We start from the raw sequence: 144,179 nt of genomic DNA, 5'->3' as shown, positions 1-144,179 counted from the left end.
ATTTAGGATACACTAAGTATGCATAGCATATGAAAGCACTCAATATTCATGAGGTCTTAATTCAACTTCCATCCATTTTTGATACCCATTCTGGCCCCATGTATTCTCTACCCAGTAAACATAAATAAAACTCAAGATTGTTCAATAGGCTAATTGAAAACTACAGCTGTGACCAAGTGTATTTGGCCCTGAGTCTCTCCAATAGGGCAGTTATGTATCATTGGTCCAAGGCACCTAATGTCTGGGCTGCTTTGCTCAGACCTCAGCACTGGGCCTTGTAACCACACCATCAGTGAGTAAGGCTCATGTGGTGGAGAGAGAAACAGAGCCAGGTACTGTGGCCCTTCCACCCAGCTTGGATCCTATCCTAAGTGTATTAACTTACTCCTCTCTTTCTCCTGTTTCTCACTGTGTGTTAAAGTGGTTTAACAACCCATGTGATTTGAGCATTTTAATTTAGCCTTGAGCCCTTCTACCCTGTGATGTTCGGGATAGCTTGCCAGGGAGTATACTTGGTGGCCACCATTGCATCAAGGTAATTTCCCACATGGCAGGAAGATGCAAGACATGAAAAAGTCAATAGATTCAATGACATTCTAATCCGAACCTCAATATAACCTTTTTTCTTGTAACTGACAAGCTGACTCTAACATGTATATAATAACGAAGAGCAAAGGTCCAAGATCAGCCAAGACATTCCTGAGGAAGAAGTGGAAAAAAGAGAAGCAGGTTGTGCTGAAAGCACTTGCCCTATCACGTAAGACTTATTATAAAGCTGCATTTATTAAGACCATGTAGTTTGTGCCAACAAGAATGGATTCAATGTCCACTAGCAGTGGTGACACTTTGAGGAGAAAAGTGTCAGAAGCTTTGGGTATCAGCAAGGGCAGATTACATGGTCTCAATCAGGTGAAGCAGTAGTTCAGAAAAATAATGGATACTATTGTGTATATGAAAAAACAGAGTAGTCCACAGAGTACAAAAAAAGTCACCCCTGAGGACCTCAAAACAGTTTGGGAACACCTTGAGGAGCTGGAGTTCTTGCAAAGTTGTTTGAGCCAAGTCAGAGAAGTACTGTTGTTGCACTGTGACTCTCAGTTATTCCCAGGCCGATGAGGATGAAACTGCCTAGACTATGTAAGTTTTTATGGTTTTAAAAGGTCCTTTGGGGCACAGTGGTTGAGAATCCGCCTGCCAATGCAGGGGACACGGGTTCGAGCCCTGGTCTAGGAAGATCCCACATGCTGCGAAGCAAATAAGCCCGTGCGCCACAACTTTGGAGCCTGCGCTCTAGAGCCCGTGAGCCACAACTAGTGAGCCCATGCGCCACAACTACTGAAGCCTGTAGCCTAGAGTCCCTGTTTCACAAGAGAAGCCACCACAGTGAGAAGCCCTTGCACTGCAACGAAGAGTAGCCCCCTCTCTCCACAACTAGAGAAAGCCCGTGCAGCAACGAAGACCCAATGCAGCCAAAATTAAGTACATAATTAAATAAATTTAAATTTTAAAAAAAGGCCCTTTGAAATAAAGAGGATGTTTTATATGTTGATTCTTGTAATATGCTGCTATAGGTTGAATTTTATTTTCTCCAAAAAGTGTTGAAATCTTAACCCCTAGTATCTGTGAACATGCTTTTATTTGGAAATAGGGTCTTTGCGATGAACTCATTAGGGTGACTGCTAATCCATTATGATTGTGGCCTTATAAAAAGGGGAAATTTGGACATAGAGATGGAGACACAGAGAGAATGCCAGGGGAAGACTGGAGTTACGCTGCCACAAAGAACCACTGGAAGCTAGGAGAAAGACCTGGAACAGATCTTTCCTTAGTGCTTTTAGAGGGAGCACGGCCCTGCCAATGCCTCGATCTCAGACTTCTAGCTCCATAACCGTGAGATCATAAATTTCTGTTGTTTCAGGCACTCAGTTTATGGTACTTTGTTATGGCAGCCCTAGGAAACCGATACATATGCCAAGCATGACTTTGTTTTAGGACAGTTCTTTGGGAGACTCTGAGACAAAGATTTGCATTTAAGAGGTCCATCAGGAATGCTCTTGGGAAAAACACTGGAGCAGGATTGGGCAGTGAGAAAAAGTGAACTTCAGTGTAGTTGCAGCAGAGGTCTCCTATGGAATTTACGGGAAAATGGGTCTGGGATGGTTCTTCTGAGTTGTGCTAAACTGAGTTTGGGGCCTGGGCCTTTTTATCCCCATATGGACACCTAAGAAGGGTGTCTAACCTTGAGCAAGGCAGGTCTGTTCAGCTGAGGACGATTCCCAGTAAGGGCTCACATTGGCAGTTGGGAAAATGACTGCCTTGGTCCTGAAGGGGAGATCTGGGTGATGCACTGAAGTATCTACTGCATTGTCTGATCATTTTTTCTTACCAAGACAAAAAAAATCTCAAATCACATATATATACTCATAGACATAATACTACTAAGTTTACCTTAAGTACTTACAATAAATTGAGGTAGTGAACTACTCAAAATAAACTAGTATGATATTTTTAAAGATTAATAGGCCTTGTTATATGTCCCCAAAGAAATAATTTTTCAATTTGTATACAAAAAGGGGAAGTCACTTAAGGCCCAGTAGTATAAATTGAGGTAAAGGTGCTGTAGGTGCTAGCCAGTTGAAAGCATTGTGGAAGGTGAAGGGGGGCTGGTGTACAGGACCAGCAAAGAGTGATCTGAGATCTGGGCAGAGCCCCAGGAAAAATCAAGGAAGTTAATTTTGTTTGTTTGTTTTTAGATACTAATTTATTCATTGGAAATACTCTTTACTAAAAATGGTATAAACAATATTGACTGGAGATATTCATAAATGTGGGAGAAGGCTCTGGGAATGGTCAGGAAAGTCTTTACAGAGGAGGGTGAACTTGAACTGAACTTTGAAAAATGATCAGAATTTCCATAGGCAAAAGGTATTTGTTCCAAAGTTTTAAAAAATTTTATTTATTTATTTATTTATGTATTTATTTTTTGGCTGCATTGGGTCTTCGTTGCTGTGCACAGGCTTCCTCTAGTTGTGGTGAGCGGGGGCTACTCTTCGTTGCAGCGTGCGGGCTTCTCATTGTGGTGGCTTCTCTTGTTGTGGAGCACAGGCTCTAGGCTCGCGGGCTTCAGTAGTTGCAGTGCGTGGGCTCAGTAGTTGTGGCGCACTGGGCTTAGCTGCTCTGCAGCATGTGGGATCCTCCTACACCAGGGCTCGAACCCCGTGTCCCTTGCATTGCCAGGCAGATTCCCAACCACTGTGCCACCAGGTAAGTCCCTGTTCCAAATTTTTTTCAGGGACCTGGGATGGGTTTTGAGAATGGCTTTGAACATAGGAGAAAATGTTTAAATGATTTAGCTTTTGCTATCCTTTTACTTTCAATCTTCTTTGTATATTTGAATGTATCTCCTGTAGTCATCATGTAACTGGATCTTGTTTTTTTTAAAATCCAGTTTGACACTCTACCTTTGATTAGATTTAGTCCATTCACATTTATGCCGTTATTGGTATAGTTGGATTTACATCTGCCGTTTGATTTTTTGTTTTCTATATATCATGTTGTTTTGTTCCTCTATTTCTGCTTACTGCTTTCTTTTCATTAAGTGAATATTCTGTAATGTAGCATTTTAACTTCATTAATGATTTTTTCCACTATTTTGGTGGTTGTTTCATTAGTGATTACTCTAGGGCTTACCATATACCTCTTTATTTATCAGCATCAATCAGCTTCAGAAGTATACTAACTTAATTGCAGTGAGATGTAGAAACGTTACTCCTTTACAGATTTATTCCCCTTCCCCGTTTCTGTGTTATTATTGTTATACATATTTCATCTATATATCTATAAATGTCAAAAAACCCAACAATACATTGTTATAATTATTAATTTATATAATTTTAATGTATTTTAAGGAAGATAAGAGGAGAAAGGAGAGCAAGTACATATTTATGAACATCAATATATTCAGACTCTTAGTAACTTCTTTCAGTAACTGATAAACTTACCCAGAATAGAAGTGTTCCCAAATATCAGGTTCATTTTCTGTCGCTCTGTCCTAGCCTGCATCTTGACCCAGTACCTCTTTATTGACTTGTTAGCTCACTGATGTCCATGAGCAGATGTTTTATATTTATTGCAGAGGTATAGCTGTCCTCAGCAAAAAGATCCAAAAGAATTACCTTATCTGCCACTATGAATCAGCTGACCTCACTCTGTTTTTTAAACAAAGCATCAAATCTTCTACTTAATGCTACTCCCCTTACTTCTACAACCCTCTTATTTATCAAATATTGAGTTTGTATACTTAGTCCCTTATTTTTATTTTATAAAAATGAAGAAAAGCTTATTTTATGGTAAATGTTATTCTGCTTTCTTGAACTGATTAAGGGAAAAGTGATTTAGACAAGTTTCCTATTGAATAAGATGCAAAATATGTCCAGTTTATAGAAAGAGAAAACTCTTTCCCTCTGGGTTTCCCCTTTGGGAATTTCTCACATCATTTCAGGTCACTACCACCTGTCTTAGCTCCCTCAGGTATGGGTTCTTTCCTTTAAAATGTTCAGTCAACCCATAGACAAAACCTCACTCTCCCACTAGATATGCCATCACTCTGTGTGTGTGTGTATGTGTGTGTGCACATATATATATATACACACACACCTATATATGCTTTCTAAAAATTGAGTTTCTACTAATACTAATAGTTCCAATCAAAATGTCACCTGATCTTTCTTATCTTCCCTCATTCCATGTTTATATCTTATTGCTCCCTCAGGGAGAGCCCTAGCTCTTGGTGGTATGACTCAATAGCAATTTCTACCTATCTGCCAGAGTTATCCAGCAGGATTGAGTCTCAGTTGCCCACAGCTGTAATCTGCTTAATAATAATAATAATAATTTTTGCTGCTCTTTTTTCCTTTCCCTGACTCACTTCCCCATTCCTCTACTGCTGCTTCTGAGATTTGCCTCCGAAGTAAACTACCTGCACTCAAATCCTGGTTTCAGGCTATGCTTTGGGGAAGGTAAGTCTAAGACACAACACACCCACCTACCCACTGACCCAAGTACCAAGAAATGGTCTCGCGAAAACTACCAATATACAGGTTCAAAGCACACTATTATATTAACAATATAGTAAACTGTATGCAGAAAATAAAATATTGTAAAATATCATTAAGAAGAATGTTACTTTCTCATATTTATATTTAAATTCTCAGTTCTTCCTTTCATCATAAAATAGAATTTTATTATTAATATTAGGTTTATTTAAGAGTTAACTTATAGGCTAAAGGAAAGAGGGGGAAAAAGGAAGGAAGCAAAGAAGGAAGAAGGAAGGAAATAAAAGACAGGAAGAGAGAGAAAAAATAAATCTATTTACAAGGTGAATGTTCTATCTTTAAATGACTTCCGTGAATCATGTACTTTAGCAATATGTGATTTGACCCGCAGATCCATGCCTCCAAGGAGCAAATGTAAGAGTAAATGAACACTGAAGCCCTGATTTAAAAATTTTTTTATCGAAGTATCATTGATGTACAACATTATATAAGTTACAGGTATACAATACAGTGATTCACAATTTTTAAAGGTTATACTCCATTTATAGTTATTATAAAATATTGGCTATATTCCCTCTGTTGTACAATATATCCTTGTAGCTTATTTTACACAGAATATTTTGTAATAATTAATCCCCTACCCCTATATTGATTGCCCCTCCCCACTTCCCTCTCCCCACTGGTAACCACCAATTTGTTCTCTGAAGCCCTGATTTTGATCTCAGACAGAAAGGAGGTAATATCACTTCATCAATGGGCTACTTATTAAAAAAAAAAAGCTTCATTAAAAAAAAGAAAGCCTCTTATTTTTTGCCTGTCATCTCTGGTTCAGTTTTAGAATAGAAAGGAATAAACACAGGTGCATTCTCAGACCAGTACTTGCTTAATAAGAACGGTTTATCACATGATATAACAAAACATCTCTCAGCCTTTTAGAGAATAAAGAAAAATGCAAGTCTTTTACTCTAAAGCTACTATAGAGATAAAATGAAAATATAATAGAGAAAACACTAAACACACTATACGGAAATCTGTATTAAAATTAATTATAGTTAAAAAATTAATTGGAAATTTAAAAAAAACGTGGGGTAGTTATTCACAAAAATATTCACAGTAGGACTCCTTACATACAGTCTACTTCATTTTACTAACAAAAATGATATTATAAATTAGTGGGACAGGGCTTCCCTGGTGGCACAGTGGTTGAGAGTCCGCCTGCCGATGCAGGGGACACGGGTTCGTGCCCCGGTCTGGGAAGATCCCACATGCCGCAGAGCGGCTGGGCCCGTGAGCCATGGCCGCTGAGCCTGTGCATCCGGAGCCTGTGCTCCGCAAGGGGAGAGGCCACAACAGTGAGAGGCCCGCGTACCGCAAAAAAAAAAAAAAAAAAAAAAAAATTAGTGGGACAGATCCAACCCTCTTAAAGTAGAAATGTCCTTTGATCTTCTATATTTGTCTATACGGAAAATTCTATCATAAAGAACCTTTGTGGTGAAGAATAGAGAGTACAGTTATTTATGAGGCTGCCCTTTAATTCAACCAATGAGTTTAATGGAAATGGTTTCCTGTGACTTCCTTTGTCAGTCAGTGAGGTGCCCTTTCTCTCCCAGGACACGTCTTCCTCCTCAAGTTCTTAGCCGTGTCTAGGATGTTATGAGTGATTCCATCACTTGGAACCAGAATGCTGGCATTTATCTATTTGACTATCATCTGCCATTTGAACACCTGAAATCCCAAATAAGTCGTGAAACAGTTCTGAGCTTGCCATAGCCACTGGATCTGGCTGTTGTTTTCATGCAACCAGGGTTAGCTTTCCAACTTCTACGTGGATTCTAAAAACAAAAGACCATGATTTAAGTCCTTGTTCTGCCACTATTTTTGGTGAATGAGTAAAGAGAAGTTGGATTGTCCAATAAATGACTGTAGAAGTTCTCTCTGTGTGGCCTGGATGAACTAGCTGGGGCAGGGGACCCTGCTCCCCTCACCAGTGGAAAGGGCTGTGTCTCAAACAACTTCTTGTGGCACCAGTGATTTCCTTTCTCCCCATGGGAAGAGCTGCACAACAAGCCAACTTCCCACAGGAGCTAACGGCTAGTGTTCACAGACAAATGGCACCTAAGCTCAGACCATTCATCGCCCAAGCCCAGACTTTATGTCCCTTGCTTCTAAGTCCACTCTCATCTTGCCCTGTAAAGAGAGAGCAACAGGGGGTGGGATCCCTCTCTTGAAGCACAGTCCTGTTATACATCCGCCTTCACCCTGACCCTACCTAAGTCATCTCTTTGCAAGATGAACAGAGTATGGGGGACCCTTCTGCCTAAGGCATACACCAAGTAATACTGCTGATGTTTGCAAAAGCGGTTGGCTTTTGGTATGATATTTTACTTCTTTGACCTTTAGTTTCCGACTCTGTGAAAAAAGGAAAAAACAATACTTATCTCACAGGATTGTTTTGAAAGTTAAATTTATCTAGTCTTTCAACCCATTTCCAAAACACTATTGAGTTAGCTCTTGTTAAAGAGAAAAACCACAGGGCTTCCCTGGTGGCGCAGTGGTTGAGAGTCCGCCTGCCGATGCAGGGGACACGGGTTCGTGCCCTAGTCCGGGAAGATCCCACATGCTGCGGAGCAGCTGTTCCAGTGAGCCATGGCTGCTGAGCCTGCGCGTCCGGAGCCTGTGCTCCTCAACGGGAGAGGCCACAACAGTGAGAGCCCGAGTACCGCGGGGGTGGGGGGGGAGAGAAAGGGGGGGGGAGAGGAAGGGGGGGGAGAGAAAGGGGGGGGAGAGGAAGGGGGGGGAGAGGAAGGGGGGGGAGAGAAGGGGGGGAGAGAAGGGGGGGAGAGGAAGGGGGGGAGAGAAAGGGGGGGAGAGAAAAACCACAGGCCCCAAATGGCATCACTTTATTAAAGCCTGTGGTACCAAAGCTAGATTTAATACCTAATCTAATTGCAGTTTTTCAATCTTCACCAGAAATGTAAGCTGAATTAACCAGTCTGGAATTTTCTGATTAGCACCAATGAAGTAATCTGTCACATGGGCCCTCTTTATCACCCCCACCCCAGGGGAAATAGACAATTTGCATGATAAAACTCTTCCACCTTTCCCTTCTTCCTGCCAAAAGAAGTCCTGGCCCCAAATTAATCCTTTCTTTTGCTAATAGCTTCCTTGCCCCATCTATACAACCCCTCCAAGCTCCCTTCCAGTTGCTAGATGGAATGTTGCCCAATTCCTAAGTGGCCTAATCAAGCCAATTAGATCTTCAAATGTACTCAGTTGAATTTTGTTTCTTAAGACTTGCTTGGGCCTCCCTGGTGGCGCAGTGGTTGAGAGTCCGCCTGCCGATGCAGGGGATACGGGTTCGTGCCCCGGTCTGGGAGGATCCCATATGCCGCGGAGCGGCTGGGCCCGTGAGCCGTGGCCGCTGGGCCTGCGCGTCCGGAGCCTGTGCTCCGCGACGGGAGAGGCCGCAGCAGTGAGAGGCCCGCATACCGCAAAAAGAAAAAAAAAAGAAAAAAAAAAAAAAAAAAAGACTTGCTTGCTGCACTGGTTAAAATAAATCACCATTGAGAGAGTTGTGGTGTTATGAAGAGGGAGTGGACTTTTGAGTTAGAATTGGCTTTATAGTCTAAGTTTGTTGTTTTGTGCCTTTGTGACCTTGAGTAAGTCCTTAACTCTCTGGACTTAAGGGGACGTGAATATTAAATATGATGTGTATAAAAGGAATGAGGACAGCGCCGAGGTGCGCCGAGCAGGAGCGGGGAACAAAGGAGCGGAGTGGGGAGGGGAGCGAGTTGGGCGAGGGGGAGCCCCCGGCCGGCTGCCAGAAGATCCCGGCAGGAGGAAGCCCAAGTGTCACTTGAATTCCACCCAAGGAGCGGGAGCCTGGGATCCGAGCGCCTTGTTTAGCAATAACGGCTGGAGCGCGTCCTACAAGTTACGGGAGAGTCGGCCGGGAAGGAGGACAATCGCTCGTCCCCTCCGCCCTCGCTCCTAGGCCCTGGAGACCCCAGCGTCGCCTCGCGCTGGAAGGGGAGCTCCAGAATGAAAAGCAAGAAAGGTGTTGTTGCCGTGTCTGGCAGTGAGACCGAGGATGATGACAGCATGGACAGCCCCCTGGACCTCTCCTCTTCTGCTGGCTCAGGCAAGAGAAGGCGGAGGGGCAACCTGCCCAAGGAATCCGTTCAGATTCTCCGCGATTGGCTGTATGAACACCGATACAATGCTTACCCCTCAGAGCAAGAAAAAGCGTTACTGTCCCAACAAACACACCTCTCTACACTACAGGTCTGTAACTGGTTTATCAACGCCCAGCGCAGGCTCCTCCCCGACATGCTGAGAAAGGATGGCAAAGATCCAAATCAGTTCACAATTTCCCGCCGAGGAGCCAAGATATCTGAAGCCAGCTCTGTGGAGTCAGCAACAGGCATCAAAAACTTCATGCCGGCTCTAGAGGAGAGCCCTTTTCACTCCTGTACAGCTGGACCCAACCCAGCCCTAGGGAGGCCACTGTCTCCTAAGCCATCATCCCCAGGATCCATTTTGGCTCGTCCATCAGTTATCTGTCATACCACTGTGACTGCATTGAAAGATGTGCCTTTCTCTCTCTGCCAGTCAGTTGGTGTGGGACAAAACACAGATATACAGCAGATGGCAGCCAGCAGCTTTACAGACACCTCCCTCATGTACCCAGAGGACATGTGTAAATCTGGACCAAGTGCACACACACAGAGTGGTCTTTTCAACACTCCTCCCCCTACTCCACCGGACCTCAACCAAGATTTTAGTGGATTTCAGCTTCTGGTAGATGTTGCACTCAAACGGGCTGCAGAAATGGAGCTTCAGGCAAAACTTATGGCTTAACCCCTTTTTTCAAGCAAAACGGTTCTCAGAAATGTTATGATTGCTGGGATGATGGCAAGAGATGAATTGCATTATTTTATATATTTTTTTATTAATATTTGCACATGGGATTGCTAAAATGAAGCTTCCTGTTACTGAGATGTTGTCAATGGAATACAGTCATTCCAAGAACTATAAACTCAAAGCTACTGTAGAAACAAAGGGTTTTCTTTTTTAAATGTTTCTTGGTAGATTATTCATAATGTGAGGTGGTTCCCAAGATCATGTGATTTTTTTTTCCTCCCCTTTTTTTTGTTGATGTCTTTTTCAGACTGTGCAATACTTAGAGAACCTATAGCATCTTCTCATTCCCATGTGGAACAGGATGCCCACATACTGTCTAATTAATAAATTTTCAATTTTTTTTCAAACAAGTATGAATCTAGTTGATTGATGCATTTTTTTCATGACGTAATAAAGTATTTTCTTTAAAAATAAAAAAAGGAATGAGCACACTTGGTACCTAGTACATGCTCAATAAACTGTTAATTTGCCTTCCTGCTTCCCTGCCTTTCTCCTTTTCTCCTTACTTCCACTCAGGCTTGCTTGCTTCTTGTGCCATTCTGACTTTCTTTTTTTTTTTTTTAACATCTTTATTGGAGTATAATTGCTTTACAATGGTGTGTTAGTTTCTGCTTTATAACAAAGTGAATCAGTTATACATATATATCTGTTCCCATATCTCTTCCCTCTTGCCTCTCCCTCCCTCCCACCCTCCCTATCCCACCCCTCTAGGTGGTCACAAAGCACTGAGCTGATCTCCCTGTGCTATGTGGCTGCTTCCCATTAGCTATCTGTTTTACTTTTGGTAGTGTATATATGTCCATGCCACTCTCACTTTGTCCCAGCTTACCCCTCCCCCTCCCGATATCCTCAAGTCCCTTCTCTAGTAGGTCTGTGTCTTTATTCCCGTCTTACTCCTAGGTATCCATCTGGGGAAGATTTGGAGGCGTAAAGAGTCAGGATGAGTGGAACAAAGGAGAAGTCATAGATTCCATACGTATGCTAACACATATATATGGAATCTATGACTTCTCCTTCTTTGTTCCACTCATCCTGACTCTTTACCCCTCCAAATCTTCCCCAGATGGATACAAAATGCTTTTCAACATTCCATAAATTCCTAATGTGCTACATGGAATGCAGGCATGAATACTTAGCTGATGTGGGCATAGGTCTGAAGTCACTTTCTGGAGGGAGCCCTGACTTACTACATATGGAGAGGCCGAGCAAGGAACATCCGTGTTTGTGATAGTCATTTTTAGTTCACCAAAAAGTGTGGTTAATTCTCACATCAGTAGTGAGAATTTTCATTTTCATGGATATCTGGGCTGTTCTTTGCTTCCTTCTTCTGCTGAGTTCCTTTTTAGATTTTTTTCAGAGTGCATCTGTAATTTGGAGGTATGTAGTACAGGGTTGCAGTACAAGTCAGTAATTCCAGAGTAGCATTCAAATGTCACCCCTTCCATTCCCTACTTTCTTGGCATCTGAGATGGTGTTGTGGTTTCACACAGTGGACTTGCTGTATCAACGGAGCCAGAAAGACTAAGAGAAACTGAGACTTGGAATTAGCATTATTTTGAGGTACTGGGTAAATAGAACCCAGCTGGGATGATGATGAGAGCTCTGTTATGTTGTTGGAGGGGGACTTCCCTGCTGGCGCAGTGGTTAAGAATCTGCCTGCCAACGCAGGGGATACGGGTTCGATCCCTGGTCCAGAAGATCCCAGATGTCACAGAGCAACTAAGCCCTTGTGCCACAGCTACTGAGCTTGTGCTCTAGAGCCCACGAGCCACAACTACTGAAGCCTGTGCACCTAGAGCCCGTGCTCCACAACAAGAGAAGCCACTGCAGTAAGAAGCCCATGCACAGCAACAAGGAGTAGCCCCCACTTGCCGCAACTAGAGAAAGCCTGTGCACAGCAACGAAGACCCAACGTGGCCCAAAATAAATTAAATTAAAAAAAAGATTATCTTAAAAAAAATCTTAAAAAAAAAAGGTTGTTGGAGGGGCTCTCTCTCTAGAGGTCTAACTCAAATGGCTTCAAGTCTCAGGCAGTTAAGCAAATGAATAAAGGGGCAGGTGTAATACATTAGGAAGTGCTGGAGACTGTGGCAAACTGGAGAACATATTTTTGGTCTAAAGACATTCACCTTTTAAAATTTCAAATACTGATAATGCCAAACCAACTGTTAGTGGGCCAAATTTGCCCTATGGGCCATCTGTTTGTTACCTCCCCAAGACTTAACAGAACTTAATCTCTAGGAGATACGACAACAGATAATAGTGGTAAGCCAGAGAAGTGGTCACCATCAGGAAGGCTTAACCAGATGTAAAAGGAGTTACCTGAAAGTCATGTTATAGCAAGCAGTAAGAGGGAAATAAGCCAGCAGTTAATGGGTTTCAGCAATGAGAGTGGCAAGAGGCAGGTTCAGTGAAGGTCTCTAAGCCCTCTGTGATAGTGGAGGGAAGAAAATAGAGTTCCCAACCAGGAAGGCCTAGGGTCTGAGAATGGTGATCATTACTGGGAATCAGAACTAGGATGTAACAAAGGGCAAGACCAGGTATCACTTATTACTGAATCACTTGCATATTGAACTCGTAATCCTTAAATCCCTTAGAAATATTTTTATTGCTTCTTGAAAACTGATTTTTAAACTTGCTTATATAGAGAATTTAGAAAATACAGAAAAGCATAATAAAAAAGAACTTTTGAACTGTCCCACTGAAGGAAAGACAGCACTGTTTGCAAAGCATGGGGCCAGGCAGGGAATCAACAGTTTCTGTCTTTGGGAAGAGGACTTTGGGATATGGGGGCAGGAAACTGGGTTAAGAGCTACAAGTGTGTTGGCTAGCCTTCACGGGTTACCTAGAGCAGGACTGATTTCATACTATTTTAGATAATTCATCATGATTTTTGGTTTGAAAATATTGTAGTTAAGAACCAGAATATAAAACCTCGCTCCTAGGACTTCCCTGGTGGCCCAGTGGTTAAAACTCCACGCTTCCACTGCAGGGGGAATGGGTTCGATCCCTGGCTGGGGAACTGGGAAACTAAGATCCTGCATGCTGTGCAGCCGAAAAAATTTTTTAAAAACCTAGCTCCTGTCTAGTTAGATCTTCAGTATTCATAATACAACCTAATCTTTTTAAGAAGTTGTGAATTCTCAGGATGTCAAATATCCATGTCTTACTAAAATGCATGTCCTAAATTCCTTTTTGGAAATTATGGACTATTTTGGATTATATACACCACTGATGTTTCACGTCATCGGATTATATTGTCTTAGAATAATTTTGGTTTTGCTAAATATATGTATAGAAAAATATGAATTTTTTTGGTCTTCAACTATTGGTCTGTTTTATGTAACAGGTGTGGGTCAATGTATGTGTTTTTAGTATAGGAGTACTTCCAGGGCAAGTAACAAGTCATTGTGAATATAACCATATGTCTCAGACCAAAATTCATTCTTGTCAACTAAGATGTTACCGTATTGAGTTCTAATTCTGGAGTTTGTATTCAAAAGCTATTATTTGACAATGATTTTGTACAAAAAAAAAGAGATATTTTAGAAGAGAAACATGATACTTAGAGGAGAAAATTTCAACTTAAGATTTTCTGGGCTAGTCTTAAACGGTACTCACATCTTTTCTAAAATAAACTACAAAAAATCATCCATCATGGGCTTCCCTGGTGGCACAGTGGTTAAGAGTCCGCCTGCCAATGCAGGGGACATGGGTTCGAGCCCCAGTCTGGGAAGATCCCACATGCCACGGAATAACTAAGCCCGTGTGCCACAGCCGCTGAGCCTGTGCTCTAGAGCCCGTGAGCCGTTACTGCTGACCCCATGTGCTGCAACTGCTGAAGCCCCCATGCCAAGGGCCTGTGCTCCACCACAAGAGAAGCCACCACAGTGAGAGGCCCACGCACCACAACGAAGAGTAGCCCCCGCTCGCCACAACTAGAGAAAGCCTGCGTGCAGCAATGAAGACCCAACGCGGCCAAAAATAAATAAATAAATTTATTAAAATCATCCATCATATGACCATATAATGTGATTTTCACTGAATAGGGGCTTTGTGTATAACAGGTCTCAAAATGGGACATGTAAAACGTCAGATTTCCCATATGTGACTGCCACAATGAGTCCACTCAAGCATCCTAACACCTGATATTCTAACATTTATTTGAACATTTAGTTTTTCTTAAACTTCCTCTTTTTTTTCTTTTTTTGGTCACAGCCACAACTGCTTCAGCAATTTTGTGATTTTTAAACTTCCTCCTGCAAGAGAGTTTTAAAAACATGAATTATCTCTGAAAACTTGAAAAAAATGTAGTAAAAGTGGTAAGAAATTGAATTATAAGCATTCTTAAGAGAATTGATGCCAGGTATATTTTGCTCATAGGTTTTAGCTCAAGGTATTTATGTTGTAGAAATGATTTACAGTGGTAAACATCTCTAGCTGAATCATCAGTGAATGTTTAATGCATTAGTTAAGAGACAGCAACTTAGGAAATGTAGGTTATAATCTTAACTCTTTCCGATATAATTTCATGGTGTAAAGACATTCATTTCACTCTAAGTTATCTCAATTTTGTTTATTATGAAATTGGGGAAACGATTAATAAATATCCACTTAACAGTGTGGAAAAAATTAAAGACGTTTTATGGTATCACAGAAAGAAACAGCCTCAGAGTTAGAAGATCTGGTTTTTGAACACAGTCTTGTCACTTAAAATAGCTATTTTTTCGATCCCTGGTCTGGGAAGATCCCACATGCTGCGGAGCAGCTAAGCCCCTGCGCCACAACTACTGAGCCTATGTGCCACAACTACTGAAGCCCGCACGCCTAGAGCCCATGCTCCTCAGCAAGAGAAGCCACCACAATGAGAAGCCCGCCCACTTCAATGAAGAGTAGCCCCCTCTCACGGCAACTAGAGAGAGCCTGTGTGCAGCAGCAAAGATCCAACGCAGCCAAAAATAAATAAATAAATAAATTTAAAGTAGCCATTTTAATTTAGACAAACCATTTCATTTTCAGAGGCTGTCATTTTTCCTTATCTGGCAAATAGAAATAAAAGTAAACATCGTATTTACTTTGTAAGGCTGTAGGGAAAAGCAAAATAAAATAATGTTGGTAAAAAGACTTTATAAATTGTAAAGTGATATATAAATGTAAGTTATAATTTCAGAAATAACACCAGGGCTTTGCTATAGTATCATCTGCTTCAGCATGGAATTCAATATAATGCTGCTCTATTTGAACTGTTCAAAGGGGTATGTCATTGGCAAGGCTATAGCATGTTCATCTTTGCAGAAATTTTGAGGTTAGTATCATAATGAAATTCAAAAGATATTTATTTTAGAATTCTAGTTCTGTTAAGTCATATATATGCTATTTCAATGATTTACATTTGTTTTGAGAAATATCAGATTTTTCCCTGTTCATGTGTTCTCCATTCCTTTCACTACCAGCCCTACTCCTGAACAATAAACTACAAACAGATATAGAAGCATCAATGGTCACCTTCATGTCCCAGTCCTCTTGAAAATATATAATATAATCAAAGGGATTGGAAAAGATCTATGGAGCTGGCTATAGTAAAAGCGACATATAGTACAGTGATGGCTTGTTTTATTTGCCATTCCCTCTCAAATCAGACAAACCCCTGGTATTTCTGGGGTATAGCTGAATCTTTTTTTTTTTTTTAATCAAAAGCACATTTAGTAACATGATGAATATAATGAACGCTGCTGTATGTTGTATATGAAAGTTGTTGAGAATAAATCCTGAGTTCTCATCACAATAATTTTTTCTGTTTCTTTAATTTTGTATCTATATGAGATGATGAATGTTCACTAAACTTATTGTGATAATCATTTCATGATGTAAGTCACATAATTATACCTTAAACTTACACAGTGCTGTATGTCAATTATATCTCAATAAAACTGGAAGGAAAAAAAGCATATTTAATGTTTCTATCCCTGTCTTCTCCCTCATAGTCCAGATTCTTATATCCAACTGCATACTTGATATTTCTATATTAATTTCAATGTTGGTACTTGAAACATGACATGGACAAAACAGCATTCTTGGCACCCTGTTTTGATACCCATCTCACCCAAACATGTTCATCACCCCAGTCTTCCCTATCTCAATTGATGACAGCATTATCACTCAGTTACTCCCATCACTAATCCCCCAAAGGTTTGCTGCGCCAGGCAGAGACAGTGCGACACAGAGAGCAATTTGTGTGTGTGTGTGTGTGTGTGTGTGCTTTCTAAGGTCTTGAAGTGTGTTTTTTTTTTTTTGGTATGCGGGCCTCTCACTGTTGTGGCCTCTCCCGTTGCAGAGCACAGGCTCCGGATGCGCAGGCTCAGCAGCCATGGCTCACGGGCCCAGCCGCTCCGCGGCATGCGGGATCCTCCCGGACTGGGGCACGAACCCGTATCCCCTGCATCGGCAGGCGGACTCTCAACCACTGCGCCACCAGGGAAGCCCTTGAAGTGTTTTAATTTTTAAAAAAAGGCATATAGTTTACTTACAATATTGTGTAAGTTTCAGGTGTACAGCATAGTGATTCACAATTTTAAAGGTTATGCTCTATTTATAGTTATTATAAAATATTGGCTATATTCCCTTTGCTGTATAGTATATCCTTGTAGCTTATTTATTTTATACATAGTATCAATAGTTTGTACCTCTTAATCCCCTACCCTTATCTTGCTCCTCCCGAGTTCTCTCTCTCCACTGATAACCACTAGTTTGTTCTCTATGTCTGAGTCTGTTTCTTTTTTGTTATAGTCACTAGTTGTTTTTTATTTTTCAGACTTCATATACAAGTGGTATCATAGATTATTTATCTTTCTCTGACTTGTTTCACTAAGCATAATACCCTCCAAGTGCATCCATGTTGTTGCAAATGGCAAAATTTCATTCTCTTTTATGGCTGAGTAGTATTCTGTGTGTACATGTGTGTGTGTGTGTGTGTGTATGTGTACCACATCTTCTTTATTCATTCATCTGTTGATGGTTACTTAGGTTGCTTCCATATTTTGGCAACTGTAAATAATGCTGCTATGAGCATTGGTGCGCATATATCTTTTTGAATTGATGTTTTCCTTTTCTTCGGATATATACCCAGGAGTGAAATTGCTGGGTCATATGGTAGTTCTATTTTTAGTTTTTTGAGGAAACTCCAGACTGTTTTCCATGGTAGCTGCCCCAATTTACATTCCTACCAACAGTGTGAAAAGGTTCCCTTTTCTCCACATCCTCTCCAGCATTTGTTATTTGTGGCCTTCTGATGATAGCACAGAGAGGAATTTTAATAAGTCAACTTTGCTAGGTTCCTCCCTGTCTACTACACCTAGTTCACACTATAGTTATCTACAGTGGTAGTTTCCTTCTTGGAATAGGTCCTCTGCATTCTTTAGGCAGTTAAGGGAAACGTCAGAATTTCTTCCTGATTCTTTTGTGTTTTCATTGTTTTCAGCTTGGAAATAATCCACATGCCAAAGAGACATCTTGGGGTGGCAAATTTTGTTCCCCTACAGTACCTTTAAGAAAGCACATGAAAGGAAGTAAGGACTTGGCTCTATCTAGTACTGCCTTGCTGTCAGGTCTTTCATTAGTAACTTAAAATGTGTGGTCCTCAGTTTTCTTAGCTATAAAATAAATAGATTATAGAAGGTCATCTCTGAGGAGCCCAGCGGTTCTAGAATTCCATAATTCCATGATGATGATTTGTGTTTCCATTTATTTATTTATTTATTGATTTATTGCAGTATGCGGGCCTCTCACTGTTGTGGCCTCTCCCGTTGCGGAGTACACGCTCCAGACGCGCAGGCTCAGCGGCCATGGCTCACGGGCCCAGCCGCTTCGCGGCATGTGGGATCCTCCCGGACCGGGGCATGAACCCGTGTCCCCTGCATCGGCAGGTGGACTCTCAACCACTGCGCCACCAGGGAAGCCCCTGTGTTTCCATATTTTTGTTGCAGGAAAGAAAGTGGGGCTGGAGAGGATGGTCACTTCCCAGGTCTCAGGTGAGTCAGCTGCCAAATGTGGGTTCTTGGCTTCTCGCAGGAAAGAGTTCAGTAGTGAGCCATAGTAATGTGAAAGGTTTATTCAGGGAGATACACACTCCATAGACAGAGTGTGGGCCATCTTGGAAGGTGAGAGAAGCCATGGGAGAAATACAATCCACAGAGTGTGGGCCATCCTAGAAGGCAAGAGAGGCACCAGGGTACAGAGTTGACAGTTTCTATAGGGCTGGGTAATTTCATAGGCTAATGAGTGAGAGGATTATTCCAACTATTTTGGGGAAGGGGTGGGGATTTCCAGGAATTGGGCCACCGCCCACTTTACTGCCTTTTATGGTCAGCCTCGGAACTGTCATGGTGCCTGTGGATGTGTCATTTAGCATATGCTAATGTATTAAAATGAGCATATAATGAGGCTCAAGGTCTAGTGGAAGTCAGCTTGTCTGCCATCTTAGACCAATTTGATTCTAACCAGTTTATGTAGTATCCTCTGGCTATGTCATTCTTTTAAAGGTTGTGCCCTGCCCCCTTCCTTTCTCATTTTCACCTCAGGATGAATTCTAGCACCATTTTGAAGCTCCTTGTTAATGGATGGGCTCACTACATCAAGAATAGGGTGATGAAAGGCACAGTTCTTGAGTTAAGGTCCTAGCAGGTTGCTATAGGAGCTCACATACAGGGTTGTTGCTTTGAGTAAGGAAGATGAACAAAACCTGTCCCCTTTCTCTGCTCAAGGATTGTGACTCTATATACTGGTTTTGGAACTTCAACTTTGAAAACTAAAAGTTATTTAATAATTACTTTTGCAACGTTTTCCCTCAAGGATATTTGAGGATGAAGAGCAAAACATAGTTGCCAGGTTGCTTTTAAGCAAAGTTCATATTTCCCTCTATACTTCAATTCAAAACACAGAGAGAATTAAAAGGAGAACTAGGGTTGGGGCATATGCCTTTTAGTTATTGGCTCAAATGAGGTACTGCCAACAGATGACTTGTTAGATCAAGATGCCCTGCAGCTCAAAGCTATCAGGAGGTGTTTTTCCTCAAGGAATTTCAAAGGTTGAGATTTTTTTTTATCCCCTTAGAGAGACTGTTTAACATACAGGATGTCATTTCAGGATATCCCTGAAAGCAGAAAATAAGTTTCTCATATGGAAGGTGCATTCCCTGCATCTGGAGGTAGAAGGACACACTTATCACCAGAGATAGAGAATTTAGGGTGGAGAAGCCTATATAAACAAACATTGTTACTACTTTAATTTACTACCTCAAGGACAAACTGTTTAGATTCTTCACTAATTAAGCACTCAAAGCCCAAGTTTCTTTGTCCTCTCAATTCCTCACAAATTTATTGTTTCTTCTTCTCAAAAGTATAAAAGCTGTATGCTTTGTTCACTACCTAGATCCCATTTCAATGAGACCTCCATGTGCATTAATTAAAATTGTTTTTCTCCTGTTAACCTATCTTGTGTCAATTTTATTATTAGTCCAGTCACAAGAACTCAAGGGTAGAGAAAGTTTCTCCCTCCTCAACAGTGGTAACAAATTATTGTTGTGGTGAAAATGTCCCCTTAAATAGGATTGTAGTATATTAAAAAAATATATATGTATCTGTTAACAAAAGCATAGACTGACAATTTTAAAAGATAGAGGAGGGCTTCCCTGGTGGCACAGTGGTTGAGAGTCCGCCTGCCGATGTAGGGGACACGGGTTCGTGCCCTGGTCCGGGAAGATCCCACATGCCACGGAGCAGCTGGGCCCGTGAGCCATGGCCGCTGAGCCTGCGCGTCCGGAGTCTGTGCTCCGCCAGGGAGAGGCCACAACAGTGAGAGGCCCGCGTACGGCAAAAAAAAAAAAAAAAGAGGAGAGAAATTATGATTACATTCTGTTCTTTTCCCATGAGAAAAATCACCACTTTAGGTAAGATACAATGATTCTCAACTTTGGTGCTCATCTGAACTACCTAGGGAGTGACCGATTCTGCTTCATTAGGCTGGAGGTAGAACTTTGGGCTTTATCAAGTAATTATGAATGTTCTAAAGAGGGTTCTAAGCATCCCTGTCTGGGAGGAAGAGATTTTCCTCTACCCTCCAGGTTCTTCAGGCTGGTCTAAGAATTGACACGAGCACCTTAACAGGAGAAAAATCGAACAAAAGTTTAATAACATGTATACATGAGAGAGACTCAGGAAAACTGAGTAACTTGCCAAAATGGCCTAAACCCTCACCTTAAGTACCATTTTCAGCTGAACATAACGGAGCGTGTTGGAGGTGGCGGTTTGGGGTTTCTAAGGGGAGAAGGAAATTGACTTCTAGGTAGAAAAGCAAATGTTTGGCAGACAAATGTTTGCTGGGCCGTGCAGAGTCAATGGGACACAGAGGAATTCTAGCAAACAGACTTTCCTGTCTCCTAGTTATCTATAACTGGAACAGGTCATCTACCTACATTCTTTTAGGCAGTTAGGGGGAAAGTCAAAGTTTCTTCCTGAGTCTTGGGCCTTGATCATTTTTTCAGCTTGAAATAATCTGCATGCTAAAGAGACATTTTAGGGTGGCGAATTCTGCTCCCTGACACTGCAAAGGTTGAGAACAACAAGGGCAGGGGAAAACTCACTAGGTTAGAAGTCAGGAGTTTTACATTTTCTACCTGGGCATTTCCCCTCTTTGGGCCTCAGCTTCCTCATCTGTAAAAAGCAGGATCTTAGGATCAGTGGTTTTCAACTCAAGCTGCAAGAAGAATACCTATGCCTGGAGTTCCCTCTTTCTTTCCAGGTTCTGATTTAATTGGCTTTGGGTGGGGCTCTTCCTCTGATTCCCATGTAAGACAGGCTGGAGAAGCACCGTGTTAGATGATCTTCGCATTCCCTTCCTGCTCTAAAACTCAGTTGTTTCTAATAATACTTGGCCATAAAAATAAAGTTAAAAAATTTGCCAGTCATCTGAATTGGATATATAAATTTTAATTATTTAACTCTATGCAGGGATATTTAATTCAAAATGTAAAAATGAGTGTCTCCAAAACTAATTGGTAAAACAAACAAATCTAAGCAAACAAGATGCTTTAAAAAAAAAATCCTATGAGCAGAGGATCCAAGTTGTATGTGTAGATAAGGGATAATAAATTTCCAAGTTAATTAAACCTAGAATTTTTAGAAAATATGAAAGCATAACTGCACAGTCAGGAAATATAAAAATTAGAGTAGATGCTTGAGGAAAACCAGGCAGAAAAACAAGCATATTTTTATATAGAGTCGTATTCAGGAAAATTAAAGAAAGAAAAAGACAAGCATTATACCAATGATGTAACTACTGAAGACATGGTGCAGGTGGTCTGGGAGAGAAGCTGGGTTAAAAGCACAAAGCTGTGAAGGAAGGCCTTACCCTGAGAAGAAGAATCTCAACCCCTTCATTGGAGTCAGAGGGAGCAGCAAAGGGTCCAGTGACTTGGGGGTGAGGGAAACGCAATCACCTCCCTATCATCAAATGGGTCACTTAAGAACAATTTATGTCAAAATAATCATGACACATGTACTTAGGGAACTTGCATTAAATAAAAGAATCACTAGACTCACTACTAATTCACATAAAAAAAGACCCAAAAATACAATCTTAAGGAAAGGTAGCCTAAGGAAAACAAGGAATGGAATTAATAGAAACCATCTTCCACTTTATATTACTTGCCATTAATCATACCATTTAATATTCTGACATCTAGTTGTTAATGTTCTGACTTCTTTCTAAAAATGTGGTTTACATGGTCATTGTGCAGAACATTTGTAAGAGAGAGGAAAAACACACTCACACAGAGTCTTCTAATCCCAGTACCTTGGTGTAAGTATCAGTAATACTTTGGGCATATATTTTTCCTTTTTCTTTTTCATGTGAAGTTTGTATGAATTGCATCTGTAGATTTAGATGTGCAGATATGGAAGGTAAGATTTTGGCCCTCAAGTTCTGCACTCTGTGGTGTTATGCCTGAGACTGTTACTTTACACAGCAAAAGGGAATTAAGGTTGCAGATGGAATTAAGCAGTTAATCAGTTGACTTTAAAATAGGGAGATTATCCTGGATTATCTAGGTGGAAAAGGATGTGGAAAAGGAAGGCAGAGAATGAGTCAGAGAGATGTGACTACCGAAGAAGAGGCAGGAGAGAGTCAAACCATGAAAGGGACTCAAAACCTGCCATTACTGGCTTTGAAGATAGAGGAAGGGGATGAGTTCAGAACATGCTCCCCCAAATATATGCCTCTCTGGCATATTGACTCTTTTGAGTTAAAGCCATGTGAAAAACTGCAGATAGAAGAAAACCACTCTGACTTTACTTTTTTTTCCCTAAACGCAGGAAGTGAAATTCCTATGTGAAAGATATCCTCCCTATACCAGAAGGAAGGTACATTCTAATCATCAAGGACAGGAAGTTAAGATCAAGAGAATGCTATCCAGGGCTTCCCTGGTGGTGCAGTGGTTGAGAGTCCGCCTGCCGATGCAGGGGACACGGGTTTGTGCCCAGGTCCGGGAAGATCCCACATGCCACGGAGCGGCTGGGCCCGTGAGCCATGGCCGCTGAGTCCGGAGCCTGTTGCTCCGCAACGGGAGAGGCCACAACAGTGAAAAGCCCACGTACCGCAAAAAAAAAAAAAAAAAAAAAATGGTAAGAGAATGCTATCCAAACAGACTTCGTTAAAATAATTCCTATCTTCCTTTAGCTTGCCCACATAGTTGAGTCACTTTTCCACGACTGCCTCTTTGTTCAACCTAATATAAAAACAAGTTGGTGTCATAATATCTTTGGATCTTATTCCTTATGAAGGGTCTCGTGTGACAAAAAGCTTGTATTAAAAAAATTTGTATTCTTTTCTCCTTTTGATCTGTCTTATGTCGATTTAATTCTCAGGCCCAGCCAAAAAGACCCAGTTGGGGAGGGGGATATTTCCCCCTCTACCCCTCTTGAATTTTTGTGGCTGGACTAATAATATAATTGACACAGACAGATTAGCAGAGAAAAAGGAACAATTTTAATTCACGTGCATGGAGGTCCCATAGAAATGAGAGATGGGAAGTGGCCAAAGCAGGCCTTTTTTACACTTGTTAGGTGACTTTGTGAGGAATTGGCAGGACAATGAAGTGTAGGTTTTGAATGCCCAATTAATGAATCTAAACAGAGTTTGGGCTTGAGGTAGTAAATTAAAGAAGTAACAATGTTTGTTTACACAGGCTTCTAGGCTGGAATTCCTTATCTTTGGTGACAAGGGTGTCCTTCTACCTCCAGATGCAGGGGTGCACCTTTCACATGAAACACTGATTTCCTGCTTTCAGGGAGACAGGAAGGTCAGAGTGTCCCTCTTGTGTTGGCTGTTTCTTAAGTAACTTTAATTCAAAATAATCAATATGCCATTGAGGCACATTTCGGGGTGGCCTGCTGTGGGCCCCAGCAAACTTTAAGAAGTTTAGTAAATATAACAATTTGCCTCCTCCATAAGTCAAAGAACATGTGTGACCTCTAGGAGCTGGGAACAGCCCTCAGCTGATAGCCAGCAAGAAAACGCTAACCACTAAGAACTGAAATCTGCCAACAACCTGAAGGATAAGCAAGGAAATGGATTCTGCCTTAGAGCCTCCAAAGGAATGCAGCCTGCCACCACCTAGATTTTACCTCTATGAGATCTTGTTAGACTTCTGACATACAGAACTATAAGATACTAAATATATATGATTTTAAGCCACTAAATTTGTGGTAATTTGTTACAGCAGCAATAGAAAAGTAATACAGCAAGGAATGTTTTGTCTTTACTTCATTTAAATCAAAGTTTATCCAATACTGAATCCTTATTCTGTTGGGCTGCAGGGTATTCAATCCCAGACGTTACTGAGGCCCTTTCCTGTACTGGTGACACACAAGGTTCCAAGGATCTTACTATGAGCCAAAATATCAGGGAGGCTCCCTTGGACCTTCTGCTATCACTGTTATCATTTGCTACCAATGAGATGCCATAGTCCCTGCCTTCTTGGTCCCATGTAGTCTGGTGGCAGCAGCAGAATCTTCACAAGGCGGGGGAAACCTGGGATCTAGGGTTCATCTCCTCTAGGCATCCAGGAAGTCATCCCGGAAGTCATCCCCTCATTCCTCCATTCTGGATGTTCCATCATTACCTGGGAGCACTGGGGGGTTAGGAGTGGGGTTTTGGTTACCCTTTGTCCCTTTCTCAATTAGGGGAAATCTTCCCTCTAACAGTCTAACAGTTTTTGCTTTTATCCCAAGGACACATCCATCTCACCCCTAACATACATGTACACAGACATCAGGCCTGATACTGAGGTCATCTCTGATCTGTTTTTACCTCTCAAACTCCCTTGAAGCAAAGAATCATAATGGTCTGATTACTAGGAGTTGGGAGATAAATAAAATATAAATTAACATCTCAGTAGATTATTTTGCAATATTGATGCACTGATAAGTTGGTTGTATCCCTTAAAGGAATTTTTGCTTGCCTTCCTAGTGTCTTGGTATTTCTCAGAGGTTTGGTCACTGATGGTCTTTATTTTGACACCAGGGTCTGTCCCAGGCTGGTAACATAAAGTAGCAGCTCGCTGGATGAGTGATACATTTCCTCAGGCTTCTCAAGGTCAGGGTTCATAAACCTGGACTCTTGCTTTCCAGAGGGAAAAATGACTCTCTTTTCTCCCGGCTCTGGCTATATCCCTGCCGCATGGGAGTTTTCTTTGACTCTGGTCAACCTCTGGGAGAATGGACTACAGAGAAGCAAGGATGGAGCAGGGGACCACTTATGTGCTTATGGCAATAGTCTAGGCAAGAGATGACAGGGGCTTGAATCAGGGCAGAAGTAGTAGGAGAGATAAATGGTTGGATTTTGAATACTTTGATGGGTAGAGCCAGTGATCTCATGTGGGGTATTAAAAGAGAAAGCCAAATATAAATAGGCTTCTTAGGACTCACCTGCCCTCACATAACTCATAGTTGGGCGTCTGGAGTGACCTTAAATGACTTAAAAGAACATTCCACATCTTGAGATTGGAGGCGAGAGTTTAAGGGTTGTCACAGGAGAATTTAATTTTGGTAGTTAAAGAACTGGTTCTCCAACCTAAATCTGCACCCATATTTCTTTATTTTCTGATTCACCTCCTTTTCTGTAGTCTCTGGGATTTCATTATCTCCCAACTCCAGTTGGCATTAAGTTCCAGTTTTTTCTCCCATGCTACATCCATCACCAGGCAGGTTTTTCAGCCTTTTTCTATCCTCCCTTAGAGTACTCCAAAATAAATGACAGGTGCCATTTCCAGGGGAAAAGAATGCGGGAAAGTTGAAAACAATAGCCCTGTTTTCTATATACAGGCTTGATTTTTTTTTTTTTTTTTTTTTTTTTTTTGCGGTACGCGGGCTTCTCACTGTTGTGGCCTCTCCCGTTGCGGAGCACAGGCTCCGGACGCGCAGGCTCAGTGGCCATGGCTCAAGGGCCCAGCCGCTCCGCGGCATGTGGGATCTTCCCGGACCGGGGCACGAACCCCTGTTCCCCACATCGGCAGGCGGACTCTCAACCACTGCGCCACCAGGGTAGCCCTACAGGCTTGATTTTAAGATGACTAAAAACTTAATAGTGAGATAAACACTTTATTTTAAGAAATACAATACTGCTCCATTACTGTTAGTGATAAATCTACTTTGTTTTATATTTAATCTTTCATAGCTCTAGAATCAAGATAATTATGATTGCAAAACTTAGCTCATGACTGGTGAAAACTTAATTTTTTTGTTTAAAATGATGAAGGTTGGTAGAAGTAACAAAGTATTAATAAATGAAAAGAATCAGCGCCGATATAGGGCAAGAAGTAGTGCCACTTTCATTCTAACGTAAAGTTCATTCTGGCTTTTAAAAAACTGCGGGCTATATTGCTGTTTTCCAGAGCTGTAAAAACTTGGGCAAGGTAGTTATCTTTCTGTGGCTTATTTTTCCCCTCATACATGAAATCTCAGCTCTCTTACTGCCTTTGATCTTAGGGGCCTCGGACAATTTGAAAACCGCATTTAGGGCTTCCCTGGTGGCGCAGTGGTTGAGAGTCCGCCTGCCGATGTGGGGGACAGGGGTTCGTGCCCCGGTCCGGGAAGATCCCACATGCCGCAGAGCGGCTGGGCCTGTGAGCCATGGCCGCTGAGCCTGTGCGTCCGGAGCCTGTGCTCCGCAACGGGAGAGGCCACAACAGTGAGAGGCCCGCGTACCGCAAAAACAAAAAACAACCCCCCCCCCGTATTTAAACAAATGTTTAGTGTCTAGCGTAAAATAGTATGCTTCATGACGAGTAGAAATACCAAGTACAAGACACAGGACACAGGTCCCTGCCCTTCTAGAGCAAGAAAGCCGCTGAAGTAGACCAGCCGTGAATTCAACTTTCAATCGGTACAACCTCTCCTTTATAGGCCTGAAACAAGTACACAAGCTGATCAAGTACATCAGATGCTGAGACTGCTGTGCGCACTCACCCAGCTAATTCTTTTTTAAATTTAAAATTTTTTATTTTTAAAATTTTTACATTAATTAATTAACTAATTAATTAATTTTTGGCTGCATTTGGTCTTTGTTGCTGCGTGCGGTCACCCAGCTAATTCTTAAACTGCCATCCTAAGGCAGAAAACGCAGAATTCCATTATATTTTCACTTTTAAAGGGGTGAAAACAAGGGAAGTACATTCAAGTTTGCCACCTGAGGTGTTTTCAGAGGAGATTCCTTTACTTCTCCCCGAGAAGCTTTCCTAACCTCACCTGCTCCCCAGGACAATCCACACTTCCCTTCCGGGTTCTAGGTGAACTGGCCCACAGGGCACAGACCAATGGGTTCATTCCTTGTCCGCTGCGGGGCGGGCTCTCCAGCCTGGGCTTCGGAGACCCGCCCCCCGTACGTGGCGTGCGTGCGTGGCGCCGGGCGGCGGAGGCTGGTTTCTTCAGCTTGTGGCGCCGCCTGGCGGCAGCGGGGCTTCAATGTGACGGTCGGACCTGAGCGCCTGTCATGGAGCTGCAGAAAGAGGCGCGAACACCCAGGGACCCCGTCGCGCGGCTACCCCGGGCCTCTAGGTCTCGGAAGCCGGACGAGGAGGAGCGGCGGGAGGGCGGCTCAGCGCCGGCGGCGACTGCCTTGGACGCGGAGGCGGACGGGGCTAGTGCGGACGGACTGTGGGAACTGCCAGTGGAGCCGGCTGAGCGGAGGCCCGAGTGCAGCCGCTGCAGGTGACCGCCGGGCGGGGGCGGGGACTGAGGCCGGCGGCCGACTTGGAGGGGGATGTGTGTCGCTGTGGCTGCCGCGCCCTCTGCCGGGGAGGCGGCTGCTGCGGCTCCAGTCCGGGGGGAGCGCTGGTTCTGGCATCTCCGCGTTTGGGGCGGCAGGGTCCACTGGTTGACCTTGGAATCACTGTGAAATACCTGTCACAGCTCTTTCGTAAGAAGCCATTTCTCCAGGTTCAGGATTATTTAGCCTTACTTCTTCCTGCAAGACACTGAGCGGGTCATGGGATGAGCAGACAGAAGTTCCGCTGTCAAGAAGCTTGAGCGTCTGTCTGGTAAGGGAAGTAAGGCGTAATGATAATAATACTTGTAAAAACACGTTTATGCTTATGTGACATAGTCATCTCACAGTGAAAAAAAAAAGGATCAGAGGAGAGAGACAATCAAGGTGGCTATTACAGTAGTTGACATTGTATTCAGAATTATGAATTCACTTAGAAATATTTATTGAGCACCTACTGTGTGGCAGGCACTGTTCTAGGTTCCTAGAAACCTAGGCATGGATAAAACATACGTTATCTCTGTGCTCACTGGGTCACTTAAAGTCTAATGGGGAGACAATTTATTAAACTAGCAACCCCAACAATTAACATTATTTGACCGATTGAATTATGCTGGTGTACTTTCAGGGTTGTGAGGATTGCTTTCCCTGCTTATTTGAATCTCATGCTATACAGATATACTATTATATTTACCTCCTGGATGTTCAGGATCATTTCTCTTGGTTACTACCTCTCTGTTGTCCTTCACACTTTTAACAATTAGATAGTGTCTCTACTTCCTCACCTGGGAATCACTCTGTAATTTGTCCTCAGATCCTACGTGCTCTGAAATGGCTCTCACTAAAGTCACCATTAACCTTAATGAGGTGAAATCTAATGGATCCTTTTCTGTTCACTTTTTACTGGACCTCTTGGCAGAATTCTGCATTTGAAATACTCACTCCTTGAAACATTCTCTCTTTGGTTTCGCTTTGATTTATCTGACTTCTGTATCCTAGTCTTCTTTGCCTGTTCTATTAAAACTCTAAATGTTGGGCTACCTCAAGGTCTTGGTTCTAGGTTCTCTTCTAACTCCATACACTTCTCACAGGTGATCTTACCAGTTTTCATGGCTAAGTTATCACCTCTACTCCAGTCTCTCTAGCTCAGACCTTTCTCCTGAGCACCAGATGTACGCATTCATTTAAACATTGAGTACTGAGTGCTTCGCTAATTACTGGTAATACCGTGGAGTCTTTGTCCACATAGAGTGTTCAGTTTGTTATTGGATACAGATGATAAACCAGTAAACAAGCAACTAAATATGTAATTACAGATTGGAAAAAAAAAAGAACAATGAAAGAAAGAAGTGGGATGCTGCCATAGAAAATAGCAGGATGGTGTCAGGAAAGACTTGTGAAGAGATAGCCTTTATATTGAGACTTGAAAGATAAGGATTCAACCAAGAGAGAAGTGTTCCAAGAAGGGGAACAGAAGGACAGGCTGGTTGATTGTCTTTAGCATTTGCATACTTGGAGTCTCTTACCAGGGCCATTTTGACCTTTTCCCAGAGCTGAATTGTAAGACCTCAGAGGAAGGATCTTGAGTGTAAGGATCTTTTTATATTTTCTGAATGTACTATATGCAGTAGATACTCAGTAGACCTTTGACGAGGGTGAATAATTTGTGTCTAAAAGAGACTGTGTGTTGGAACAGAAGGGGTGTGTGAATACAATTAATTTAAATAAGTTGTCTAAAGTTGTTAGATAGCACTTAAGAATACTTCGGGGCTTCCCTGGTGGCGCAGTGGTTGAGAATCTGCCTGCCAATGCAGGGGACACGGGTTCGAGCCCCAGTCCAGGAAGATCCCACATGCTGCGGAGCAACTAAGTCCGTGCCCCACAACTGCTGAGCCTGCTCTCTAGTGCCCGCGAGCCACAGCTACTAAAGCCCACGCGCCTAGAGCCCATGCTCCGCAACAAGAGAAGCCACCGCAATGAGAAGCCTGTGCACTGCAACGAAGAGTAGCCCCCGCTCGCCGCAACTAGAGAAAGCCTGCGCACAGCAACGAAGACTCAACACAGCCAAAAAAAAAAAAAAAAAATGCTTCGAAAGGGTCTCACTAGGAGGTGGAAAGAAAAGTGTTTCAAATACAAATCCAGAGCTAAATTATGCTAGCTTTATCATGTAGTTTTTAGTCTACTCAGAACTGCTAGTTATAATAGTTTAAAATAATTAGTCTTCTATGGCTAGCAAAGATTTATAATTTTTCCGATCTCCTCCTCTCTGCCCCATTAATAGACTTTATTTTTTAGAGCACTTTTATTTTATTTATTAAAAAATTTTTATTTATTTTATTTATTTATTTTTGGCTGCATTGGGTCTTTGTTGCTGTGCCCTACTTTCTCCAGTTGTGGTGTGCAGGCTTCTCATTGCGGTGGCTTCTCTTGTTGCGGAGCATGGGCTCTAGGCGCACGGGTTTCAGTAGTTGTGGCTCGCGGGCTCTAGAGCGCAGGCTCAGTAGTTGTGGCACACGGCCTTAGTTGCTCCGCGGCACGTGGGATCTTCCTGAACCGGGGCTCGAACCCGTGTCCCCTGCATTGGCAGGCAGATTCTGAACCACTGCGCCACTAGGGAATCCCTAGAGCACTTTTAGATTGACAGCAAAATTGAGAGGAAGGTACAGAGATTTCCCATATACTCTCTGCCCCTACACATACATAGCTTCCTGGTTATCAACATCCCCTACCAGAGTGGTACATTTGTTACAATTGATGGACTCCATTGATACATTATTATCACTTAAAGTCCATGGTTTACATTAGGATTCACCCTTGGTGTTGTACATATTTTGAGTTTGGACAAATTTGTAATAACATATATCTACTATTATAGTATTGATAGCATACAGAGTGTTTTCACTGCCCTAAAAATCCTCTTGGCTCTGCCTTTTCATCCCTCTCTACCCTCTAACCTGATCTACTGTTTAAAAAATAAAAATGACTTGCTGGGTTTTAGCTTGTTTTCAGTTTCATTTAGTTAATCCTTTAGAATTATAATTCATTCTGACATTTCTGCACTTTGTTTTTTCTAGTGAAATTTTCTACCTTTTAAAGACTCTTTCCCTTGGCATGCTATGCATTTTGTTTGTTTTAATTGGTTAGAGTACAGTTCTAGAATTATGGAGAATATTTAGGTGTTATCAATATAATATTTATAGCTCTTTATATTTTATTTTATTAGGCGGTTAGGGTTTTAACTAGTTCCCTGAGTGAACTTCTTTACATTTATGCTTATAATAGTTTTTAAAATTAAAATGCATTCTTAGATTTGAGTGATCAGTAAGCCACAATTATTTGGCCATTTATTTAAAACACTATTCATTTCTCTAAACACATTACTATAATTGTCACAGCCTAAGGAGTTTTAGAGATTGGTTTTGTTCAGGAAGTGCAAGCTCAATTTAACTTCTCAGCAGAATCTTGCTCGTTAGAAATACAACATATCTTAAACATTAATGAAATATTCTTTAAAAGATCCCAAACTAATTTGTTATTGCAAGATACAGAATTTATAAAAAGTGTGTCCCTGTTAGAAGGAACAGCACCTACAGGAGTACATTGTATAGAGTACAGTGTATTTGGAGAGCGTGGCAGAAAGGAAGGAGAGACGAGGCTGCAGAGATTAATGGTGATTGCACTGGGAAGGGCCAAATAAACTGTGTTAGGGATTTTGAGCCTAAAGCACTAGAACCCAACAAAACAGCCACTGAAATTTTTTTTTTTTTTTTTTTTTTTTTTTTCTGCGATACGTGGGCCTCTCACTGTTGTGGCCTCTCCCGTTGTGGAGCACAGGCTCCAGATGCGCAGGCTCAGCGGCCATGGCTCACGGGCCCAGCCACTCCGCGGCATGTGGGATCCTCCCGGACCGGGGCACGAACCCGCGTCCCCTGCATCGGCAGGCGGACTCTCAACCACTGCGCCACCAGGGAAGCCCTTAATTATTTTTTTATATCTTCTGTTTATATTCCTGCCTGAGGACAAGTGTTAGAAACCAGAAACCACTTGAAATTCATTGATCATAAGAATAATGGAATAGGGCTTCCCTGGTGGTACAGTGGTTGAGAGTCCGCCTGCCGATGCAGGGGACGCGGGTTCGTGCCCCGGTCCGGGAGGATCCCACATGCCGCGGAGCGGCTGGGCCCGTGGGCCATGGCCGCTGAGCCTGCGCGTCCGGAGCCTGTGCTCCGCAACGGGTGAGGCCACAACAGTGAGAGGCCCGCGTACCGCAAAAAAAAAAAAAAAAAAAAAAAGAATAATGGAATAATGTCTAAATACAGAGTATTTTAAAATTTGTCTGAGGGAGGAAGTCAGCAGGGAGAACATGTACGCAAACTGACACAGATAGGCCCTGAGACAGAAATTTTTCTCTCTCCAGTGCTTTCTTCTTACAAAAGTACAAAGTTGTAAGGATTATAATAAGCCACATCAATATATTTAGCACCCGTTTATTAAGCACTGGTCATCTGCAGGTTATTCACCAAGCCTAGGTGCTTTATGTATAATATTTTATTTATTTCTCATAACAGCATTCTAGAAATGATGATATCATTAGCTTTTAAATGATAAGAAGGTAGAGGTAACAATCAAGTAGCAGAGTTGGTTCTCCAGCTCCAGTCCACTTGGCTTCCAAGCTCTCGCAAATGCTTGGCTTTGCTCTGTGCTCCACGCTTGCTGAAGAAGCCTTATGATTTTGTTTGCTGAGTGGATGTAGTCACTAGTTGAAGTGCAGCCACTAAGGCTGCAGGAGTAGCTCTGATTTTCATACTTTTTAAGCTGTATGTTTACTTCAAGCTTAGTAACAAGATTCCTGAGCTTTGGTATTCTTTAGCTCCTTTTTTTAAAAATAAAAATTAAGATATATTTGTTGTATAATTTTATATAAGTTTAAGGTGTACATCCTATTGATTTGATACATCTATATATTGCAGTATGGTTATCACTGGTAGTGGTTAGCTGTTGTCACCTAATTATCATTTCTTTTTTTGTGCTGAGATGATTTAAGATGTAGCCTCTTAGCAACTTTTTTTTTTTTTTTTTTTTTTTAATTCCGGTACGCGGGCCTCTCACTGTTGTGGCCTCTCCCGTTGCGGAGCACAGGCTCCGGACGCGCAGGCTCAGCGGCCATGGCTCACGGGCCCAGCCGCTCCGCGGCACGTGGGATCTTCCCGGACCGGGGCACGAACCCGTGTCCCCTGCATCGGCAGGCGGACTCTCAACCACTGCGCCACCAGGGAAGCCCACCTCTTAGCAACTTTGAAGTATATTAGACAGTATTGTTGACTATATCACAATGCTGTGCATTAGATCTCCAGCATTTGTTCCCCTTGTAGTTCCAACTTTGTACCCTTTAACAACGTCTAGCTTCTTTATTCCATATCTTAACCTTTTCCGTATTCTTTAGGCTTGGTTATTCTGGAGAAGAAGGTGATGGGGATAAAATAATGAGAAAGCGAAGCAGGGAAGGTTGCAGGTGTTTAAGAAGAATACAGGAGCCACAAACTGGCAGCCCCACAGATGTTTTGTTTAAAACTATATTTTTACCAGTTTTAAATTACCAGTTGCTAATAGTTAAAAATGAAGATGTTTTGTATCAAAATCCAGATTTCTGTTTTCTGTGAGAATGGGAAGATCTAGCAGCTTGGGGGCCAACTTCCTGAGCAAAATAGTTGGCTGAGTGGAGTATTGGTTGTGCCTTTAGACCAGGTGTGATCTGTCCAGGTCGTCATTGCTCCCAGTCATTCCTGCTTAATTCAACTATGATTAACTGCCTGCCTCTCATAGGCATTTGCTTTTTGATCTGGGTCTCATGTACGTCATTTTGGGCTGGTCAGCCTGAGCAGGAGGGTAAATCAGTCTGCAGGTTTTGTAGGTAGAAGTGAAAAATGGTAATTCCCAAAGCAATTAGTTTACAATAATTAAGATTGTTGAATTGGTATCAACACTTAGGATTAGAAAACCAACTGTTTTGGTAAATTTAAAATAAACTAGATTATTGACGGTAATTTTTAGGGTAAAAATTTTGATAGTCTGCAAATTTAATTCTTTGTGCATTAACTAAGTTAATTTGTTCTTTCTTGTTAATATAGAAAATATGTTTATTCTTTGAACTAGTTCGTTCCTAAGATATGTGGGAAGCTAACTGAGTTACAAATTACTGTGCAAGCTAATCATATGTTCAAAGTTGAGCAAAGATGATATATCTCAAGAGGGAATTTTTTTCTTAATTAAGTCTCCAAAGAGGAGTGACCAATTTTAAGAAACCACTTTAGAGCTTTCTAAATGTTTGATTTACTTTCCCCAAGAAAAATAAGAACATTATTATTACCCTCTGATAGATAGAAGTTTTCTTCAAAGAATATCAAATCACATTAATTTTTAAGTATGTTTACATTTACCCCAAATTAATAATTCATAGCTCTGTTAGTGCTTATGTAGTGAGAGAATATATTCCTTAATAGTCTAGTCTAAAATTTGTCTTTTTCATTTATTTTTTAAAATATGTAATGTATTTTATTTTTTTCTTCCAGTTTTATTGAGATATAATTGACATACAGCACTGTATAAGATGTACAATATAATGATTTGACTTACATGCACCATGAAATGATTAAGTTTGTTGAACATCTATCATCTTATGTAGATAAAAAAGAAAAGAAAAAGAAAAAAATTTTTCCTTGTGATGAGAACTCTTAGGATTTACTTTATTTATTTATTTATTTATTTAGACCACTCTGCGTGGCTTGTGGGATCTCAGTTCCCTGACCGGGGATTGAACCTGGGCCATGGCAGTGAAAGTGCCGGATCCTAACCACTAGACTACCAGGGAAGTCCCAAGATTTACTTGATTAACAACTTTCATTTATAATGTATAGCAGTGTTAATTATATTATGTTGTACATTATATCCCTGATACTTATTTATCTTACAACTAGAAGTTTGTACCTTTTGACCACCTTCATCCAGTTCTCCCGCTCTCACCACTCCTCGCCTCTGGTAACTACAAATCATCTTTTTCTTGAAGTTTGTTTGTTTCTTGAAGTATAATTGCGCTTCAGCACTATGTTAGTTCTTGGTGTACAACATAATGATTCGATACTTCTCTACATTAGAAAATGATCACCACGGTAAGTCTAGTTACCATTGTCATTATACAAAGATATTATATAATTATCGACTGTATTCCTCACACTGTACATTTCATACAGGTAACATTTATTTTGTATCTGGCAGTATGTACATCTTGTATTTCCCTCACCTTTTTCACTTATCCTCTCACCCACCTCCCCTCTGGCAACAACCTGTTTGTTCTCTGTATCTAAATAAATTTGGCATTATTTTAAAAGATTTCACAGGTTACATAGTGCTTTCTTACATGTGTGTTTTTATTTACTATATAAGACAACTTTGTGATTTAAATAGTTATTCTCTTTTATGTATTCTTAGGGTCAGGTGAGTAGTAGAGGCAGAGCTGCTTTACTTTTCATATTTTCATTACTGCATCACGTAATAATGAATTATACTGAAATGAACAGTATGACTTTCTTTGTTTTCCTATTGCATATAATACATACTTCCAGTGAGGTGTTCCTTTGCCTTCTTCTAATCCATAGATTCTTTTATTTTTCCTTTGTCCATGGCTATTTTTAATTATTTTGGGATGGGCAATTTTAATTATTGTCTTTTTTAAGGTCCACCTTTTATTACCTCCTGAATCCTTTACCTGCCTATGGTCAGCTTCTCATTTCTCTTGGTGGCTCTTCACATTTCAGTTAGAAAGGAAAATTTGAAGGTATTATTGATTTTTAAGATTTTTTTTTTTCTCTGCTGAGTTTTTAGTTTGCTTGTTTCTTGTTTTTTGTCTACTGGAAGCCTAGTGGAAAAGTTGTGGGGAAAAAGGGAGCAGTGAAGTGAAGTAAGTAGAAGTGTTCCAGGATTAATCAAGGAAAAAAATGGAAAAGTATGGAATGATTCTCCTGACCTTGCAGAGAGTTAGAGAGATTGACCTGATAGAAATGTGTCTGATCTCACAGGTGTGACCCCTAGGAATAAATAAAAATAAGAATTAAAAAAAGAAAAAAAAACCTGAACAGACTGCACACTATAAGAGGAGGGAGTCTGCAGGTTAAGTCCAGGCAAGTTTCCAAAGAACAGCATCCAGAAAAATTAAATAGAATCCAGAGTTTCTACACTATATTGTCTAAAATGTCTAATTTTTGACCAAAGCTTACTAGACATAACATCTAGTTTTTGACCAAAGCTTACTAGACATGCAAAGAAACAGGAAAGTGTGACTCACATACAGGGAAAACAACAGCAAATAGAAACTGTGTTTGAGTGGATCCAGATTTTGGATATAGTAGAAAAATACTTCAAAGCAACTCTTATAATAGGTTCAGAGAATTAAAGGAAAAAAATTTAATGACCGTGACTCAACAGAGACTCAATAGAGAGTTAAAAATTATTTTTAAAAGTCTATGTAGACTGTCAGTGTAGGTTCATCATTTGTAACAAATGTACCACTCTGATGGGAGATATTGATAATGGGGGGGCTATGCATGTGTTTGGGCAGGGGGTATATAGAAAATCTCTGTAGCTTCCCATCAATTTTGCTGTGAATCTAAAACAGCTGTAAAAAAAAAAGTCTTAAAAAAAAAGAGATGTGTATGATCTACTTGTTTATGTAAATCTGTTACTTGGCAGGTCAATTAAAAAAAATCAGGTTAATATGTATATAACATTTATCATTTGAACCATTTATAAGTGTACAATTCAGTGGCATTAAATACATTCATAATGTTGTGTAACTATCACTACTATCTATACCCAGAAAATTTTCATCATCCCCAGTATAAACTCTGTACCCATTAAATAATATCTTCTCATCCCCTCCTCCCCCCAGCCCCTGGTAATCTCTATTCTCCTTTCTGTTTCTATGAATTTACCTATTCTAGATACTTTGTATAATCATACAATATTTGTTCTCTGTCTGACATTTCACTAAGAATAATGCTTTCAAGGTCCATCCATGTTATAGCATATATCAAAATTTCATTTTTATGGCTGAATTGTATGTATATGCCATCTTAATTTATCTGTTATCCATTCTTTTGTTGATGGACACTTGGTTTGTTTCCACTTTTTGGGTATTGTGAATAGTGTTGCCATGAACATTGGTATACAAATATTTATTCTAGTTCCTGCTTTTAATTCTTTTGGATATATACCTAGGAGTGGAATTGCTGGGTCATATGGTAGTTCTGTGTTTAACTTTTTGAGGAATTGCCAAACAGTTTTCCATAGCAGCTGCAACCATTTTACATTCCCATCAGCAATGCACAAGAGTTCCAATTTCCACAAAATTGAAGGTACACAGTTATCTGAGTAGTTAACAGAGCATATATATCACCCTTAATGTACTTGAAATTGAATCTTTAATGCAAACCCTCAAAGAAAGAAATCACTGAAAAAATGCAGCAATTACCATTGCTCCAGCAAAACATGGATTCTTTTTTATATTTTTATTGAGGTATACTACCTTTTATTGAGGTAGTTTTTCTAGATTCAGAGATTAAGGGCAAGTAAATAACTTTGCATGTGTTAATGTTGCAGGTCACCATAATTAAATTGCCTCATGATGGAGATTTTATAATTCTAGGGCTTTTAAAATACTCACTTTCCAGCTACAAATAAATATTCCATTGATGAAAAATACTTTTTTTAGGGACACCAAAATCGGTGGCTTATTCATAGCATTCTTGTGTTCTCTTATGTAATAAAGTAACCCTATCTTAAACCTTACATACTTTTCTCCCTATATCAAAGAAAATTCTCAATTCTCTTTTGCTCTTTTGAAGAAATGGACCTTTATATAAATTTAGGAGGAATATTTCCTTAATAAATCAGGTATTCCAAATCTGCATTTTAAAATATAGACAGCTTTTAGGCAAGGGAAAGGAGAAGAAAGAATAAAGAAAATGAAAATGTTTTCTAGTAACATGGTCCCTTCATTCTATGCTGTTCTTTGTAAAATATCTCTACTGAGGTATAGCTGGTCCTTGGGACAATTTAACCTCTGACTCCTTGCTTTTCAGGATGGCCATTCATGCTGTTCCCTTAGTTGGCCAATGGCTAAGGAGCATAGAGTTCTGCTGCACATCGACCTGGAGGCTTAATTTGATGAATCATATGGGTAGTCTTTGTTCATTCAATCATTATTAATTCATTATCCAGTAAAGGCACAGCTTGGGTCATAGAAAAATAATTAAGAAATTGTTTCCTCTAGAATTCATAGTGAATTGAATGTGAGGGAAAATATGTCTGTGTAATAAATATTTAAGACAAATTATGAAAGTATAAAATAAGAGTTTGTAGAGCAAAGAGTGATTTACTTAACTTGCTATTAAGAAAGATGTTTATTTTTTATATTTGTTTTATTTCTATATAAGAAGACAAAGTAAATAATAGGATAACTGACTATAGATGATTACTTTATGACAAGATTCTCAGTTGATCTGTCACTTTGTCATTGCAGCTCTAGTAGGGGCTTTATATAGATGCTGTATATAGTCATCTCTCTGGACACAAGGCTTTTGTTTTCCAAGCATCTGGCTCCTCTGAAGGCTTCTTTAATATAATAACACTTACTAAAATTTTTCTTAGTTAAAGATCTTGTAGTAGGAACAAGCTTATCTCTAGGCCAGTGATCTCTAAATTATTTTGAATACATACCACAGTTGGTTAAAATATTTAGGATGTAATTCTAATAGGTATACATATTTATCTATGATAATATACATTTATCATATACTAATGTATGACTTGCCTCTTAAACCATAAAAAAATAGAAGGGAAGAGATAATGGTGAAATAAACTATTTAAAAATGTTTTGCTAATTGTGATGGAGTCCTAGTCTTATTATTTAGTATTTTTGAGTCATAATATATACTTACAGTAAGGTTTATCATAGTAACTTACTGATAGTAAGATGTGATTTCACAGTTCGAATAATCTTTATAATTTATACTTTTTAAAGTTATTGTCATCTGATTAGATTTATTAACTCTAATGAAGAGTTTGAAGTAGCAGTAAGAAAGGAACAGCTCTGCCATATACTTGTTGTTTATTTGTGATTATGTAATTAGAATTTCTTCAGTATGGACTCTTTGTGGGTATATATAGTTTCTTTGTGGGTGCTGTTGTTAACACTTCATGTTATGAAACTCCTCCTTTTCTATTAGGATACTGCATATCCTGACACATTACCATGTGATATACCATCCCACAGAGGGACTGTTATTCTGTGTACTAAATATTAGTTGTTTAATTATAAATAGAAGTGATAATATTGATACTATCTTTTTGCACCCCATTGGGCTATTTTACTTAACTCACTTTGGACACCACTCTTCTAAGCATGCCTAGGTCAATATGTCTCATCTAAAGATATTTATTGTCTTTAGAGAGTTACTTCCTCTCCTATAACAGTGATTTTTTTTTCTAAGTCTATTGTTCCTCTACTCCTGAAGGCATCTATAAAATAAAATAATGTAGTGATAAAAAACAGATTTAAGGGGTTATGAGAATATCATTTCTTTTACACTTGAAACAATCAGACATGGTTGAGATTGCTTCTCTTTATGAGATGAAATTTTATTATTATATTAATAACGAAAAGCTGTTTCTTCTTTCATTGATTATATTGGATATAGTTTCAAAAATGTAAAACCTAGAGTTTATTTTACAGATTATTTAAGTTTCTTTAAAGTGACAGTAGAGGGCACTGTGGCATTTTGTTTTTCAAAGTCTTTTAAAATTAGAAAGTTGTTGCCATTTTCATGTGTAATGCAGTGTATCTATTCAACTGATCTATTGAAAAGTAATGAAACTCTTTGTTCTTTGCTTTTTCACTCTATGGGACTAAAAATTTTTTGTTGAGTGTTGGAAAACTTGAGGTGCGTTATCTTTCTGGGTTCTACATTTGCTTTTGTTTAGTGGGTAAAAGAAATTCTTTTTAACATAGTGCTTCTTGTAAATCTATTCACTGATCTTTTTTTTTTAAGATTTAGTTTTATTTATTTTTGGCTATGTTGGGTCTTCATTGCTGCGCGCAGGCTTTCTCTAGTTGTGGCAAGTGGGGGCTACTCTTTGTTGCATTGTGTGGGCTTATCTTTGCGGTGGCTTCTTTTATTGTGGAGCACGGGCTCTAGACGCGTGGGCTTCAGCAGTTGCAGCACGTGGGCTCTAGAGCACAGACTCAGTAGTTGTGGCGCATGGGCTTAGTTGCTCCACGGCATGTGGGATCTTCCCCGACCAGGGATCAAACCCATGTCTCCTGCATTGGCAGGCGGATTCTTATCTACTGCGCCACCAGGGAAGTCCCGTATTCACTAATCTTTAAAGTATGCCTTATTAATACTATGAGAAAAATAGCTTTCAGTGAATATTATGTTAGAAATAAATTAAACTTTCAAATATTAATTAAACTTTTGGAAGATGTTTTTGTAGGTTTTAGCATCTCTAGTCATATGTCAGATATAATTTTATTTCCCTGCAGGCTGTCAAAGATAGCATACCCAGAGTGACAGATTACCCCTGTTTTACAGCATTCACTTCAGAAGACAGTCAGTCCTAGTCTGACAGGAAGCCTACGTATTTATTTCTGCAACCTTATTGAGAAAAGAAGAAAAAGCTTATTTCATAAAATTTGTTCAGGGAAATTATTTGAAAATTCTATTTATATGTTAAGAATATAATTAACATTAATTGGTTGTATAGATTTTAAAGAAGGTAAACCCCAGTGATAGAAAACAGTATTTATAATACATTTTCAATGTGTTGTAAGTGTAGAAGAGGGAAAAATCTCAGCTCTTACTTTGGTCATTCTGTTATAAGTTAGTTGAAAAATGGACATAAATGATTACATTTTTATTACATTTGCCTGTGATTCAGTAGTTATTCACCAGAACTTTCTTGATATCTTATTACTAGTTCTATGAAGAAGGAAATAGAAAACCTCTGACACAGTCAGGATCATATAGCAAGACAATGATACTGTCAGTGACATATCTTAATAGTTATTCCTAAACCTATACCCAATTTACCTGTTGATATTTATTCAGATATTAATTTTTCTTCCTTAGATCTATATAAATTCTAGAAGTAGTTTGATTTTTATTTTAAGATGAATGTTCATTATTTATAAATAATGATAAATAATAAATAATAAGGTTCGATGTGTAGTTATCTGATCTGTTTTTTTCCTATCATCCATAATAGTTCATAGGGAGCAAGGAACTTTAAAAAAAATTTTTCTGGCACAGTGAAAACATACACATTCAATGAGGGCAGTAATCTTTCTCTTATTGTCCCAAGTGCCTAATGTCTGGTACATAGTTAGATGTGCAGTAAATATTTGAATAAAATTTTGTTGAATTTACAAATTATTTAATCCATTATTGACTTGAAATATTTAAACCTTCAAGGATTAAGTTTGAATGTAGGGAGATTTTTTGTTCTTTGGAAAAAGATTTTATTTTTATTTAAAGATTTTACTTACTTTTTTGTTCCACTTTTTTAAACTAAAAATACAAAAACAGTTCATCCATTTCTCCCCCTTCCATCTCCTGCCTCTGGCAGCCACCAATCTTTTCTCTGTATCTATGAGCTTAGGTTTTTTTGTTTTGTTATGTTTTTTTAAAGATTCCATATATAAGAGAGATCATATGGTATTAATCTTTCCCTGTCTGACTTATTTCACTTAGCATAATGCCCTGGAGGTCCATGTATGTTGTCACAAATGGCAAGATTTCATTCTTTTTTTATGGCTGAATAATAGTCCATTGCATATATATCACAATTTCTTTATCCATTCACCTACTGATGGACACTTTGTCTGTTTCCATATCTTGGCTATTATAAATAATTCTGCACTGAACATGGTAATGCAGATATCTTTTTGATTTAGTGTTTTCATTTTCTTTAGATAAATATCCAGAAGGGGAATTGCTGGATCATATAGTGGTTCTATTTTTAATTTTTTAAGGAATCTCCATACTGTTTTCCATAGTGGCTGCACCAATTTATATTTGCACCAACAGTGTCGGAGGGTTCCCTTATCTCCACACCTTCTCCAGCATTTATTGCTATTCTCCTTGACAGTAGCCATTCTAACAGATGTGAGGTGATATCTCATTGTGGTTTTGGTTTGCATTTCCCTGATGATTAACGATGTAGAGCATCTTTTCATGTACCTGTTGGCCATCTGTATATCTTCTTTAGAAAAATGTCTGTTCAGATTTTATGCCCATTTTTCAATTGGGTTGTTTGTTTTTTTTTTACTCTTGAGTTGTATGAGTTCTTTATATCCCCTTATGAGATATATGATTTTCAAATATTTTCTCTCAGTCTGTTGGTTGTCATTTCATTTTGTTGATAGTTTCTGTTTCTGTGCAGAAGCTTTTTAGTTTGATGTAGTCCCACTTGTTTATTTCTGCTTTTGCTTTTGCTTTTGGTATTAGATTTAAAAAATCATTACCAAGACCTAAGTCAAGGAGCTTACTGCCTATATTTTCTTTAGGAGTTTTATGGTTTCCAGCCTTACACTCAAGTCTTTAAACCATTTTGAATTGATTTTTTGTGTATGGTGTAAGGTAGTCGTCCATTTTCATGCATCTGTATGTCCAAGTTTCCTAACACCATTTAGAAGAGACTGTCCTTTCCCCATTGTATATTCTTGGCTCCTTCGTTGTTAATTAATTGACCATACATGCATGGGTATATTTCTAGGCTCTGTGTTCTGTCCTGTTGATCTATGTTTGTTTTTATGTCAGTATAATACTGTTTAAATACTAGGGCTTTGTTAGTAGTTTGAAATCAAGGCGCACGATGTCTCTAGCTTTATTTGTCTTTCTCAAGATTGCTTTGGCTGTTTGGTTTAATGGTTCCGTACAAATTTAAGGAATTTTTGTCATATTCCTGTGAAAAATGTCATTAGAATTTTGATAGGGTTTGCATTGAATCTGTAGATTGCTTTGGGTAGTATGGACATTTTAAAAATGTTAATTTTTCCAATCCACGAGTACAGAATATCCTTCCATTTATTTGTGTGTTCTGCATTTCCTTTCATTAATGTCTTGTAGTTTTCAATATACAGATCTTTCACCTCCTTAGTTAAGTTTATTCCTAGGTATTTTATTCTTTTGGAAAAAGATTTTAAATTGAGGAGAGCAATTTCTCTGCACTTATTCACTAGTTTGGTAAGAGATGGTTTAACATTTGGATAGCTAGTCACCAGCATAGTACATGCAGACAATTGTGGAGTAGGAAAGTATGAGAAAAATTGCTGTTAATAACAAATAAGCAGAATTCTTAATTAATTAATAAGGGGGTTAATAAAGGGGACATGCTTTAAAATACATGGGTAATGATATTTTATGAGCATGTTAAAGCATAAACCAAAACAATTAGGTTTAGCTTAAATGACAGTTAACAGTGTTTGTACGTAAGGTGCTTAGCTGTTTTTTTTTTAAGTAAATATTTTCTTCAGTAAATATTTTCCCCCCTATATGGTATTGCTTACCAGAAAGATCAAAAATGATAACAAAGGAAGATCTGAGAGAATTCCCTAGTTGTCCAGTGGTTAGGACTTGGAGCTTTCACTGCCAGGGCCCAGGTTTGATCCCTGGTTGGGGGACTAAGATCCTGCAAGCTGGACGTTGGGGCCAAAAGGAAACAAAACAACAAAAATGTCAAAGGAAGATCTGAGACTCTGAATTTCATTTATAATACAAACTAATTGCTTCAGTACTAGAGAGGAAGTGAAGGAGAGATCAGTATTTGATATGTAAGAAAATGAAAGGATAGGATAAGAAATTGTGTAGGAGGAGAAAGGAATTTCAAGTTCGAGGTAAGAGGGAATGCAAAGGTATTCCCTCATGTATTCAACAGTATTTATTGATAGCTTGCTATGCAAGGTGCTGGGATATAAAAGTGAAAAAAGTAGGTCAAGTCCTTGCTCTTAGGTAGCTTACATTGTAGAGAAGGAAACCCACCTTAACATAACATGATGTCAAATAGTGGTAAAATGCCTCTTTCTTACTAATTAGGTTGAACATTCTTTTTTCATTGCATTTTTATATTTTTAAAAAACCAGCTTTATTAAGATACGATTCACAGACCATGGCATTTATCCTACTAAGGTGTATAATTTAGAGGTTTTCTGTTATATTAGCAAAGTTGTGCAAACACCACCAGTATTACAATGATTTTAGCAGATTATCTTTGAGTATCTCTTTACAACATCTTTCTTTTAAGCTGCCTTCTTCTTTTGGTATTGCATCCTGTCCATTAGGCTCCACTAATTATCAGTTGATCATTTTATCATTTCGATACAGTGCCCTGGAGAATAAATTGCTCAGCAGTCTAATCCAGTTAAATTTGGAGAGGGGTAGTTTTTGAGGCCACTCTTGAGTTTTTTTCTGACTGCATGTGTGTTCTTCCTAGCTGCCTCTTTCCATGGTTCTTTCTGATGAACTAGCTGGCCTATGATTTAGCTGTTGCTCTTAATTAAGAAGAGTTATTATTTTTGAGAGCACCCTTAGGCTTGAACTTCTCACACTCCATTTCAAATAAAGTCAGTTACTTTGGGGAGAGCTTCAGAGCTCTCTTTTCTTATAGTCTGCCTCTCCTCCAAAGTGGATTCTCTGAGTCACTGTTCTGGGCACAGGGCTAGTCAGTAGCCTCTGACTTGCTGCTTCTGGTGTAGAACTGTCCTACAAGTGAACTGGGGTGAGAACACTTGGGGTCCCAGCATTTTCAGCCTACTGCACTGTGGTAAAGCTTCTGTTTTTTAAGTGGAGGCTGGGTGGAGGAAGGGAGACTACTCTGTTGGCCACACTCACCAGGAATTTATTTTCTTCAATTTGGAGTTGGAAGGATGAGAAATGTTGATGGTCTACCTTTCTCTGTGACATATGGTAAGTCTTGATTGAAAGCTGAGAGGAAGCTCTGTTCTCTTGGCCACACTTACCTGGAGTGGAGTTTCTGTCAACCTAAACTGGGGCAAGGTAGTAAATGGGTTATGGCTCAAATGCCACAAACTATCCCAATACCAAGTTTTCATAGATTTTCTTGAATAATGTTTCTTCATTTGAATATGCCCTTAGGACAATTTCCAGAGACTTTATTTTTTAAGTTAAAAAAAAAGATTTATTTATTATTTATTTGTTTATTTTATTTAGTTTTGGCTGTGCTGGGTCTTAGTTGCAGCACGTGGGAACTTCGTTGATGCACGTGGAATCTTTTGTTTGTGGCGTGCGGGTTTCTCTCTTGTTGTGGTGCATGGGCTTCTCTCTTGTTGTGGCGTGTGGGTTTTCTCTTCTCTAGTTGTGGCACGTGGGTTCCAGAGTGCTTGGGCTCTGTGGTTTTTGGCACACGGGCCCTCTAGTTGAGGCGCACAAGCTCAGTAGTTGTGGCGTGCGGGCTTAGTTGCCCCGTGGCATGTGGGATCTTAGTTCCCTGACCAGGGATTGAACCCACGTCCCCTGCATTGGAAGGCGGCTTCTTTACCATTTGTCCACCAGGGAAGTCCCTCCAGAGACTTTAAATTGTTGTTTTATAAAACAGTATTTGTCAGTTTTGCTTGTTTCACTGGAGAGTGGGTCTCTGAAGCAACTTTCCCTGTTATCCTGGAAGCAGAACTCTCCAAACTATTTAATTCTAAATCTTCCTAAAAATCAAACATGTCCTTCCAGTAAAGAAATTACTATCCCAGGTAACTTTTTTTTCCCCCATGAACAGAGGTTTTGGTCAGACATGAAACCCAGAGCTATCAATAGCTAAAGCAGTTCTTTGCACTATCCTAACTGTCATACTAAGGACTTTTATAATTACTATATATGTCATGAGCTAAAGATGTTATTTTAAGTGTTTATTTTACCTAGTTTTCTGCTACCCACAGAAATCTACAGCTTTCACTCAGCTTGTTTACTTGTTGGATTTTGCTGCTGATATGTAGATGCTTCCTGCATAAGACATATGACATTTTTGCATTCTTTCATATTCTTAGAATCATATAACTTATAAATATGTAAGTTGATATCCAGTTAAATTCTGATTTTTTAAAAATGGCTTCATCTGATCTTAAATTACATTTTATAAAAGAATTTTACTGACATCTGATCATGCATTGCAGTCATATAAAAATATCAGAAACTTAGGGACTTCCCTGACAGTCCAGTGGTTGAGATTTTGCCTTCCAATGCAGGGGTTGTGGGTTCAATCCCTGGTTGGGGAGCTAAGATCCCACATGCCTCGGGGCCAAGGAGCCAGAACATAAAACAGAAGCAGTGTTGTAACAAATTCAATAAAGACTTTAAAAAAATGGTCCACATCAAAAAAATCTTTATAAAAAAAATCAGAAACTTAAACTTTTAGAATTCTAATGTATCTCATTCTCTTCCTCCTCCTATTGAATGGGAAATCCTTTCTAATTTCAGCCCTTGATCTGTTTGTCAGTATACGTAGTTCCATCAGTCACTGCTCCTGTGTTTACTTATGTTTAAGTGGTCTTCTTGGGACCACTGAAAGACTCTCCATTCCTATAAATCTGCTCACATTCCTGAGAAGGAACCCATTGTAGGACTGAGTAGTCACACGGAATCATTTCAGACATCACTGGAAAGCAAGTATATTGATTTTCCTTTGGTTAATCATCCACTCTGGGTTCAGTGGTGGAGAGGGCAAGTGGGGTCATGTTGTACAATACATTTCTACCTCTCCGTAAGATATTATCTAGAGGATTTCTTCAGCAGGAGCAAAGGTTTGACAGTTTCTTGCAGAATGAGGTGGTAGATATAATTGAACCAATTTACTCACACTGTTTTATTAATATAAATATTTCTTACCTTAGGCTATAACTCAACATAAGTAAAATTGAGGAAACAGTTGATAGCGATCAGTTTTCTGGTAGTAAGTATGCTGTTGGGAATTGCCTTTAATATAACATTCACTTGCATACTATTGTAATGGCATGTAACATCTGCCTATAATAGTGATCCATTGTGAAAATTTACTACCATCATATACTGTATCTGGCCGTTTGTTGAATTTCATATTATAAACATACATATTAAATATAGGATATAATGGTAAACTATCCATGTATATTCCTTCAGTACCTTTGGAAGGACATAAGAAACTAATCACTGGTTGTCCTTAGGGAAGAGAATGCACCAGGCTGGAGGACTGAGATGGGAAGTATACCCTTTTATTCCATCTGAATTTTGTAATAAGTATTTTTGAAACAATAGTAAAGCACTAAAAAGTAAGTAAAACAAAAACAACAAAGTAAACGATAACAAAACAGAAAACAAATGGATAGACTGGCATTCTGTGGATATAATTCTAGCTAAAAATACTTTGGTGGCCCGTTTGGGTTTCTTCTCACAATTGGTAAGCTCTCCATGTTGACTGATGGCTAAGTTTGGTTAGAACTCTCTTCTAGGTGGTAATTATATTCTAATATTTTATCATCATTTTGTTCCCTCCAACTTCAGATGATTTAGATCAATTGCCAGGTTTCTCTTTGACATGAGATCTGTTCTTGATTTGGAATGCAAATTATTAGAAGTGTTTCTTCATGAATAAAAAGACCATGGTGGTGACTTATGAGTATTCTTCCATTGAAGATAATTAAGGCAAGATTTTTTGAGGTACTTTGATCTATATGGATGGTAAAAAATTTACTTGAGTCTTTTTTCAAATTCTCATATTGAAAATATGATTGATTAAGTTCATTCTTGGTATCATTTTAAAAGAATGCAGCTTTAGCAAATCTATATAATGAAGTGAGATTATGTTTGAATTTTAGGTTATTGGTATATAATTTTATTTTAAACTTACAAGTTTTCATTTTTTTTCTGCCCTTTAGCCGACCTCAGAAAGTGTGCTTGTGTCCGTTTCTACCAGTGCATCCTCTACACATCTCTACCCACTTGTACATAATTCAGCATCCAGCAGAGGTAAGATGTTATAAAATACACAATTTCAGATAGAATATTAGGATACAAGGGGAAGCATACAGATGAACATACTCATCCCTTTCAGCTCTTCAGCATTTTTGAAAATAAATTGATGATAAATGCTATCTCTTTGGGAAAAAATAGTTTCTTTTATATATTATATGATAGTATAGTATCATATGCTTTATAGACAGACAAAAGATGTGTTATTTCCTAAAATGGTGTTATTTCATAAAAAGTACATTACTGAATTGTATAACGAATATTGAATATATAGAAATTTAGAACTCCAACAATTTTGTATAGAGGAAAAAAAGAAATTTTGTGAGTTGAGAGCTAAGAAATTATTGCTTTTTAAATTTTGGTCATAGCTTGTATCCTTTGATGTCTTTTCTTGTTAGGGCAGAGGTAATGCTCAGCATTTTAGTGTTATAAAATGAACGCGTAAAATAAATTTTTTACTTCTTTAAGTGAATAGAACAAATATGTATATTTTACATGTATATATAAAAATATAGATATAAAAATATGTGTACGTGTTGTATAGAAAGACTTTTTAGTTAATAATTTCATATGTTGGTGAGAATTATGCATGTGCTAGTGTGTATGTATGTTAGTAACTCTTAATTAACTGCAGTAGTGAAGAGAGGAGGGAAGGAGATCATAGAAAACCAGAAATTATCATCAATACCAAACTAGTTGATGCATGGTACAAAAATGGGTTTTGTGTAAACTGAAGTTAAAACTCTTCCAGGCTTTTGAAGGAGGAATAATTTTTTCTTAAATTATTGAGGTGTATACCGCTTGAAGACTTTAACAAAGACATTAAAGGATATTAATCTGTCACTTTCCTTTTCTAAATGATGAAGCAATTATTCTTTTATTGCAAATTATTAAATATTTCATTTGTTGGGCAACCTTTTTTTTTTTTCAGTGTTAACAACATGCGTTTGTCAGGATTGTGACACTTTAATCACTAGCATTATTTTCCTGCATTTAAACTTACAACACAGTGCAGGTCAGATTTACATAAAATGATAGCTTACTGGCCCTAACAGTTGTGGCTAAAACTTGACTTTTGATGATGAGTGCTGTTTTCATTTTGCCATATACATAGTATGGGGCCTTTTCATACTATGTATGGTTCCAGACATAAGATGGCTTTTAAAATGTAGGTGTTTTCATAGATTTGTGGCAGTTTTAATGTTTTCATATCTCTTATTTGTTCCTTTTTTTCTTCATTCCTCTCTTGTCCTCCACACCCCCTCCCCCACTTTCTCCTCCTTCTCTCCCTCCTTCCCTTCCTTCCTTCCTTCATAGTTAATTCACAGTTTAGATGATTCATCCATAATTGTGTGTGCTATAAATGTATTTTATGTACTTAAAGTACATCCATATTGTTTTTCCTTAAAGTTCCAAGGAACTTTACAATCTTAATCTAAGTCAGTCATACTTGGCTGCCTTGTGCTTAATCTCAGCATACTGTTTTCAATAAAAGAATAGGCCAATTTGATGACTTCCCCTAAAAAATGATTGAAAACCATTTGGATAGGCTCTAGGAGAGGGCTTTGAGAAAAGAAGACTTGACGGAGTGGATGAAATGGAGGTGATATGATGGAGCATTTCAAAGAGTAGGTATATGCATATAGAAAATTACTTAAGGATAAAAACAAAACAGTTATCTCAAGAATAACAAAAAACTTTACAAGAAAGAAATGTTGTGTTAAATTGCTTGGCCTTTTGTGAACAACGTATATGTAGGCATTAATGATGTAAATACTGTTTATTGATTTAACTAAAAATATTAGAAGATGTAAGGGTGAGGAGTGTTGTAAGAAAGCTAAATTTTCATTTATTACGAGAGGCTGTAGTTATAGAATGCTGTAGTTAAGAGTAAGGCTCAGGAGTTTAAATCCTTAACAGCTCTGTAAACTCTGTAACCCTGGGCAAGATAATTAACCTCTCTGTGTTGCAGTTTTGTCATTAGTGAAATGGACATAATAAAAAATATACTTCATTACTTGTTTGTGGTGCATAGTAAATGAATAATGTATAAAATGCACTTAGAATTATATACGTTAAAGTTAGCTATTATGATGATAATAAATGGTAGTTTGTAGATAATATCTGAAATTGATGAGAAATAGCAAGACATATATAGAAATATGGACATAACTACTGGAAGAAATAGCTAGAAGAGCTAAAGTCATTGCCTCTAGGAAGTAGTATTGGGGAGTGTATTTGGGAACATTACAAATCTTTAGGCAGCATTTAATTTGACTATTATACATGTGTTACATTGACAAAAGTTTGGAAAGTGATTAAATTATGTGTCGAAGTCTCAATAGTGATGGTAAGGAGGGAAGAAAACAGTATGATACACTGGAAAATGTCCTGAAACTTCCCTCTCACCTATCTCCTGCTAGTCCCATTCATATAGGAGCTGCTCCAAATTGTTGTTTTCAGGCTTCCTCAGAGTGCCAGCCTGCTACATGTTCTTTTTAGTTAAAATCCCAGCAAATTCTGACTCTTCTATTTCCTTTTTGAACTTTTTATTAGGTAGATCAGTTTAACTACTCTCAGCATCTGTAAATTTACCTTTTACATGCTATTTTAATCAATACTTCCAAGACCCAGGGGTGACAGAGGTGAACACAAAAATGTCCCTGAGGGTATATCTATGTGTGTGTTTGTGGTTGTTGAATACTGTTACTACAATACTTTTGGATTCTGTTTAAATGTAAATAATGTAATTATAAATTTATTTTAAATTACTTTTATAAATTCATATATAACTTTATTATTTTGTATATTAATTTACTAAATAACTCTGATATTCCTAAAGGAAAGTAAGTAATATTTGATATTCCTTTAGTACATTGTGTTTTCTACAGACACAAGTTATTCACTGTGAGGATATGTATATGCAGGATTATATAAACTGGTAAAGATAACATTGGGCTCTATGTAAGTGAACTGATTAGAGAGGGCCTCTGTCACTTATTTGATCAAGCATGACATTCCCAGATGGGCCAGTGGAAAAGAGCCAGGCAGTGACTGAGCGCTATAGACCAAAATAACCAAGAAAAGTATGAGGCTAAAGCAGAATAGCTAAGCACCTGACTTTACTAAGGATTAAGAATGGAATTCTTGTGGCAACCAGAAAGGTGGTTTTTAGTGTTGGAAGTTAGGACGTTGAAAAAAACCCACTGATTTATGGTGAACATTAACTATGATGATAGTTAATGCAATTTACAGAAATGGTCACCAGCTTTTTTCACACTAAAGTTATAATTTTTTTCTCTTTCCATACTTTATTCCTTGGAAGGAAGGCCATAAATCCAGCCCACACTCAAGTAGGAGGGAGAGATTAAACTCCACCTCCTGGAGAGGGGAGAGTTTATGTTTATTACTTGGAATTCTTCTATGAGGAAGATTTGTCACTTCTCTCCCATTTATTTATTCAATCATTTATTTATATCAGTCTAGACTCTGTATTTATTTTATACTTTGGGTTATAATCCAAATACTGTTATTTTATTGCTCAAGTTGTTCCATTGGGTGCTCTTTAAGATTGGCTTCTGTGTCCCTTTGATATGCTGTATTGTTTTGTTTTTTTTTTGAGCACTTCCTTGCTTTTGGGGCATAAATATCTAGGCAGTTATCTTCAAGTTGACATACTACAAAATGTAATTACTGGTGAAATAAAAAGTTTGTCAGAATAAATGAATTCAAGTTAGTTAAACACAAATTTACATTTTCATAATCTTTATTATTTAAATTAATCTTATCCTTTTTGATCAATAAACATGTAAACACAGCTAAATAGAATAAAAATATACACTTGTATTATATTTAATACTGATAAGTCAGAGAAACTGTAGCTCTTTTTATTAAACTGTGGTCTGTAGTAAAAGACTTGTGAAAATTATACATAATGCTGTGAATCAGATGTTCATCAAAAAGTTTTAAAAGCGTGTTTATCTAATTAGAATCTACATTTTAATTAATTTTTTAATTACAGGAAAACAAGGTGTTGCGGACAGTTCCTCTGCTAGCAGCATGTCTCCCCCAAGATAAGTGTAAAGTCAAGATTGGTCGTCGCTTCAGTGAGGAAAGGTAAATTAACTTTTAGGGCAATTTAAATGAATTATATTTTTACTTTAAAAATGGTTTCCTTCAAGTTATCTATTAGACCTAGAACATGGTACATTGGAAATGGTTAAAAAATTTAATTTCTGCCTTCTCTCTCAAAATAATACAAGATAAGCAAAACATAAACAAAACAGACCAAAATGGAATGAACAAATTATAGCATTATCTAAATTCCATGGTATATACAGTTGAGCCTAAAAGGCATGTATATTTCCTGTTTATTTCATTTTTGTTAAGATATTTTATTTCAGGATGTTAGGGTACTTGTATTAGATTTAGTTAATGTTTTTCTTTCTTTTTCTTTTACAATTATATATGATATACATTTATATAAACATATATTCATTTCTAGCCCATGAAGGCTTTCCTAAGGTACAATGACTAGAACTGTATTTAGTGTTCCAGTTATAGGCACATCCATATTTTAAAAAAATGATAGAATGCCTTCTCTTGTCGTGTTTAAAATATTTTTTTTTTTGATGAGGCCCAGTATGTGCAGCAGTTTGTTAGTTGATATCTTCACAGACAGTTCTGTAATATTCTTGGATCTTATTTTACACTGTATTACAGAACCCATTATTATAAATATATATAATATACTGTATGTATATTGAAATTTTTCTACAAGTTGTTTCTTACCTTTGAAGCATATTTGTTGCTTTTCTACCTATTCAGAGCCTTCACAAATTACTTTGATCCTATCTACACAGTTAAATATATTTTTAGATTTCTTTTTCAGTTCACTTATGAAAATGCTAAGTAACACTAGTGGCAGCACCAAGCCCAAGGAATTGACCAAACTTTTTCCTTCCTTTATTATTTTAGCTTTATATTATGAAAACATCATGTTAGAACTTTATAAAATTTTTTTCCTTTCTCTGAAACTATTGGTTAGGCATTCTTTTCTCATATAGATTTTTCTTTTGCTCAGTTTGCATTGCCTTGTCCCCCAGAGGTGAGCTTTGCTCTGGGCTTGGTGCTGCTGTTGCAGATTCTGCCGTTTTGTTGGGAGTGGAAGCACCATCCAGAGCTCTTCACATGGGGAGCAACCACATAATTTACACTGACACTTCTTTCACACAGAGGCTCTTTATAATGATAGTTTCTCTATAATTCTTGGATAGATGTGGATATATTTTCTGCCAGCTTGGATCTCGGTTATTTTATTGCAAAAATGGTAAGCATCTATGGTGGTAGAAGTGGAAACTATCTGGGTCATCCCTGACATTTGGCTGTCTAACCCTTCCATAGATGTGCGTGGGGATGAGAAACTTGATATTTTTCTAAATAGCCTATCCCATTTTGAGCCTATGATATTAAGTTCAGTATTTTTTGATGGTACCAAATATAGTGCTTACTCAGTAAATTATTATTCACGTATGGATTTTAAACTAAAGCTGATTAAGATTATTGATTTAATATTAATCTGGTAATTGAACGATTTATTTATTTATTTTTATGAATTTATTTATTTATTTTTGGCTGCATTGGGTCTTTGTTGCTGTGTGCAGGCTTTCTCTAGTTGTGGCGAGTGGGGGCTACTCTTTGTTGAGGTGCGCAGGCTTCTCACTGCAGTGGCTTCTCTTGTTGTGGAGCATAGGCTCTAGGCGTGAGGGCTTCAGTAGTTGTGGCACGTGGGCTCAGTAGTTGTGGCTCACGGGCTCTAGAGCACAGGCTCAGTAGTTGTGGCACACGGGCTTAGTTCTCCACAGCATTTGGGATCTTCCCTGACCAGGGCTCAAACCCATGTCCCCTGCAGTGGCAGGCGGATTCTTAACCACTGCACCACCAGGGAAGTCCTGAATGATTGATTTAGTTTTTTGTTAGAGTATGTGATGTAACCATGGGGGAATGATTAAGAGACTTATTACTTTTAGTATCCTTTGTAAATGGAATTTAAAAATACTTATTTTCAGTTTTTTGCCACTAGTATATAAGAAAACAGTTGGGCTTTGTATATTAACCCTGTATACTATGACTTTCTAAATGTATTTGTTAGTTGTAGAAATTGTTTTGTAGATTCCCTAGAACTTTCTATGTAAGTAGGATTATCTGCAGATAGGGTCATTTATATTTCTTCCTTTCTGATGTTTATGCCTTTTATTTCTTTTTCTTGCCTTATTGTAGTAACTGAGACCTTCAGTACAATGTGTATTATGAATGGCAAAAGCCCCTATCTTTACCTTGATACCAATCTAAAAGGATGTTGTTAGAGCTGGTATTGGCTGTATATTTTTGTAGATGCTACTTATTATTATAGTCTGAAGATTATACCATTTATTGTCTTTAATTTTATTTTAACTTGTCTCCTTCCCCCTCAAGTTTGTTTTGTTGCTTGCAGACATTCTTTATTATATCTCTAGTGCCAAAATGCTTTGACATGTATTTTTGAATGAAGTTCAATAAGAATAATAAAACTCCACCCCCCTGCCAGGCTAATAAAGACTTTTATTTTAAACTTTTAGAGATCCTGAACTTTCAACTGTTTGTCGGAAGTCTGATACATTAATATTATATCCAGGGGCTGAAGCTGCTAATTTGGAAGAATTTATATTAGATTCTCCTATATATCCTTCCACAATCATCATCATCGATGGTACATGGAGCCAGGCTAAGGACATTTTCTACAAGAATTCCTTGTTCCGACTGCCTAAACAGGTAAACTAGTATTTTAACATAGAGTAAATACAAATGTATAGTTATGCATGTATATATTTTCTGTGAGAGGACACACATATGCGTTTATATATGAATTTGATGGTGTTTAGATATGCGAATGTATGTACAGAGGTATGTATATGCTTGTGTGTATGTTTTATATGTAAGTAGAAAATTTCAAATTTGTCCTTCTTTGTCAATTCCTACCATCAAATTTCACCATAGTTTAGGCATTTAGCTGTATTAAAAGTTTCTCAGACATTTAATCAGAGCAGTGTAAGGATTATTTATTTCTCTGCATATTAATGTTTTTGTTAAGAAGTGTTATATTTAAATATTTTTAGGATACTAAATTACTTTGTTCTTATTAGGCATGATTGAGTTTTTATGAATTACTTTTTTTGTCATTCATGATTATAATCATGTGGTTTATCCTTCAATTTGTTTATGTAATTGATGATGATACATTTCCTAATGTGGGACTGTTCTTATGTTATTAGAATGAACTCTACTGGGTCATATTATACTACCCTTTTGATATATTACAGAAGCTTATATTTTATTTAATGGTTTTAAATTATAATTTATATATTTTATGTACTTTTATTATAATATTTGGGTACTAAGATAATGGTAACTTCACCAAATAAATAGGAGAGATTTTAATATTTTTCTGTGGCTTGGAATAGTTTAAATAATAGTTAACCTAACTTCATTTAGGTGAACTAGAGGTGCTGCCATTTTGTTGTATATGTACAGGATGGTGGGCTGGGAAGCCTTTGTCATGAACCTATAGTACCTATTTCAACTTCCCCCTAAATGACTCCGTCCCTGAATTTGTTTTCCTTGGGGGAGGGGGGATGGATTGTACCATGAATAAGAAGTATTAATTTTTTTAAAGACAAATTGACTTTGAAGATATAAAAAGTTCACTGCAAGAAATAAAAATTGTGAATGAAGAAAAAAAAATAATAGTTTTTCTCCTTAAAAATTACATGGAGCTCTATGGTGAAGCCACCTGATACTGGTCTCTTTAAAACAGTCACTTTAAAACCCTTCTTTCAAACTCTTTTATGAAAATTATTCAAGCTTTCTACTTCTATTTGCTTCAGTTTTTAATAGTTTATCTTTTCTAGGGAATTATTCCTTTCCCTTGGGTTAACAAATTGTTTGCCATATACCTATATATTCTTAAGTACTTATTTTAATTTCTTCTGGATGTTTTCCTTTTTTTTTCTAAGCATACACACACACACACACACACACACACACTTCTCCCCCATGAACAGACTCAAGAGGGGTTTCCCTGTTTATTGAGCTTTTAGAAGTATTAGCCTTTAGATTGTTTTAATGGCTATTAAACTTCATTCTTACTTCATCAATTTGAACTTTTACCTTGATCAATTTATTTTACCTTTTTCAGCTAAATTATTTTTTCTGATTTTGTAAGATTTGTGCTATAAGTACTATATTTATTAAGATTAGTGAGTTTCTTCTTTAATAATAAAGGGAAAGAAGACTGTAATGTTTCTTCTTAGTATAATTGTCATTGTATCCTATAGTTTTGGATTGATGTGTTTTAGTATCTATAGCATTGATATAATTTGTAATTTGTTTTGATTTCTTTCTACCCATGGATTATCAGAGTTCTTAATTCTCAAGTGTTATACTATTTTTGTAGCTATTTTTATTTATTTTGTTGGGTAATGATAAAAGAACATTGCCAACAATATTGTGAATAATTTTATGATTTTTATCAGGGTAAGTACATGGCAAATTTTTGTGCATGTTCTATGAATATAAAAAATTTACCTTCTCTATTTAGCAATGAAAGTGTTTACATTTTTTTAGAGTTTGTTATTTATGATTTTACTTTATGCTTTTATTTTTAGCATGCCCGGGCTATTTTATATTGAAAAAGTATATGGAAAGCTTCTATTTGTGTGTTTTTAATGAAGTTATTCCTACATTTTCTTCTTTTTAAATTTATTTTATTTATTTACATTTGGCTATGTTGGGTCTTCGTTGCTGCACGCGGGCTTTCTCTAGTTGCGGTGAGCGGGGGATACTCTTTGTTGCAGTGTGCAGGCTTCTCATTGCAGTGGCTTCTCTTGTTGCAGAGTGCGGGCTCTAGGCGTAAGGGCTTCAGTAGTTATGGCACGCAGGCTCAGTAGTTATGGCTTGTGGGCTGTAGAACACAGGCTCTGTAGTTGTGGTCCCTGGACTTAGTTGCTCCACGGCATGTGGGATCTTCCCGGACCAGGGCTCGAACCTGTGTCCCCTGCATTGGCAAGTGGATTCTTAACTACTGCACCACCAGGGAAGCCCTTTTTTTTCCCCCCTACATTTTCAATAGTTTTTGTGTTTTGTATTTTTTTTTAACATTTTGTTGGAGTATAATTGCTTTACAATGCTGTGATAGTTTCTGCTTTATAGCAAAGTGAACCAGCTATACATATACATATTTTCCCATATCTCCTACCTCTTATGTCTCCCTCCCACCCTCCCTATCTCACCCTTCTAGGTGGTCACAAAGCACCGAGCTGATCTCCCTGTACTACGCGGCTGCTTCCCACTAGCTATCTATTTTACATTTGGTCGTGTATATATGTCCATGCCACACTCTCACTTTGTTCCAGCTTACCCTTCTCACTCCCTGTGTTCTCAAGTCTATTCGCTACATCTGCATCCTTATTCCTGTCCTGCCTCTACGTTCTTCAGAACCTTTTTTTTTTTTTTAGACTCCATATATATGTGTTAGCATATGGTATTTATTTCTCTTTCTGACTTACTTCACTCTGTATGACAGTCTCTAGGTCCATCCACCTCACTACAAATAACTCAATTTCATTTCTTTTTATGGTGGAGTAATATTCTATTGTATATATATGCCACATCTTCTTTATCGATTCATCTGTCGATGGACACTTAGGCTGATTCCATGTCCTGGCTATTGAAAATAGAGTTGCAATGAACATTGTGGTACATGACTCTTTTTGAATTATGGTTTTCTCAGGGTATATGCCCAGTAGTGGGATTGCTGGGTCATATGGTAGTTCTATTTTTAGTTTTTTAAGGAACCTCCATACTGTTCTCTATAGTGGCTGTATTGCTTTACATTCCCACCAACAGTGCAAGAGGGTTCCCTTTCCTCCACACCCTCTCCAGTATTTATTGTTTGTAGAATTTTTGATGATGGCCATTCTGGCTGGTGTGAGGTGATACCTCATTGTAGTTTTGATTTGCATTTCTCTAATGATTAGTGATGTTGGGCATCCTTTCATGTATTTGTTGGCAATCTGTATATCTTCTTTGGAGAAATGTCTATTTAGGTCTTCTGCCCATGTTTGGATTGGGTTGTTTGTTTTTTTGATGTTGAGCTGCATGAACTGCTTGTAAATTTTTGAGATTAATCCTTTGTCAGTTGCTTCATTTGAAAATGTTTTCTCCCATTCTGAGGGTTGTCTTTTCATCTTGTTTATGTTTTCCTTTGCTGTGCAAAAGGTTTTAAGTTTCATTAGGTCCCATTTGTTTGTTTTTGTTTTTATTTCCATTTTTCTAGGAAGTGTTTGAAAAAGGATCTTGCTGTGATAAATGTCATAGAGTGTTCTGCCTGTGTTTTCCTCTAAGAGTTTGATAGTGTCTGGCCTTACATTTAGGTCTTTAATCCATTTGGAGTTGAGTTTTGTGTATGGTGTTAGGGAGTGTTCTCATTTCATTCTTTTACATGTAGCTGTCCAGTTTTGCCAGCACCATTTATTGAAGAGGCTGTATATTCTCCATTGTATATTCTTTCCTCCTTTATCAAGGATAAGGTGACCATATGTATGTGGGTTTATCTCTGGGCTTTCTATCCTGTTCCATTGATCTATGTTTCTGTTTTTGTGCCAGTACCATACTGTCTTGATTACTGTAGCTTTGTAGTGTAGTCTGAAGTCAGGGAGCCTGATTCCTCCAGCTCCTTTTTTCTTTCTCAAGATTGCTTTGGCTATTCGGAGTCTTTTGTGTTTCCATACACATTGTGAAATTTTTTGTTCTAGTTCTGTAAAAAATACCATTGGTAGTTTGTTAGGCATTGCATTGAATCTGTAGATTGCTTTGGGTAGTAGAGTCATTTTCATAATGTTGGTTCTTCCAATCCAAGAACATGGTATATCTCTCCATCTGTTTGTATCATCTTTAATTTCTTTCATCATTGTCTTATAGTTTTCTGCATACAGGTCTTTTGTCTCCTTAATGTAGGTTAATCCTAGGTATTTTATTCTTTTTGTTGCTGTGGTAAATGGGAGTGTTTCCTTAATTTTTCTTTCAGATTTTTCATCATTAGTGTATAGGAATGCAAGAGATTTCTGTGTATTAATTTTGTATCCTGCTACTTTAGCAAATTCATTGATTATCTCTAGTAGTTTTCTGGTGGCATCTTTACGATTCTCTATGTATAGTATCATGCCATCTGCAAACAGTGACAGTTTTACTTCTTCTTTTCCGATTTGTATTCCTTTTATTTCTTTTTCTTCTCTGATTGCCGTGGCTAAAACTTCCAAAACTATGTTGAATGCTAGTGGTGAGAGTGGACATCCTTGTCTTGTTCCTGATCTTAGTGGAAATGCTTTCAGTTTTTCACCATTGAGAATGATGTTGGCTGTGGGTTTGTCATATATGGCCTTTATTATTTTGAGGTAGGTTCCCTCTATGCCCACTTTCTGGTGAGTTTTTATCATAAGTGGGTGTTGAATTTTGTCAAAAGATTTTTCTGCATCTGTTGAGATGATCATATGGTTTTCCTCCTTCAATTTGTTAATATGGTGTATCACATTGGTTTGCATATGTTGAAGAATCCTTACACCCCTGAGATAAATCACACTTTATCTTGGTGTATGATCCTTTTACTGTGCTGTTGGATTCTGTTTGCTAGTATTTTGTTGAGGATTTTTGCATCTATATTCATGAATGATATTGGTCTGTAATTTCCTTTTTTGGTGATATCTTTGGTTTTGGTATCAGGGTGATGGTGGCCTAATAGAATGAGTTTGGGAGTGTTCCTCCCTCTGCTATATTTTGGAGGAGTTTGAGAAGGATGGGTGTTAGCTCTTCTCTAAATGTTTCATAGGATTCACCTGTGAAGCCATCTGGTCCTGTGCTTTTGTTTGTTGGAAGATTTTTAATTACAGTTTCAATTTCATTTCTTGTGAATGGGCTGTTCATATTTTCTATTTCTTCCTGGTTCAGTCTTTGGGAGATTGTACCTTTCTAAGAATTTGTCCATTTCTTCCAGGTTGTCCATTTTATTGGCATACAGTTGCTTGTAGTAGTCTCTTATGATGCTTTGTATTTCTGTGGTGTCCATTGTAACTTCTCCATTTTCATTTCTGATTTTATTGATTTGTGTCATCTCCCTCTTTCTTGATGAGTCTGGCTAAAGGTTTATCAATTTTGTTTATCTTCTGAAATAACCAGGTTTTAGTTTTACAGATCTTTTCTATTGATTTCTTTGTTTATATTTCATTTATTACTGCTCTGATCTTTATGATACTTTCTACTAATTTTGGGTTTTGTTTGTTCTTCTTTCTCTAGTTCCTTTGGGTGTAAGGTTAGATTGTTTATTTGAGATTTTTTTTGTTTCTGGAGGTAGGATTGTATTGCTATAAACTTCCCTCTTAGAACTGCTTTTGCTGCATCCCATAGGTTTTGGATCGTTGTGTTTTCATTGTCATTTGTCTGTAGTTATTTTTTGGTTTCATCTTTGATTTCTTCAGTGATCTCTTGGTTATTTAGTAACGTATTGTTTAACCTCCATGTGTTTGTGTTTTTTACATTTTTTCCCCTGTAATTGATTTCTAATCTTATAGCGCTGTGGTTGGAAAAGGTGCTTGATATGGTTTCAGTTTTCTTCAATTTACTGAGTCTCGATTTGTGACCCAAGATGTGATTTATCGTGGAGAATGTTCCATGTGCACTTGAGAAGAAAGTGTAGTCTGTAGTTTTTGGATGGAATGTCCTATAAATATCAATTAAATCTCTCTGGTCTATTGTGTCATTTTTAAAGCTTGTGTTTCCTTATTAATTGTCTGTCTGGATGATCTGTCCGTTGGTGTAAGTGAGGTGTTAAAGTCCCCCAATATTATTGTGCTAATGTTGATTTCCTCTTTTATAGCTGTTAGCTATTCGCCTTATGTATTGAGGTTCTCCTGTGTTGGGTGCATTTATGTTTAGAATTGTTATATCTTCTTGGATTGATCCCTTGATCATTATGTAGTGTCCTTCCATGTCTCTTGTAACATTCTTTAAGTTCTTACTCCAGCTTTCTTTTGGTTTCCATTTGCATGTAATATCTTTTTCCATCCGTTCATTTGCAGTCTGTATGTGTCCCTAGGTCTGAAGTGGGTCTCTTGTAGACAGCATATATACGGGTCTTGTTTTTGTATCCATTTAGCGAGCCTGTGTCTTTTGGTTTCAGCATTTAATCCATTCACATTTAAGGTAATTTTCGATATGTATGTTCGTATTACCATTTTCTAAATTGTTTTGTTTTTGTTTTTGTAGGTCCTTTTCTTCTCTTGTGTTTCCCACTTAGAGAAGTTCCTTTAGCATTTGTTGTAGAACTGGTTTGGTGGTGGTGAATTCTCTTAGCTTTTGCTTGTCTGTGAAGCTTTTGATTTATCTTTTGAATCTGAATGAGATCCTTGCCAGGTAGAGTAATCTTGTTGCAGTTTCTTTCCTTTCATCACTTTAAACATATCATGCCACTCCTTTTTGGCTTATAGAGTTTCTGCTGAGAAATCGGCTGTTAACCTTATGTGAGTTCCCATGTATGTTGTCATTTTTCCCTTGTTGCTTTTAATAATTTTTCTTTGTGTTTAATTGTTTTCAGTTTGATTACTATGTGTCTCAGCGTGTGTCTCCTTGGGTTTATCCTACCTGAGACTCTGCACTTCCTGGACTTGGGTGGCTATTTCCTTTCCATGTTAGTGAAATTTTCAGCTATTATCTCTTCAAATATTTTCTTGGGTCCTTTCTCTCTCTCTTCTCCTTCTGGGACCCCTATAATGTGAATGTTGGTGCGTTTAATGTTGTTCCAGAGGTCTCTTAGGCTGTCTTCATTTCTTTTCATTCTTTTTTCTTTATTCTGTTCTGCAGCAGTGAATTCCACTCTTCCATCTTCCTGGACATTTATCCGTTTTTCTGCCTCAGTTATTGTGCTATTGATTCCTTCTAGTGTATTTTTCATTTCGGTTATTGAATTGTTCATCTCTGTTTGTTTGTTCTTTACTTCTTCTAAGTGTTTGTTAAACATTTCTTGCATCTTCTCCATCTTTGCCTCCATTCTTTTTCTGAGGTACTGGATCATCTTCACTATCATTCTGAATTCTTTTTCTGGAACGTTTCCTATCTCCACTTTATTTAATTCTTTTTCTGGGGTTTTATCTCATTCCTTTGTCTGGTACATAGTCCTCTGCCTTTTCTTTTTGTCTAGCTTTCTGTGAATGTGGTTTTTGTTCCACAAGCTGCAGGATTGTAGGTCTTCTTGCTTCTGCTTTGTGCCCTCTCTTTCAAGATTTAAAATGTACATACCTTTCAACCCCAAATTCACTTTTAGGAATCTAAAAATCTTTACAAGTTCAATATAGGAATGACACCCTAAATATTCAGTACAAGGAATGGTTAAATGGATTATCATACTTATGTACTGTACTGATATAGAAAAGCATCCACAATATTACATCAAGTACAAAAAAATGTAAGGTCCAGAGTATAAATGTGGCACCATTTTTTAGACACATTTGTGTAGGAATAAAACATTTTTGTTTGTTTTTTAATTGGCCTACATTAAGGTTTTTGTCTGTGTTTAGGAAAATTCCTTAGACGTAATGAGATATATAAAGAGACAGTGAATCAAAGACATACCTAAATCGCTTCTGAATTTGGAAGGCATGGCAAGTTGAGGGGCAAAAGAGAAGAAAACAGGGAAGAACAGAAGAAGTGGACTTGCAGCGAAAGTGAGAGAGAGAGGGAGGAAGGGAGGGAAGGGGTGGTTGGGGGGGAGAGAGAGTGAGAGCGAGAGGGGGGGGAGGGAGGGAGGGAGGGAGAAAGAGAGAGAGAATATGGCAAAAGAGAAAACCTGGGAGTGTGTTGAGAAAGAGCAGGGTTTTCAAAATTCAATTTTAAATAGTTCACCTTGTTACAACCCTCCCCCTGCCCCACAACTTCATGTACCCAGACATTCTTTAGAGTCTCTTTTATACACAGAAGAATACTTTGTGTGAGTGAAGTGTGTATGTGAATGCTTTGTGTGTGTGAATGCTTTGTGTGAACTACCCCAGATAAATTTTAGGAGAGGGGTAACATTCCACGTCTGAATAGACAGGAAGCTGAGAAAAGAGAACCTCTATGGGAGGTAAGAGTATAGCAGAATAGGGAGGTACAAACTTTCAGCTGCAGAATAAATGAGTCACAGGTATGAAATATACAGTGTGGGGAATACAGTTAATAACTGTGTAATATCTTTGCATGGTGACGTATTATAACTAGACTTATGATGATCATTTTGAAATGTATAGAAAAAATCACTATGTTGTGTAACAAGAACTAACATAGTGTTGTAGGTCAATTATACTTCAAAACCAAACAGACATGCAAACTCAGAAAAAGAGATCAGACTGTGGTTACCAGACGTGAAGGGGTGGGGGGAGGGGGAATTGGAGGAAGGTGGTCAAAAGGTACAAACTTTCAGTTATAAGATAAATAAGTACTAGGGCGATAATGTATAACATGATGAGTATAGCTAAGACTGCTGTATAATATACAGGAAAGTTGTTAAGAGAGTAAGTAAGTCCTAAGAGTTCTCATCACAAGGGGAAAATTCTTTTACTTTTTTCTTTTCTCCTTTCTTTTCTTTTTAGTGTATTTATAAAAGAAGATGGATGCTAGCTGAACATATTGTGGTAATTGTTTCACAATATATGTAGATCAGATCATCATATTGTGCATGTTAAACTTATACAGTGATGTATGTCAATTATTTCTCAATAAAGCTGAAAATTTATCTTCTGATTCTTTACTGATCGGGAATTCATTGTTTTTACCCAGTATTAACTGACCTTTACATTATTACTTTTCAAATGATGTAATGTGTATCCTTCAGAATAAATTTTTATCAAGATCAACTTTTAGGAGACTTCAAATGTACCAGTATAAAACACTAAGATTAAGAATCAGTTTTCAAATAGTAATTTTACTTTGAGTTTATTTGCCATAATGCATATTTTAAAAGAATATCATTTAGTGCATTTTGTTTTACACAGATTCCTTTTAACTACTTTTAATTTAGTGTTTTCACAGGAACAGGAGATATGCCATTTTAGGCCAGTGTGGCCAGTGGTTTGTACAGCCTAATATATTGTTTTTGACAGTAAAGTGTGGCTGTTGTTCCAGTTGTCTATTGTTACATGTGCAGAAAGCAATTAACACAGCAGGTTTGAGACTGCTATCCTTAGAAACATTCTTGCAAGAACGGCCTTTGGCATCTGAGAATGTGAATGGTAAACACTTTCCTGCACAGATATAAACTTTCCCTAAAGGATGAGTGGCTCACTGTTGTACAAACAATGTGGTGTATAATGAATACTTGCTTTTCTGTAGGAGTCTGAAATTTTGGTGCGTGCCAGGCAGAGGGTGTCTATGTAACTAATCTCCAGTAAAGACCTTGGGCACTGTGTCTCTAATGAGCTTCTCTGGTAGGCAGCACTTAACACAGGTTGTCACAGTTTAATGCTGGAGGATTTAAGTGCATCCTCTTCGACTTCACTGGGAGAGGACTCTTGGAAACTTGAGCCTGATTTCATTTGGATGTGTGTCTTTTCCCTTTGGTAATTTTGCTTTGTGTTCTTTTGCTGTAATAAGTCTTAGTCATACGTTGACCTAGATGCTGAGTTCTGTGAGTCCTAGTGAATCACTAGACCTGTGAGTAGTCTTGGGAACCCGTGACGAACTGCATAACAAAATTCTGCAAAACTTAGTATCTTAAAACAGCCATATTATTGTATCTCACGATTTTGTTGGTCAAGAATTCAGTTTGACTTGTTGACAGAGGTCACTTGGTGATTTTCATCTAATAGTTGGTTTGGTCTGGTGGGTCCAAGAACTTTCTCCATGAATCTGGCACTTTGGCAGCAATGGATGGAAGGCTGTGCTCAGCTGGGACTGTTGACTGGAATACCTACATATGGCCTCTCCTGTATTACAGCCCTAAAGTGCCAATTAAGAATCAGACTATCCTGAATAGACAGATCATTTATTTATTTTATACTGCTGAAGTAGCTTATATTATTATTTTTAGCTGGAATAATTGCAGTTCTGAATTCCCTATATTATCACATATTTTGTAATGTGTGGTTATTAATTCCTTTTGTTTTCCCCAAACTACCTTCCCTTTGAGTGTTAAGGGATATCTTTTTGTTCTGCTGAATAATTCTGTGTTCATGTTATCTATACTCTATGTGATTTTATTAACATGTAGCATCTTCTTTTGGCTTTCATATTTCTAAGAAGAGAATGTTTTTATTATGTCCTCTTTAGAGAGTGACTATTCTAGTTATTTTTATCTTAACCATTTCCAGGTTCATTTTTTCATTTGAAAATGAAAAGTATGACCTATATGCAATATGATAGGCTGAGATGCACCATATATATATATTTTTTTCTCCAGAAGAAGCATGGAGGCATGAATTCCCTTTGCAGAAAATATTATTACTTTTTATGGCTAGAAATTATTCTTACTTAAGTGGAAAATTTTCAAACCTGTGATTAGAAATATTTCTTTTTTACTCACTGGTTTGTAGTTCCTTGAGAGCCCTTGGAGCCTTTTTTAAAATGAATAACATTTTAAAAAATGTTGAAATCTTTCAGCGGCTTTTACAAATTTTAGCTCATAGTTTGATAGCTTCACATTTGAGTTCCTTCAGGACTCCTGAGTGAATGTTATTCAATCCTAATTTATTTGTATTCAACAATCATGTTTATTTTTTGGTATTAACAATAAATGACATCTCTGTTGGATAATATTGCATGTTAGAAAATAATTTTAGCATGCATTATATAATTTCATTCTTTAAGCAAATTGTTAGATGGTTTGAATAAGTATTTTTTAAAAATTGAATCATAATGTTTTATAGTAGCAGTTAATTTGGCATTCTGTATATGCCATGGATTGTAATATTTCATATTTGTGAATATTATGTGGCTCTCATTTTAAGAAGTTGTCTCTTTTCATAGCTTACTGCAATTATTTACAATAATTTTTTTTTCTGTTTTTGAGATTCAAATAAAAATAATCTGCTCTAAATTAGAATGATAGACTTAGAAGGAAGCTCAAAACTCTGGGTACTAGGGACACAAGAGGTTTTTTCATTATCCTCCTTGTACTTATATTGAACATTTTCTACATTGACAGGAAATTTCAAAGAGGAAAATAAAAATTGCTTGAAATCCTACTATCCATAAATAATCATAGTTAGCATTTTGGTCATTTCCTTTCTTCTCCATCTTCCTGTGGATTTGAATAGTATTGTTAATTATCCCACCTAATAGATGAGAAACCTGAGGCTTAGAGTGATTTTTTAGTTTGAAAATAGAAGAACTAGAGTGAGAATGGAGATCTTATGACTCCAAATCCCACTGCTCATGGGCATCTGTTCAGTTTTAGGGGTACCACACTACCATCCTGAGTCCTGGTGTTTAGGTGATTGTTGTTGTTGTTGTTAATGTTGATCAAGGCAGGCAGGATATTATGCAGTCCACTTGCATCAGGAATGTTCTGAGATTGATATTTGGATACCTGAGGTGAACCCTGGACGGTCATGATCACAGTGAGTCTCCCCTCTGCTTTAGTGCACTTAAAGTGCTCAGTTAGGTGATTGAATTTCAGCCTTGATTTCTGACTTATCATTCCATTTCCCCCAGTGGGACTGAACTCTGCCTTAAATCCCCACCTCCCTAGTTCTTGCTCCTAGAAACTGGACCACAAAAGCTCCACCCACTGACTGGAATCTTGTTCCAAAGATAGGATCATAGTGGTACCATCCACCTGACTCTTCTGACCTTGTCTCACTCACTAGAGTGCTTTTGGCTATTTGACCACCATTTCAGTTTCACTAAAGATATGGATGTTTGCACTGTTGGTCACTCTCTTTGGGGGGCAGCCCTACAGTGTGGACTCACTCATATCCACTTTTTTCCTTTTTCTCACCAGCATATATATATTGAAGTTGAAATAGTAGGGACTTTCAAGTTTTTTCCATCAGGGTATACTACTTCCTTAGGATAATCCTAAACTATTAATTAGGTATTGAATCTCTGCACTTACCATGTTTTCATATATATATATATATATATATATTTTTTTTTTTTTTTTTTCTGAACTATTCCCAGTAAAATGAACTTGAGAATTTAGAATCCCTTTAAAGTAATAATTTTCAATCTAAAGTTTACAGGAGTGGTTAAAGCCTGAGGTATATACATTTGTGAGTCATTTCCACTTAGGTGGCAAGTGAAACCAGGTTATGGATGATATTATCTAGAATGAGAATATGGAGTTAAAAACAAGTATTTAAGATTGGACCTTGAGGAACTTGAGTATTTAATAACCAGGAGAGAAGGTTGAAACCACAAAGGAGACAAAGAATATGTAGCCAGATGGGTAGAAAGAAAACTAAAGGAGTGTGGTGTCTTGAGAATAAAGGAAGAAGAGTGTTAGCAAAGTTGAATGTTCCTGAGAGATCAGTTAAGATGAGCACTGAGAAGTATCCATTAGTTTTAGTGACATGATGGTCATTGTTTATTTTAGTCAGAGTGTTACAGTGGAGTGATAGGATGGAAACCAGGCAGTCAGGCTTAAGTGGCAAGTAGAGGTGAAGAAATGGATCCAGTTGGTATAGAAAACTATCTTAAGTAGTTTGGTAAGAAGAGAAGTGAGGTAGAAACAAGGGAATTGTGAAGTTGGTGGAAGGTGTTTTCATTTATTATTATATATTTCAAGTAGGGGAGACTTAAGTATAATTAAAAACCAGTGGGAAGGATTTAGTTGAGAGGGAGAGGTCAAGTGTATCACAGAAAGAAAGGATGTTTCATAGTATATTATGTTTCTGAGGAAGCAAAAAGGCTGCATAAAGCTGCTTTGAATGATCTTTTACAAGTCTTTTTGCGTTGCATGCTTTCATTTCTCTTCAGTAAATACCTAGGAGTGGAATTCCTGTGTCTTTTGTTTAACTTTATAAGGAATGGCCAGTTATCCAAAATGGTTATACCATTTTACTTCCTCATCAGCATTGTATGAGAGTTTCAATTGTTCCACATTCTTGCCAACACTTGTTAGTGTTTTCAATTTTAGCTAATCTAAGGGCAGAGTAGTGGTATCTCATTGTGGTTTTGATTTACATTTTCCTGGTGATTAATGATGTTGAGCATCTTTGCATGTTTTTAGTTGATCATCATATTTTTTATTTAGTGGTGTCCTTTCTTATTTTGGGGGGATTGATTGTTTTATTATTGAGTTACAGGAGTTTTAAATATATTCTGCAGAATAGTTCTTTCTCAGACATATGTATAGCAGATATTTTGTTCTGATCTATGTTTTGCCTTTGCATTTCTTAATGTTGATTTTGAAGAGCAGAAGCTTTTAATTTCAATCAAGTCCAGTTTATCAGTTTTTTTAAAATGGTTTGTATATTTTATGTCGTAAGAAATCTTTGTCTACCCACAGGTAACAAAGATTTTCTCCTACTTTTTCTTTTAGAAGTCGTATATTTTTATTTGAGTGATACATTTTGAGCTGATATTTTTGATTTAAGTTAATTTTTGTGTGTGGTGTGAAGAAAGTAAAATTTCATTAAAAAGATATGGCTATGTAGTTGTTCCAGTACCTTTTGTGGGTAAGTTTTGGCATTCCTCTAATGAATTACTGTGATTCACTTGTTGAAAATACCTTGACCATCTATGGGTCTGTTTCTGTTCCACTTATGTATGTGTTTATCTTTAATGTCAATACCATTCTGCCTTGATTATTGTAGCTTTGTGGTAAGTCTTAAAATCACATAGTGTAAGCCAACCAACTCTATTCTTTTCCTTTTTTAAATTTTTTTTTTGGGAAATTTGTTTTGGATTTCCTTTGCATTTCTGTATACCTTTTAGCATCTGTTTTTTATTTTCTAATATAAAATAAGTGGGAGTGGGATTGTATTGAATCCCAACTGAGGATGGGTAGAAAAAGTGAAATGACCTTTTCCAATCAGATTTACATTTTAGAAAGCTCACTCTTCTGACAGAGTGCAGGAGTGCATTAAAAGAGAGTAGAATTGGAGACAGAACAACTTATAGTCCAGGTGATAGATGGTGAAGACTAGAAGAAAGACATTGGTGCAAGTAGATACTTTTGAAACCTCTATCAGTTTTCTATTGCTGTCCTAACAAATTACTATGAATTTAGTGGCTTACAACAACACAAATTTATTATTTTATAGTTCTGAAGATCAGAAGCCTGGTACAGTTCCTGGACTAAAATCAAGGTGTTGATCTACTATGTTTTTTTCTCCTGTGTTGCCTTCTGGAGGACCTTGGGGAAAATCTGTTTCCTGCTCCTTTGGGTTGTTGGAAGGATTCCATTCCTGTGCTTGTATGTCTGAGATCCCTGATTTTTTGATGGCTGTTGGCCAAACGCTGTTCCTAGCTTCTGGAGGCTGTCCACCTTCCTTGGTTAGTGGTACTCATCATCCATTTTCAAAGGCAGCAATAGCAGGTTGAGATCCTCTCACGCATCCTTTTTTTTTTCTTCTTCTTCTTCTTTTTTTCCCTTCAGTCCTATCTCTCTGACCAGCTGGGAAAGGTTCTCTGATTTTAGAGGCTCATGTGATTAGATTGGACCCACTCATATATTCAGGATAGTCTTCCTATATCAAGGTCTGTAATTTAGTTACATCTACAAAAACGAAAACTGTATAAAAACTATACTCAGAGAAGTCTCACTCTTTTTCATATCCCTTTTTCCTCGTTTCCACATATTCTCCATGGGTATTAACTTTTACTAACTTCTTGTTTATTCTTACAGCATTTTTCAAGAAGCAAGCAGATACATACATATATTCATAGTCTCATTTCTATGTTTTTTACACAAAACTCTCTTACTATACATATTCTTTTGCATGTTTTTTAGCTTAACACCATTATCGTTGAAATCACTCCATATCAGTTTATAGAGATCTTCCTTATTCTTTTGCTTATAGTACCTGTACTCCTTATATCCTTAAAATAGATGAACTATATTTTATTCAACCAGTTTCCCTAGAAAGGCATTTAGATTATTTCCAGTGTTTGCTCTGACAAATAATGCTGCATTAAATAATGTTGTATATATGTTGTTTCATGATTGTGTAGGTGCTTCTTTGGGGTAAATTCCTCGACATGGGATTGGTAGATCAGAGGGTAAATACTTATATAGTTTTATAAATATTATCAAATTCCTTTCCATCTATTTTCTCTCATTTTACGTACCTATCAGTAATGTATTAGAGTGCCTGCTTCCGAATGGCCTTTTTTTAAAATTTTTAAAAATTTTTTATTTATTTATTTATTTATTTATTTTTTAATTAGTTTCTGCTTTATAACAAAGTGAATCAGTCATACATATACATCTGTTCCCACATCCCTTCCCTCATGCATCTCCCTCCCTCCCACCCTCCCCATCCCACCCCTCCAGGCGGTCACAAAACACCGAGCTGATCTCCCTGTGCTCTGCGGCTGCTTCCCACTATCTATCTACCTTACGTTTGGTAGTGTATATATGTCCATGCCTCTCTTTCGCTTTGTCACAGCTTACCCTTCCCCCTCCCCATATCCTCAAGTCCATTCTCAAGTAGGTCTGTGTCTTTATTCCCGTTTTACCCCTAGGTTCTTCATGACGTTTTTTTTTTTTTTTAATTCCGTATATATGTGTTAGCATACAGTATTTGTCTTTCTCTTTCTGACTTACTTCACTCTGTATAGACAGACTCTAGGTCTATCCACCTCATTACAAATAGCTCAGTTTCGTTTCTTTTTATGGCTGAGTAATATTCCATTGTATATATGTGCCACATCTTCTTTATCCATTCATCCGATGATGGACACTTAGGTTGTTTCCAGCTCCGGGCTATTGTGAATAGAGCTGCAATGAACATTTTGGTACATGTCTCTTTTTGAATTATGGTTTTCTCAGGGTATATGCCTAGTAGTGGGATTGCTGGGTCATATGGTAGTTCTATTTGTAGTTTTTTAAGGAACCTCCATACTGTTCTCCATAGTGGCTGTACCAATTCACATTCCCACCAGCAGTGCAAGAGTGTTCCCTTTTCTCCACACCCTCTCCAGCATTTATTGTTTCTAGATTTCTTGATGATGGCCATTCTGACTGGTGTGAGATGATATCTCATTGTAGTTTTGATTTGCATTTCTCTAATGATTAATGATGTTGAGCATTCTTTCATGTGTTTGTTGGCAGTCTGTATATCTTCTTTGGAGAAATGCCTATTTAAGTCTTCTGCCCATTTTTGGATTGGGTTGTTTGTTTTTTTGCTATTGAGCTGCATGAGCTGTTTATAAATTTTGGAGATTAATCCTTTGTCAGTTGCTTCATTTGCAAATATTTTCTCCCATTCTGAGGGTTGTCTTTTGGTCTTGTTTATGGTTTCCTTTGCTGTGCAAAAGCTTTGAAGTTTCATTAGGTCCCATGTGTTTATCTTTGTTTTTATTTCCATTTCTCTAGGAGGTGGGTCCAAAAGGATCTTGCTGTGATTTATGTCATAGAGTGTTCTACCTATGTTTTCCTCTAAGAGTTTGATAGTTTCTGGCCTTACATTTAAGTCTTTAATCCATTTTGAGCTTATTTTTGTGTATGGTGTTAGGGAATGATCTAATCTCAAACTTTTACATGTTCCTGTCCAGTTTTCCCAGCACCACTTATTGAAGAGGCTGTCCTTTCTCCACTGTACATTCCTGCCTCCTTTATCAAAGATAAGTTGGCCATATGTGCGTGGGTTTATCTCTGGGCTTTCTATGCTGATCCACTGATCTATCTTTCTGTTTTTATGCCAGTACCACACTGTCTTGATTACTGTAGCTTTGTAGTATAGTCTGAAGTCAGGGAGCCTGATTCCTCCAGCTCCGTTTTTCGTTCTCAAGATTGCTTTGGCTATTCGGGGTCTTTTGTTTTTCCAAACAAATTTTGAAATTTTTTGTTCTAGTTCTGTGAAAAATGCCAGTGGTAGTTTGATAGGGATTGCATTGAATCTGTAGATTGCTTTGGGTAGTAGAGTCATTTTCACAATGTTGATTCTTCCAATCCAGGGGCATGGTATATCTCTCCATCTATTTGTATCATCTTTAATTTCTTTCATCAGTGTCTTATAATTTTCTGCATACAGGTCTTTTGTCTCCTTAGGTAGGTTTATTCCTAGATATTTTATTCTTTTTGTTGCAATGGTAAATGGGAGTGTTTTCTTGATTTCATTTTCAGATTTTTCATCATTAGTGTACAGGAATGCCAGAGATTTCTGTACATTAATTTTGTATCCTGCTACTTTACCAAATTCATTGATTAGCTCTAGTAGTTTTTCGGTAGCATCTTTAGGATTCTCTATGTATAGTATCATGTCATCTGCAAACAGTGACAGCTTTACTTCTTCTTTTCCCATTTGGATTCCTTTTATTTCCTTTTCTTCTCTGATTGCTGTGGCTAAAACTTCCAAAACTACGTTGAATAAGAGTGGTGAGAGTGGGCAGCCTTGTCTTGTTCCTGATCTTAGTGGAAATGGTTTCAGTTTTTCACCATTGAGGACAATGTTGGCTGTGGGTTTGTCATATATGGCCTTTATTATGTTGAGGAAAGTTCCCTCTATGCCTACTTTCTGCAGGGTTTTTATCATAAATGGATGTTGAATTTTGTCGAAAGCTTTCTCTGCATCTATTGAGATGATCATATGGTTTTTCTCCTTCAACTTGTTAATATGGTGTATCACATTGATTGATTTGCGTATATTGAAGAATCCTTGCATTCCTGGAATAAACCCCACTTGAACATGGTGTATGATCCTTTTAATGTGCTGTTGGATTCTGTTTGCTAGTATTTTGTTGAGGATTTTTGCATCTATGTTCATCAGTGATATTGGCCTGTAGTTTTCTTTCTTTGTGACATCCTTGCCTGGTTTTGGTATCAAGGTGATGGTGGCCTCGTAGAATGAGTTTGGGAGTGTTCCTTCCTCTGATATTGTTTGGAAGAGTTTGAGAAGGATGGGAGTTAGCTCTTCTCTAAATGTTTGATAGAATTCGCCTGTGAAGCCATCTGGTCTTGGGCTTTTGTTTGATGGAAGATTTTTAATCACAGTTTCAATTTCAGTGCTTGTGATTGGTCTATTCATATTTTCTATTTCTTCCTGAGTCAGTCTTGGCAGGTTGTGCATTTCTAAGAATTTGTCCATTTCTTCCAGGTTGTCCATTTTATTGGCATAGAGTTGCTTATAGTAATCTCTCATGATCTTTTGTATTTCTGCAGTGTCAGTTGTTACTTCTCCTTTTTCATTTCTAATTCTATTGATTTGAGTCTTCTCCCTTCTTTTCTTGATGAGTCTGGCTAATGGTTTGTCAATTTTGTCTATCTTCTCAAAGAACCAGCTTTTAGTCTTATTGATCTTTGCTATCGTTTCCTTCATTTCTTTTTCATTTATTTCTGATCTGATCTTTATGATTTCTTTCCTTCTGCTAGCTTTGGGGGTTTTTTGTTCTTCTTTCTCTAATTGCTTTAGGTGCAGGGTCAGGTTGTTTACTCAAAATGTTTCCTGTTTCTTAAGGTGGGATTGTATTGCTATAAACTTCCCCCTTAGAACTGCTTTTGCTGCATCCCATAGGTTTTGGGTCGTCGTGTCTCCATTGTCATTTGTTTCTAGGTATTTTTTAATTTGCTCTTTGATTTCTTCAGTGATCACTTCGTTATTGAGTAGTGTATTGTTTAGCCTCCATGTGTTTCTATTTTTTACAGATCTTTTCCTGTAATTGATGTCTAGTCGCATAGCATTGTGGTCGGAAAAGATACTTGATACAATTTCAATTTTCTTAAATTTACCAAGGCTTGATTTGTGACCCAAGATAGGATCTATCCTGGAGAATGTTCCATGAGCACTTGAGAAAAATGTGTATTCTGTTGTTTTTGGATGGAATGTCCTATAAATATCAACTAAGTCCATCTTGATTAATGTATCATTTAAAGCTTGTGTTTCCTTATTTATTTTCATTTTGGATGATCTGTCCATTGGTGAAAGTGGGGTGTTAAAGTCCCCTACTATGAGTGTGTTACTGTCGACTTCCCCTTTTATGGCTGTTAGTATTTGCCTTATGTATTGAGGTGCTCCTATGTTGGGTGCATAAATATTTACAATTGTTATATCTTCTTCTTGGATCGATCCCTTTATCGTTATGTAGTGTCCTTCTTTGTCTCTTCTAATAGTGTTTATTTTTAAGTCTATTTTGTCTGATATAAGAATTGCTACTCCAGCTTTCTTTTGATTTCCATTTGCATGGAATATCTTTTTCCATCCCCTTACTTTCAATCTGTATGTGTCTCTAGGTCTGAAGTGGGTCTCTTGTAGACAGCATATATATGGGTCTTGTTTTTGTATCCATTCAGCCACTCTGTGTCTTTTGGTGGGAGCATTTAGTCCATTTACATTTAAGGTAATTATTGATATGTATGTTCCTTTTCCCATTTTCTTAATTGTTTTGGGTTCGTTATTGTAGGTATATTCCTTCTGTTGTGTTTCTTGCCTAGAGAAGTTCCTTTAGCATTTGTTGTAAAGCTGGTTTGGTGGTGCTGAACTCTCTCAGCTTTTGCTTGTCTGTAAAGGTTTTAATTTCTCCATCAAATCTGAATGAGATCCTTGCTGGGTAGAGTAACCTTGATTGCAGGTTTCTCTCCTTCATCACTTTAATTATGTCCTGCCACTCCCTTCTGGCTTGTAGAGTTTCTGCTGAGAGATCAGCTGTTAACCTGATGGGGATTCCCTTGTGTGTTATTTGTTGTTTTTCCCTTGCTGCTTTTAATATGATTTCTTTGTGTTTAATTTTTGACAGTTTGATTAATATGTGTCTTGGTGTATTTCTCCTTGGATTTATTCTGTATGGGACTCTCTGTGCCTCCTGGACTTGATTAACTATTTCCTTTCCCATATTGGGGAAGTTTTCAACTATAATCTCTTCAAATATTTTCTCAGTCCCTTTCTTTTTCTCTTCTTCTTCTGGAACCCCTATAATTCGAATGTTGGTGCGTTTAATGTTGTCCCAGAGGTCTCTGAGACTGTCCTCTGTTCTTTTCATTCTTTTTTCTTTATTTTGCTCTGCATCAGTTATTTCCACTATTTTATCTTCCACCTCACTTATCCGTTCTTCTGCCTCAGTTATTCTGCTATTGATCCCATCTAGAGTATTTTTCATTTCATTTATTGTGTTTTTAATCGATGCTTGATTCATCTTTAGTTCTTCTAGGTCCTTGTTAACTGTTTCTTGCATTTTGTCTATTCTATTTCCAAGATTATGGATCTTGGAAATAGAATCTTGGATCCGCTTTACTATCATTATTCTGAATTCTTTTTCAGGTAGACTGCCTATTACCTCTTCATTTGTTAGGTCTGGTAGGTTTTTATCTTGCTCCTTCACCTGCTGTGTGTTTTTCTGTCTTCTCATTTTGCTTATGTTACTGTGTTTGGGGTCTCCTTTTTGCAGGCTGCAGATTCGTAGTTCCCGTTGTTTTTGGTGTCTGACCCCAGTGGCTAAGGTTGTTTCAGTAGGTTGTGTAGGCTTCCTGGTGGGGGGGACTAATGCCTGTGTTCTGGTGGTTGAGGCTCGATCTTGTCTTTCTGGTGGACAGGTCCACGTCTGGTGGTGTGTTTTGGGGTGCCTGTGGCCTTATTATGTTTTTAGGTAGCCTCTCTGCTAATGGGTGGGGTTGTGTTCCTGCCTTGCTAGTTGCTTGGCATAGGGTGACCAGCACTGTAGCTTGCTGGTCCTTGACTGAAGCTGGGTGCTGGTGTTGGGATGGAGATCTTTGGGAGATTTTCGCTGCTTGATATTATGTGGAGCTGGGAGGTCTCTTGTGGACCCGTGTCCTGAAGTTGGCTCTCCCACTTCAGAGGCATAGCAGTGACTCCTGGCTGCAGCACCAAGAGCCTTTCATCCACCCTTTTGGGGGGTCTGAGGTCTTCTGTCAGCGTTCAGTAGGTGTTCTGTAGGAGTTGTTCCACGTGTAGATGAATTTCTGATGTATCTGTGGGGAGGAAGGTGATCTCCACGTCTTACTCTTCCGCCATCTTCCTCCGGAATCTCCCGAATGGCCTTTTCAACAAATTTGTTGTCAGGCTTTTGAATTTTGTCAATTGGATAGGTGAGAAATGGTATCTCATTATAGTTTTAAAAAACTAACTTTACTGAGGTATAATTTATAGGAAGTAAAATGAATTTATTTAAAATATACAGTTGATGATTTTTGACAAATGCATAATCATGTAACCATCACAACAATCAAGATGTAGAATGTTTCCATCATCCCTTAGAGGTTCCTTGTCCTTTTTGTGCTCAATTTCTCCATCCTTCATCCCAGCCCCAGATAATTACTGATATGATTTCTGTCTCAATAGATTCCCTGCCCCCTGCCTTTTGGAATTTTAAATAAATGTAATCATATCGTATGTACTGTTTTATGTCTGATGTCTTTTGATTAGTAAAATGCTCTTGAGAGTCATCCATGTAAGCATGTGTATAATTTATTCATTTTTTTTACTCAGTGGTATTTCATTGTATGGGTAATTGTTTATCTGTTTACCTATTGATAGATATTTGGGTCCTTTCCAGTCTTTACTATTATTAATAAAACTGCTGTGAAAATTCTTATACAGGTTTTTGTGTGGACATATATTTTCATTTCTCTTGGGTAGATACCTGGGAGTGAAATTGCTGGTAAGTGTATGTTTTACATTATAGGAAACTATCAAACTGTTTTCTAAATATCATTTTATATTCCCACCAATAGTGTTTGAGAGCCAATTGCTTCACATCCTCTATAACATTTGGTATAGCCTGTGTTTTTAGTTTTAGCCCCTCTAATGGATGACTAGTGGTATGTAACTATGGTTTTAGTTTGACTGTTGACCATTTATGTATCTTCTTCTTATTAAGTTTTCTTTTTATGAATGAGTTGTAAATATTCTGGATATCAGTATATTGTCAGATATATGCAGTGGATTTTCTTCCACTTTGTGGTTTATCTCTTCATTTTCTAAATAATGCCTTGCACAGAGCAGAAGTTTATAATTTTGATGAAGTCCAACTTATAATTTTTTTCTTTTATGTTTCATGTTTTTCATATCCTAAGAAATTATCTCCCTCCAAATCACAACTATTTCTTTTATGCTTTCTTCTAGAACATTTGTAGCTTTTAAATTTTTTTTATTTATTTTATTTTTTATTTTATTTTTGGCTGCATTGGATCTTTGTTGCTGTGTGTGGGTTTTCTCTAGTTGCAGTGAGCGAGGGCTACACTTTGTTGTGGTGTGCGGGCTTCTTACTGCGGTGGCTTCTCTTGTTGCGGAGCACGGGCTCTAGGCACACGGCCTTCAGTAGTTGTGGCTCGTGAGCTCTAGAGCGCAGGCTCAGGAGTTGTGGCACACGGTCTTTGTTGCTCTGCGGCATGTGGGATCTTCCCGGACCAGGGCTTGAACCTGTGTGCCCTGCATTGGCAGGCAGATTCTTAACCACTGAGCCACTAGGGAAGCCCCATTTGTAGTTTTGCTTTTATGGTGGTCAATTTTGAGTTAATTTTGGGTAAGTGTGACATAAGGGTTGAGGTTTATTTTTTACCCAATGACTATCCACCATTTATTGAAAAAATTATCTTTTTTTCATTGAATTACTTTAACATCTTTAAAAAAATCAATTGAATATGTATGGGTAGATCAATTTCTGGATGCTATATTTGGTTCCATTGATCTGTGCCTTTCCTTATAGTGATAATACTCTGTCCTGAATACTGTAGCTTTCTTTATAGACCACCTTGAAGTCTGGTATTGTAAAGTCATTCAATTTTGTTCTTTTTATTTTATTTTATTTTATTTTTTTTGCTGTATGTGGGCCTCTCACTGTTGCGGCCTCTCCAGTTGTGGAGCACAGGCTCCGGACGTGCAGGCCCAGCAGCCATGGCTCACGGGGCCAGCCGCTCCACGGCATGTGGGATCCTCCCGGACCGGGGCACGAACCCGTGTCCCCTGCATCGGCAGGCAGACTCTCAACCACTGCGCCACCAGGGAAGCCCCCAATTTTGTTCTTTTTAAAAATTGATTTGGCTAATTCTCAGTCTTTTGCATTTTCATGTAAATTTTAGAATCCTCTTGTCAGTTTCTGCCAAAATGCCTGCTGTAATTTTGATTTGGATTACCTTAATTTTTTAGATCAGTTTTGAGAAAATTGACATCTTAACACAATTGAGTCTGCCAGTCCATAAACGTGAACATGGTGTATCTTTCTATTAATTTTTCTTCCTTAATTTGTTTTAACAAATTTGTGGCTTTCAGCATTTAGGTCTAGCACATATTTTGTTAAATCTATCTCTAAGTGTTTCATGTTTTTTGATACTATTATATTGACGTTGTATTTTATTGATTTAATTTTCTAATTGTTTGTTGTAATATATTGGAATACAATTCAGTTTTGTATATTGACCTTGTTTTCCAGAGACCTTTTAAAATTTACTTATTATTTGCAGTAGGTTTTTAATAGATTTCTTAGGTTTTTAAAAACTTACGTGATCACATGTAAGTCATTTTTAGATGGGTAGGTGATAAAAAAGATGATTATGTTGTGGAAATTTTGTTAAAAACTTAGGAGAATACAAAAAATATAAGATTTTCACTTAAGTCACTGTACAGTAGCTCATAGGATGTAAGATGTTTCCCACAATATCAAAGATCAGTTGACTCAAAATTTGAAAACTAGGGGCCTCCCTGGTGGCGCAGTGGTTGAGAGTCCGCCTGCCGATGCAGGGGATACGGGTTCGTGCCCCGGTCTGGGAGGACCCCATATGCCGCGGAGCGGCTGGGCCCGTGAGCCATGGCCGCTGAGCCTGCGCATCCGGAGCCTGTGCCCCGCAACGGGAGAGGCCACAACAGTGAGAGGCCCGCGTACCGCAAAAAAAAAAAAAAAAAAAAAAAAAAAATTTGAAAACTTGCATGTATTTTTATTTAGTTTATATGAGTCATGTGATAAAAGAGACACAGTCCAATTGATACTTTGGGTAAAAAATAATTTGGTAAGCTCAAATGTAGGAAGAAGGTGGCTTTGGGTAAGCCACTGCCAGGGTCCCATGATCCAGGGACAACCTCCCCAGGAGAACACACGGCATGCCTCAGGCTGTTGCAACATCACACCGGTCTCTGCCACCACGGACTCACCCCGCAATCCACTTATAACTACCTGTACTTCTCCCTCCCCCTGGCATAGGTGAGCCAGAGCCGCCTAATCAGCTGCTGCTTTAACCTCATCCTGTCTGGGTGGGAATAGATGCCTAAGGGTGACCTACACCCAGCGGTGGGGCCAAAACCAAAGCTGAAGCCCAGGAGCTGTGCAAACAAAGAAGACAATGGGAAATTTCTCCATGCAGCCTCAGGAACAGTGGATTAAATTCCCACAATCAACTTGATGTAGCCTGCATCTGTGGAATACCTGAATAGACAACGGATCATCCCAAAATTGAGGCAGTGGACTTTCGGAGCAACTGTAGACTTGGAGTTTGTTGTCTGTGACTGATTTGTTTCTGATTTTGATGTTTATCTTATTATAGGTTTTAGGGCCTGTTATCATTGGTGGATTTGTTTATTGGTTTGGTTGCTCTCCTCTTTTATTATTAATTTTTAAAAATTTTAATAATTATTTAATTTATTTATTATTTATTTTATTTTATTTTATTTTATTTATTTTGTTCCTTTTTTTCTCCCTTTTCATCTGAGCCATGTGGATGACAGGCTCTTGCTGCTCAGGCCTGGTGTCAGGCTTGAGCCTCTGAGATGGGAGAGGCGAGTTCAGGACACTGGACCACCAGCGACCTCCTGGCCCCATGTAATATCAATTGGCGAGAGCTCTCCCAGAGATCTCTGTCTCAACGCTAAGACCCAGATCCACCCAATGACCAGCAGACTCCAGTGCTGGATGCCCCTTGCCAAACAACTAGCAAGACAGGAACACAACCCCCACCCATTAGCAGAGAGGCTGCCTAAAATCATAATAAGTCCACAGACACCCCAAAACACACCACCGGACACGACCCTGCCCACCAAAAAGACAAGATTCAGCCCCAGCCACCAGAACACAGGCACCAGTCCCCTCCACCAGGAAGCCTACACAACCCACTGAACCAACCTTAGCCACTGGGGGCAGACACCAAAAACAATGGGAACTACGAACCTGCAGCCTGCAAAAAGGAGACCCCAAACACAGTAAGTTAAGCAAAATGAGAAGACAGGGAAACACACAGCAGATGAAGAAGCAAGGCAAAAACCCACCAGACCTAACAAATGAAGAGGAAATAGGCAATCTACCTGAAAAATAGTTCAGAATAATGATAGTAAAGATGATCCAAAATATTGGAAATAGAATGGAGAAAATACAAGAAATGTTTAAAAGGACCTAGAAGAACTAAAGAGCAAACAAACTGATGAACAACACAATAAATGAAATGAAAAATTCTCTAGAAGGGATCAATAGCAGAATAACTGAGGCAGAAGAACGGATAAGTGACCTGAAAGATAAAATAGTGGAAATAACTACCACAGAGCAGAACAAAGAAAAAAGAATGGAAAGAACTGAGGACAGTCTCAAGACCTCTGGGACAATATTAAATGCACCAACATTTGAACTATAGGGGTCCCAGAAGAAGAGAAAAGGAAAGGGACTGAGAAAATATTTGAAGAGATTATAGTTGAAAACTTCCCTAATATGGGAAAAAATAATCAATTCCAGGAAGTGCAGAGAGTCCCATGTAGGATAAATCCAAGGAGAAACATGCCAAGACACATATTAATCAAACTATCAAAAATTAACTACAAAGAAAAAATATTAAAAGCAGCAAGGGAAAAGCAGCAAATAACATACAAGGGAATCCCCATAAGGTTAACAGCTGATCTTTTAGCAGAAACTCTGCAAGCCAGAAGGGAGTGGCAGGACATATTTAAAGTTATGAAAGGGAAAAACCTACAACCAAGATTACTCTACCCAGCAAGGATCTCATTCAGATTTGACAGAGAAATTAAAACCTTTACAGACAAGCAAAAGCTAAGAGAATTCAGCACCACCAAACCAGCTTTGCAACAAATGCTAAAGGAACTTCTCTAGGCAAGAAAAACAAAGGAAGGAGAGACCTACAATAACAAGCCCCAAACAATTAAGAAAATGGTAATAGGAACATACATATCAATGATTACCTTAAATGTAAATGGACTAAATGCTCCCACCAAAAAACATGGACTGGCTGAATGAATACAAAAACAAGATATGTATATGTGCTGTCTACAAGAGACCCACTTCAGACCTAGGGACACATACAGACTGAAAGTGAGGGGATGGAAAAAGATATTCCATGCAAATGGAAATCAAAAAAAAGCTGGAGTAGCAGCCAACATTGTTCTCAGTGGTGAAATACTGAAACACTTCCACTAAGATCAGGAACAAGACAAGGTTGCCCTCTCTCACCACTATTATTCAACATAGTTTTGGAAGTTTTAGCCACAGCAATCCAAAATGAAAAAGAAATAAAAGGAATCCAAATCGAAAAAGAAGAAGTGAAGCTGTCACTGTTTGCAGGTGACATGATTATACATAGAGAATCCTAAAGATGCTACCAGAAAACTACCAAAGCTAATCAATGAATTTGGTGAAGTAGCAGGATACAAAATTAATGCACAGAAATCCCTTGCATTTGTAGATGCTAATGATGAAAAATCAGAAAGAGAAATTAAGGACACACTCCCATTTACCACTGTAACAATAAGAATAAAATACCTAGGAATAAACCTACCTAAGGAGACAAAGACCCATATGCAGAAATCTATAAGACACTGATGAAAGAAATTAAAGATGATACAAATAGATGGAGAGATATACCATGTTCTTGGATTGGAAGAATCAACATTGTGAAAATGACTGTACTACCCAAAGCAATCTACAGATTCAATGCAATCCCTATCAAACTACCAATGGCATTTTTCACAGAGCTAGAACAAAAAATTTCACAATTTTTATGGAAACCAAAAGACCCCGAATAGCCAAAACAATCTTGAGAAAGAAAAATGGAGCTGGAGGAATGAGGCTCCCTGACTTCAGACTATACTACAAAGCTACAGTAATCAAGACAGTATGGTACTGGCACAAAAATAGAAATATAAATCAGTGGAACAGGATAGAAAGCCCAGAGATAAACCCACACACATATGGTCACCTTATCTTTGATAAAGGAGGCAAGAATATACAATGGAGAAGAGACAGCCTCTTCAATAAGTGGCGCTGGGAAAACTGGACAGCTACATATAAAAGAATGAAATTAGAACATTCCCTAACACCATACACAAAACTCAACTCCAAATGGATTAAAGACCTAAATGTAAGGCCAGACACTATCAAACTCTTAGAGGAAAACATAGGCAGAACACTGTATGACGTACATCACAGCAAGATCCTTTTTGACCCACCTCCTAGAAAAATGTAAATAAAAACAAAAATAAACAAATGGGACCTAATGAAACTTAAAAGCTTTTGCACAGCAAGGGAAACCATAAACAAGATGAAAAGCAGCCCTCAGAATGGAAGAAAATATTTGCAAACGATGCAACTGACACAGGATTAATCTCCAAAATATACAAGCAGCTCATGCAGCTCAATATCCAAAAAACAAACAACCCAATCCACAAATAGGCGGAAGAATAAATAGATATTTCTCCAAAGAAACTATACAGATTGTCAACAAACGCATGAAAGGGTGCTCAACATCACTAATCATTAGAGAAATGCAATTCAAAACTACAGTGAGGTATTACCTCACACCAGTCAGAATGGCCATCATCAAAAATTCTACAAACAATAAATGCTGGAGAGGGTGTGGAGAAAAGGGAACCCTCTTGCACACTTGGTGGGAATTTAAATTAATACAGCCACCATGGAGAACAATATGAAGGTTCCTTAAAATTAGAACTACCCTATGACCCAGGAATCCCACTACCGGCCATATACCCTGAGAAAATCATAATTCAAAAAGAGATATTTACCATAACGTTCATTGAAGCACTCTTTACAATAGCCAGGACATGGAAGCAACCTAAATGTCCATCGACAGATGAATGGCTAAAGATGTGGCACATATATACAATGGAATATTTCTCAGCCATACAAAGGAACAAAACTGAGTTATTTGTAAGGAGGTAGATGGACCCAGAGTCTGTCATACAGAGTGAAGCAAGTCAGAAAGAGAAACAGAAACAGAAATACATTAGAAACAGTATTCTAACGCACATATATGGAATCTAAAAAAGCAGTACTGATGAACCTAGTGGCAGGAGCAGAATAAAGACGTAGACATAGAAAACGGACTTGAGGACATGGCGGGGTGAAGTGGAAGCTGAGGCGAAGTGAGAGAGTAGCACTGATATATATACACACTACCAAATGTAAAATACATGGGTAGTGGGAAGTTGCTGCATAGCACAGGGAGATCAGCTAGGTGCTTTGTGGTGACCTAGAGGGGTGGGATAGGGAGGGTAGTAGGGAGGCTCAAGAGGGAGGGGATATGGGGATATATGTGTACATATAGCTGATTCACTTTGTTGTACAGCAGAAACTAACACAACATTGTAACACAATTATACTCCAATAAAGATATAAAAAATTTTAAAAAGATGAACCAATTTTGTCAATGTGTATGAAAATATTGAAGGCATGTGTTTATGTGGTACATGAATGTGTTATTGGAAAACTTTGAAGTATATTTGGAACAACTTAGACACATGAACTACTTTTTAAACTCTGATGAAATCTAAATACAGATTAAAAATTTATGTTTGATATTTAGCCCCTTAATTAAGATGTTATGTATATATAAAATATACAATGGATTTCAAGGACTTAGTTTAAAGAAACGAATATAAAATCTCTTAATAACTTTTATAGTGATTACATGTTAAAATATTTTATTTTTGATCTTTTTGGTTAAATAAAATATATTATTAGAATTAATTTAACCTTTTACCTTTCGTTCTAAAAATTCAGCTATTAGAAAATTTAAAATTACATACGTATGTTGCAATATATTTTTATTAGACAACATTGAGCTAGATTATTTTATTGTCTTGCTTGCGTAACAGTTTGTGAGTGTCTTCTGGATGCTTGAGGTTAAGAGAAGTTTAAGATAAGGACTGTTTGGTCTCAGTTCAATCAGTAGTAATTCCTTGGTTATCCTGGTCACTTCAATGACTGTTATAAGGTTTGTAATGCATTTTATTTATTAAATAGTAATGGTTTGATCCAATGGATCTTACTGGGTTGTGATATGTGAAAGCAGTAATGTGAAATGAATTTGTGTTTGTATATATTAATTACTGTAACTTCTTGTGAGCCATATTATGATACTGACGGCGTTTAAGCCTCTAATTGACTGCATTCTTTCAGAGGAGTACATTATTCAGAGATGTTTTGCACCCAGTTTAGGGTGGGATGTGAGTGGCAGTGGATGCACTGTAGACTTTCTTGCAACAGCTGTCACAGTTGGCAAAGGTAATGCTGGAGAAGCACTGCATTAAATTGGCCCAGTGTACACAATTATTTCAGAGAAGGAAGAGCTGTTTGCATAGCAGGCATGCTTGGACTAGTTGGGCAGCTGGTATGATTATGTGCCTCACTTACAGGGCATGGTCGATAAAACTGCCTCTGTTTATGAAGTGATGTGGATGGTGTAGTTGGAACAGATGGCTAAAAAATACTTGACCTTCTAATACTTTGATATACTAATAATGAAAATAATTTTTTAAAAAAGAATCAGGAGAATTCTTTATAGATTTGGGAAACAACCTGAATACAAATGGAAAAATGTAGCCAAATTTAGTCAGAAGAAAGAAGACATACTAAAATACCTCTTTTATTGGATCTAGAGATTACTAATGAAATCTCATTTTTGATAAAATTGTTATATAAATATGTAAGAATGTCACCCTGCAAAATTTCACACTTAGCCCTCAATGTATTTTTGTTCTGTTCTTTTACCTGATTAATAATAATGCACTATATACATTTTAAAAAACACTTTCTGCCTGTGCCTTCATTGGCCATCTGAATTAAAGAAGGTAATTCATGTAATTAAAGCACAAAACTTGTGAAACTAGGATTTTGCCTTTTGGTGACTTGCTGTAATTTATATCCTAAGGATTGCATTCTATCTAAAAAGTAAGGTCCACCAGTTTTCAAAGATACATATAGATCCTAGAGAAATGGAAATAAAAACAAAAATAAACAAATGGGACCTAATGAAACTTAAAAGCTTTTGCACAGCAAAGGAAACCTAAACAAGACCAAAAGACAACCCTCAAAATGGGAGAAAATATTTACAAATGAAGCAACTGACAAAGGATTAATCTCCAAAATTGACAAGCAGCTCATGCAGCTCAATATCAAAAAAACAAAAAACCCAATCAGAAAATGGGCAGAAGACCTAGACATTTCTCCAGAGAAGATATACAGGTTGCCAACAAACACATGAAAGGATGCTCAACATCATTAATCATTAGAGAAATGCAAATCAAAACTACAATGAGATATCATCTCACACCGGTCAGAATGGCCATCATCAAAAAATCTAGAAACAATAAATGCTGGAAAGGGTGTGGAGAAAAGGGAACCCTCTTGCACTGTTGGTGGGAATGTAAATTGATACAGCCACTATGGAGAACAGTATGGGGGTTCCTTAAAAAACTACAAATAGAACTACCATATGACCCAGCAATCCCACTACTGGGCATATACCCTGAGAAAACCATAATTCAAAAAGAGTCATGTACCACAATGTTCATTGCAGCTCTATTTACAATAGCCAGGACATGGAAGCAACCTAGGTGTCCATCGACAGTTGAATGGATAAAGAAGATGTGGCACATATATACAATGGAATATTACTCAGCCATAAAAAGAAATGAAATTGAGTTATTTGTAGTGAGGTGGATGGACCTAGAGACTGTCATACAGAGTGAAGTAAGTCAGAAAGAGAAAAACAAATACCATATGCTAACACATATATATGGAGTCTAAGAAGAAAAAAAAAGAAAAGGTCATGAAGAACCTAGGAAAGAGAAAGACAAATACTGTATGCTGACACATATATATGGAATTTAAGAAAAAAAATGTCATGAAGAACATAGGGGTAAGACAGGAATAAAGACACAGACCTACTAGAGAATGGACTTGAGGATATGGGGAGGGGGAAGGGTAAGCTGTGACAAAGTGAAAGAGCGGCATGGACATATATACACTACCAAACGTAAGGTAGATAGCTAGTGGGAAGCAGCCGCGTAGTACAGGGAGATCAGCTCGGTGCTTTGTGACCGCCTGGAGGGGTGGGATAGGGAGGGTGGGAGGGAGAGGCAAAAGGGAGGGGATATGGGAACATATGTATATGTATAACTGATTAAATTTGTTATAAAGCAAAAAAAAAAAAAAAAGATGACAAAAAAAAAGTGAGAGAGTGGCATGGACATATATACACTACCAAACGTAAAATACATAGCTAGTCGGAAGCAGCTGCATAGCACAGGGAGATCAGCTCGGTGCTTTGTGACCACTTAGAGGGGTGGGATAGGGAGGGTGGGAGGAAGGGAGACACAAGAGGGAAGAGATATGGGAACATATGTATATGTATAACTGATTCACTTTATTATAAAGCAGAAACTAACACACCATTGTAAAGCAATTATACTCCAATAAAGATGTTAAAAAAAAGATACATAGAAAATTTTAATTAATTAATTAATTTTTGGCTTCGGTGGGTCTTTGCTGTGCATGAGCTTTCTCTAGTTGAGGCGAGTGGGGGCTGCTCTTCGTTGTGTTGTGCAGGCTTCTCATTGCGGTGGCTTTTCTTGTTGTGGAGCCTGGGCTCTAGGCATGTGGGGTCAGCAGTTATGATGCACGGGCTTAGTTGCTCCGCAGCATCTTCCCAGACCAGGGCTCGAACCCGTGTCCCCTACATTGGCAGGCAGATTCTTAACCACTGCACCACCAGTGAAGTCCGATACATAGAAATTTAAATGAATTAATTCAAAATCTAAGAACTTCAGAGTTTATATAATATGAATTATTGAAGAGTATATACAAGATTATCTGCCTAGAACTTTATTGTACCTTATTTAATGGAATGTGTAGGACAGGCCTCATGGCCTAATGAGTATCAGCCCAGGCCCTGATGTCAGACTGCCTCGCTTTATACCTGGCTCCACAACTTACTTGCTGTTTGACATGGCAAGTTACCTCTGCTCTTAGATTCTTCATTTGGAAAATAGAAATAATGATAGCATTTACTTAATAGATTATTGTGACATTCAAATGAGCTAATACAGGCAAAGTATTTAGCATAGCTCCTGGCTCATAGTGTGTACCTACTAAGTGTTATTTACTTCTAATGTATATAATGTCGTTGGCTAACTGAGGCTGGCCTAATTCATTTACTTTTTTTCTTAGTTAATAAATTGTACTTTGCTTCATATTACCAAATAATAACAGAATGTAGTATATATTTCTGAAGCTAGAGGGTCTTGAGTTTCAATAGAAAACTGAGTAAAGTTCTTCATTCTTTCCTGAAAAACTGTATTTTTTAAGGGATACATTTTAGTCTCAGAAAGCAATGACTTAATCTTTTTCTTGCATCACAGTAATTAAATAATTGTTGAAAAGACCAGAAGTATCATTCAGTTTTTTTGAATTTAATTTTTAATAAAAGTGAGATATTCACATGGCTGAAAATTTAAAAGATATGAAAGAGTATAGAGTGAAAAGTCTTCTTCCTGCCTCTATACTCCATGTACCCATTTCCCCTTCCCAGAGGTAACCAATATGTCAAGTTCTTATGTATTTTTCTAGATTATTGTATTTATATACAATTAAATCCCCCCTTTCCTAGATATGTGGTAGATACCTGCTCCTCTGTTCCGTGCCTTTTTCATTTAACAATTTATTTTAGGACCTGTCTGTATCTGTATGTAAAGAGGTTCCTTATTCATTTTTAGCTGCCTTGTGTCTCACGTATGGATGTACTGTAATTTATAGCTTGATGTTAAATTATTCTTCCTTTGTCATTTGTTTTTCCTATTCATTTTTCTCCTTAATTTTCTGATAATAGCTTTGTATGGATCCTGTGTTTGTTTCTTTTTTCTTTTTTTGCTTACTCATTTTTATTTGAGGCCTGTTAATGCAAGGAGTTACCTGTGAGAGAAGGACCAGAGCCCCGGGAGGAGTTTTCTTTGTTATCTTAGGTTTGTTCAAGATTTCACCCAAAGCACCATCTGTAAAAGAACAAATTGACTTGGACTTTCATCAGAATAAAAACTTCTGCTTTTCAAAAGTCACTGTTAAGAGAATGAAAGGAAAAGCCACAGACTGAGATAAATTATTTGCAAAGAATAGGTTGAAGAAAAGACTTGTATTCATAATATGTAAAGAACTTTCAATTTTCAGTAATAAGAAAACAAACATCTTGTTAAAAAAATGGATGGGCTAAAGTTTTGAACACTTTTACCAAAGCAGATAGATGAATGGCAAACATGTGCATGAACAGATGCTTAATATCACTAGTCATTAGAGAAATACGAATAAAACCACAATGAGATACTATTACGCACCTATTAAAATGGCTAAAATTTAAAAAGACTGTTCACACCATGTATTGACAGAGCTGTAGAGTAACTGAAACTCTCATACACTCCTAGTGGTAATGTAAAATGATGCAGCCACTTTAGACAATAGTTTGTCACTTTCTTAAAAAGTTAAACATGCGTCTAACATATGGTCTAGTCATTCCACTCCTGGGTATTTATGCAAGAGAAATGAAAGTAAGTGTCCATGCAAAAACTTCTTCATGGATGTTCATAGAAGCTTTATTTGTAATAGACCCAAACTAGGAACAACCCAAATATCTATCAACAGGTGCATGGATAAACAAAGTGTGGCATATCCATACAATGGAAAACTACTGAGCAGTAAAAAGCAATGAGCTACTGATACACAGTATAACATAGATGCATCTGATAATAATTATGCTGAGTGAAAGAAGCCGGATAAATATGAGTACATACTGTGAGATTCCATTTATATAAAATTCTTGGAAATTGAAATTAATGTATCCTGTCATAAAGGAGATCATTGTTTGGCTGATTGGGTGGGGTGGGGAGAGAGGGAGGGATGAGAAGAGATTACAAAGGCTTAAGAGGGTGATGGTTATGTTTGTTATGTTGATTGCAAGATATATATGCAATCTGTGAATGGTTTCACGGATAAATACATATATGCACATGTCAAAGCTTATCAATTGTATACTTTATTTATTTATTTTTTTACAGCTTTATTGGAGTATAATTGCTTCACAATGGTGTGTTAGTTTCTGCTTTATAACAAAGTGAATCAGTTATACATATACATCTGTTCCCATATCCCTTCCCTCTTGCGTCTCCCTCCCTCCCACCCTCCCTATCCCACCCCTCCAGGCAGTCACAAAGCACCAATCTGATCTCCCTGTGCTATGTGGCTGCTTACCATTAGCTGCTTCCCACAATTGTATACTTTAAATACGTGCATTTTACTCTGTCAATTTTACCTCAATAAAGTAGTAAAAAAAAAAAAATCTAAATAAATCAGAAGTTCACTTAGCTAGCATGAACAGCAGTACGGTCCTAGAGCTCAAAATTCTTGCCTGGGTGTACACCAGTTGCAGTTGATAACGTCAAGTGAGTGAGAATCTCATTAAAATGTTTAGAAGTTCCACCATTCCCCTTTGGACACAGTCTTTTATATACAAAAGGCTTGAGCAGTATATTAATCTGAGTATGTTCAGGGAACTATCTCATGTGGCCGGTTGTACTCCATTTGTCTCATAGTTAAACAGTATGTACTGTGAAAGTACAGATCTGTAAACTTGAATGTGAACTCAGTCTTAGTTGATCACCGTTACCCTTCCCAGACAATCAAAACCTGGTCCAAACACATGACTGAACTTAGTGCCAGTTGTCCAGAACAAGAGTCAATTTAATTGGAAATTTTTGTGAATCATTCTAGTAAGTCATTGTATCAACTTTATACAATGTCCATCCCTGTATTTCCTGTTCTGAAACAAACTTTTAGGAAATCAGACGTTGTTATCACAAAATATAAGTCAAAAGACCACCTAGGAGGTTAAGTAAGTGGCAAATCTAGGATTTGAAACTGACTCTAAAACCTTCATTCTTTCCACTATACCATTCAGCCACTCAATCCTGTCAGAAGAAAGTTTTGCTAATAACAGTAATTTCCAACTGGTTTTCTCTAACTTCTTCCTTTAGGAAGAACATCCAAAATAGATAAACATGGGCCTCCCTGGTGGCGCAGTGGTTGAGAGTCCACCTGCCGATGCAGGGGATACGGGTTCGTGCCCCGGTCTGGGAGGATCCCATATGCCGCGGAGCAGCTGGGCCCGTGAGCCATGGCCTCTGGGCCTGCGCGTCCGGAGCCTGTGCTCCGCAACGGGAGAGGCCACAACAGTGAGAGGCCCGCATACCGCAAAAAGAAAAAAAAAAAAAAAAAAAAAAAAAAAAAAATAGATAAACACTTATAAAAAATAGATAAACACGATATTTTTCCTATTGTTAATTTGGATTTTTTTATTAATATTAATTTCTTACCTAAATTTCCTACCGTTGTGAAATTATTAGAATCAGAAAATCAAAGGATTATATTTTCTTACTGATACTATGCTAAAGAGTTTAATTCTAATTTTTTTTTTTTTTGGTGGTACGCGGGCCTCTCACTGTTGTGGCCTCTCCCGTTGCGGAGCACAGGCTCCAGACGCGCAGGCTCAGCGGCCATGGCTCACGGGTCCAGCCGCTCCGTGGCATGTGGGATCCTCCCGGACCGGGGCACGAACCCGTGTCCCCTGCATCGGCAGGCGGACTCTCAACCACTGCGCCACCAGGGAAGCCCCTACTTTTAGTTTTTTCTTTTTTTTTTTTTTTTTTTGCGATGCGTGGGCCTCTCACTGTGTGGCCTCTCCCGTTGCGGAGCACAGGCTCCAGACGCACAGGCTCAGCGGCCATGGCTCACGGGCCCAGCCGCTCCGCGGCATATGGGATCTTCCCGGACCGGGGCACGAACCCATGTTCCCTGCATCGGCAGGCGGACTCTCAACCACTGCGCCACCAGGGAAGCCCTCACCTAGCTTTTTAAAATTAAACACTATTTAAAAAATTGAAAGATAGTTGACTTGCAATATTAGTTTCCGGTATACAACATAGTGATTCATTATTTTTATAGATTATACTTAATTTAAAGTTATTATAAAACAATGGCTATACTTTCTGTGCTGTAAATATAACCTTGTTGCTTATCTATTTTATCCATAGTAGTTTGTATCTCTTAATCCTATATCCTACCTTGCCCTTCCTTCCTTCTTCTCCCACTGGTAACCACTAGTTTGTTCTCTTTATCTGTGAGTCTTTCTGTTTTATCATATTCATTCACCTTTTTAAAATTTTTTATACACCATATATAAGTGATATCATACAGTATTTGTCTTTATACCACATCTTTATCCATTCATCTGTTGATGGACACTTAGGTTGCTTTCATATCTTGGCTATTATAAATAACGCTGCTATAAATAACGCTTGGCTATGCTATAAATAACGCTGCAGTGCATATATCTTTTTGAATTAGTGTTTTTATTTTCTTCTTATTTGTATACTCAGGAATGGAATTGCTAGATCATATGGTAGTTCTATTTTTAGTTTTTTGAGGAACCTCCATACTGTTTTCCGCAGCGACCGCACCAATTTACATTCTTACCAGCAGTGCACAAGGGTTCCTTTTTCTCCCCATCCTGGCCAACATTTATTGTTTGTAGACTTTTCAATGATAGCCATCCTGACAGGTGCAAGGTGATTTCTCATTGTGGTTTTCATTTGCATTTCTGTAATGGTTAGCATTGTTGAGCATCTTTTCATGTGCCTATTAGCTATCTGTATGTCTTCTTTGGAAAAATGTCTATTCAGAACTTCTGCCCACTTTTTAATTGGGTTGTTTGTTTTTTTGATATTGAGTTGTATGAGCTATTTATGTATTTTGGATATTAACCCCTTATTGGTCATATCATTTGCAAATAATTCCTCCCATTCAGTATGTTGTCTTTTCATTTTGTCAGTGGTTTCCTTTGCTGTACAAAAGCTTTTAAGTTTAATTAGACCCCATTTGTTTATTTTTGCTTTTGTTTCCTTTGCCTTAGGAGACAGATTCAACAAAATATTGCTATGATTTATGTCAAAAGGTGTTCTGCCTATGTTTTATTCTAGGAGTTTTATGGTTTCTGGTCTTACATTTAGGTCTTCAATCCATTTTGAGTTTATTTTTGTATACAGTAGGAGGACGTGTTCTAATCTCATGATTTTACATGTGGCTGTCCAGTTTTCCCAGCACCACTTATTGAAGGCACTGTCTTTTCTCCATTGTATATTCTTGTCTCCTTTTGTCCTAGATTTATTGACCATAGGTGCATGGGTTAAATTAAACCTTTTATTTTGTAATAATTATAGATTCACATGCAGTTGTAAGAAATACTTCAGAGAAATATTTAGCTTTTTAAACCTTATAATTTCAATAAAAACTTAATATAGCTGAAATAGTATTGGATAGAGAACTTGTAGTATACAGCATCATCTCTCTCCACTAGCCCTCTAAACTCTATGTCCACTAATAATAGATTCTTTGTGGTTCCCTGACTTCTTCATGAATTCTCCCACCTCTTGGTTTTACATGACATTCCCTGTGTCTAGAAGCCCCATCCCACATACATTTCTCTAATTAACTTTGTCCTATAGGTCGAGCTTTCAACTTCCTTTCCTCTAATTGTCTTCCTTGACACGACTCTGCAAGATTAGGCTTTTCTTCTAGGTATTTTCATAGTACCCACAACTTATTCCTGTCACAGGGACTTACTCCATGCTATAATAATTGCCTGTTTATTTGCTTGTGTTTTTCTAGATTGCATGATAATTGAGAAAGGGATTGTCTCTTATTCATCCTTGTATTCCCAATGACTGTTAACTCTTTGAAGGCAAAATATTCTACTTATTTTCTCTAGTGTCCAGAACAATGCTTGTTACATACAGGAACTCAGTAAATGTTGGAGGATGGATGAGAAATTATGGAGCAGAGATGAATAGACAATTATATTTTAATTGAATAGTAGTTCCACTGAATAATCACAGTGTATAAGAAAATATAACAGAAACCAGACTAGAGTGTATAGTGGTTGCTGTATGAATCTGGCTTATTAGGAAAGCCTTAGTTTTAAAAAGGTTATTTTAACTGCCCAGAGACATGGTATAGGAAGTCTTAGAGGATATTTGAAGAAATACTTTTTGTGAAAAGAAAAAACTATAGCTGAAATAATATTGGATATAGAACTTGTAGTACACAGCATTATCTCTCTCCACTAGCCCTCTGAACTCTGTGTTCACTAATAATATATTCTTTGTGGTTCCCTGACTTCTGCATGCATTCTCTAGAAAGAAAAAACTATGCATATGATTTTTAAAAAGTTTAATTGGCTAGAGTAGAGATTAGTGGTGAAATATTTTCAGAAAACAAGTTCTTTTGGGTTGAATAAAGTAATAGAGTGCCTATACTAAAATAGATTTAAATATGTATTTGGTGAACATTTTATGTAAGTATGCTAATACTTCAGTTCAACTTTAGTTACACCAAGTTCATGTAAAAAGGAACTGTTCTCTCCTGTCATTAATTTCTGAAGAAAGGTAGGAGATTAATAATATGGTGCATAATTAACATCTCTAGACCTCATATTAAGTAAAATAGCATAATATTTTATTTCTTGAAATAGCTAAAAAGAATGAAGGATTTAATATTCTTCACCTTCTGTGGGTAACTTTTTGAAATGCATACAAAAGGAGCTTCATGTAGTCCATGAATATAAATACATAAATTTGTTAGTGAAGTGAGAAATGTACATTTCTCTTAAATTTTAGTGCTTCTGGAAAATTTTTATTAGCAATATTCTATATATGGTTCAACAGAGATGGGAAATGTTCATCATAGTTTCCATGTTTCTCTTTGCCTGTTCCTTTCTCATTTGATAACTGCAAAGTTGTATCTACAGAAGAACCCTTGTAAATGTACAAAAATCTGATGTCTAATCTTGAACTATACTATTCTGTCTCTTCTACTCATTAGGTACAAAAATATAATTATTTGTCAAACTCATAGCACCACCATTTTCAAGTGTCATTTTTGCCAGCTGTTTATTTTTTGAAGTAATTTTACCCTCTAAGATCAGTAGTGTTTGATTTTCTTCTATTTTTTGAGAGAATTGTTGATATTCTAGAAAAATGAGTTTCAAATAATGTTGGTAGTCATTAGAAGGAAATGATATTTTCAATTGATAATACCCTTATAAACCATGTTATTTCTTAGGTGTATGAACTTTTGAAATCTCAAATCTCATTTTTTCAAGTAAGCAATGGAGGTTTAAAAAAAATCTTAGATCATGGTATTTACAGTCATAGGAATCTGGTAAAAAAGAAAGCAAAGATAGCATTGGGATCATGTTCTTGTAAGATTCATGTCACTTAATAGATATGTTAAAAATTGGTATTTAGACCTTCACTGTTTGCTTTTTCTGTGTGAATTTGAACATATGATAAATACAAGGTAGTGTTCTTGTTATATGTTTTGTTGGAGAAATAAAATGTATATTCCAAAATAGATGTATATTAGAATGCATTCAAAATCTGATATAAAACATTAAAACTGTGAGATTAATTCTGTTGTACAAAGTTACTAATCAGTTAGGATGATCAAAAATTTGCATTTTGCTGATAGCATCAGAATTTTAAGGTGATTGAAATGATTTTCAGTGTGCTTCAGTAAGCCATATGAAAATACCAAAAAGCATACTTACCTTAGTTGTTAAGGAAAATCCCAAAGCAAAATACTTACTTAAATTAGAGAGTTTAGGTCTTGGTTCATATATAAGTTTGAATGTATTTTAGTACTTGATATTTGCCAGTAGTGTGAGTTTATAGAGGTCTCAAAGCCTAACAAATATATGAGAATTGAAATAATATGGGAATGGACAAAAAACTGAGATGTATTTTTAAAAAAGAAACAAGGAAAATTAATAACAAGTTAGTTGTGTCTGGAACCTAATGAAAAAACCCATTCCAGTTGAAAATTAGGCAGTGTGTTTCTAAGAGATTTTTAAAAAGTCAAAAGAGAATCCCAACTGTTACCATTTGATTATGATGAGTGTTTTTGAGTTCATTAACTTTTAAAAGTTTGTTTCTGAAATTTAGGAATCTAAAATTCTATTATAAGACATGTTCTAAGTTTAGAGATGTTGAAATGTGGAGAGAAAATGCGTGTCTAAGAATCAGTAAAATACAAGGTTATTGTTTACAAGCAGAACAAGGTAGAAGAACTTGTCTAAAGTTATAAAAAGTGGTTAATAGTCTAGATGTGAATCGAGTTCTAGTCTGGCTTTAGAATTCTTTCTTTCAGCCACTAAAATACAGTGCCTCACCTATAGACATCTTTGTCAGTACCTAAGATATACAAAAAAAAAAAAAAAAAAACCCAAACCAAAAACTGTACTTCATGGCATTCCATTGAATAGATGTGCTGTAGTTTATTTAACCATTTCCCTACTGCTGTATATTTAGTTTGTGTCCAGCTCTTTGCTGTTATATAAGCATTGCTACAGTAAACATCCTAATACATGTGTATACACATGTGTGTTTTTCTGGTGGCTAACAGGAAGTAAAATGGCTGTGTCAAAGAGTATTCATGTTTCAAATTTTGATAGAAACTATAAAGCTGCCATATCGGCTTTGGCCATTGGGAGTTCTTTCAGATTGGTTCCTGTGTCCTTCTGACATGCTTCAGCCTTTTTTTCCCTCTCTCTCAAGTACTTCCTTACCTTCTGTCACTATAATGTACTCCAGGCTCATCTTCTATTTTTCCTGCCCCAGTCCTAAAATTTCTCCAGCTCAGCCATTTCTCCAATGATCCCTGGTTCCTTCCATTGACAAATTATATTTAGAAACTAAGCTGTGGGCTGTAGGTATGCTTGCTGCTACTGGGGTGTCACTTTGATAGGGCCTCTCAGTTGACAGCCCTAGAAAATATATGTGTACATACATCTCTAATTATTTCCGCTCTAGCTATTCTGTATCTGCATACATATTAAAGCAAATGAGTTTGTACTGATGTCTCCAAGTGTAATCCAGCACCACAGGGTTCATTCCAGCCTTTCTCCCTTGCTTATTTGTAAATTCGTTCTCTGACCTTGAGGAACCTCATTTCCATTACTACAGTTTGTCTGTTTGTTCAACCTGAACTCAGTGCATGTAAACTAGTTTCAGAGTTATTAACTTCCATCCCCATAAGAAAACACACTTACCAACAAGACTACTATGTTTATGTACAGTTCTTTTTATCTTCAGCTCAATAGTATCAAGTTAAAATACCGTTTTCCAAAGTTACTTAGGTCAGTTTTATTTTTTCTCATCATCTTCAGGGATATTATTTTATATCACTTTTAATCATTTTTTTAATTTATTTTTTTAAACATCTTTATTGAGGTATAATTGCTTTACATTGTTGTGTTAGTTGCTCTTGTATAACAAAGTGAATCAGCTATACATATACATATATCCCCATATCTCCTCCGTCTTCCGTCTCTCTCCCACCCTCCCTATCCCACCCATCTAGGTGGTCACAGAGCACTGAGCTGATCTTCCTGTGCTATGCGGCTGCTTCCCACTAGCTATCTGTTTTACATTTGGTAGTGTATATATGTGTATGCCACTCTCTCACTTCATCCCAGCTTACCCTTCCCCCTTCCCGTGTCCTCAAGTCCATTCTCTACATCTGCGTCTTTATTCCTGTCCTGCCTCTAGGTTCTTCAGAACCTTTTTCTTTTTTTTTTAGATTCCACATATATGTGTTAGCATATGGTATTTGTTTTTCTCTTTCTGACTTACTTCACTCTGTATGACAGTCTCTAGGTCCATCCACCTCACTACAAATAACTCAATTTCATTTCATTTTATGGCTGAGTAATATTCTATTGTATATATGTGCAACATCTTCTTTATCGATTCATCTGTTGATGGACACTTAGATTGCTTCCATGTCCTGGCTATTGTAAATAGAGCTGCAGTGAACACTGTGGTACGTGACTCTTATTGAATTATGGTTTTCTCAGGGTATATGCCCAGTAGTGGGATTGCTGGGTCATATGGTAGTTCTATTTTTAGGTTTTTTTTTTTTTTTTTTTTTGTGGTACGCGGGCCTCTCACTGTTGTGGCCTCTCCCGTTGTGGAGCACAGGCTCCGGACGTGCAGGCTCAGCGGTATGGCTCACGGGCCCACCCGCTCCGTGGCATGTGGGATCCTCCCGGACCGGGGCACGAAACCGTGTCCCCTGCATCGGCAGGCGGACTCTCAACCACTGTGCCACCAGGGAAGCCCCTACTTTTAGTTTTTTAAGGAACCTCCATACTGTTCTCCATAGTGACTGTATCAATTTACATTCCCAACAACAGTGCAAGAGGGTTCCCTTTTCTCCACACCCTCTACAGCATTTATCGTTTGTAGATTTTTTGATGATGGCCATTCTGACCGATGTGAAGTGATACCTCACTGTAGTATTGATGTGAATTTCTCTAAGGATTAGTGATGTTGAGCATTCTTTCATGTGTTTGTTGGCAATCTGTATATCTTCTTTGGAGAAATGTCTATTTAGGTCTTCTGCCCATTTTTGGATTGGGTTTTTTTGTTTTTTTTGATATGAGCTGCATGAGCTGCTTGTATATTTTGGAGATTAATCCTGTGTCAGTTGCTTCATTTGCAAATATTTTCTCTCATTCTGAGGTTGTCTTTTCGTCTTGTTTATGGTTTCCTTTGCTGTGCAAAAGCTTTTAAGTTTCATTAGGCCCCATTTGTTTATTTTTGTTTTTATTTCCATATCTCTAGGAGGTGGGTCAAAAAGGATCTTGCTGTGATTTATGTCATAGAGTGTTCTGCCTATGTCTTCCTCTAAGAGCTTCATAGTGTCTGGCCTTACATTTAGGTCTTTAACCCATTTTGAGTTTCTTTTTGAGTATGGTGTTAGGGAGTTTTCTAATTTCATTCTTTTACATGTCCCTGTCTAGTTTTCCCAGCACCGCTTATTGAAGAGGCTGTCTTTTTTCCATTGTATATTCTTGCCTGTCTGTCAAAGATAAGGTGAACATATGTGCATGGGTTTATCTCTGAGCTTTCTATCCTGTTCCATTGATCTATATTTCTGTTTTAGTGCCAGTACCATACTGTCTTGATTACTGTAGCTTTGTAGTATAGTCTGAAGTCAGGGATCCTGATTCCTCCAGCTCCATTTTTCTTCCTCAAGATTGCTTTGGCGCTTCGGGGTCTTTTGTGTTTCCATACAAATTGTGAAATTTTTTGTTCTAGTTCTGTGAAAAATGCCATTGGTAGTTTGATAGGGATTGCATTAAATTTGTAGATTGTTTTGGGTGGTATAATCATTTTCACAGTGTTGATTCTTCCAATCCAAGAACATGGTATATCTCTCCATCCGTTTGTATCATCTTTAATTTCTTTCATCAGTGTCTTATAGTTTTCTGCATACAGGTCTTTTGTCTCCTTAGGTAGGTTTATTCCTAGATATTTTATTCTTTTTTTTTTTTTTTTTTTTTTTTGGCTGTATGTGGGCCTCTCACTGTTGTGGCCTCTCCCCTTGTGGAGCACAGGCTCCGGACGCCAGGCTCAGCGGCCATGGCTCACGGGCCCAGCCGCTCCACAGCATGTGGGATCTTCCCGAACCGGGGCACGAACCCGTGTCCCCTGCATCGGCAGGCGGACTCTCAACCACTGCGCCACCAGGGAAGCCCTATTTTATTCTTTTTGTTGCAATGGTAAATGGGAGTGTTTCCTTAATTTCTCTTTCAGATTTTTCATCATTAGCGTATAGGAATGCAAGAGATTTCTGTGCATTAACTTTGGATCACTTTTAATCATTGATTATTAAAATTATGTGGGTGCATAAAATAATGATATATTGTATGGTAACCTGATATATTGGAAGAAAAATAAGTAGATAAGAAACCTTTTGTAGCTTTTATTTCAAATAATATTTTAACATAGATCCATGATAAAAAAGATTTCAAGGAAATATGGATATTCATTTTGTTTTTCTGAGTAGTTCTCTTTAAAATGGAATTATTTTCTCATACATATTATCTTTAATACATTTAAAAGTTCAGATACAACCAATTGTAATAATTTTTTTCCTAAGATAGGAAAATAATGTAATTAGATAAGATTATTATTTCGTTGGTTTATAGAACTATAAGGATGAAAGAATCTATTCTGTTTATTTATTTGTTCATTTTACCTTATTTAATCTTCGCTAGCCTATCATGAATGAAGGAATATTATTAGTAAAAGCTAAGGGTAAGAAAAACAAGTTAGAAGAATAATGAAGTTACACAGTGTTCTGTTTGTACACATTTTTAATTAATGGGAAGTCATTTCCTAATCCAGCTAGGGAATTTTGTTTAGCTTCATTGTTCTATAGTTTTGAAAATCTCATAGTGTTCCTGCTAAAGGTTTATTAAAAAGTGAGCCAAATCTAAATGTCACAGTAGTTCATTCATCAATCTCTTAACCAAAATCTAATTTTTTAACTTTATGTATTTCTGTTTATTTAAAGTGGTGTTTTCAACAGCAAGTAAAAATTTGCACATGAAATATAAACTCTGGAATATCATTGAATATCAGTATTGGAAACCGGTTTGTCCATTCTTTTACTTGTTTAGTACTTTTACTTAAAAAAATTCTATTACTGTCATGCTAAATCATTTTTAAGCAAATCACCTTCCTGAAGTTGCATTTTAATATTTATTGAACTGTTGTTAGGGGACCAGATTCCTTATCCTTTTCTTACTTTTAAGAGTAGCTCCCGTAATAGAGACAGGAAACATATTTGGAGCTGTGCAGTATTTTGTGATTCAGAGTACTTACAGAGAGCTGTGCTATTGTATAAAATTGTTTTTTTCATAACTATCACTAAGTATCTGAGTACAGAAACTGCTTTTCTATTTGCTGTCTTCTTCATAAATCTTAGGTACTTTTCTGTCAGTTAATGAGATCCTACTCCAGGGTACTTTCCTTAGTGGTGAGGAAAAAGGGATAGAAGGAATTAGAAGGTAAAGCTCCTCCTTTCTGCCCTGGGAGGGGAGTGTGACTGGTTGGCTTGTCTGCTTGTTTACTTGCATATGTATTTATAAAGCAAAATTATATTCAGCACCTCTTATGTGCCAGGCCCTTTCTTAGGTACCATAAACACAAGTATGAGGAAAAAGCAAGGTTTCTTTTCTCTAGTTGCACAGTCGAATTGGAGGAGACAAATACATAATTATAATTATAGTAAAGTGTGTCAAGAACTTGATAGTAGGTATTTTGGAAGAAGAGAAATATAATGTGTCCTGGCAGGGGAAGTTATGGAATGTTTCCTGTAGAAGAGGTGTTATCCATCTAAGGAATGTGTTGAGTCACCCAGAGAGAGCAGGAAAGAGAAGGAAGGACGCTTCTGTAAAGGGAAAGTGAGAGCACAGTCTCAAGAGAAAAAGCATCATGTATGTAAGGATGATCAGGGTCCTTAGAAAATAAGGTGCAAGTAGTAAAAGGGCAAGAAAGTGAGTAAGATAGGGCCTAGATTGGGGATGAGTATTTAATGCCATCCTTGGTATTAATGCCTGGCATTATATAATGGAAAGATCCTTTCCATTTTTTACTGTGTTAAAATACATATGACATAATATTTACCATTATAACCATTTTAAGTGTACATTTTCAAGTGTTCAACTATCTTATTATTTTAGATGGCAGAAGAAGATCTCATTTTGAAGTATACAAAGCTCTGTGATTCCCTTAAGACCAAAGTGAAAGTTTACACAGTGTATCAGTTACAGGTTGCCACAATAATTCTGTGTAACAACCAACTAGAAGCATTTTAGTAGCAAATAATCTTAGTAGTATATAATAAGTTTATTGCTTACAGAGTCAGGTGGGTGTTGGCTAGGCAGCTCTGCTGGTCTTGGCTGGGCTCACTCTTATAACTGGTGTAGACTGGCTCTTGGATGGTCACCGACATGATTAAGCTCTTCCACTTCTCATTCTTCTGTAGGTTATCCCAGTCATACTCTCGTGATGATGGCAGATGTGTTAGAGGAAGCAGGCGAGTATAATTGTATGAGCACTTTTCAAGTGCTCAGTCTAGGGCTGCGTATTCCCCACTACAGAGGAAAGACCTTTCTGTGTACTCTGCTCAGTAACCTACGAATCATGAGATTTTCTAGTCTAGCTGGTGGGAACACACAACCCTGTGTGTCTGCAGGTACCATTGTCACTTTTCTTTTTAGATGACTTTGGTGTCTAATATTCCTTAAACATAATATGAAAAGCAATAACCATAAAGTAAAAGGTTGATAAATTATACTTCATTGATTTTAAGAACGTCTAGTCATTAAAAGACATTAGTAGAGTTAAAATGTACTTTACAGTTAGAAGATGTTTATAATACATAATATAAAAAATAGTACAAATCACTAAGAAAGAGGCAGAAAACCCAATATTATAAAAATTGGAGCCAACACATACACATAGGTTTTACTTAAGTGAAAAAAAAAAAAGCTTAAAGCTCACACACACACACCAATTGGAAAAGTCACTCATCTAGTTAGGGTCAGAGTAGAGACTACTATTGAGGTCGCTTAAATTTTTAAAAACTTTTGTTTTACTTGTAGCTTAGTCAACTTTCTGGCTTTTGAAATTACAAATTGCACAGCATAGATGTGCAAGTTTGAACATTATCAGCATTAAAAATGTTATTAACTCTCTATTTGTAAAGGATTTTACAGTTTACAGAGTGATTTACCATACTCATGTTCATTTGATCTTTCTCATATCTCTACCAAGGCACAACAGGTATTATAGAAAACTAAGACTCACAGAAGTTATGTGGCTTGGCCAGAGTCATAAAGATGTATTTGGTGACCCTAGCATTAGAATTCTTATCTTCTCATGCCCAATCTAATGCCTTTTCCACTTCACATGGATATCTTTCCAAAAACATTCATAAACCTCTTATGTTCAAGATAATGTCAGATTCTTAGGATGTCAAGATACAAGTCAGCCCACCTTCAATGGTGTGACAGGTGAGTAGTAGAAATTACTAAACCAAGATTCCTCCAGAATCCTAGGCTGGTGTCGAAATTGAGGTCATTCATAGTAACAATCACCTTTGTTTCACTGGTTCCTGCTCCTGCCTCATAGGGTCTGACCATGGTCACCAGTAAATCTTCCACCATTGGCGATTGCTGAAAATACTCAAATGGTGTTCTAAGTAAGCTCTGGAAGCAGTGTAATCAGCTACCCAGATTTAATTCTTCCTTACAACTCTGAAGTCCTGTTTCTGGACCAAGCTTTGGTCTATTTTCTTTCCTTTTGGGTAGTTTATTGTTTTTTCTTCAGAGGTCTCTAAGCTTCTTATATACACGTATTTCTGTTGGGTCTTTTAAAGATGTCCCATTTAAGATATGCATCCACATTTCTTTTATAAGTAGATGAAAGGAAAAATATCCACAATGAGAAACGCTTTATTCCCATCAGATTAACAAACATTTAAAAATGTCTGATGATATCAAATGTTGGAGATGAAATGGAACAAGTGGAACTCTTATTCGCTGCTAAAGGGTGTATAAAATATTACTACTTTGGGACACAATTTGCCATTATTTCATGAGGAAAGCATAACCCAATACTTTGATATCAGTTTTACTCCTAGATACATACTCTGGTGAACTTCCTGCACTTCTGTACTAGGACACACAAATTTTTATTAGTTTGCTTATAATAGCAAACAACTCTAAACAGCTCAAATGTTTCAGTGAATATGTAAATTGTGGCAAATTCACATACAGGGATACTGTAATACAGAAATGAAAATGAATGAACTGCAGCTATAGGAATAAATATGGATGGATGAATCCTTGTTAAAAAGACAAGTCACAGAAGAATATAAACCTTTTTTATAAAGTTCAAAAAGGCAAAATTGAACAATGTGTTATTTAGGATACCCAAAACTAAGAGAATAATAAAAACTTAAGACTAGTGGTTATCTTGGAGGAGGTCAAGTTTATTAGGAGAGCTTTTGCTGTTTTACTAAGGATATTCTTTTTGTTTCTTTTTTTAAACTGAGGTATAGTTGATTTACAGTATTATGTAATTTCAGGTATATATCATCGTCACTTACAATTTTAAAAGGTTATACTCCATATATAGTTATTATAAAATATTGGCTATATTCTCTTTGTTGTACAATATATCCTTGTAGCTTATTTATTTTATACATAGTAGTTTGTATCTTTTACCATACCCCTATCTTGTCCCTCTCTCCTTCCTGCTTCTCACTGGTAACCACTAGTTTGTTCTCTTTATCTGTGAGTCTGTTTCTTTTTTGTTGTATTCACTAGTTTGTTTTATTTTTTAGATTCCACATATAAGTAATATCCCACAGTATTTGTCTCTCTCTGTTTGACTTAACTTCACTAAGCATAATACCCTCCAAGTCCATCCATGTTATTGCAAATGGCAAAATTTCCTTCTTTTTTATGGCTGAGTAGTATTCCGTGTGTGTGTGTGTGTGTGTGTGTGTATGTATGTATGTGTATACCATATATATATATATAATCTCACATCTTCTTTATCCATTCACCTCTTTTTTTTTAAATTATTTATTTATTATTTATTTTTGGCTGTGTTTGGTCTTTGTTTCTGTGCGAGGACTTTCTCTAGTTGCAGCGAGCGGGGGCCACTCTTCATCACGATGCGCGGGCCTCTCACTATCGCTCCCTCTCGTTGCGGAGCACAGGCTCCAGATGCGCAGGCTCAGTAGTTGTGGCTCACGGGCCTAGTTGCTCCGTGGCATGTGGGATCTTCCCAGACCAGGGCTTGAACCCGTGTCCCGTGCATTGGCAGGCCGCTTCTCAACCACTGCGCCACCAGGGAAGCCCCATTCACCTCTTGATGGGCACTTAGGTTGCGTTCATATGTAGACTATTGTAAATAGTGCTGCTATGAACATCGGAGTGCATGTATCTTTTTGAACTAATGTTTTTGTTTTCTTCGGCTCTATACCCAGGAGTAGAATTGCCGGATCATACAGTAATTCTATTTTTAGTTTTTTGAGGAACCTCCATACCATTTTCCATAGTGGCTGCACTAAGGACATTCTTAAATGAAATTAGATGTATTAGATGGATCTATCTGTCTATCTGTCTGTCTGTCTGTCTATTTCTCTATGTTTCTGTGAGTGTGTGGAACATACTGGGAGGGGTATCCTGAGAGTGTCAATTATTTTGGTTATTTCTATTGTATTTCTCAAATAGTTACTAAAAGATTCAGGGATGCCAGTTTTAGTCATTCTTCATGACTCAAATATTGCATATTTTCTTTTGTAGATATTAAAAATTTTATAATTATGTATTAAAAATTAAGGTGTTAGAAGAAATAATACTGTATGATAGTCATTTTTTCTTGGTGGTGACACTACAGGGTACTCTCACTTTTTATATTTGCATTTCTAAATCTTATAGGTCTTTTATAATTGACATGAAATTTTAATATCTAGAAAAGACAAATGATTATTGAAAGTAAAAACACAAATTCAAAGTTTTTTCTAGTATTTTGCTAATGAGATGTTAACCTTGGTTATATGCTAGTCTACAAAGCTGTCATGTCGGACTTAATACTAAGGATATTTGTGTTTTTTTGTTTGTTTTTTTGTTTTTTTGTTTTGCGGTATGTGGGCCTCTCACTGTTGTGGCCTCTCCCGTTTTGGAGCACAGTCTCCGGACACGCAGGCTCAGCAGCCATGGCTCACGGGCCCAGCCGCTCCGCGGCATGTGGGATCCTCCCGGACCGGGGCACGAACCCATGTCCCCTGCATCAGCAGGCGGACTCTCAACCACTGTGCCACCAGGGAAGCCCAGGATATTTGTTTTTGAAAATCACCAAGCCCAGCATTTACTCTCACTTGAGACTTTCAGATAAGCATATTTATCTTTCACCAGAATTTTAATAAGTCCAAATTTGGGTCAGTGTTTTCTGCACTGATATAAAGTATATCTAAATTTAAAACTAAAGCTGACCATTTGAGTGGTCAAAAGACCACTAATATATGTTACATTGTTACAGATACAGTACTTAATTAAGTATCCACTTGTATGCAATATTATTAAACAATTCCAAAACCATTCACTATAAGTAAAAGTTTATTTTATAAGTTTTTCAACAAATATCCTCTGCATGGCACTTCATCTTTTTATAATTTCTTTTAGCACCTGTAACTAAATGTAAATATGTTATTATTATAAGTCGGGGCAAAAGATTATAAACATTTTTATTTTAAGGGAAGAAAATAGAAATGATGTGGTTCCTAAAAATGAGTCTCTGTGATTATTTGAAAATCTTTTAAAAAATTCCAACTTTATACAGAATGTTAAATGTCTTAGAAACATATGAATGATATAATGTAATTGACCATGAAACACTGGCTTCCTATGGTATCAAGTTTATACATATTCTTGAGTTGACAATTTAGAAGCTTTTGATATCTCCATTTTTATAGTAGAATAATTATGCATGTGTTTATGTACATATATATGTGATTAGACAAATACAATAATTATAGAAAAGGTTTTTGTGACTTACTTTCCTTATATGATTTTATAATTTAAAAAATTGCATGACATTTATTCCCTTTAGAATTTTTTCTCCAAATAGGTGCTCTAAAAATGTCACTTTGAATTAAAGCAGAGTGTTTGGAAAAAATAACTTATTTATGTTCTTGATGTAGATTTCAATAACATGCTGAGTTTTGCTCTGGTTGAATTTTTACAGTATCTCAAAAGAAATTGCTGAAAATATTTAGATGTAAGGTTTTCAGATTTTGCATTATAGAAAACAATGTTAGAATTGCATAGAATAAAAGAAGGTAATCCCTTTAAAATTCCTAGAAGAGGATTTGATGTGCACCTTATATATATACATATATACATATTTTTTCATTAAACAGTTCATATTTACTTCACAAAGTCCAATTTTTTTTTTTTTTTTTTTTTTTTTTTTTTTACAAATTTCTCAGCTTAAAAGGAATTGCATTTCTTTTCCTGTAATATGAACAACTGGCTAAATTTCTACTTCTTAAAGGATTTGTGTGACGTCAGTGGGCTCTCCCTGCTTAATAAACTTACTAGGCCTCTCACCTTCTGAGATGGCCTGAACTCTGTCTATGGAGGGTGTTTCTCCCTTGGCCGCTCTCACTTTCCGAGATGACCCCATGCCCTGGGGCCACTCTTGCCTTTTGAGACAGTCTGCATTCTGTCTATGGAATGTGTATTTCTAAGTAAATCCACGTCTTACCTGAAAAACAAAAAACAAAAAAATAAAACACAACTTACTGAAGTCCCTCAAAAGAGATAAATTATGACTAATAATATTTGTTTCCCATTTCCAACTTTTCTCTATAAAATTTAATAATTGACTAAAGCAGTTGTTTATCAACTTTGTAAGTTTATTTTACTTATTTATTTTTTTGGCCTATGCTACGCAGCTTGCGAGTTTTTAGTTCCTCGACCAGGGATCAAACGCAGGCCCTGGCAGTGAAAGCACCAAGTCCTAACCACTGGACCGCCCAGGGAATTTCCTCAACTTCATAAGTTTAAATTCAGACAGAGAACCCTAATGTCTTTATACAAATCCTTTCTCCCCCTCTCATTTCCACGTCTCCTTGCCCAGTAAAGTTACCAAAAAACCATAAATTTAAGTATTTAACTGCTGGGTTTGAATTCATAGCTATAGTTTTTTTCTTTTCTAATGATTATCATCAGCGTTCATTCATTCAACCAGTATTTATTGAATACCAGCCACTATGGGGCACCGTTATTGACACTAGAATACAGTAAGTTGTAAGTAAAATAATCCATGCCTTAATGGAGCTTACTTTCTGTGGAAAAAGTCACTTAGGTCAGTATATAATTACAAATTAAATTCTGTGAATGGCATATAGGGGGTGCTTTAAAATGGCAATTTGATTGAAGTTGGGAATTCATGAAGGCCTCTTTAACATTTGAGAACTGAAGGATAGTAATAGTTAGCCAGGCAAAGAAAAGGTAAATACTTTTTTATACTTAGCCTGGCTATGTAGTGAGGGAGGTGGGGAAAGAGTGTTCTTCATGAAATGGATAGTTTATAGACCATGGTAAGTATTTTGCCTAGTGGCAAGCTAAGGATTTTAATTTGAGTAATAATGTGATCAGTTTGTTTTTTAGAAGTTCACTTGGCTGATACATATAGAAGGATTTATAAGAAGATTGAAGTGGAAGCAAGATGTCCAGATAGGCATTTGCAGAGATTCAGTCTAGTAAAGATATTGACTTGGAATTGAGTACTGTTGTTGGAAAGAATGTTATTAAAAAATAAAAGTCATGCTAATGGTTACAAAACTTATGTGTTTGTGTCTCTGGCTTAGACTGATAACCTTGTCTAGTAGAAAAAGAACTAATTAATACAGATAGATGGAGTTAGGCTCTGGATATTGCCAATAAATTAAATATATGCAAATAGCTTTTATATGGATTAAGGAATTGATGGGAATCTTAATAAAATAATAATAAGTTAAAGTACAGAACCTTTCATTAAGCAGATGGTGAAAAGCAACGTAACAGTAAACCACAATTTGTTAAATATTGTATATCATCATAGTGATACTTTTATTGTAATTAATGCTTTCCATAAAGAAGTGTGGAATTAACATGCCAATGCTTTATCTGTTTATTTATTTATTTATGATGATGATTTGTCTTTATTTTTTAAACTTTTAAAAATGTACAGAGGTATTGAATTTTTTTAAAAACATCTTTATTGGAGTATAATTGCTTTACAATGGTGTGTTAGTTTCTGCTGTATAACAAGGGAATCAGCTATACATATACATATATCCCCATTTCTCCTCCCTCTTGCGTTTCGCTCCCAGCTTCCCTATCGCACCCCTCTAGGTGGACACAAAGCACTGAGCTGTACTCCCTATGCAATGTGGCTGCTTCCTGCTAGATATTTGTTTTACATTTGGTAGTGTATATATGTCCATGCCACTCTCTCACTTCATCCCAATTACCCTTCCCCCTCCCTGAGTCCTCAAGTCCATTCACTACATCTGCCTCTTTATTCCTGTCCTGCCTCTAGGTTCTTCAGAACCTTTTTCTTTTTTTTTAGATTCCATATATATGTGTTAGCATATGGTATTTGTTTTTCTCTTTCTGACTTACTTCACTCTGTATGACAGTCTCTAGGTCCATCCACCTCACTACAAATAACTCAATTTCATTTCATTTTATGGCTGAGTAATATTCTATTGTATATATGTGCAACATCTTCTTTATCGATTCATCTGTTGATGGACACTTAGATTGCTTCCATGTCCTGGCTATTGTAAATAGAGCTGCAGTGAACACTGTGGTACGTGACTCTTATTGAATTATGGTTTTCTCAGGGTATATGCCCAGTAGTGGGATTGCTGGGTCATATGGTAGTTCTATTTTTAGTTTGTTTTTTTTTGTGGTACGCGGGCCTCTCACTGTTGTGGCCTCTCCCGTTGTGGAGCACAGGTTCCGGACGTGCAGGCTCAGCGGTATGGCTCACGGGCCCACCCGCTCCGTGGCATGTGGGATCCTCCCGGACCGGGGCACGAAACCGTGTCCCCTGCATCGGCAGGCGGACTCTCAACCACTGTGCCACCAGGGAAGCCCCTACTTTTAGTTTTTTAAGGAACCTCCATACTGTTCTCCATAGTGGCTGTATCAATTTACATTCCCACCAACAGTGCAAGAGGGTTCCCTTTTCTCCACACCCTCTACAGCATTTATTGTTTGTAGATTTTTTGATGATGGCCATTCTGACCGATGTGAAGTGATACCTCACTGTAGTATTGATGTGAATTTCTCTAAGGATTAGTGATGTTGAGCATTCTTTCATGTGTTTGTTGGCAATCTGTATATCTTCTTTGGAGAAATGTCTATTTAGGTCTTCTGCCCATTTTTGGATTGGGTTTTTTTGTTTTTTTTGATATGAGCTGCATGAGCTGCTTGTATATTTTGGAGATTAATCCTTTGTCAGTTGCTTCATTTGCAAATATTTTCTCCCATTCTGAGGATTGTCTTTTTGTCTTGTTTATGGTTTCCTTTGCTGTGCAAAAGCTTTTAAGTTTCATTAGGTCCCATTTGTTTACTTTTGGTTTTATTTCCATATCTCTAGAAGGTGGGTCAAAAAGGATCTTGCTGTGATTTATGTCATAGAGCGTTCTGCCTATGTCTTCCTCTAAGAGTTTTATAGTGTCTGGCCTTACATTTCGGTCTTTAATCCATTTTGAGTTTATTTTTCTGTATGGTGTTACGGAGTGTTCTAATTTCATTCTTTTACATGTAGCTGTCTAGTTTCCCCAGCACCACTTATTGAAGGGGCTGTCTCTTCTCCGTTGTATATGCTGCCTCCTTTGTCAAAGATAAGGTGACCATATGTGCGTAGATTTACCTCCGGGCTTTCTATCCTGTTCCATTGATCTATATTTCTGTTTTTGTGCTAGTACCATACTGTCTTGATTACTGTAACTTTGTAGTATAGTCTGAAGTCAGGGATCCCGATTCCTCCAGTTCCATTTTTCTTTCTCAAGATTGCTTTGGTGCTTCGGGGTCTTTTGTGTTTCCATACAAATTGTGAAATTTTTTGTTCTAGTTCTGTGAAAAATGCTATTGGTAGTTTGATAGGGATTGCATTGAATCTGTAGAATGGTTTGTGTAGTATAGTCATTTTCACAATGTTGATTCTTCCAATCCAAGAACATGGTATATCTCTCCATCTATTTGTATCATTTTTAATATCTTTCATCAGTGTCTTATAATTTTCTGCATACAGGTCTTTTGTCTCCTTAGGTAGATTTATTCCTAGATATTTTATTCTTTTTGTTGCAATGGTAAATGGGAGTGTTTTCTTAATTTCACTTTCAGATTTTTCATCACTAGTGTATAAGAATGCCAGAGATTTCTGTGCATTAATTTTGTATCCTGCTACTTTAGCAAATTCATTGATTAGCTCTAGTAGTTTTCTGGTAGCATCTTTAGGATTCTCTCTATATAGTAGCATGTCATCTGCAAACAGTGACAGCTTTACTTCTTTTCCGATTTGGATTCCTTTTATTTCTTCTTTGTCTCTGACTGCTGTGGCTAACACTTCCAAAACTATGTTGAATACTAGTGGTGGCAACCTTGTCTTGTTCCTGATCTTAGTGAAAATGGTTTCAGTTTTTCACCATTGAGGACGATGTTGACTGTGGGTTTTCCATATATGGCCTTTATTATATTGAAGTAAGTTCCCTCTATGCCTACTTTCGGGAGGGTTTTTATCATAAATGGGTGTTGAATTTTCTCAAAAGCTTTTTCTGGATTTATTGAGATTATCATATGGTTTTTACCCTTCAGTTTGTTAATAGGGTGTATCACATTGATTGATTTGCGTATAATGAGGAGTCCTTGCATTCCTGGGATAAACCCCACTTTATCATGGTGTATGATCCTTTTCATGTGCTGTTGGATTCTGTTTGCTAGTATTTTGTTGAGGATTTTTGCATCTATGTTCATCAGTGATATTGTCCTGTAGTTTTCTTTCTTGTGGCATCTTTGGTTTTGGTATCAGGGTGACGGTGGCCTCATAGAATGAGTTTGGGAGTGTTCCTCCCTCTGCTATGCTTTGGAAGAGTTTGAGAAGGATGGGTGTTACCTCTTCTCTAAATGTTTGATAGAATTCTCCTATGAAGCCATGTGTTCCTGGGCTTTTGTTTGTTGGAAGATTTTTAATCACAGTTTCAACTTCTCTGCTTGTGATTGGTCTGTTTATATTTTCTATTTCTTCTTGGTTCAGTCTCGGAAGGTTGTGCTTTTCTAAGACTTTGTCCATTTCTTTTAGGTTGTCCATTTTATTGGCGTATAGTTGCTTCTAATAATCTCTCATGATCCTTTCTATTTCTGCAGTGTCAGTTGTTACGTCTCCTTTTTCGTTTCTAATTTTATTGATTTGAGTCTTCTCCCTGTTTTTCTTGATGAGTCCTGCTAATGGTTTATCAATTTTGTTTATCTTCTCAAAGAATCAGCTTTTAGTTTTATTGATCTTTGCTTCAATAAGCAATCATTTCCTTCATTTCTTTTTCATTTATTTCTAATCTGATCTTTATGATTTCTTTCCTTTTGCTAACTTTGGTTTTTTTTTGTTCTTTCTCTAATTGCTTTAGGTGTAAGCGTTGTTTATTTGACAGGTTTCTTGTTTCTTGAGGTAGGATTGTATTTCTATAAACTTCCCTCTTAGATCTGCTTTTGCTGCATCCCATAGGTTTTGAGTCATCGTGTTTTCCTTGTCATTTGTTTCTAGGTACTTTCTTATTTCCTCTTTGATTTCTTCAGTGTTCTCTTGACTATTTAGAAGTGTATTATTTAGCCTCCATGTGTTTGTATTGTTTATACATTTTTTCCTGTAATTGATATCTAGTCTCATAGTATGTGGTTGGAAAAGAAATGATACAGTTTCAATTTTCTTAAATTTACCAAGGCTTGATTTGTGACCCATGATATGATCTGTCCTGGAGAATGTTCCATGAGCACTTGAGAAGAAAGTGTATTTTGTTGTTTTTGGATGGCATGTCCTATAAATATCAATTAAGTCCATCTTGTTTAATGTATCTTTTAAAGCTTGTGTTTCCCTATTTATTTTCATTTTGGATGATCTGCCCATTGGATGAAAGTGGGGTGTTAAAGTCCCGTACTATGATTGTGTTACTGTTGATTTTCCCTTTTATGGCTGTTAGCATTTCCCTTATGTATTGAGGTGCTCCTGTGTTGGGTGAATAAATATTTACAATTGTTATATCTTCTTCTTAGATTGATCCCTTGATCATTATATAGTGTCCTTCTTTGTCTCTTGTAATAGTCTTTATTTTAAAGTCTGTTTTGTTTGATATGAGAATTGCTACTCCAGCTTTCTTCTGATTTCCATTTGCATGGAATATCTTTTTCCATCCCCTCACTTTCAGTCTGTATGTGTCCCTAGGTCTGAAGTGGGTCTCTTGTGGACAGCATATATACGGGTCTTGTTTTTGTATCCATTCAGCCAGTCTGTGTCTTTTGGTTGTAGTGTTTAATCCATTTACATTTAAGGTAGTTATCAATATATATGTTCCTGTTACCATTTTCTTAATTGTTTTGGGTTTATTGTTGTAGGTCTTTTCCTTCTCTTGTGTTTCCTGCCTTAGAGAAGTTCCTTTAGCATTTGTTGTAAAGGTGGTTTGGTGGTGCTGAAATCTCTTAGCTTTTGCATGTCTGTAAAGGTTTTAATTTCTTTGTCAAATCTGAATGAGATCCTTGCTGGGTAGAGTAATCTTGGTTGTAGGTTTTCCCTTTCATAACTGTAAATATGTCCTGCCACTCCCTTCTGGCTTGCAGCGTTTCTGCTAAAGTTCAGTGTTAACCTTATGGGGATTCCCTTGTATGTTATTTGTTGTTTTTCCCATGCTGCTTTTAATATTTTTTCTATGCATTTAATTTTTGATAGTTTGATTAGTATGTGTCTTGGCATGTTTCTCCTTGGATTTATTCTATATGGGACTCTCTGTGCTTCTTGGACTTGATTGACTATTTCTCTTCCCATATTAGGGAAGTTTTCAACTATAATCTCTTCACATATTTTCTCAGTCCCTTTTTCTTTCTCTTCTTCTTCTGGGACCTTTATAGTTCGAATATCGGTGCATTTAATGTCCCAGATGTCTCTGAGACTGTCCTCAATTCTTTTCATCCTTCTTTCTTTATTCTGCTCTGTGGTAGTTATTTCCACTATTTTATCTTCCAGGTCACTTATCCATTCTTCTGCCTTAGTTATTCTGCTATTGATTCCTTCTAGAGAATTTTAAATTTCATTTATTGTGTTGTTCATCATTGTTTTTTTCTCTTTAGTTCTTCTAGATCCTTGTTAAGCGTTTCTCCATTGTATTTCGAAGATTTTGGATCATGTTTACTGTCATTACTCTGAATTATTTTTCAGGTAGACTGCCTTTTTCTTCTTCATTTGTTTGGTCTGGTGCATTTTTACCTTGCTCTTTCATCTGCTGTGTGTTTCCCTGTCTTCTCACTTTGCTTAACTTACTGTGTTTGGGTCTCCTTTACGCAGACTGCAGGTTTGTAGTTCCCGTTGTTTTTGGTGTCTGCCTGCAATGTGTAAGGTTGGTTCAGTGGGTTGTTTGGGCTTCCTGGTGGAGAGGAGTGGTGCCTGTGTTCTGGTGGATGAGGCTGGATCTTGTCTTTCTGGTAGGCAGGTCCACGTTTGGTGGTGTGTTTTGGGGTGTCTGTGGCCTTATTATGATTTTAGGCAGCCTCTCTGCTAATGGGTGGGGTTGTGTTCCTGTCTTGCTAGTTGTTTGGCTTAGGGTGTCCAGCACTGTAGCTTGCTGTTTGTTGAGTGGAGCTGGTCTTAGCATTGAGATGGAGATATCTGGGAGAGCTTTTGCCATTTGATGTTATGTCGGCCCCAGAGGGCTCTGGTTGACCAATGTCCCGAACTCAGCTCTCCCACCTCAGAGGCTCAGGCCTGACACCTGTGCAGAGCACCAAGACCCTGTCAGCCACCCGGCTGCTAGTGTTTGAAGGTCTCTTGTGGAGGTGGGGGGTGGCTGTGGCTCACCGTGAGGACTTGGACACTGGCAGCAGAAGTTCTGCGAAGTACTCCTTGGCATGAGCCCTCCCAGAGTCCACCATTAGCCCCACCGAAGAGCCCATGCCAGTGTTTTGATTAACCATCTAATAGAATTTGCATTTAAATCACTTGAAAAGTGAATGATAAGCTTTGGGGAAATTAAGTTTTAATTTGAAATCAGAATCTTTTCCTACTGAATAGAAAAAAATTCCTGTAATTTTTAAAGAATTCTTTACCTTGTATTCTTTTCCCATATTATTTTTACTCTTCATTGCAGTTATCAGTCTTTCATCCCTTTTTTTGGGGTGGTAATTTTTCAGCCTTATTTGTGTCACTAAAAACTAATTCACTTGTCAAATTCAGTATCTGACATTTATGCACATATTGTTCGTAGTACAAGGTTGACAGAATTATGTTATATTTCTGAGGGGAATATATTATATCATTAATGGCTATTATGCAGGGTACTTTATGTTGTCCAAACTGTGTTTGAATGGATTTATTTAAGAAACGCCAATTCACTTTTTGGATTTCACTAGCTCTATTAAATAGTCTAAGAAAATAATTAACAGACGTGGAGGCATCATGCACTCTGAATACAAACTGTACTACAAAGCTGTAGTAATCAAAATAGTATCGTGCTGGCACAAAAACAGACACATAGATTAAAGAAACAGAATAGACAAACCAGAAATAAACCCACACTTATATGGTCAATTAATCTATGACAGAGGGAGCAAAAATATACAGTGGGGGTAAAGACAAACTCTTCAGTAAGTGATGTTGGCAAAACTGGACAGCTATGTGCAAAAGAACGAAACTTAAGCCACTGTCTTACACCATACATAAAAAATAAAGTCAAGTGGATTAAAGTCTAAATGTAGGATCTGAAACCATAAAACTCCTAAATGAAAGCATAGGCAGTATGCTCTTTGACATAGGTCTCAATAATATTTTTTTGGATCTGTCTCCTTAAGCAAGAGCAACAAAAGCAAAAGTAAACAAGTGGGACTACATCAAACTGAAAATCTTTTACATACTGAAGGTAACTATCAACTGAATGAAAAGGCCCCTTACTGAATGGGAGAAGACATTTTCAAATGACAAGTTCAATAAGGGGTTAATACACAAAATATGTTAAAAAAAACTCATACATCTCAATATCAAAAAACCCAAACAATTTAATTTAAAAATGAGCAGAGGACATGAATAGATATTTTTTCAAAGAAGACATACAAATAGCTAATAGGCACATGAAAAGATGTTCAACTTCTCTAGTCATCAGGGAAATGCAATCGAAACCAAAATGAAATAATTACTTCACACCTTTCAGAGTGGCTATTGTCAAGAAGACAAGTAATAAAAAGTGTTGGCACGCATGTGGAGAAAAGGGAACCCTGGTACAATGTTGATAGGAATGTACATTGGTATGGATGCTGTGGAAAACAAAAAATTTAAAAATGGAACTGCCATATGGCTCAGCAATTTCACTTCTGGGTATTTAACTGAAAACAACAAAAGCACTAACTTAAAAAGATATATGCATACCAGTGTTCATTGTAACATCATTTATAATAGCCAAGATATGGAAACAACCTAATTGTCTGTGAAAAGATGAATGGATAAAGAATATGTGGTATATATACACAATGGAATATTACTTAACCATAAAAAGAACAAAATCTTGCCATTTGTGACAAAATGGATGGACCTAGAGGGTATTATGCTAAGTGAAATAAGACAGAGAAAGACCAATACTGTATGATATCACTTAATAATTTTTATTTTTGGCCACTCTGTGTGGCTTGCGGGATCTCAGTTCCCCAAGCAGGGATTGAACCCCGGCCATAGCAGTGAAAGTGCTGAGTCCTAACCACTGGACCGCCAGGGAATTCCCCTGTGTGAATCTAAAAAACAAAACAAACATAATAAAATAGAAACAGACTCATAGATACAGAGAACTAACTGGTGATTGCCAGAGGGGAGGTGGGTAAAGGGATTGGCAAAATAAGTGAAGAAGATTAAGAGGTACAAACTTCCAGCTATGAAATAACAAAGTTATGGAGATATAATGTACAACATAGGGAATATTGTCAATAATATTGTAATAACTTTATATGGTGACAGATGTTAACTATCCTTATCCTGGTGATCATTTTGGTGTAAAATGATCAAAGGTAAAAAAAGGTATAAAAATATCAAATCACTATGTTGTACACCTGAAACTATTTAACATTGTAAGTTAATTATACTTCAATAAAAAAAATTGTGATATTCTGCAACTCATAATTTCTTATCATTTAAGTATTCTGTACTCTGTATTCTTCAAAGGAACATAGCAACCTATTGTTAGCCAATTCTTTTTTATGTCCGTCTGCCAGTTTTACTGTCATAAAATCAATTAAACATTACAGATAAGTTACACATGTGCAGAGGTAGAAGAAGATGAGAAAATATATTGAAAAAGGCAGATAAAAGAGTCATGCAAGGTCATTCAAGAAATGAAAAAATTTCATTTTAAAAGTATTTTCAAAAATCATTATAAATTCTTGGTCTGTCTCTTCTGTTACATAGTGTTGTTTGGGAATGTTTTAAAGAAATATCAAAGATTTAGATATAAGATTCAGTACTTTGGGGATTATTGCACATTTTAATGATGCTTAGATCATGTACTTAAAAGGGCAAAAGAGTAAAATATGAATATTTTCCTTGTATATAAATTATATCTTTAATGAAAATATTTCTGCCTTTTTCAGGATTCTTACTGTTAGGAATATTTTATTTATCTGGCAATGTAACTTGTTCTCTGTTATTCAGTGAAACTCTTTTCTGGTTCTTTCTCCTGCTTCTAAGACTGCTTTTTCTCTACCTGTTCAATAGCTTTTCTTCTTCCATCCTGTAAAATTTGACATTCTTCTGGCTCTAAGTTTTATCTTATCCCACACTCTTGGTCAGGCTACTCATCTGGCTTTATTGGGGTAAAGCTGAGTTGCTTCACACTTATTCATTAGATTGTGAAGAAAGCATTGTAAATCATCACTAGCACTATCCTGGTTAACATCAGTAGCATCAGTACCACCCTCATCAACATCTTTGCCTGTATTGCCTGCTTACTGTATGGCAGGCATTGCTGAGCACTTCACATATATTAGCATCTTAAAGCACAGTCATTCTTTAAGGTTGTTAATGTTTTAGGCTCTGAGAGTTTAAATCTTGTTTGAGGTCATACTACTATTATGTAGAGTTAAACTGAAATAAGTCTAATTTCCTTTCTTATGCTTTTAGTTGCTCTGCTTTTCTGTCTCCCAATTCATGCACATTATTTTAATTCAAGGTTATAGAAAAGTGTTGTTAATAAAGAGTGTACAATTTAACTCAGTAAATTTGAAAATAAAAGTTTTATGTGACAAAATGAACTTATGAAGTAATTGTATAATGTGTGCTTTATTTCACACCTAGGCTAATTTATGATTTATTTTCCAATAGCTGTTTATGAAGCCATGACAGCTTTTGAAATGAGTAGAAATGATAATTGTTAAATGAAATTTATCTTTGGTGAGAAACTGTTTCACTAGCAAGACATTATAAAATTGGTTATTACTTAGGTGAGACTAGTAAATCAATTTCTAATATCCTAAATCAGTTTCTGTTCTAAGTTTCCTAATAAAGGATATAAATTGATGTAAGCCCAGTATGAATAAATGCGTACATGCTTAGTTTGGACAATTTCAATTTCAGGAGATATCACAAAAGTTAGTTTCTATAGCATTATTCAACAGAGACTCATCTCCATTAAGTATTGCTGAGAAAAATAGCAGCAGAAAGTAATGCCAAGACGTGTAATCTATAGTCACACTCTTCTTTCTGGCTTGTTTACTGGTGTAATGTTTTGTTAATTTACTGAAATCACCCTGAAGTTATTGTAGCCAATAATGTTTTTTTTTTTTTAATTTTTTTGGCTGTGTTGGGTCTTCGTTGCTGCGTGCGGTCTTTCTCTAGTTGCAGCGAGTGGGGGCTACTCTTTGTTGCGGTGTGCAGGCTTCTCATTGCAGTGACTTCTCGTTGTGCAGCGTGGGCCCTAGGTGCGCGGGCTTCAGTAGTTGTGGCACGTGGACTCAGTAGTTGTGGTTCGCGGGCTCCAGGGCACAGGCTCAGTAGTTGTGACACACGGACTTAGTTGCTCTGCGGCATGTGGGATCTTCCCGGACCAGGGCTCGAACCCGTGTCCTCTGCATTGGCAGGCAGATTCTTTTTTTTTTCTTCTTCTTTTTTTTTTATTGGAGTATAATTGCTTTACAATGGTGTGTTAGTTTCTCCTTTATAACAAAGTGAATCAGTTATACATATACATATGTTCCCATATCTCTTCCCTCTTGTGTCTCCCTCCCTCCTACCCTCCCTATCCCACCCCTCTAGGTGGTCACAAAACACCGAGCTGATCTCCCAGCAGGCAGATTCTTAACCACTGCACCAGGGATGGTAGCCAATAATCTTAAGGAATTTTTGTTTTCATGCCTCTATTCTTTTTTTTTTAAGAGGAAGCTTAAAAACTCATAAAACTTTTTTATTTGAGAAATTATTATATTTCAATATTATTTTAAACTTTAGTTCTGTCATTCTAAACTTTTTAAAAGAATAATTATGCCTGAGAACATGGAGATTAATATTTGACTTATAAAGATAACTTCCAATTCTGTGATCTCATGAATCTATGTGTTTTTACTTTCCTTCTCTAGATATTTCCATACCCATAGTTCTCAGTGACTTCAGATATGCACTACTTGGAGTTATGTGAAAAACAGTGGTAGATTAAATATTTTTATTAGTAGGAAAAAACACTAGTCAAGATATTTGATTAAATATGTCACTCAACAGAATTTCAATTTTGTATCATTATTTAGATTTGCTTAAATTTGAAATTTGTAAGTGCTTAATTTTTAGGCTTCTGAATTGTATGTTTGCATTTTTAACATCAAAGTTTTTGTGTGTTGGAAAAGCAATGTGTAACTTTAATTATCATTTTAATGTGTAAGAAAGTACTAAATTTTAAATCCAATGTGTTCCACAAGTTCTTTGGTAATTTTGGAATTGTGCTTTACCATAGAAACTGTTATGAAATGAAGTTTCTCAGGTCAACTCAGAAAAAAAAATTTAAACAATAATGTGTTTTGGAAGTAGCACGATATTATCATTTTATCTATAACTAATGCCCCCTTTAACCTTATTTTTATCAAATTTTCTGAGTTTCAACATTAATCCTGGAATCTTAACTTTCTGTAAAAACTTTACAGGCTTCATAGTATGGGAAGATGGGAGCAAGACATACATATTGATATTTGTGAGAAACTGTCATTCTTGAGAAGACTCCTCTCCCTATATCATTTTTTTTTACACTGTGTTCATGAGAACCCTAAAATTATTCAGGAGTCCCTCAGCCTTGCTTTCCAGCAGAATAGCTTTGTTTTATTTGTTTTGTATGTTGGGATTTGCCTAAGAATTCATCCATTTAATTATTAGCCTAGTTATGAAGAGCTCAAGCTCTCAAAGAAGACTATAAATTTATTTATCTGCTTTACCATGATTGATTTTGGAACCTTGGGTTAGTTACTTCACCTCTCTGTACTTTGGTTTCCTCATCTGTAAAATGGAGATAATAGTGCTTACTTCATAGGGTCTTTGCAAGAATTAAATGAGACAATATATGTATATTTTCTAGAATAGCACTTAGTGTCCAAGTGCGTGATACTTTGCATATAAGTGGTTAAGTCTCTGTTCAAACTGGCAACTGTCTGATGCCAAAGCTGGACTCTTATCGCTATTAGATCATAGTGTTGAACTAAACCAAGGAAATGAAAAGAATGAAGTGGATTGAGGGATTGGGGCTAGAAGAAAAGATTTAGTACCTCTCCTTCAAAGGGCAGCTCATAAGCTCAGATACTGATTCTTGTTTGTGAAAGAGCATAGAAAAAAGGGTGCTTCAGAAAGGAGGGTTTTTATGTGTGTCTTCCACTGGTAAGGAATTCAGAATGTTAGTAAAAAGAGGTTTATTTTAGCTTGTTCTAGACTAGGGTTGTTTCAGAAAGCCTGCAAAATAGATTGATTTTCCTAGAAACCTTTAAGGAAGCTGATCAACTGATTAGAATGTCTTGTGACTCTTAATAATTAAGTGAGGAGCACAACAGTTTTATGTAATAATGAAACTTGTCTTAAAAGAGCCTGAGAACAGATAACACGTAATCACCATCAAATTATAAAAATACAGCATTTGTTGGGGGGATGTGTGAAGATGATTAAAATTTTAATTTTGAGGTCTTTTTTAGTTTATTTTTCTTGACAAAAGAATTAACTATATTATAGTAAGTTATTTTGAAGACATATGTTATGCAAACATAAGCCATGGCATGTTAATCCTTTGGATATTTTTTTGAGTCCTAAAGGTCATTACTAAACCACTGAACATGCTATGACTTCCACACTTTTAATGACACAAATCACAAAAATAGCTAAAGGTCTATCTAGGAAGGAGACATTTGAAAAAACCCTTTTAAAAGGCATCTGAATGGTGATCATAGCTGTCAAACTGTTATCTGGTATTCTTATATATTAAATATATATTTAATATTTAATGGAAGAAAAGAAAAGAAGGCATTAACCACAAAAGAATTTTAAGGAATTCAAATTTTAGCCAATCCAGAAAATCAGTGGAAAAGATCTGAAGCTCAGTCTAGAAGTAAAATTTGGATGAGTTGGCTGTTTCTAAAATAGGAGTTATATTATAGGCTTACAACCTATACCAGTAGAATTCTAAACCAACCAATGATACTCCTGTTCCTAAAGAAGTCACATTGAGAGCACTCAGACAACTTCTACCCATGGAGAACCAACTTCCAAGAAGATCAAAATTATTGAAGCATTCTTTGCATCAGCATGGCTTCCAAAAATTGGAAATGAAGGTTGTATATAATAATTATACATAATATATTAATAATGATATATAATTAATGTAGCATTAAAATTACATATACATTATATGATCTTGGGATTGATCACTAAAAAATAGGTTTTAATACCATCAGGTCCAGCTATCTGATTTTTATCCAGTGAGCAGGAACTGAGAAACTAAATGACTGAAATTAAGTGATTAATTATTGTCAACTGATATAGTAATATTGGTCTTTCAATAGTTCCTCTTTCTACATACCATACTTTCATCATATGTTAATTTTTTTCATTTCTTATAATAGTTAATTTTGCCTTGGATTTTCTTGAACATTTATTCATGAAGATGAGGCAGTTTCTGAAAAATTATTATGATGCTTGTGACTTCTCAAGAAGATGGATCAACAGGGTTTCTTTTTAGTCTTGCTCATTTACTCACTGAATTAAGTGTGTGATATAGCCCATAAGCATAAAAGGAGGTGCCGTGAGATCACATTAGCATGCTTTAATAACATGTATCCTAATAATATGACAGATCTTAATTATATATACTCTTTTAATATATCCAGTTACTAGATAACTCCCAGAGAGATGATTTGTGAAGGATATTCTGAAGTCTTTTAACAAATGATATATTTCAAATTCTGTTTTCATACAGCCATGTGAGCCACAGTAAGAAATAATACACCCTCCCAAAATAACAAATTTCTTTTAAAAATCAAATTAATTCCAATAAACAAAATCCACTGTGAATTTTGCATGTTTTCCAAAGGTTTGTTTTAATCAGATGCTTGTTATAAATTCCTCCAGTGATGACTTGGAATTAAGTATTGAAAGTAGTATTTGTCTGTACTCTGTTCTACTAGTTGACCTGATGAAATATCAAAGCTTTTAGTAATTACAATTAATCAACATCATGAATTATTCTTACAGTTATTTAAACATAGGCTTTCTTTTATCATTATACATGTTTCTCAACCATTTTCTTCCATCTCTTTCTCTCCCTGCATCTATTTTTCATCTTGTCCATTGGTAGAAATGCAGAGTAATTTTAATATGATACCTAAAATATAATTGTCAAATATGCTTTAAAGAATATATTCCAAAATCATATATAGGGCAATACATTCTATAGTGAATCTTTTATGGTGCCCACTTTGCTTCCCTCTCTCTCTCCCTCCCCCTTCCCCCCTCATCTCTTTTTGAGGAAGGAAAGGAAACAAGTTGTAGAGGATAATTTTTTGAACAAAAAGCGATCAGAGTGGAAAAACCATATTTCCCATCACATATCCTTAAATGTGATTTTGATCAGAGTGTGGGCTTTATGAGTGTAAGATTACTTGAGTTTCATTTAATTAAAGTAGCAATCAAAGAGCCAAAATGCTGACATTCAGTTTTCTATTGCCTTTCTCATGTCTGACTCTATCTCAGCTAAAATATTATCTCGATGGAGAAAAGTATCTGTAGTATGCTACTTTTATCTAAAAAGAGGATATATATGTGTGTGTGTGTGTGTGTGTATGTGTATGTGTGTGTATCCCTGTGTGTTTATATAGATTTACACCCACACAGACATATGCTTATCAGTTTAAGAAATAATGGAAGAATAAACCAGAAAATAAAAAATCCCAATTGTCAATTCTCCAAAGTGATTAAACCATTTTCACTCCCACTTCAATGTATGAGAGTTTCATTTGCTCTATCCTCATTTGGTGGTGTTAGTCTTTTCGATTTTAACTGTTCTAATGAGTGTGAAATGTTATCTCCTTGTGATTTTATTTTATTTTATTTTATTTTTTTTTTTTTATTTTATTTTATTTTTTTATTTATGGCTGTGTTGGGTCTTCATTTCCGTGCGAGGGCTTTCTCTAGTTGCGGCAAGTGGGGGCCACTCCTCATCGCGGTGCGCGGGCCTCTCACTATCGCGGCCTCTCTTGTTGCGGAGCACAGGCTCCAGACGCGCAGGCTCAGTAATTGTGGCTCACGGTATTTTATTTTTATTTATTTATTTTTGGCTGTGTTGGGTCTTCGTTGCTGCACATGGGCTTTCGCTAGTTGCGGTGACCGGGGGCTACTCTTCATTGCAGTGCGAGGGCTTCTCATTGCGGTGGCTTCTCTTGTTGCAGAGCATGGGCTCTAGGTGCACGGGCTTCAGTAGCTGTGGCTCATGGGCTCTAGAGTGCAGGCTCAGTAGTTGTGGCGCACGGGCTTAGTTGCTCCGCGGCTGTGGGATCTTCCCGGACCAGGGCTCGAACCCATGTTCCCTGCATTGGCAGGTAGGTTCTCAACCACTGTGCCACCAGGGAAGCCCCTCATTGTGATTTTAATTTACATTAAATCATGTTGAGCCCTTTTACATGTACCTATTTGCTACTTGTATATCTCCTTTTGTGAAGTGTCTATTCACTCTTTTGCCCACTGGGAGGAGGTTATTAGTCTTTTTATTTTTGATTTGTAGGAATTTGTATATATTTTGAATACGTTTTCTTTGTCAGATGTGTAACTATCCTCTTGCTTCTATTTAACAAAACAATAATAAAAGGATATTATGTATAGAAGATATTGATACATTTAATATTTATAAACTGGCAATTTTGGAAGGAAATTAGAGCAATTAGTATTTAAAATACAGACCTTAGGGACTTCCCTGGTGGCGCAGTGGTTGAGAGTCCACCTGCCGATGCAGGGGACCACGGGTTCATGCCCTGGTCTGGGAGGATCCCACATGCCGCGGAGCGGCTGGGCCCGTGAGCCATGGCCGCTGATCCTGTGCATCCAGAGCCTGTGCTCCGCAGCGGGAGAGGCCACAACAGTGAGAGGCCCGTGCACCGCAAAAAATAAATAAATAAAATAAAATAAAATAAAATAAAATACAGACCTTATAGCTTTAAACTTAAAAGAAAAATTACATTCTATTCTGTTTTTGATTTCAGGTGCAATTAAAAACCAGCATTTCTAGTCAGTATGTAATTCGGGCGCAACCAACTAATAGGTGCCTTTCTACACTGGAGTGTGCAGCTGTTGCTCTTTCTATCTTGGAGAAAAATAATTACATACAAGAGGTATGTCTTTGGAAAGTTATATAGTTTTTGAAAGTAGGAGTTTGGTTAGATTTTTGTCTAGAAAATTTAAAAATGCATAACTTGTTAAATTTGTAACTTAAGTGACAAGTAGACTATATCTGTGATAGAAATTTGTGCACTTTTATAACCTTCCTTTCCCCTCTGGTGTTTTTCTGTTAGTTTAACGTTCCAGATTGCATTATTTAAATATTCATTCTAAGCTGTGCAAACAGCATTTGTAATATGCTAAATCGTTTTTAAGTAGCATAAATTAAATATAGTTTTTTTGGCTAGATATGTCTTTCAGTAGTCTGTATTTCTGTTTTAGTATTTTGTGTTCTCTTGTACTAGACTTTTTTCTTTTTGTTTAAAAGAACATTTTACAGCAAGATTTTTTCCATTGGTGCTTTTATTCGAGGAGATATACCAACTTCCTGTTTATCTTATTAACCTTGCTTAGGGTATAAAAAGATATAATTATTTTTGAGAAAAAAGCCTACAGAATATGAAAAGTTATAACCTGCAATCAACATTTTATTTAATTTCTATGAAAGCCTGATAATTTCATATATAATTCATAATCATTAGTAAATAATAATGTTTCAGTGAGCTCACCAACATCTCAACCTTTTAGAACATGTAAAAAAACTTTACACTTACAACAAAAGAAAAAAATAGCAAACTAAATGGAGTTTTATAACTCCCTCCTCTAACACACACACACACACACACACGCGCACACACACACACAGGCACACGCACAAAGTATGCTCTTTCCTCCCTTCTTTCTGTCTCTCTCATTATACATCATGGTTTCTATTATAAAAGTGTGCCTTAGCCATGAGGGAAATTCCAATAATAGATAAAAGCTTAGGTCAGAGTAACTGGATAAGTGGATTAGTTACCAAGAAAAAGAACAAAAGACCTCCAGAGCAAGGGGAGTTAAAGAATGCCAGAAGAAGCATTGAATTGCCCTTTTCCTCTCCCCTACCCTAAGCCATGGTATGTGTCAGAGTTGGAGACTTTCTTCTTTTGAAAGAAGTAGGCTTTCATGAGTAGGCTATTTTTGTGTGTATCTGTGTGACTAGACTTAGTTTGGGGTCCAGGCAATTTCTCTTTCTCTCTTTTGAGGGAAAAAATGTGTGAGGGATCCTAAATCCTTCCTCCAAATGACCAGGGAGTGTTCTCAGACTTTTTTTCTCCCCTCTGACTTTATCACCTACTCCCATGTACCTTCCATCAATATAACACTTAATATACCCCTATACTTGTGTCTCTGTTTTGTTTATTAACCATCATCTGTGTATGTTCTTCAGCAGAAAACAACATTATTTTTAGGTGTCTTAAAGGAAAGATGGAACCCAGGGCTGTTGTTTAAGCTTGCTTTCTGTACAGTCTCTGTATTTTCCTTTTTGTTGATGTAAAATCCTAGGATCAGCCAACATCAGATGTAGGCCTCATTAAAAGTTTAAATCTTGAGGGAAAAGTATAATGGTCTTTGGCTATAAATTTAAAATTTCTTTCCTCTTCTTCTTTTGGTTTATAAAAATAATCTTCTATGGATTTATATTTATTATTCCCACAATTGGAATTGGATCTTTACTGCTTTCCTAAACAGAAGCTTTAATGTTGGTAACGGTGGTGTTTTAGTAGTAGTAGTTATAGTATAATAGGGCTAGGGTTTGGCATAAGGTTTGTACTACTCCTACTACTACAAATGCTGCTACTGCTCCCCCCTTTCCAGTTTTATAAGATATATTATTCTGGTATTAATTAATGTACTGTCACAGCAGGAAACCTATCTTATGTTTTTAGTATAATATCTAACAACAGGCAAAGTTTAAGAGACAGAAGGGTATCAGGATCTATCATCTCTTCAGCTTTTGGAGCTTTTATTTTTTTCTATGGATCAAGTTGAACATAAAATCCCAAAGCAAAAGTGGGGTCCTAGAGTTCTCATTCTTTTTGCTTTGGTCACCAGGAGTGGTTATACTACAGTGACCAGGAGTAGAAGAAGGATGTTTGGTAATCAGACATGTGATTTGGGAGGTGCTGATAAGATGGTTGCAGGAACATGAGCAGAAAAAAAGCATATGAAACATCCCAAGTTGCTTATTACATCTGGCAAACAATTAGCTTTCTTACTGGGGGAACACCAAGTCCAGCTTGTTTTAAATCTAGCTACAATAAAAAAATTAGTACATTCTTCTGAACATCTGCTCTGAAATAGATGTTTTCTTTCCTTCCTGGGGAGGAAAGCTATAACATGCCTTTTCCCCCCAATAACCTTTTATTAGGGGCATCCTAATAAAACCTTAAGATGATGGGGAGAATAGTAATTTTTCAGCTGGCTTCATTCTGTAGATGTAGGGCTCCTCAAAATAAAGAACTTGGCATAGAGTGGCCTTCTTAGTCTGTTGATTCATTCTCTTCCTTTATTCTTGAGCAGTTTTCAGTCACTTGGAAATAGCATGATATGAGTTTTGAAGCAAGTTTGAGTTAAAACTTTATCACTTATCATCAGCAGTTTTTGCCAGAAGACAATTCATGTAATCTCTTTGTGTTTGTTTTCTTATCTGCAATATACAAAAAATAGTTACCTCATAATATTGTTGTGAGAATCGAATGGGATAATGCATGTTAATTGCCTGACACCGGGCTCTCAAGAAGAGTTCATCTTTTTGCCTTTCCTCACCTCTGATTCTTGTCTATAGATTGACAGAAAAATTGAACTGAAAGTTGGTGATTTTCATTTTGCCATTATAATATGTACCAGGGTTACTCATACCTTGGAAGCCTTATGAACTTTTATAACTAGACGTGGCAAAGCTTTGTGCTGTAACCTAAATGTCTTAGCTCTACTCATCACCAGTAGTTGTTAATAACGGTCTTTTGAAACTGTCACGTTGCATCTATAGACAGAGGATTTACAGAACACTGATTTTCCCCCAAATAAACTTTTAGAAACTAATTTTGTAAGTAGAGGATTTTCTTTGTTCTTCTGAACCAGTAAACTTCTCATATAGCTTCACATTGCCCCAGATATAATGTTATGAATGTAGAGAGAAACATTATCATTTATTTTCAATCAAGTTATATGCTAAGCACTTTAAATGTATCATGTAAGCGCACCATAATAATAACTTTATAAGGTGGACATAATATTCCTCACTTTACAGATGAAGAAAGCGAGGCAAAGAGAGGTTATTTAACTTATCTGGGAACACATAGCTAGTTAGTGGTTGCATCAGTCACTTAAAACCCCAAAATCAGAATGGCATAACACACTGTCTGTACAGTGGGATTGCCAGGGGAACTGCTGCTAATTATAGTCACTTAGGGATACAGGCTGATGGATGCACCATCTAGACCCATCACTCTACTTTTATGAAGGAAGGAATAAAGAGAGGTGGGGAATCATACACCACTTTTAAATCATCTGCCCAGAGGTGACACACATTTGTGCTCACATTTCATTAAGTCAAGTCATATGGCCATGCCTAACTTCAGAGGGGGCTAGAAAATGCAGTCTGATCATGTATCATGAAAGAGGACTGATGTATTTGTGAACAGCCCTAGTGACTACCCCAGATCTATCTCCAAAATTCATTGTCTTAATTACTCAGAAAATTGATAGAATCTTATCTTCAGGAAGTAAAAGTTGGAGGCCTTTAATCATAGGAGTATTAATACTCTTCTGTCTATGAAGAATTTAATAAATGTCATAAAATAGCAATTGTCTCAGTCTGTATATGGTCCAAGGTATGTTTCCTAGGTATGATGTTTCAGGATTCAATCACTTCCTTATGTTGACTCTGTAAAGTAATATATAGTCATTTCTATATTTCTTCTCTTGTTTGAAGAATTGAAGATACGGAAAGAAATTATGAGAACATACCTAAGAGACTCTACAATAATGTCAGGCAGAGCTTTTCCAAGATGTTTGTCTTTTTCTTACTGGTGTGTCTCAGTTAGGAGTTATATTTAGTTGCATGTAACAGAGCCCTTACTGCAGTGGTTGAGCCATATATGAGTTTATTTTTCTCCTGTAATAAGAAATGCTGAAGTTAGTGGTCTAGGGCTGGGGATGCAGCTGAAGAGGACATCAGAGACCCAGATTTCTTCTGTCTTTCTGTCCATCACTGTATGTATTTGGCTTTAATCTTCATGTTTATTGTCCTGTAGTCACATAGTGGTCATCCCACATGTAGCAATCATGTTCCAGGCAAGAAGAAAAGGCAAAAGCCTATGCCTGCTAGGTCTGTCCCAACCCAAGGCCTTCCACTTACATCTTGTTGGATAAACTGTCATTAGTCAATGTAATATTACTAGCTGGACACATTGCCACCTTGAATAAAATTTTAGATATTTTTTAATAAGGAAGAAAAGAATGGATATGGAGAAGCAACTACCAGTGACTGCCACATATTTGTAAGAGTTCATTGTAAGTTAAAGCTGTTAAGCCCTTTGCTGCCACTTTTGTTGTATATGTGGGGGAATATATTTTCACATAGACACTGTGAAATTTTTGTAGTTAAATCTATCTTTGTTTCTTTTATTTTCTTTTTAAACAATCTGCACCATCAAGTTTGTTATTTAAAAGTGTTAGATCAGGGATCTCAGGCCCAGGGAAAGACTCTGACTCAAATATGTTTAAAACACTGGCTTAATGTTTTGTTTTGTTTTTTTCCTGATTTTTGAATTTGAATAACTTTAAGAAGGACATATGCACAGTTGTTTGACAACCTCCACCATTCTCTGTTACCTTATAGGTCCACCTAGGTCACATGTTTATGTTATATGTCTGGCCCTATAGGTATTTACGTTTAGACAGGTATATATACAGTTACAGTTATTTCAAATGCACCCACACCTGGTTATCTAACTTGTATGTGGGCCATGGAGTAGTGTGAGAGAATTAGTAAACTTACCCATTGCTGCCATCATCCATTTGTTAGCAAGTAGCGGGAAGCTTGTGTTAGTCTGTGATTGAAAATGAATTAACTAATTTGTACCTAAATGTCTCTTTTATTCTGCTGTTACAGATGAGTTATTATAATGGCAACAATTTTTGTAGTGTTTGAATATATTAAAGTATAAAACTAAATTTGGACTTTATCACCTGTATGGAAAATTAGTATTTGTGTCTTACTGGAATTCCTTAGTGGTATGTAAGGTATGAATTTAAATAAATTATTTATTTAGAAGTTATCCTATATTTGAGTGCCTATTGCTTTTCATAGTTAAAAGCTAATAATAAAATAATAATCCCTGTTTCTAAAGAAAAAATTTAGATAGAATATCATGATTTGTCACACTTTTTTTTAGTATCTTTTTTTTTTTTTATCTTAACAGACTTTGCTTCGCCCTCTTCAAGCTTTGTGCTCTTTCCAGCTTCAGCATGGTGCTCAAATTCGCCTCAGCAAGGAACACCTTCTGAAAAATGGATTATATCCTAAGCCGATGCCAAAGAACAAACGCAAACTCAGGAAAATGGAACTATTAATGAACAGCATTAAAATTTAGTACAGTTGTTCTTATGGTGCTAGTTTTGGTGTCTTCAGCTGACAATAACGAGTTAACTTTTTATACATTTTAAGTGTGTGGGTTTTTGTCTAAAGAATGAGAGTTACATACTAAACTTACCCAGAAGAAGAAAGTAATCCAAATAGCCAAAAAACAAACAAACAAAATTCATTGATTCAGTGAAAAGCAAGATTTCGTACTGTATTTGTTTTTAAAATGTGCCTCTAATACATTTTTTCAAGTCAGTAATTTGAAATGTGATTAGTTGTTGAGCTGGGTTAGAAATACTTATTAATAAAAGGGAATGGAAGGAAATTGATGTGCCTGACTGGTTCAGTATTGTTTCTATTAGTGTTTGTAGATAATTAGGTGTAGACCTATAATAGAGGATACGTACCTCAAGTTGCCATCTTGCACATGAACTTATAGTTTGAAATAAGTAACAAAAGAAAATAATAATCAAATAATTTAGGTTGAATTTATTTATTTCATAAATAAGTATTCTTTAGGGACTAAACTTGAATTCAGCCAATGTGATTTAAGTGTGCGATTAATTGCCCATATTTTTAAAGTTAAAGTTTAATTAGAAAAAGTATATTCACTGTCTAACATTATTTTCAGGTGTACAACATAATGATTTGGTATTTGTATACATTGCAAAATGATCACTACAATAAGTCTAGTTAAAATCTGTCATCTTACATAATTAGAACAAATTTTTTTCTTGTGATGAGAAGTTTTAAGATTTACTCCCTTAGCAACTTTAAAATATACAATACAGTATTACTAACTATATTCACCATGCTGTATATTACATTCCCATGACTTACTTGTTTAAAAACGGCCCTTTTGACCCTCTTCACCCATTTCACTCCCACCCTCACCTCCACCCCTGCCTCTGGTAAACACCAGTCTGTTTTCTTTATCTTAGAGCTTGTCTGTCTATAAGCTTTTTTTTTTTTTTCCGGATTCCACATTTAAGTGATACCATTTCTTTGTCCGACCTACTTCACTTAGCATAATGCCCTAAAGGTCTATCCATTTTGTTGCAAATGGCAAGATTTCATTATTTTTTATGGATGAATAATACTCCTTTATATATATATATATATATATATATATATATATATATATATATGTGCATGTGCGTGCATGTGTGTATCACATTTTCTTTATCCATTCATCCATTGATGGGATGCTTAGGTTGTTTCCATATCTTGGCTGTTGTAAATAATGCTGTAATGAACATGGTGGTGCAGATATCTTTTCGAGTTAGTGTTTTCTTTGGATAACTACCCAGAAATGGAGTCACTGGATCATATGGTAATTCTGTTTTCAATTTTTGAGGAACCTCCATGCTGCCTTCCATAGTGGCTGCATCAATTTATATTCCCACCAGCAGTGCACAAGGGTTCCCTTTTCTCCACGTCCTTGCCAGCATTTGTTATTTACTGTCTTTTTGATGACAGCCATTCTGACAGGTGTGAGGTGGTGACTCATTTTGGTTTTGATTTGCATTTCCCTGATGATTAGTGATGCTGAGCATCTTCTCATGTACCTGTTGGCCATCTATATGTCTTCTTTGGAAAAATGTCTATTCAAATCCTCTGCCCATTTTTAAATTGGATTGTTTGGTTTTTTGAAATTTAATTGTAATAGTTCTTCATATATTTTGGATAGTAACCCCTTATTAGATATATGATTTGCAAATATTTTCTCTCATTAAGTAGGATGCTTTTTCATTTTGTTGATGGTTTCCTTTGCTGTGCAGAAGTTCTTCAGTTTGATGCACTCCCACTTGTTTATTTTTGCTTTTATTGCCTGTCTTTGCTTCTGGTGTCAGATTCAAAAAAGCATTGCCAAGACCTATGTCATAGAGCTTACTGCTTATGTTTTCTTCTGGGAGTTTTGCAGTTTTAGGTCTTACATTTTAGTCCTTAAATCCGTTTTGAGTTGATCTTTGTGTATGGTGTAAGATAGTGGTCCAGTTTCCTTCTTTTGCATGTGGCTACATGTGGCTGTTCAGTTTTCCCAACATCATTTATTGAAGAGACTGTCCTTTCTCCATTGTATATTTTTGCCTCCTTTGAGGTAGATTAGTTGACCATATAAGTGTGAGTTTGTTTCTTGGCTGTCTGTTTGTTTCATTGATCTATGTGTCTGTTTTTGTGCTAGTACCATACTGTTTGATTACTGTAGCTTTGTAATATAGTTTAAAATCAGGAAGCATTGATACCTCCAGCTTTGTTCTTCTTTCTCAAGATTGCTTTGGCTATTCATGGTCTTTTTTGGTTTCATACACATTTTAGGATTATTTGTTCTATTTCTGTGAAAATTGCTATTGGAATTTTGATAGATATAGCATTGAATCTGTAGATTGCCTTTGATAGAGCCCTAATTTTTAAAGAGGTGCATGTAATTTTGAAATAGCACACATTTTCATTTGTATGCAATCTGGATAAGTTTAGATTTCTCAGTATTCATTGAACAAGTTTATTGACTGTGATAAACTACTTATATTGAAGTTTTCACATGGAAATAACTGTAGAATATAAGACAGCTATAATTTTGAGAACAAATATAAATATTTTTAGTGGACAAAAACTTTCAATTTGAGAGAATAAATTTTTCCTACTCCCTTGGGAAAATATTTAAGGAGATTTCTATATAGAATAAGAGATATACATGTAGTATATATTTATATCTAACTTACATCTACTGCAGTTATGTACACATTTCAGCAAGAAGAGGGGACTTTGTTTTTTTCTTTATTTATGACTTCTAGAGTTTCCTGTATGTAGTTTTAAATTGTAAGGAAAAACTAAACATTAGATTTAAAAGTAAGCTTTATACACACACACACACACACACACACATACACACACACATTTATTTTTTTCTAGTATACAGAGCTTTTTTAGTCACTTACTCTCTTTAAGCAGTTTTAAATACATTTTAAAAACTACTATTAATATTTTTAGTTATAAAATTTTTCAAAATGTGTAGTATTATGTGAGGATTTAACTTAATCTGGTTTTTAAAAGTTGTTACTTTTTTATTATATTAGTTGACTTTTAACTTCAGATGCTTTGTATCTGGTTGAGTTGCCTGGATTAATTCTACCTTTTGTGGATTTGTAGCTGTGGAGTATACATATAGGTTTTACATGTATACCCTACACTTCAGTGTGGGGTAGATTGTTTGTGAATTGTTATTTAAACCATGTAACTCAGAGAGTATTCCTTTATATATAAGGTGGCCATGTGTTTAGTCAGCCTTTTTGTGGTGCGTTAGAAAATCACTGTGTAATGAGTGATGTTATTTTGAGAATTTTATGCACATGTGAGTATAAAGGGTTGAGAACTACAGTATACGAAACAAGTCACAGTGCTTGGAAACTTTCTATAGCTTGGATTATAAGATTTTTCATGTGGAACATGAGTTATGTTAAGAAAAATTATTTTCCTCCACTTTAAGACTCCAAACCAACTTTTCTTAGCTGTGACCATTACATTGTTAGTGTCTTCTCCCTAAGATTTTGGAAGGATCAAGTTCCTCACCACCACCACTGTTAGTGAATTATGTAAAAGAGCACTTCTGTATAGCTTTCTTCATCACATATCCCCATTTATTGCCCTAAATTGCCTGTTTAAAATTGTGGTCATGCTAATAGAGAATCCTTTCCATTGAATGATACTGAATTTCAGGAAGGTAAGTTGTTGATCATGGATACAACTTCATTGGTGTAGAAGTAAATGTTATTGATGCTCTAAGTAAAAAATTAGCTTTGACTTAATGAACTCAAAAGTTTTATATAACTGGATTTTTGCTATGTAGATTTATTCCTTAAAAATAGGTATGAGTGGATATTTTTATAGATAGGTAAACTGTGTTTTAGATGTAATGAAACTTTGCACCTAATTCTGTCCCATAGCATAGAATAAAACACTGCCTCTTAATTTTTCCAATCTAAATTTTTATTTACTGGCTTTGCTTAGCATATTCTCCCTCCTTTCTCTTTTTTTCAGCTTTATGGAGGTATCATTGACAAATAGAATTTTAAGATATTTAAAGTGTACAACATGATGATTTGATATACATTGTGAAAGGTTTCTTCCCTATGAAGTAATTAACACATCCATCACCTCACATATTTACTTTTTTTTGGTGATAACATTTAAGTTCTCTTAGCAAATTTCAGTCATACAATTCAGTGTTAATCAACAATAGTCACCATATCCTCCCTCCTTTCTTTTCACACTTGCTTCTTTCCTAGGCTCTTACTCTCCCTCTCTCGTTCCCCTCATTGTCCTCTATCCTTTTCTATTATCCTTAGCCTGTGTGCTAGTTTGTAGAAAATTTTTTTACAAATTATTCATGTATTCTTACATAAGTATTTTTCTTTACAAAAGATCCTGTAGTGGTCTTAATAGATTATAATTTTGTATTTAAGATTTGTGCAGGAAATCAGTGCTCCATGACTTACTCTGTGCAGATGACTTGGCTCCTTTAGTCTATTTAAAAAAAATATTAGACAAACAAGTAATTGTTTATTAGTCTTTAATAATTGTTCACTTGAACTAACAACATAAGAATTATTATTATTTTTTTTTTTTTGCCGTACGCGGGCCCTCCCACCGCTGCGGCCCCTCCCATTGCGGAGCACAGGCTCCGGACGCGCAGGCTCAGCGGCCATAGCTCAAGGGCCCAGCCGCTCCGCGGCATGTGGGATCCTCCCGGACCGGGGCACGAACCCGTGTTCCCTGCATCGGCAGGCGGACTCTCAACCACTGCGCCACCAGGGAAGCCCAGAATTATTTTTTTAAGAAATTTTTTAGTGTAAGGAATTAAAAAAACTGAAATAGATGGCCTTTGAATAATAAATTATAATTTACTGTTACTGTTATTTAAAAGTATATTAAGGAATTAAGGCATTAAAACATTTTAGAAAGTACAACTGCCTCAAGATTATTTTCACAGATGTATTCTTCATTGATTTTGTATGCTAAAAGCATTTATCCATTTCTGTCTCTAAATATGTTACTTACAAGGTAAAAAATCTCTTATTATATTTTTGGTATATATTTAATTTTATGGGAAACAATTGATATGAAAAAGGCAATAATTTACAATGTGAAAAAATCATCAGATTTTTAAAATCTGAGTATTTTTTTGGCTTTATTAAATAACTTTATTTCTAAAGTTGCTTCTTTCTTAATAGAATCAGTGAAGAAACAGTTAAAAATGTATATGAAAAACCTTGATTTTGGATCTAAAATGTAAGCTTTCCTTTTCACATCTCTGGATTATCTACAATTATAGAAATGAAGCCAATGTTTTAACATCACATTTAATAGTTATCGTTTAATAACTCTCAGAACTCTTGTAAATTCAAATTCTATGGGGCAGACAATGACAGACAGATACTTTTACCCATGGCATATAGTTTTCTATAAAAGAAAAATATCCATTTAGCGAATAAGGGAAAAGTAAAGATTAGTAGAAATAATGAGTATCTTCCAGGCAAAATACATTAACAAATTGGCTCTTCCTTTAATTCATAAAGTGTTCATTCAGTAGGTTAAAGTAGGGAAAATGGATTATGATGTCACTTTTTCTTTTTTTATTTTAATTTAATTGGAGTATAGTTAATTTACAATGTATTAGTTTCAGATGTACAGCAAAGTGATTCAGTTACACATACACATCTATTTATTCTTTTTTGGATTCTTTTCTCATATAGGTTATCACACAATATTGAGTAGAGTTCCCTGTGCTATACAGTAGATCCTTGTTGGTTATCTATCTTATATATAGTAGTGTGTGACATGTTCATCCCAAGCTCCTGATTTATCCCTCTCCACCCGCTGCATTTCCCCTTTGGTAACTATAAGTTTGTTTTTGATATCTGTAAGTCTGTTTCTGTTTTGTAAATAAGTTCATTTGTATCAGTTTTTAATTTAGATTCCACATACGAGTGATATCATATGATATTTGTCTTTCTCTGACTTACTTCACTTAGTATGATAATCTCTAGGTCCATCCATGTTGCTGCAAATGACATTATTTCATTCTTTTTTACAGCTGGGTAATATTCCATTGTATATATGTACAACATCTTTATCCATTCCTCTGTTGATGGACATTTAGGTAGCCATGTCTTTGCTATTGTAACTAGTGCTGCAGTGAACATTGGGGTGCATGTATCTTTTCAAATTATGGTTTTCTGCAGATATATGCCCAGGAGTGGGATTGCTGAATCATGTGGTAGCTCTATTTTTAGTTTTTTTTTTTGCAGTACGCGGGCCTCTCACTGTTGTGGCCTCTCCCATTGCGGAGCACAGGCTCCGGACGCGCAGGCTCAGCGGCCATGGCTCACGGGCCCAGCCGCTCCGTGGCATGTGGGATCCTCCCAGACCGGGGCACGAACCCGTGTCCCCTGCATCGGCAGGCGGACTCTCAACCACTGCGCCACCAGGGAAGCCCTATTTTTAGTTTTTTAAGGAACATCCATACTGTTCTTCATAGTGGTTGTACCATTTTACATTCCCTCCAACAGTGTAGGATGGTTCCCTTTTCTCCACACCTTCTCCAGCATTTATTGTTTGTAGACTTTTTGATCATGGCTATTCTGACCAGTATGAGGTGATACCTCATTTTGGTTTTGATTTGTATTTCTCTAATAATTAGTGATGTTGAGCATCTTTTCATGTGCCTTTTGGCCATCTGTATGTCTTCTTTTGAGAAATTGGACTTCTTTCTCATCTTTGCAAGATCTTACTGTGATTATGTCCAGGAAACAAAACTATGTCCCTTCCTTTCTTCTAATATCTATGAGCAGATTCAACATATAAAGCAAGGCTTCTGATTTCTTGATCTGAAAGATACCTTTTTGGTAAAGGACTCCTCCATTCTGGCAATTAGATAGTTAACTTATTCATATCTTTGGATGGTTTTATTTGCTCATAAAGGTCCTGGAAACTCTGTATGGAAAAGAATTTGGTAAATTCAATAATGTCAGTGAATGATCTCCTTTATTTTCAGATCATTGGTGATGAGAAGTATAGATTAAATGGGGATTGTAGGCCTGGGATTAGGCCATTGAATTTTTTTTTTTTTTTTTTTGGCCACACCGCGTAGCTTGTGGGATCTCAGTTCCCTGACCAGGGATTGCACCTGGGCCCTTGGCAGTGAGAGCACGGAGTCCTAACCACTGGACCGCCAGGGAATTTATGATGTCACTTTTTGATTTTTAACTTATGCAAATTGATTTCATTACTTTTAAGAGTACCGGTCTTCTTTTTAGCTTAAAATTGATTAATGTCTATGTTTATGGAGTATAGTAATAGTTTTTACTTAGAACTAAACATTTGTGATTTGTAATATCTAATATTCAGTAAATTATTAATACAATATTAAACTTAATTTCCATTTTAAAAGAAATAGTTAAATTACTAATGACTTAATAGTTAGTTTGTATAATGCTTCTACTAATTTTTGTTGGTAAGTTATTTGAATTATTTTAAAAAATAGAACTATTATGTTTTATTTTTGTGGTGATTCTCAATAACATTATTATTAAAATATCATAAATATTTAATTTGAAATATATGAATCATTCCTAGTATTTAGCATCAAAGAACAAATTCTGTTAGGTAATATATCTCTCCATGCATCTACCATTATTTTGGATAATTGGACATGATGATGTTACTAGTGAAATAGGCTTGGGTATCCATAAAATACCAGGTTTCAGTATATAGTAAAAGTGTCTGTGAGGTCTGTCTTTTATGTCTATTAGTAGATAGATCTTGGTCTACTTAGTGTTTCTCAGTACTCAGTCCAATAAACCATTTATTTGGTAGATATTTTTATTTAGCTCTTAGTATGTGTCAGGTACTATTTTAGGTACTAGAGAATACAGTGATGTTGAAGACAGAATCCCTGTGTCCAAGAACTTGAAGTTTGGTGGTTGGAGACAGATGTAATAAAATAATTTCAGGTATTGATAACTGTTATGGGAAAGGGTCCTGTAGCAGAGTATGAGAGTCCAGTCATAGTAGTTGGGAAAGGCCTTGTTGGAAGAGGTGACTTTTCAGTTTTGTGCTAAATGGTGAGAAGGATGCAGCACATAATATATTTTTAAGGAATTTTTCAGAGAAATAGTTCAGAGGGGTCAAAGGACAGGAATTTTTTTTTCAAGATACGTGATATTAAGGATAGCTGTCTGGGTAGATTGGTAGACTTACTGAAGAAAAAAATTTGACGTTTTTTATCTGATTGTATTTTTTCAGTGAAGAAAGTGGTAAAGTTATCAACTACGTATGAAGGGGGATATTGAGATATGTTTATGGAGAGAGAGGACATGAAGTATTTATCTGGAGAGTGGGTTTACTGGGGCAAGGACTAGGATTGTTTGGCATTGTTGTGTGCCCCTTTCAGATATATGAGTATAAATTTGAAGCAGATCTGTTTAGCATGCTTATGTGAGTTGTGTATGTGGGCATGCTCCACATTCTGTTGTGGTGCCTAGTCCTAGAGTAAGCAGATAATTGGATTGGGGTGCTGTTCAATGAGCACAAGAGAAGGAGAGAGGGTAAGGGATTGGGGGTACTGTGTAATAATACTAGACTGTGGAATCTAGACTGATAAGGAGAGAAGGGCATCTGGACCATGGATAGTGAAAAATTGGTATGGTCATTGGTTGAGAATCTTAATTGAGGTCATAGAATTATTGGAATGGGTATTCTAGATAAATAAGCTGGAAGGTGAGGGTCAGAGAACAGGAGGTTTGAAATTGAGATTTCAAAGGTGGTACAGTTATTACTGATAACAGTTTCCAATGTGTGACGTTAGAAATGATGCTAAAGTTTGGTAGAGGACTAGATGTTTAGAGCTAGGTAAAGAATCAAGAGGCTGTGGAATTGGATGGCCAAGTTTTGGGGTGTGGAAGTCCCCAAGAATAATAAGAGTAATGATGGAAAGTAGGTGCTGAATTCATCAGCGAATGAGGGGAAGTGACCGGGAGTTAATAGATAATGCCAGCAAGGAGGGTAAGGGGTAATAGAGTCTGGAATGCATTTCAGAGGTGCTAGAGGTTTTTAATGAAGAAGGAAGAAAGACCAAGTGAGTTTGATGGAAAGTGACAATGGCCATCAAAGAGAGCTACACTGTCTCTAGGCTCTGAGGTATGAGGGATGTGAGAGGAAAAGCAGCCTCCACTTGGGAGAGCCACAGGGGAAGCAATGTCCTAAGGGAACAGCAAATTGCAGTTATGGTGAGGGGAGCATTCAGAGGATAGGAGAGCTTACTGATAATTAGGTTGAGCATCTAATTTATTATGTAAATGAGGACACATTTATCTATTGGATGTGATACTGGGCAAACAGTAAAGTGATATAGTAATGTGCAAACGGTAATACATAATCACCCTATTGATGACTGACCATGAATTTTAGAAGTTGCAGTTGAAAGATTTGTTAATTGTGTGTGTTTTTTCCATACCACCAAGCAGTTAACTTAGTTCTCTGAGGACACTGACCTAGTGTCCCACAAATTTAACTCAATTCTGATACTACCTGGAGATAGCGGCAGATCCCACAGATTAAGGGCTCAGTCCGACAAGACACTCCCCCCACCTCAGATGCCAGTGTCAAGTCCATGTTGTCACCTGTGCCTTCTGATCAACTGGCTGTAGATTGAAAGGTCCAACAGCCCCCTCCTTGGGTTTGATTAATTTGCTAGAGTGGCTCACAAAACTTGGAGAAACATTTCACTTACTAGATTACCAGTTTATTATTAAAGACTGGAACTCAAGAATAGCCAGATGGAAGAGATTGCATAGGGCAAGGTATGTGGGAAGGGTCTTGGAGCTTCCATGTCCTCTCTAGGCTTGTCACTGTCCCTGAATCTCCATGTTTTCACCAACTTGGAAGCTCTCTGAACCCTGTCCTTTTGGATTTTTATGGAAGCTTCATTATATAGGTATGACTGACTAAATCAGTGACCATTGGCTATTGATCCAGCCTCCAGCCCTCTGCTCTCCATGGTCTTTCTAATTATGGCTTATTTCGCTTAGAGTTATGACCTCCAGAATCATCCATGTTGTTGCAAATGGCAGAATTTCCTTTTTTAAAATCACTGAATAATATTCCATTTTATGTACACCACATTTTCTTTATCCATTCATCCATTGAAGGACATTTAGGTTATTACCATATTTTGGCTATTGTAAATAATCCTACAGTAACATGGGGGGACTGAAATTTCCAACCCTCTAGTCATGTGATTGGTTCTCCTGGCGACAAGCCCCCATCCTCAGGTGCTTTCCAAAAGTCACCTTGTTAACATAAACTCAGGTGTGTTTGGAAGGGGGTTGTTATCAATGTCAAGACACCTTTATTGTTCTTATCATATAGGAAATTCCAAGGGGTTTAGGAGCTCTGTGCCAGAAATGGGGAAGAAGAAATATATATTTCTTGTTATAAATCACAGTATCACAGTTTGTAAGGATAGGAAGAGTAGAAAATGGGATTATTAGAGATGCCTAGTGGTGAGTCTATAGGATGATAGATAATCTAGGAAGTTTGTATTTCTTTTTTTAAAATTAAAAATTTTTTTTTTATTTTTTATTCAAACGGGCAGTTTGTATTTCTATTTGAAATGACTGGACATGTAAAGTATGATGGGATTCATCCTGAGGTCAGAACATGCAGTAAATCTTTAAATCCTAAAAATGATTTTTTATCATTATAGAGGAATAATTGACAAATATAATTGTATATATTTAAAGTGTACGATAAAATGTGATGATTTGATATACATTGTAAAATGATCACCAAGATCGAGATAATTAACATATCCATCACCTCACATAGTTTACATCGGTAACTCTTTTGTGTGTGTATGTGGTGAGAATGCTTAGGATCTAATGTACAACATAGTGACTTGATATTTGCGTATACTGCAAAATTATCACCACAGTAAGTCTAGTTAATAGCCATAACCATACATAGTTACAATTTTTTTGCTTGTTATGAGAACTTTTAAGATTTACTTAGTGACTTTCAAGTATACAAATATTATTAACCATAATCACCATGCTATATATATTAGACCCTCAGAACTTATTCTTCTTATAACTGAAAATTTGTGCCCATTGCCCTATATCACCTTCTTTCCCCCTACCCCTAGCCCCTGGCAACCACCATTCTATGTTCCAATGAAGTCAGCTTTTTTTTTTTTTAAGATTCCACACGTAAGTGATACTATTTAGTATTTGTCTTTCTCTTTCTGGCTTATTTTACTTAGCATAGTGCCCTCCAGATACATCCATGTTGTTGCAAATGGCAGGATTTACTTCTTTTTTATGGCTGAATAATACTCCATTGTGATGTGTGTGTGTAACATTTTCTTTTATCTGTTGATCCATTGAAGTACTTTTAGGTGGTTTTCATATCTTGGCTATTGTGAAAGATGCTGCAACAACATGGGGGTGCAGATTTCTCTTAAAGAATCTGATCTCACTTCCTTCAGATAAATACCCAGAAGTGGGATTGCTGGGTCATATGGTGGGATCTCACTTCCTTCAGATAAATACCCAGAAGTGGGATTGCTGGATCATATTTTTTATTTTTTGAGGAAACTCCATAATGTTTTCCATAGTGGCTGTACCATTTTACATCCTACCTGCAGTGTATAAGTGTTCCCTTTTCTCAACATTCTTGACAACATTTGTTACCTCTCGTGTTCTTGATGATAGCTATTCTTAACAGGTATGAGGTGCTATCTCATTGTGGTTTTTAAAATTTTTTACTGAAGTATAATTGATTTACCATGTTGTGTTAATTTCAGGTGTACAGCACAGTGATTCAATTATATATATGTATGCGTGTATATATATGTATATTCTTTTTCAGATTCTTTTCCATTATAGGTTATTACAAAATACTGAGTATAGCTCACCATGCTACACAGTAGGTCTTTATTGGTGATCTGTTTTATATATAGTAGTGTGTATATATTAATCCCAACCTCCTAATTTATCCCTCCTCCCACTTTCCCCTTTGGTAACCATAAGTTTGTTTTCTATGTCTGTGAGTCTGTTTCTGTTTCGTAAAAAGTTCATTTGTATTATTATTTTTTTTTTTAGATTCTACATATAAGCGATATCATATGATACTTGTCTTCCTCTGTCTGGCTTACTTCACTCGGTATGACAATCTCTAGGTCCATCCATGTTGCTGCAAATCACATTATTTCATTCATTTTTATTTCTGAGTAATATTCCATGTTATATATACACTACATCTTCTATATCCATTTATCTATTGATGGACATTTAGGTTTCTTGCATGTCTTGGCTTTTGTAAATAGTGCTGCAGTAAACATTGGGGAGCATGTATCTTTTCAAATTATAGTTTTCTCTGGATATATGCCCAGGAGTGGGATTGCAGGATCATATGTTAATTCCATTTTTAGTTTTTTAAGGAACCTCCATACTGTTCTCCATAGTGACTGCATAATTATGGGTTTGACTTTCATTTCTCTGATGATTAGTGATGATTAGTGGAGTAAGACCCAACTGTAAACATTTTATAAGATGCACCAGACACTTTAAATGTAAAGATACGGTTAAAGACAAAAGAATGGAAAGAGATATACAATGCAGACCTTGACTTTTTTCATTTTCTAATCCATTTTATTTATCATTCAACATGTATATGTTTATCATCTAGTAGGTGTCAGGCACTGTCTTTAGTACAATGTTGTATGTAAAAAAATCTAGCTATTTGGATTTTCATTATTTTGAAGTTTATATAGGAAAATTTGAAAGTGGTAGGGCACTTTCATATAAATGTTTGTTCCTAAAAACGTCTTATTCTTAAAAGAAAAAAGCCAACTCGCTCAACCCGACTGTCCAGTTAATTCTTTTTGCAGTTATAAATGTCTACCAGAAAAAAAAAAAACTTTTAACCACAGTGTTAGGCATCAGTAGTCTTTAGTAAATCCTTTAATCCTGTCTGGATCTTTATAAGGAAGGATATAACAACAGTAATATTTTATATATACTTGTTTGATTCAAATAGTTGATTCAATCCTTGTAATCTCGTCACTAATTCTTTAATTTATTGCTTTAGAAACGATGTTGCATCTACTTCCTTTTTGAATGGGGAATGGAATCTGATTTTTCCTCTTGAGCCCGGGATGTTATTCTCAACATGTGGTGAATCCCTGTCAGAAATGAATAAAAATTTCATTAGATGTTTCTTATAAAGAAAATTAATTTTCTTTTCTTAACCTACTTCACTTTATTATCATCAGAATATAATGCAGAAAAACTATTGTAATATATGTTGACAGGGCCTTCCTGCAGAGAGGATGTTCTAGTTGACTTGCTGATTTCTACAGGAAAATGCCTTGCCTAGTGCATAATTCAGGTAAGATAGTAGCAAGGGATTGGACTGACCAACGATTTCAGTGAGGAAGTCATGTTGAAAGCAAAATATTCCATGTAAAATGTATGATATTCTTAATGCTCATATTTAATATTTAATGAATCCAGCCCTGAAGGATAGTCTTTGAAACACAAGTTCAGCTACCTGACTGGTATTTCTGTATGCCACAATTAGAGCTGTCAAAACAATCTTTTTTAAAATAGAACCAGAAAGAGCTTGAGTGCTTGTTGTCTGGAGTTGTACTAGCATTACTTGATGTGAATACAGAGTTTCCACAAAAGATGAGGCTCAAAAAATACTTTCTGATTTTAAGTACAGAACTACCCATAACATGCACCAAAGGAAGCAACGTATTTTTCAAGGATATGGTGAGATATTTTTATTTAATTATTTAGATATATATGAATAAGCAGGCATAACCAAAAAAATCTATGAAGAAACATGTAGGTAAACATTTCTGAAATTAACTTATGGAACAAAGAGTCCTCAAATATGTTGTTATAATATGGAACAGAAAAGAGGGCAATGTATGAAGAATCCTAAAATAATTGTTCATTAAAGGACATCATACATCTGATAGAACTGCTTTTAATTTATTATCTTAGGACTGCATAGAGTAAATGAAGTAAGGTAATAAGTGGCTCATCAATCCCTAATCTTTACTTTTGCAAAACATTTTTTTTCAGTGATCAAAACCTGAAATCTGTTTCCTAATTCACAAATAAAATTCTCATTGCGCATTGCTAGGAATCCACCAATCAGCCATACAGAATTGCATTATTTTACAAGATACAGTTCTTGCATCAACTTTTTGCTCCTCCTTCAACTTATTTGCCCATATATTAAAAAAAAATCTAGAAAAGTTCTCTTTCTTTGTATTCTTAGAGGGACTTAGCCTGATATTATTATAAGCCAGGTTCCTGATTGTCAGATTTAAAAATTCTGATAGAAATTCTGTGACAGACTCTGCAGCAGCATCTCAAATATAATGTCAGTGGTGGATCTTCCCACTCATTTTAAGTAGGAAATGAATGATAAAATCTATACCATAGAATCAGGTATTCTGCTCTCAAACTGCCTGACTTGCTCAAAAGTTAGGAAGAGCAAAGAGAAACATTGATCCCTGCAGCATGTGAAATTTAAAAATGTGTATGCTGCCTTTTGAAGGAAAGGCTAAATTTGTTGTTTAAGGGTTTTAAGCTTAAAGCCTTACTGTTCACTCCCCAGGTAAGTCCCCCTAGACTTTGTATTGTGGTTGTCTCCAGCTGAGTGCTCAAGGTGGGCCAGCTATGGTTGGTCATTGCATTAGAGTACAGGGAGTCAACTGTACTGAGCAGAACTGTTAGAGTGAAACTCTCAGGACTGGCAGAAGAGCCCTTAAGGGCACTTGGCAGTTCCATTAGCAGTTAAACCGCACAGAGGAAACCTTGTAGAGCCTTGGGCAAGCTGACTCATGCTGATCCTCCCTGGGCAGAAAGTGTGCTCAAGATCGTGGAGATGCTGCCCAGGATCCTTAACATGCTGTGATCATCTATCAGGGTTACCTTCCTAGATGTGGGGTTTTCCTTACTGTATCTCTGGAGCTCCTGATGAGAAACAGGTATATTCTCTTAAAAGGGCCAGACACACGTGACCAAGAGATAAAAAATAAATGTTCACTAGTCTACAAAGACCCTCATAAACTAGAGGTAGCAGGAAGAGAAGAGGGACACAAGGTTAGTTCAGAGGAGGGGGAGTTCATCTCCCTAAATGCTATAGCTGTAGCCATCAGTCTTTTTCTTTTCTTTTT

General features: G+C 36.9%; 2 protein-coding genes across 2 annotated transcripts; both read left to right on the top strand.

Annotated features, from left to right (window-relative positions):
- The first annotated feature begins 8,795 nt into the window (after positions 1-8,795).
- LOC308615870 (homeobox protein TGIF1-like) lies at positions 8,796-10,328 on the top strand. Its single transcript, XM_081231740.1, has one exon. The coding sequence runs from the start codon at positions 9,096-9,098 to the stop codon at positions 9,912-9,914; it is 819 nt and encodes a 272-aa protein (XP_081087866.1). The 5' UTR covers positions 8,796-9,095; the 3' UTR covers positions 9,915-10,328.
- A 16,678-nt stretch (positions 10,329-27,006) lies between these two features.
- DTWD2 (DTW domain containing 2) lies at positions 27,007-129,485 on the top strand. Its single transcript, XM_081232343.1, has 6 exons — positions 27,007-27,235; positions 47,260-47,350; positions 51,375-51,469; positions 53,971-54,163; positions 123,279-123,407; positions 128,763-129,485. The coding sequence occupies exons 1-6, from the start codon at positions 27,018-27,020 to the stop codon at positions 128,931-128,933; spliced, it is 897 nt and encodes a 298-aa protein (XP_081088469.1). The 5' UTR covers positions 27,007-27,017; the 3' UTR covers positions 128,934-129,485.
- Positions 129,486-144,179: the final 14,694 nt, after the last annotated feature.

This window comes from Mesoplodon bidens (genome assembly GCF_964165515.1).
Source record: "Mesoplodon bidens genome assembly, chromosome: 4".
In the NCBI taxonomy this organism is placed as follows: Eukaryota; Metazoa; Chordata; class Mammalia; order Artiodactyla; family Ziphiidae; genus Mesoplodon; species Mesoplodon bidens.
This window is presented reverse-complemented; position numbering and strand designations above follow the sequence as displayed.

Coding starts and splice junctions, on each gene's coding strand:
- LOC308615870 (XM_081231740.1), top strand. CDS start 9,096: ATGAAAAGCAAGAAAGGTGTTGTTGCCGTGTCTGGCAGTGAGACCGAG.
- DTWD2 (XM_081232343.1), top strand. CDS start 27,018: ATGGAGCTGCAGAAAGAGGCGCGAACACCCAGGGACCCCGTCGCGCGG. Junction 27,236..47,259: donor CCCGAGTGCAGCCGCTGCAG/GTGACCGCCGGG, acceptor TCTGCCCTTTAG/CCGACCTCAGAAAGTGTGCT. Junction 51,470..53,970: donor CGTCGCTTCAGTGAGGAAAG/GTAAATTAACTT, acceptor TTAAACTTTTAG/AGATCCTGAACTTTCAACTG.